Here is a 130,643-nt window from a genome sequence, read left to right as displayed (position 1 = left end):
AATTTAAAATTTAAGTTTTTCTTTATTTTTATTTTGTAATTAATTTTTGATATGATTTGTAGGGACCACAGTGCTGCAAACCGTGCAAGGAGCGGTTACCAAAGGGAGGAAAGGAAAATGCATTAATTAGAGAGATATTCTTTTGATTTGTTTCTTTTTATTTAATTTAATTTCTGACATTTCTTTTTCTCTTTCCACAGACTTGTCCTATCACTATCATTACCTTTTCGCAGTTTTTTTCCTTCCTCATGCACGCACAAACCCCCACCCACTCACTCATCTCTTAATCGTCCTATCACACATTTTTCCTCTTAAATTTTTAACTTTTTCTTTTCTCTTTCTTTATTAATTTTTCTCTTTCATTTTAACTTTTACTTTTTCTATTTCCTTCATTCATCTTCTTCTTTTGTTATTCTCTCCATAGCCAAAATACATCCAAGTTTTTAAAGCCTTCAAAAGTTTCTTCCTTTATCATTTTCTTGCTTCATATACACACGAAAATAGTGCATTCAAGACCGGCTCCAACATACACTACCGCTTGGCAACAGTTCGAAGATGACGAGGCCAAGGCTCGGTTCCAAAACTTCAAGAACCGAAAACTCTTTTTTGAGTTAGGATTTATTTTTACCGAGAAAACTGATGGTGGTTTTGGACCTGATGTTATGGACATCGTGACACCGCTCAAGTGGAAGAAATTTACCCGTCATCCTGGTTCGGTGAATGCCTCAGTGATTAAGGAGTTCTACGCGAATATTTTCAAGCCCAACCAACACTCTATCTTCGTTCGAGGTAAGCAGATCCGTTTTACTCCTTCTGCTATTAATCGTTATTTTCATTTGTAGGATGTTGTGGATAACCATACCAAGTTCGAAGAGGAGGCTGATAGCAATACATACGATGGGGTCTTGGAGGACCTTTGTTTTGAAAACACTGAATGGAATGGGCGTCAAACGAGTCGATACTCGGTCAACCGAGAACGTCTTCAGCCGCGCGCCAAGTTATGGAATCACTTCCTTAAGCATAAACTCATGCCGACTTCTCACAACACGACGGTATCACTTTCATGCTTATTGTTTTTACATTCTATAATGGAATCCCGTCCGATCGATGTGGGTCGTATTATTGTTCAGCAAGTTAACGACTGTTTGGGTAAAAAGGCAAGTGCTTTGGTTTACCTGGTTTATCGGGCATCACTAGAGCCAGACTCCCACTGCTATTAGGACTTGAAAATCCTAAATCTAAAGAATCTGTTCATGAGAAATCTGCAGGTACTACAAAATCAAATGCCGAGGCAAGGTTACTTGCTCTCGAGGAAGCGTGATGCAGACTCAGACACACCTGCATGCTTTACACGGTGACGTCCGTAACTTCTTTGGATACATGAAGCATAGAGATGCTGAGGTGGAATCAATGTTTCAAGAAATTATTCCCCACGGTCAACGGAATTTACCTGGCTTCCCAGATGAAATTCTGTCGGCATTTAATGCTGAGGCATCTCCAGAGCCTGAGCACGATGTAGCCGATCCTCCCGCTGATGATCCGAGTCCTACTCCGCACCGTTCCAAAACTCCTGAGTATCCGTTCCCTGTCCCTATCGAAGAAACACCCAGCCCTGTCCCAGCACCCAATCCTTCTCCTGCACCACGTAGTGGTCGACGCACCAAGACCACGGCTGGATGCATTACGCATTATTACTCCACTTCGTCTGAGTCCAGCCCAGCACCTATACGCAAGCGCACCCGACGGAGGAGCTGCTAGCACCTCCAAGGCAACACCACCACGTAAATATTGAGGTACCTCTCTTACATCAATTCTCATTTAGTTGCATTTCATTGCATGGCATATAGTTTATATTTAGTATAGTTCTCTTTCAGCATTGAGGACAATGCTTCCTTTAAGTTTGGGGGGGTATGGTTCTTGGTAGGTCATATGCATGATAGCATTAGCATAGGTTTATGCCATGGCATCAGAAAATGGTAGGACAATTAGATGAAATGTTTTGCGGATACCCGATGATGATAATGTTAGGCTAGAATCTGAATGTAAATGACTGTTGAGAATAATAGAACTCACTCTAGGGCTTGATTCTTTGTGAAAAACTTTTACACGATTTGTATGTTATCTATACTTAGAAATTTTTTATGAAAGAACACTAGTTAGTTTTGGCATTTAAATATAGTTTTGTGTTTAAAAGAAAAATAAAAAACAAACTCCCTTAAAAATGAAACTGTGAATAAATGCTTAGGCATAGCTGTAGAGGGACACTCCTCTTTGCCGTGGCATTGCCTGGAACTTTCTTTAATAAATGGTAGCCTTGAGCATATGAGTGAATGAAAGTAGCCACGGGATGACTCTACTTAACTAGCTCGGGGGTGGAAGGTATGCTCCATTTCATCTAGAGTGTGGGAGAGTAGGTGTGATGAGCTGACTCCATTCGTAACAACATATAAAAAAAATCAAAGAAAAGGGAGTAAAAATGTGCTTGATGAATAAGTAAATGCCTTGGCAAAAACTAGGGGGCTTGATTAGAAATAGTCTAAGTTTGATAAGTATAAATTGGATACAATCACGCACACACACTACCACAAGGGATTTTGACCTAGGGAAATGTACTTGAATTCTTGATAAGTATAGCATGTTGAAGCTTATTTTTTTCTGAGGGTTGAAATTCAATTTTGTCCTACTGTCTTACTGTAGTAGAACATTGCCATGACATTCTGCTTATGTAATTACTATCCATTGCTTGAGGACAAGCAATAGCTTAAGTTTGGGGGTGTGTTAACTTCCTAAAAAGGCTACTTTTAAGGCCTTTTTCACTTAAGTTATTGTTTGTTTAGAAGCTCATTTTAGGCATTTTAGGATCATGTAGTTGCATATAGTGCATTTGTGGTGGTTGTGTTATTTTATTTCTTAATGGTGCTGTTTGAGGGAAAGGTGTAAGTTTGTTTGTAGTGTGCAGGGAATAGCAAGAAAAAGGATTCTTTGGGAAGCAATGCCGCAACATCACACGTTGCTAAAGCAGATTGAAATGCCTTGGCATTTTCGGCTCAGAAAAAGACAAAAAAATATTTCGGCATAAGGACAGCTGGCACTGGACAGCTGTCTCTGCACGTGAAGGACTGCTGTAACCGCCTGCCAGAGCTGCCAAAGAACCACTGCCACTTGGAGGATAAGGTTCACACCCAACATGTGATTCTAGGGGTATGAGGGGTATTTTGCACCCAACAACCTCATCATTACCCCCTAGATATTTTTTATTATATATGACACCTCATGGGGGAAAAAAGAGGAGGACACATACGGTAGCAAAAAAATCACATTTTTATTTTCTCTTTCCCTTTCTTCTTCCTTTGGATATTCCTCCATTGATAAAGCTCCAAGGAGTGGTGAGCTAGGAGCCGAAAGGAGCTAGCGAGCTAGGTGGTTCACAGTGGCCGATAGGAGACCTCTGGTGGCGCGTCGAAGGCTTCTTCTCAACTTCCCTTTTTGCTGCTATTTTATATTTATTTGTGGTTTGTTTGAACAAATATTTTCATGACTTTGTGTTTGGATATTTTGAACCCCACCATGAACTAACTTATTTGGTGGTGGTTGATTTAATGGTTGTTTGAACTTTATTTTTAATGGTATATTTAAGTTTATTTTGGTTCTTTATTTGCTTTGCTTATGAATGCTTCACCATCTAGGCTTGTAAGAGGCATGAAAATGTTCATTTCTTAGATGAAGGTTTGGTATTCGGAAGAATATTAGACTAAAAATACTTGTAAGTATTCGGAAGAAACGCAAGCTAAGATCCTCATAAGCAATGGGTTATAGTATTTTCAAGGGGCTTTGAACCGGCCTAGGAATATTACAACTTAATCCCTTAGATCTCGGAAGAGGCTAGGATAGGATTTCAATGACTAAAAAGGGTGTCTTTATCAATAGGGTAGGCTGGCCAACATCGTTGAGTGAGAGCAGATGCCTTGGCATCCTATTCTGTTAGGTTAAATAAGTTTAGCATCCTATTCTTTAGAACACTTTAGGAAAGCCCTGTCGAGTAAGTAAAGACCAGTTAGCTTAAATATACTTGAGAAATAAGTTTAGCATCCGTAGATCAATCCCTACCATTCATTTTCTTGGAAGCTTGTCACGTGAGGATTATTTTCTTTTCATTTTATTTTTATTTACTGTTTTTACCATTTTTCATTGCCTTGACATTTCACCATACTCAAAATTAAACATCCATCATTGTCATTGCATTTCCATTTGCTACACCATCAGACCATCACTACATATCCACCAGCATACACATTTACATTTCCGTGACATTTGTATATATCAAGACTAACTATACTTAGATAGAATAGTGCATTGCTTTGGTTAGACTTTTGTAATTTTACCCAATCCCTGTGGAGACGATACTCACTCATCATTATATTATTTGAGCGATTGTGTATACTTGCACATTATTTGCGTATAATTTATAGTACTCACAACACGTGAACAGAAGGCAAAGAAGTGGAGTGATCAAGAACGGAAGAAATCTCAACAAAACACAAAGGTTATGCACATGTTGTGTTGTGCAATTGATCCTAATGTATATAAAGGAGTTTCTTCTTGTTCAAATGCCAAGGAGATGTGGTATAAGCTTGAGGAGATCTATAGAGACAAGGAAGAAGAAGAACCAATAAAGATGATGTCTCTATTAGCTCTCACAGAGCTAAAGGTATCTCCTAACTCAAATAGATTAAATTCAAAATCTTTTAATGAGTTACTACAAGATGCTTATGATGAATTATTTTCGGAGTTTGAGAGCATGAACTCCAAATATAAAAATCTGATTTCTAAATTTATTGCTAAAAATGATCTTCTTTTGAAAGCTAAAACAGACTTGGAAAATCAAAATGAAATGTTGAGAAAGGAGTTAGAGCTTTCAAAAATAAAATCTGAAAACTTTGAAAAAGAAATTTTCAAATTAAATAAACTTCTTCTAGAAACGAAAATGGATTTTGAAAATCAAAATGAAATCTTGAAGAAGGATTTAGAGCTTTCAAAAATGAAATTTAAAAGTATTGAAAATGAAAATTTCGATTTGAAAGTTAAGGTTGAATGTTTAACAAAAGAAAAATAGATCATTTTAAATAATTCATCTAGTTCAATAATGACAATATGTTCACATTGTCATTATCATGGTCATAAGGAACATACTTGTCCTTTAAAGAAAGGAAAACGATTTAAAATTAGACAAGTATGGGTTCCAAAAGGAACAAGATGTATTGAAACTAATGTTCAAGGATCCAAAGCAATTTGGATATCAAAATCTACTTAAATGTCTCTTGTAGGTGTGTGGGAGCAATGGTGATGAAGATGATGATATTCAAGATGCTCTAGCCACACATGAAAAATGAATGAGAAACATCTAAACTTAATGTTTTTATTTTATTTGGTTGCTCATTTAGTTTATGCATGCATGAGGTTTTAAATGTTGAATAATTCTAAATGATTATGTTTTATCTCATGTATGTTGAAAAATATTATATGATGAACATAGTAATTTTTGGTAATGTTTTATAAACTCTAGTTAATCATATTAATTTTTGGGTCAAAATTGGTTTTTAAAATGTAATTGATATCTCTTTAACAATTGATATCGATTTTTCAAGAACTTTGGTTTTGCAAAATTTTGACCTTAAATTTTTCTTAATGTTTATGCATAGATTTTTTTTAAATATTATAAAGTTTTAATGCATAACATTTTCAAAAACTTTATGCATGTGCTTTTAATCTCGATAATCAACATTGCTTAATGTTTTGTATGTGAATGGATTAAAGCATAATCCGATTAGATGAATCTGACAAAAGATACAATGTCTTATTTTTAAATTAAGTGTTTGCAAAATTGATTGACATTGCATCTATTTTGATTATGCTTGTTGGTCATAGAATAGGAAACATATGCATGATGCATTTAGATTCTATCAATATGACTAATTTATGCCTAGTTTCTAAGGATGAGCATGATAGTTTGTTATGGCATAGGAGATTAGGACATGCTAGTATGAGTGTTTTGCAACGGTTAATTCAAAGAGACTTAGTAAGAGGGCTGCCTAAGCTAAAATTTGATAATGCTAAAATCTGTGATGCTTGTGCTAAAAGAAAACATAGAAAAACCTCCTTTAAGTCCATTAATGATGTATCAACTAGTAGAGTATTACAATTGATCTATATAGATCTTTTTGGGCCATCTAGGACTACTAGATTGGGTGGAAAACAATATGCATTTGTATTGGTAGATGATTATTCTAGATATACTTGGGTTCTATTTTTAAGTATTAAAGATGAAGCATTAGAAAAATTCATCACGTTTTCAAAAGTAATCCAAAACGAAAAAGGTTACTCTATAACTAGTGTTAGGAGTGATCATGGAACTGAATTTGAAAATCTTGGATTTACTGAATTTTTTAATTCTAATGGTATTACCCATAATTTTTCAGCACCTAGAACCTCTCAACAAAATGGAGTTGTTGAGAGGAAAAATCGAACTTTAGAAGAAATGGCTAGAACCATGCTTGTGAATACAATTTGCCAAAATATTTTTGGGCGGAAGCCACAAATACCGCTTGTTATGTTATTAATCGAGTAATTATTAGGCCTATTTTGAAGAAAACTCCATATGAACTTTTTAAAAATAAAAAGCCTAACATTAATTATTTTCATCCTTTTGGATGTAAATGTTTTGTTTTAAACAACGGTAAAGACAATCTTGGCAAATTTGATGCTAAAAGTGATGAAGTAATTTTTCTGTTTTATTCCTTAAATTCTAAAGCTTATCGAGTATTTAATAAAATAACTTTAGTTGTAGAAGAATTTATACATGTTGTTTTCGATGATAATCCCCTTTCGAGGAAGGATTCTTGTGTGAATGATGATGTATGCATTATAAATATAAATGACGTTGGACATGACGTTGGAGAACCATCATCAAAGGAAGAAACGAAAGATGAGGAAACTCATTATCCTCTCGAGAATCCAACCATTGAAGAAAGGGAAGTATCTTACCCAAAAGAATACAACTATGTCAAGGATGGTGAAATTATAGGTGATCCATAACTCGATCTTCTCTTAGAAATATTTGTAATTATGTTGCATTTATCTCATGCATTGAGCCTAAGAATATTAAAGAAGCATTAAAATATGAACATTGGATTATGGCTATCCAAGAAGAGTTAAATCAATTTAAGAGAAGTAATGTATGGACATTAGTTGAAAGGCCTAGTAATAAATCTACTATAGGTACTAGATGGGTATTTAGGAATAAGCTTGATGAAAGTGGTAATATGGTAAGAAACAAGGCTAGACTTGTTGCTCAAGGCTATACTCAAGAAGAAGACATGGACTATGATGAAACATATGCTCCCATAGCTAGGATGGAATCAATTAGAATGTTATTAGCATTTGCATGCTTCAATGAATTTAAATTATATCTAATGGATATTAAAAGCACATTTTAAATGGTTTTATAAAAGAAGAAGTGTATGTGGAACAACCTCCTGGTTTTGAAGATTCAAAATTTCCAAATCATGTTCTTAATTTGACAAAAGCTCTTTATGGTTTAAAAAAGCTCCTAGAGTTTGGTATGAAAGATTGTCAAATTTTTTAATTGAAAAAGGTTTTTCAGAAGTGAAGGTTGACACTACATTGTTTTTAAAGCATAAAGGTAAAGATTTATTAGTAGTTCAAATTTATGTTGATGATATAATATTTGGGTCTACTAATGATGTTCTTTGCCAAGAATTTTCTAAGCTAATGCAAAGTGAATTCGAGATGAGCATGATGGGGGAGCTCTCATTTTTCTTGGGACTCCAAAACAAGTAAAAAAAAGATGACATCTTCATCAATCAAGATAAGTACGCCAAAGACATGCTCAAGAAGTTTGGACTGGAAAATGGGAAACCTCATGACACTCCAATGAGCTCATCTACAAAGCTTGACAAAGATGAAGGAGGTAAATGTGTGGATGTTAAATTATATAGGTCAATGATTGGCTCTTTGCTTTATCTAACCGCAAGTAGACCGGACATTATATTTAGTGTTTGCTTATGTGCTAGATTTCAATCATGTCCTAAGGAATCATATTTACTAGCTGTTAAGAGAATCTTTAGATACCTTAAGGACACTCCTAGTTTAGGACTTTGGTATCCTAGAGACTCTAGCTTTAGCTTGCATGCCTTCTCTGATAAGGATTATGGAGGATGCAAATTAGATAGGAAAAGCACTTCCGGTACTTGCCAATTCCTTGGAAATATGCTGATTTCTTGGTTTTCAAAGAAACAAAATTGTGTTGCATTATCTACCACTGAAGCGGAATACATTTCAGTTGGTAGTTGTTGTGCACAAGTTTTATGGATGAAACAATAACTTTTTGATTATGAAATTGAAGTATGTACCATTCACATCAAGTGTGAGAATACTAGTGCTATTTGTTTCACTAAAAATCTCATCCAACAATCTAGAACTAAGCATATTTAAATTAGACATCACTTCATTAGAGACCATGTCGCTAAGGAAGATGTAGTTCTAGAATTTGTTGATACTTTGCACCAATTAGCGGATATCTTTATAAAACCTTTAGACAAAGAAAGATTTTGGACTCTTAGGAGAGAATTATGTTTAACTGACCTATCTTCACTTAGTGTTTAAAATAAATTTAGCACTTTTAATTAGTTTTGGAAAATGCTTATAACACTTTTGATTGCATTCTTTGCTATTAGTTAGGGGGAGTTTATGATTCTTTGTGAAAAATTGATTATATGTTCAAATAAATTTTAATGATAAATTTGATTGATTGAACATAGTTAATTTTTCGTAATATGAGTTGCCAATACCACTAGAGAAAATTAATTTAGCATTTTGAGTGTTTAAAATCAAATTTTAGCAGCTTTAGTGCAGAGGGAATTGATACCCCCTTGAAGGGGAATCGATTCCCCCTTTGAATAGGAACCGATTCCCCCTTTGAATGGGAACCGATTCCCTCCTTTAGGGAATCGATACCCCCACGAATTCTGGTTATTAAACGCCCAGAAAAACCTTTTCTCTCAAAACCCTCTCTTCTATCTTAAACGTCGTTCATCATCTCTTTCTCTCTAAATCTCCATTTTTGTCAAAATCATCAAATACAAGTCGGAATTAGATATTTCTTCAACTTCTAATCCTTGCAAACAACATCACATTCTCATAAAATCCAAATTTTCAAAGTAATATTTCAAAATCCTCTATTTCATTAATTTTTGAACTTATGACTAGTTTTGATTAGTTCTAAGATGAACATTATATCGGGCATTGGTTATATGATGATTTTACAACCAATTTCATCAAAAACACTCAATTTTTCAAAATTATCTTTTAATTTCGAAATAAAAAAAATCGAGAATTGTTGTTTTAATTAATGTTTTTGATTCAATTATGTTGTTTTCATAAAAACTATACGTATTATGATTTTCAAACATTATTTTCCAAATAGTTTTTCAAAACATTGCCCTTTAGGATTCGGTTTAGAGAACCTTGAAATATTGAGGACTCATTTGAGTTTTGGGTTTGATTATATTGCATACACGTGTTTAAATTTGCAGGTTACATATTTTATTCCGATTCTTAAACCATGTCAAATCCTAAACGACCTAGGACATTGTCTAGTCGCTCAAGTCAAAATCGACCTCTTATTCCTCCACCCAATCCAAATAACCCAAATATGACCATTCTGAACTCTTGTTTCAACGTACCTGGTCGTAGACAAGATTTATATCATAGGTACCATACTTGTTTTGAGTCATACAAAATCCGAGAAGAACGTATCCCTTCAATCCAAGCTATAGAAGATATGAACTTCCAATATCTTCCTACTCTTAAATCCTAGAAGTTTGATAAACTCTTTAAACTCAAACCTTTGTTTTATCATCAATTAGTCTGCATTTTTCTATTCCAATGTGGTATGTGTCCAAAACGAGCACCGATCTAAAATTATAGGAATTCGATCCTATCTTTTAGGACAATTCACTTTTATTGACTCCGACACAATCGCTACCCATTTTGGACTAGACAACTCAGGTTTAATGAAAAAGAGACTGTGGATTCACCCTATAAGTCTAAGGATAGTGAGAGTACCCTAAGAACTTATCGTGATAGATTCCTTCATTATATGATCTCTTGGTGGTTTAGACCATCCGGAGGTAAGTACTCCTCCCTTAGGAACATAGATATATGGTGGATATATTGTATCCAACATAAAAAGAAGATTAATCTGCCACATATCATCTTTAGTGAGTTTCCAAAAACACTATTCCTTCCAAGAATATAGAAACCTTGGTTTATAATTGTCTCCTTAGTAATTTGTTTATCAAACTTGGTCTTAGGGTCTATTCTGATATTCCTATCCCTCTTCAAAACCAAATCACTCTTACTTCTTTGAAGAAAGCAAGATGGAAAAAAGATAAGGAAACGGGCCAATGGATTTATCATCCCGAACTTAGAACTTTGAATTGTGAAACATTTTGATGTTCATGGATTGTTTTACTTTGGATTGTTTTTACTTTGGTTGTTGGATATATGAACTTATTTCATGGTTTATGGATGTTTAAACTTATATTTTCTATATATTTGGTTTGGTTAAATTTATTCATTCTTGCATCATTTACATCATGTTAGATACATGACCAATTTTACCATGTCACATTGTTTATAAATATTGATTACGAAACTAATGGCTAACTTTTCTCTTGATTGTGATCTTAGTAGCTTAAAGCTTTAAATTTCTAAATCAATTGGTTAATGTTTTTCAAAACCTTGTTTTATAATCCTTATCGAGTCTTTTTGATTTAACAAAAAGGGGGAGAAGTGTTAAAGTGTTTTAAAGGGGAAAAGTGTTAGAGTAAGGGGGAGTAATTTCAAACTAATTTCAAACTTGATTTCAAAATCTTAAAATTAATAAAATGTTTTGTTATATCAAAAAGGGGGAGATTGTTGAAAACATTTTGATATTTCGATATAACAAATTAAGTTAAATGAATTTTAAGATTTTCCAAAATATTTTCTAAGTATATTCGATATATAATTATTCAAATATCAAAATATTACTCCAAATCTTTCAAATGTCATTTTTAATCCTTACTCAAGTGTAAAATTAAGTTTTAATCTTAAAATAATTTCAATATTCATTGTGCTTTCAAGAACACCATTTGTGTTATATTGTATTTATCCTTGAGTGTTCTTTCTTTGTTCTAGAATTGTGCAAACAATCTACCTTGTGATGTTTTCCTTGTAAGTTTGCAAATTTGTGTATTTCTATTTGAAAAAGAGTGTGCTCAAGAATTTGGGGTATAATTCTTGAGGGAGTTGTAAGGTTACTCTTTGTCCTCAAAAGAAAGAATAAATTAGTGAATTTGTTGGAAAATCCTTAGTGTGGATAGTTAAGGTAGTGGACGTAGACTTTGGTTGAGAAAGTCGAACCACTCTAAATCGTTGTGCAAGTATTTTCAATTTTCTGCAAAAGCTTCCACCGTCATTTTAATTGCCAATTCACCCCCTCTTGGCCATTTTCATCGATCGATTAACTCAACATATATTATTAAAATAAAAATATATTATCTTATATTATTATAATATAATTGATTAATTTTATTATAATATTAAAATATAATATTATATTATTAGAAATATTAATAAATATATTTTAAATATTTTAATAATTAATATTTTGATTAAAATGATATTAAAATATTTTATTAATATTAAATTCATAAAATAAAATTATTTTGAGTATTTATTCTTTGAAGTGAAAAGTTCGGAAAATGACTTACGAAAAATCAGACCGTAAGTCATTTTCCAGAAAACACAAAGTAAATTTTGTTGACCAGGAAAATGTTTTACGTTGACCAATCAGTTTTCCTCGAACCAAACACTGGAAAACATTTTTCGGAAAACGAATTACGTGAAACAAACATGGGAAAACATTTTCCGAAAAATGAATTATGTGAAACAAACACGGGATTTCGGGGAAAATCAATTTCGTAATTCATTTTACGACAAACAAACAAACCCTAAGTGATAACATTTATCGTGTTAGACATCAAAATTATTAAAAAAAAACAATTTAAACACCTAATCATAAAAAAACAATTTAATTTAAATATTTATAAATGCCGATGATAATCTAAAAACCTTAAGTGATAACATTTATCATGTTAGACATTAAAATTATTCAAAAAATAATTTAAAAACTTAATCATAAAAAAATATTTAATTTAAACATTTATTTTATACTTAAGTCATAGTGTTGAGTCAAAAAAAATCATAGTGTTCGAGAATTGAGATGAGGAGGAGAGCTATGGGAGTAGGAAAGCGAGATTCAAAAGCTAGCATGGTCATAACAGACTAACATGTAGGGGAGTACGGGCTATATTGTGGGTGTATGGAACAAGGCAGCACCAAAAATTGGTGGCATTGGCAGAGTTATACTATTATCATAGGGCACATTGAGACTGACCACTGACAATGACTATTTCCTTATGCTATGTTGTTTGTTACTACATAACAATAGGATATGAAGTACGAAACGCTGGTTGGTTATAAGCAATCACTTTTTTCTCTATTTTATTATGTAGTGTAAGCTGCTGCTTCTTTTTCCGACTAGAGAGCAGATCACTCCATTTTCAAGAGTCTCCGGAAGCACCCCTTCTTCTGCTCTATTTCATCCGCTCTGCTATTTAGCCTAAGACAATAGCACCATATCCTACGTCCACTCGGTCCAAAGTTTTCAAGTCCAAAATATAAAAAATGGCTGTCCTTTTTCCCATATGTATGGGTAAGGGGAGGTAAGATAGTAGGCTATCCCCAACACCAAGTTAAGAGCAGTTTCCGTAAGAGACCTCCGAATTATGAAATGCCCTCCGTGGAACTCAATCTCACAACCTCAAGATTAAAAACCTTGTGCTCAACCTCAAGTCCAAAATATCATTTTCTTAAATTTCCCCTGGCCCATTAGGCCGGACCTACTTCGAAATATCAAGGCTTATAATTACTGCACAACGCATATTAAGTCGACTCTTCTTATCGATTTAGTTTATATAAACACTAGAAAATCACGACTTTGAAACATTGTTTTCTCTTAAAAATGAAACAAGCCCAAAGCTTTGAACATCCTTCTCACTGCTTACTGGAGAGCATAACATTGTAAAGAGGACTGAAGTTCACCAACTCAAGCGCAGTGAACAAAATGGGTAGGTAACCAACAGAAAATTTTTGTATCGTTAATCTCATGAGATTCTACAAAATACAAATAGTAATTAAGGAGCAGCATTTGGGAGAGTTGGAGATGCATAGTTATGGTCGATTCCCTTTATTAATTACGCTTCAGTTTTTGCAGTCTGTGCCTTCTGATTTTGTTAGTGCAAACATGAGAAAAAAAGAGAAAGGATTCAAAGTCCAATTCCATTGTGTGGACAAGGGTAGCCAGCAAGTTTAGTATTTTGAAAGAGATAGGGAGAGAATATCAGGCCAGGGGGATGGATGGGATGTGAACGTGAATGTTGTGTTATTAAATGCTCTGGCCCTCGATGTGGGTTTTGGTAGCCGAGTGTTTTTAATGCACCTCTCTCTCGTTTTGTGTCCTCAAAATAGATTCAACATATTCCCATTTCTTCTCACCCCACTTCTCTTTATCTTCTTCTTCTTTGAAATCACTGCTATTTCTCTGTTTCGTTTTAACCTAAATGAAATCTCTAATATGGTTGAAATAGTCACTGCGATGTTGGCTCGGTTCACTCAGACAAAACCCAAGCTCTAGCTTGCCGTGCTTTGATTGAGCCGTGCCAATATCCTAGTGCTTTTTCATCTTTCCTTCTGATTAACAAGGCGATCCATTTGGCCAGCAACGCCATCGTAAGGTACAACACTCTTCTGCATTAACCTCTCTTTTAATCTTCCGACTTCCAGTTATTCCAACATTCCTCTTTCAAGTGGAAGTTGAAACTATAGTTCATTTACCTCTGACCTGGCTATTAGAGTATATTCTAATATATTAGAGTCTATTCTAATACTGAAATCATATTTTTTCTGATGAAATAAATATACACAACAAACCCTAGGGAAAATAGTTTTCTCCACTAAAATATTCGGCATGGCGTAGGCCACAGCAAAGGAGAAATCACCCATCTGAGCTCCCTCCCAGAGAAACAAAGACGGTTGATTTTTCAATCCAGTGGCATCCGAAAACACCAAAATCATATAGAAATTCTCTCCACGTGCATTAGTATGTTTTGCTATGCGTAGTACGTACCTTGAGAGCCAGCACGCAGCAAACTACGAATTTTTTGAAACCAAAACGACGAGTTCATTCATCACTAAACACTCTACCCAATGCCACCGATGCAGCATAACGACCAACTAGATTAATGTTTTGGTTATTAATTTTGTCGTGTTTACACTGGTTATAGTTCTTTTACATTTAATGCAAGTATCACTTTTATTAATTCTTTTCAAACTAAACTATTACTGAAGTAATTAACATTTCCATTGATTAGTTGTAATTAAGTGGATGCAGATTAGCACATTTCAAAAATAAAGCATCCAACTAATTATGTGTTTATTATATAATTTCAACCACTAATTTCCTAAAAGTCAAGGAAAATGAAAGTACATCGACAGGAGAGTTGCACGGTTTGAACGAAGCAGAGGAGTTAGTTAAGGATAGTTAATGCAAGGAATGGGAAGCGTTGGCCAATCTTTAATAACAAGAGTAAATGTAAATTATATAGGTAGGAAAATCTGTAGACATTTATTTACGGCAAAACCTGCCGTATTGGACAACAAAGGTTGGAAATACGTCATTGGATTGGATAGTGAGAAAAATATCATTTAAGTTCATTAAGTAGGTCTTGCAAGTTGAAAGTAACGCGTTACATTTTATCATCGTTCCAATATTTTTTTTAATAATTGGTTTGAATTTTAAGTAAGGAGATATTAAATTTTGGAAATAGTCTCATTGTAACGGTTTAATCTCAGGATCTTAAGAGATAATAACATCTTCTTTTATCACTGATTATACTTAATGGATTCACAAATAATTTCTTTTAAAGTCATCAAAGTTTACAAATTAATCAATAAATGATAGAAATGAAGCCATGCATTAAAAAATAGAAAATACGAGCAAACATTATTATTGATGTTAAACAATAATCACCGTAAACATTAATAGAAAACTGATTATAACGGTCATGACACATTGATAAATAGTTTTTTCACAATTCAAACACTACTTATACGTAATCACTTCGTTGATCCGAATAGAGATAAATAAATATCAACTGAAAAAATATAGTTAAATCTAACTTTAAAAAAGGAAATAACAATGCTACAAGAGAAAAATTCATTCATCATTTTATTAAAAAAAGAAAAAATAACCTCATTGACCAAAAAGATAATATTCGCGCGGACGACGACGACGACCACGACCACGACCACGACCACGACCCGAGACGAGACGACGGCGGCGGCGGCGCGCGAGAGTCCCCCTTATTCTCTATCACTCAACAAGGAAGTGGGAAAGTCAAGCCTTAAATATCATTCCCAATAGTGTTTCCAATACTATGTGAGATTGAGCATTACCAACACTTGTTCCCAATACTATGTGGGATTGAGCCTTAAATAGTGATATTATTTTTGAATGTTTTGCTTAAAATTGCAATAATCGCGATTGATTGTAGATTGACTTTTAATTATGACATATTTAATCGTATAATACTAATGCAATTGGTTGCTGATTCAGTTGTTTTAAGGTGCATGATTGTTAATTGTTTCCTGAATAATCACATTGTATTGGAAACAAGTGTTGGTAATGCTCCATCCCACATAGTATTGGAAACACTATAGGGAATGATATTTAAGGCTTGGTTTTCCCACTTCCTTGTTGAGTGATAGAGAACAAGGGGGACTCTCGCGCGCCGCCGCCGTCCGTCTCGGGTCGGGTCGGGTCGGGTCGTGGTCGTGGTCGTGGTAATACGTGTCTTCGACACGTCCGCACGAATACTATCTTTTTAGAGAAAATTCTTAAGAAACAAATGCAATACCACCAGTCGTTGCGATTTTGGACTATCGCAACGAATTTGGAATAAATCGCAATGCGAATATGTAAATCGCAATGCGATAGTCGACTATCGCAACGTGAACTTCGACTATCGCATTGCGATTTACATATTCGCATTGCGATAGTCGACTATCGCATTGCGATTTACATATTCGCAATGCGATAGTCGACTATCGCATTGCGATTTACATATTCGCACTGCGATAGTCCAAGTTCGCATTACGATAGTCCAAAATCGCATTGCGATAGTCCAAGTTCGCATTGCGATAGTCGAAGTTCGCGTTGCGAATCTGGAAACTGATTTGCGATACCGGAGATCGCGTTACTAATTATCGATCGCATTGCGATTTAGTTGGTCATTTTGGCAAATCCAAAAAAAATTGGTTAAAATCGTATATTATAAGGCATTTTTTGTCAATGAGGTTATTTTCTCTTAAAAAAATGAAAGGTTTTATTAAATAAAAATAATTCACATAAAAGTTCGAATATGCAAACATAAAAAAAGAAAAAAGACGAAAAAGAAAAAAAAATAGAAACTAAAAGACGATACAAAAGTTCTAATAAAATATGTGTGATAAACATTTGATTAAAGGCGAATAAAATTATATTTTTAAATCATAAAAATAAAATTGAGAAGAATAGGAGAAGACTATTAAAAATAATAGAAGTATTAGCTGCAACGGAGCCGCATAACTAATTTAATGATAAAGTTATTGTTGTTATTTTTTGGGTTATAGATTGGAGTATAAAAATATTACGTATGTAAACATTTAATATCAAATAGTTGATAATTATCTTTAAATAAATATTATCTTGTACATACCCCAAATTAATAAGAAAAAAGGAAAAGTATTAAAAAAAATAAGATAACCAATAGGGGTTGATTCAAGTGGTAAGCAACTTGATTCCGTTTAAGCAATATCTCAAGTTCGAGTCTTTGTGTATCTAAAAAATATTGTTGGGAGACTCACCCACCAATGTTAGGTGTGCGATGCGAGTCAATCCTGATTAGTTAGGGTAAAGCCTTGGAACTGAGAGAGTAACCGAAAAAAAAGGATAAAGTACACAATTGGTCCTTTGATTGTGTAGGGTATTCTTTTATTGAGTTATCTGACTATTAGAAGTTACAAATGACCCATTAACTATAGGATGATGTTTTTTTGAGTCCATCGACTATTAAAATTTATAAATTAGTCACTTAACTATTCATCAAGTTCTAAACTTATCATTTTCAGTTAAAAAATCAATGGCAATTTGTATACTTTACCCTAAAAATATTGTTTTTTCCATATATTAGCATTAAATAATATTATTCAATTAATATACTGTTTTTTAAAAATAAATAATGAATAAAAGTGGGCAGAGTTATTATCCTTGGCAGGACTTTCAGTTCGGTAGTCAAACAAAGATTCCCTCATTCAATCTATTACTGCCGATCAATTCTCAATTCACGCGATAGTTGCGTATACTGTCCCAGGCCCTTGGTCCACCGTATTCCTTGCGGAAAGGGAGAAAGGATGAATTAAATTAACGCCATCAAATTGTTTTTCTTCTTCTTCTTGGTATACGAAACACTACTCCATTGTCTCATCCCTTTCAAAAGTTAAAATTTTCATGTACATTATACATGCATTGACTGCATGCATGCATGTCACATTAATGTATAAAATTTATCCATTTGTTTCTGTCTCCCACACTTACCCTATACGTGTCGAAGACCAGATTCCTTTTTGCGTCTGATAAATTTATCCAAATCTTGAACCATATTTTTGTGTTTTAATCTAAATTAGTTTGTTGTAGGGTTGGGGTAATTAAAGTCGAGCTAAGCCTTTTATTTTGGGTTTTTTCTGTGTTTTCGTTGAATTCTAAAGCTCTGAAAGTAGGTGTCACGACCGTCTTTCGAGTGGGCCTAGAATTGGAATTCGACTTGGATTAAATAAATTGGAGTCGCCACCGATAATTTATTTTAAAACAAATGGGTTGATTGGATACCCTATTTCTTACCTGAAATGCGTCTTTCTAAAGATGTGTCGGATTCGGGAGTCGGTTACAGTTAAGGAAGGGTTAGCACCCTTGAACTGCCCTTTCGGTACTACGCAATTTCCAGTTGTCTTAAATTAAGAAAATTGTAATTTAAAATTAAAAGGTAAAAATACGATCCCAATTACTTACCTTAGATAGTTTTAAAGGTGTACCCTTAAGAGAGCCAAGAAAAGTATTAGATAAAAAGGTAAGAAATAAATAAATAAAATTAAAATGAAGAAAAAACAAATTAAATAAAAGATAAGATAAAGAAAACAAAGATAAAATATAAAAAAAGAAAAAGAAATATATAAATAAAATAATAATAAAAAAGTAAAAATAATATATATATATATATATATATAATAACATAAAATATTAAATATATATATAAATTAATAAAACGGATAATAAAAAATAACATATATATATGTAATCTAAAAAAATAAAAATATATAATAAAGTAAAAAATGCATAAAATGTAAAAAAATATTACATGAAAAAAATAACAAAACAATTAAATAAAATGAGTAATAAAAAATGTGTGTATAAATAAAGTTAAATAAATAAAATAATAATAATTAAAACGTAAATGTAAGGGGCCGAATCAAAAAGGAAAAACAAATCGATGGGCAAATTTCGAAAAAAAAAATTGATTTAGGGGGGAGAATTGAATATTTAAAAATAGGAACACGCCTCGGGGGTAGATATAGGTTCAAAACTTCGAAACCCACCCCTTTTTGGTCATCGACGCAACCCACGTTTTGGGTTATTTGAACCAAATCTCAAGAAAAATAATATGCACATGCGAGAAATAAATGAATCAAGGTAAAAAGATGTTACCTTTTATTTCATTTTCGAATCGTTTACAATAGTTTTGCCTTTGTATTTTTTTGTGTTTTTCTCTGTATTTTGTATGTAAATCGTGTGTTACAATAGTGAGTTACAATGGCTATTTATAATGCTTATGGATCCTATTTTTAGTAGTTTAAATCTTAGTAAAACTCTATCCTATTTTTAGGAGTTTGAATCATAGTAAAACTCTATCTTATTTCTAGGAGTTTGAATCCTAGTAAAACTCTAACGTTATGTTTGTTTTCTGAATCCCACTAAATCGGTATTGTTGAGAGTGTTGTACCCGGACGAAAAGGTGTGTTGACAACTGCCCCTCTTTGCCCATAGTCGTATAACGAGGATAGGGAAAAGATTAAAAGACACGCTTTTCGTTCGGTGGAGTTGAAAATTGACTTTGATGTTTCAATAACTCCCTGTAAAATTGAGTTGCGGATGACTAATTCGTCGTGAAGTCGAGTTCATCTTGAAATGATATGGAATTGAAGCCGTAGTTCGAAATCTGAATCAGCACGTGGCTTCTCGTTTCCCTTCGGTCTTCTTCTCGGTTTAAAGACCTTGGATCGGAATCGAACTTAAAAATCTTCATTGACACATAGCTTTTCTTGACGCCCTCGAAACTGAGTGTAATCGAACTCGAATGTCTTGGGTTTCAAGAGAAACATTTTCAAAGGTTTTTTTTGTGTTTCAAGAGAAACAATTTCAAAGGTTTTTTTTTTTGTTTCAAGAGAAACAATTTCAAAGGTTTTTTCGTGTTTCAAGATAAACTGTCTCAAGGGAGGCAAAATTTTGTTTCAAGAGAAACATATTCAAAGATTGGTGTTTCAAGAGAAACTGTCTCAAGAGGGACAAAACTTTGTTTCAAGGGAAATTATTTCAAGAGAGACAAAATTTGTTTCAAGAGAAACTGTATCAAGAGAGACAAAACCTAGTTCCAAAAAAAACTGTCTCAAGGGAGACGAAATTTGTTTCAAGGAAAACAGATTCAAAGATTTTGTTACAAGGGAAACTGTCTCAAGAGAGATAAAATTTGTTTCAAGGGAAACTGTCTCAAGAGAGATAAAACTTTGTTTTGGGTAAATTAGTCTTAAGCGAGACGACCCCTTGTTTCGAGAGAAATAATCTCAAAGGCGATCAATAATCTGCCTGTTCCTGAAGATAAATGTTGCTGGTGGGTACGATTTTCTTCGTCGTGAAGTTGAAACCGTGGATGGCCCTTTCGTTGTGAAGTTGAGTCTTGAATTGGATATCCTTCGCCGTGAAGTTGAAATCCAATGAATATTGCTGGTGAGCACGATTCCCTTTGTCGTGAAGTTGAAACCGTGGATGGCCCCTTCGTTGTGAAGTTGAGCCTTAACTTGAATATCCTTCACTGTGAAGTTGAAATTGACTCTGAACGAGACTCTAAAAGTTGTTTTGTCATCAGACAGTCGCCCCTTTGCTGTGAGGTCGAGCAACCACCCTCAACTTTTAAATGTGCTTTTGAATCGAGTATTTTTCGTCTTGAAATTGACACTTAACTCAAAAAGCTACAAAAAATTATGTATGCTAAAAATGATAAATGTGATGTCTAAGATGCATGCAACATGAATTAATTCTTTTTTATCTCCTGGATGGAGCCTTATTCTTTGTCTGCTTGCTCCTGCATATGGAGGAAAAGGTCTTCAGAAGATCTGATAATTCACATAAGGATGTTGAATCCCCAAAGATGCCCCAATATTTGATATTGAATCTTCAAAGATGCCCCTATTGTTCCTCATTTTTTGCTTCAGCATTGATTTTAAGCATGCGTTTTGTGTCTGAGAGCCACATGTTATTTTCCAAGATCCACTCTAGAGAGATTGTCTTGTTTGAAAAAAAAAAGATTTTCTTTCTCTTTTATTTTCAAAGTTATGAAAATATCAATTAAAAGAGTTTTGAAAATATTGCCCCTTTCGCGGTTTTACAGTTGAGACGAATCATAAAACTAGAGTTCATTGGATATCAAAGAATTAATTACATTGTTAATCCTTTAATAAATTATAGCTATTTGACAAGCACCAAGATCAAAGCTATCTTTGGGAAATGGGTAAAAAAAGAGTCTCAGGTTATTGTGTTTGGTCAAAGGTTTGACATTTTTGTTTATTTGATGCTTAAAGGTTTGATGGGGTAGCTTGTATGCTCCTTTACTGTAAGTGTTCTCTGACTCCCAACTTTCATGGTCACGCTTGGATTGTGTGATGTCTTATCAATGAATTTTTGCGATCGCCTCAGTTGCACAATTTTTATATTCGAGTCGCCTTTTCAGGTTTTCAACTCGAATATTCCTTTGGTTTCAAGACAGTATTCAAAATTTACGTCTTGAACCCCCTTTTTTATTTTTCTCTATCATGCATTAAATATTTTAAAAAGCTTTTTGTAAATAAAGATTTTAAAAAGCTTTTTGCAAATAAAGATTAATCCTGACGAGCAGGATGAAATCTGAAGATAGTCTCTTCTGTTTAGAAATCCATGTATAATTAGAAGGGACTTTTAAGGCACGTAATGTAGGCCATGGTTCATGGTTATGAAAGAAAAGGATAAATAAGCCCAAACAAGTGTTTCAGGGTATTAAACCAAGGATCAATTCATTCTGATGCCTTCAATCCTGTCTTACTCAATTTGAATATGCTCGTATGTGTTTCTCTTGATTTTCTCTGGATATTCCATGATCTTCGAGTGAAGTGATTCTGGAATGATTGTGCTTGATGAATCTCATAATTTAAATCTTGACGTGTCATTTGAATCGAGTGAATCTTTGCATATGCGTCTTGTCTTCTTTTTTCTTCACTTTTTTCTTTATTTTTGTTTCTCTTTTTTATTTTCTCTTTGCTTTTTTCTTCTTTTTTTTCCTTTTTGTTCTGATTGAATCTTCGCACTTGGCATTTGGTATCTCCTTTGGATTGATGTCTTCACTCACGTGAGAAGATTTCTTCCACCTTGCCCCCTAGTGTGGAGGGTGATCCTTGGTTAAGGTTGAATCAGAAGAAAAATATTATAGGCTCAAAAGGGGACACAAGGGATATATATTTTCTCCTGTTGTGAATGAATGAATTAATCATTTCATACATGGAAGTTTTCACAAAAGAGGTATCCTCAGGGGGATAGATTTTCAGGATTAATTTTATTCACATTAAATAGTGTAATTAATACATAATAGAATTATTCCAAATGAATTATTCTTTTTGCTTCTTGATCTCAACATGTCTCAATGTTCAGGCTCCATACTAGATGCCCCAAGTTGTGTCTTATAAGAATGCTCATGTTCAAAAGAACAACTCAATGCCTTGGGTTTTAATGGTATAAAAAAGTCAATTTTGAGTCTAAAGAGACAATAGTGTGACTTTATTGACTCAAAGAAAGGTTCAAAAGTTTCAAAGGGTGATAATGTCAAAATCTGGTCTTTTGGTAATGACCATGAGTTATTTTGGGTAAAGAATCAAGGTATTTTATTTTGGGGTTTGAGACAAGATAAGAAAGGTATAATCTTGTCATATGTCAAAAATCTATAATTCTTGAACAATTAAAAGAATATTTAATTCATTTAATATTCGAAGAACTAAAGATTAAAATTTGTTCAATTATTCCACCTTAGAAAGTAGCATAAATTCAGTCGTTTAAAAGATTAAGCAAACATGAAAGATAAAAAATGTGTTCAAAAAAAACAATGTTCTCAATGCAAATGGTAGATGTAATGCCCCCTTTCTCGATTGCCCATGCCCCTGAATCCCATAAGTTTTGAATATTGCGCTTCAGTTCCTTACAGTTCTCAGATGAATGTTTGGAGCTTCCTAAGTGGTAATTGTACACAGCTTCAACATCGTAGCCCTTAGGATATGTGGACTTTTTTTCTCAGATCATCCTGGCAGGCTTGGCCCTACAATCAGCTGATCAGGCTCCCACTGTACTGATTTTAGTTTTTTTTAATTGTTAAAATCTTTCTTCCATGTGGTGTCACGTGATTAAGAACACTGCATCGAATTCTCCATAAAGAAATTTCATGTTTATGAAAATGCTTAAAAATGAAATGTAGATGCAAAAATGCATGAAATGCTCAAGGCATTGATCCGAAAACATGCATGTTATTATAAATAATCTCTATTGGGGACAAAAGTGTTTTATCTTTTAAGAGACAAAAATATTCTGACAGGTTGACTAGTCTTCTGCCTTCGTCTGTCACCGGTCGAATAACCTGTCGAACCGCTCCAGCTTCTCTGGTTAAACCATGCAAGTGACGAGATGCTCTTTGTACTTGTTCCCAGAAATATCGAATGATTGCATCTCTGTCTTTCATCCTTTACTGAGCATGTTCTCTAACGGTAACGCCATTGGAGCCCTCTATCGATAGGAGTTATCCGAAGTTTATTTGCATGTTGAATTCGTCAGCAATGACCTTCAATTTCAACTATCGCTTTGTCATCTTGTTCTTGTTGTCTTTGAAAAGACTCTCTAGATCAACAACCTTCATCTTGCCCCTGCAACCTTTGCCAACCTAAAGTTGATTTTTGATGTGCTTGGTGTAAACTCGGATTGTGGGCACCACGTCTTCTAGATTGGATATGACACATAGTCTCCTTGTAGACTGTCCTCTGCATTTTCATCTCTTGTATTACAACCCATTTGTCCATTAAATCAAACTATTTATGTTTAACAAACATGTTTTTTGGATCAACACCTTTTACGAATGATGTAAATGATGAAAAATGAAAAAAAAAACAAAAATGAAGGGAAAAAGTTAGCGAGACAAGGATAATAATAAAATGATTAAAATGAAAAGTCCTACCCCACATGATATCTACCCAACATTCTTATTATTCCTATCCGGACATGATCTCTACCCGCATGCTAATTTCAAACAAATCTTAACAGTATATTTGTCTAGTTCGCATGCTTTGAATAGAAAGTAAAACAAGAAATAATTCAGGCATCCTAAGGTTTGAAATGAGGTTTTGGGGTGGGCTCTAATTCCCTTTATTCTCCAGGTTTAGGTTCTAAAAAGGTACCCGAGTTCTCCTTGCTGGTGCCCCCTTGGGCTTGCCAGACCCTTAGTCCTAAGCTCATTACAAGCTTGTGTGGACTAAGTTAAACTCGAGAGGAAACATTCCCTTATGCCCGCATGGTGAATAAATTCACACGAAGACATAAGGTATATGAATCCCGAAGGCTGCTTGTTAGGCCCGCACGGTGAATAAATTCACACGAAGGCGTCACTTTCACCCCCACTTAAAACGGGTTTGGAGCTCAAGTTTAGAGCCTTAGATGAAAAATAATTTTTGACAAGCTGAAATCATTGAGAAAACTGTCAGTACAACTATTTATTCGAAAAAAATATAATCAGAAGTAAGTAATAAGCATCGAAAAATTACCTTAAAATTTAAACTTACCATTTTCATTAAAATGACAATTGGAAATTACCTTAGCCTGACTCACTTACTTGTCCCCAACGGAGTCGCCAAGCTGTCGCGGTCATCTTTTGGGTGGGCCCGGAATTGGGCTTCGACTTGGATTAAACGAATTTGAGTCGTCACCGATAATTTATTTTAAAACAAATGGGTTGATTGGATACCCTATTTCTTACCTAATATGTGTTTTTCCAAAGATGTGTCGGATTCGGGAGTCAGTTACAGTCAATGAAGGATTAACACTCTTGAACTGCCATTTCGGTAATACGCAATTTCCAGTTGTCTTAAATTAAGAAAATTGTAATTTAAAATTAAAAGGTAAAAATACGATCTCAATTACTTACCTTATATAGTTTTAAAGGTGTACCCTTAAGAGAGCCAAGAAACGTGTTAGATAAAAAGGTAAGAAATAAATAAATTAAATTAAAATGAAGAAAAACAAATTAAATAAAAGATAAGATAAAGAAAGCAAAGATAAATATAAAAAATATATAAAAAAATTAAAAAGAAGAAAAAATATATAAATAAAACAAATAAATAAAATAATAATAAAAAGTAATATATATATATATATATATAAAAAACATAAAAAAATAGTAAATATATATATAAATTAATAAAACAGATAATAAAAAATAACATATATATATATATATGTAATCTAAAAAAATAAAAATATATAATAAAGTAAAAAAATGTATAAAATGTAAAAAAATATTTCATGAAAAAAAAAGAAAAGAAAAATAACAAAACAATTAAATAAAATGAGTAATAAGGAAAATATGTGTATAAATAAAGTTAAATAAATAAAATAATAATAATTAAAACGTAAATATAAGGGACCGAATCAAAAGGAAAAACAAATCGATGGGCAAATTTCGAAGAAAAAATATTGATTTAGGGGGGGAGAATTGAATATTTAAAAATAAGAACACGCCTCGGGGGTAGATATAGGTTCAAAACTTCGAAACCCATCCCTTTTTGGTCATCGGCGCAACCCACGTTTTGGGTTATTCGAACCAAATCTCAAGAAAAAATAATATGCACATGCAAGAAATGAACGAATCAAGGTAAAAAGATGCTACATTTTATTTTCTTTTCGAATTATTTACAATAGTTTTGCCTTTGTATTTTTTCGTGTTTTCCTCTATATTTTGTATATAAATCATGTGTTACAATAGTGAGTTATAATGGCTATTTATAATGCTTATGGATCCTATTTTTAGGAGTTTAAATCTTGGTAAAACTTTATCATATTTTTAGGAGTTTGAATCATAGTAAAACTCTATCTTATTTCTAGAAGTTTGAATCCTAATAAAACTCTAACGTTATGTTTGTTTTCTGAATTTCACTAAATCGATATTGTTGAGAGTGTTGTACCCGGACGAAAAGGTGTGTTGACAGTATCCATAATGGGCTGTTATTTCAATTATGTTTAACAGTAATAAAGTGTTAAGGCATCACGTGTCTCACATTGGGTTCCTGCGAAAAAGCCATTTTTCCATAGGCGTTTGTACGGAGGCGGGCTACGGGATCGGGTATGGAGGGTCCGTCTATTCCCGCCGAAACCAAGGACCAATCCAATACAAAGAAAGTCTCTACCTTTCCATGGTCTCTCTTCAACAAGTCCCCACGTAAACGGATGCGCCTGGCCTTCACTTGCGATGTTTGCAGTCGTTCCACTCGTGCCCTCTGTTAGGGAAAACGAGTTATTTCCCACACGAACGTAGTTTTAAAATTGACCTAAAATGTCAAGATTAAAACCACCAAAGATTGCATAGCAGATAAACCTGTCAAACTATTGAATATTGAAACACAATGGAAAAGAACCGAATAAAAAACAATAAAGGAGAGAACACACCAAATTTACGAGGTTCGACGAGAATATCGTCTACTCCTCGGGCACCACACCGGATGATAACTTTACTATATCGCCAATATTACAATAAATGGAATTCTTTGGAATTCCCAAAGTGGGAGAATGAAGAATACAAGAGGAAGAGAGAACTTGTTTTTGGGATGATTTCTAATGGAAATACTTAGGCCTATTTATAGTTGAGTTTCAAGAACAATATGTTCAAAGTTTGGCCACCTACCAAAGAATTTTCCAATGTGTACAAGTTAGCCACCAAATATGAAATTCACATGTTCAAAGTTTGGCCACCAACCAAGATGAAATTTTCAATAAGTTGGCCACCAACCAAGATGAAATTTCCAACTTGTCAACTTAATTTCTAGACAAATCTAACAAATCTCCACCTTGGCTTGAAATTACCAAGCCTACTCAACTTCTTCAACTCCCCAAATTTGTAGTGCCTCTAATTGCGCTCACAAGCGCCACACACCCAAAGGTGTTCATACTTTCAGGATGTTAATCAAGTTCAAACAATGATTGAACTTGATTACTGTTACCACCTTGGTCATCATATCTGCAGGATTTTCTGATGTCGCAATTTTCTGAAGTAGAATCTTTCATTCTTCAAAGATCTCCGGCACAAAGTGATACCTCACGTCGATATGCTTAGTCCTTGAATGGTAGACTTGATTTTTCGCTAAGTGAATAGCGCTCTGACTGTCACAATAGAGACTAATGTGACTTTGAACAACTCCCAAGTCTTCCATCAACCCGTTAAGCCAAATTGCTTCCTTTACAGCCTCTGAAACTGCCATGTATTCTACCTCTGTAGTAGACAATGCCACCATAAATTGCAATGTAGACTTCCAACTTACTGGGGATTTAGCAAGAGTAAACAAATACCAAGTAGTTGATCGACGCTTATCCAAATCACCAGTATAATCGGAATCAACATATCCAACCATACACTGACCAAGTGTTTCATCCTGTTCAAAAACTAAACCAACATCCACGGTTTGTTGGAGATACCGTAGAATCCATTTCACAGCTTGTCAATGTCCTTCTCCAGGATCATGCATGTACTTGCTCACAACTCCAACTGCTTGTGAAATGTCAGGACGCGTACACACCATTGCATACATCAAGCTCCCAACTGCATTAGCATATGGAACTTTTGCCATATACACTCGTTCTTCTTTAGTTTTAGGAGATAATTGAGAACTAAGTTTCAAATGAGAAGCCAATGGGATACTTACATGTTTGGTATTTTCATTCATGCCAAAACATTGTAATACCTTTCTTAGATACTGCTTCTGTGTTAAACAAAGCTTCCCTCTCTGTCTATCTATGCTTATCTCTATACCAAGAATCTTCTTGGCCTCACCTAGATCTTTCATCTCAAACTCTTGATTCAAATGAGCCTTTAATTTGTCTATCTCCTTTTGACTCTTCGAAGCGATCAACATATCGTCCACGTACAAGAGAAGATAAATGAAAGATCCATCTTTGAGCTTTTGAAAATACACACAATGATCATATTTGCTTCTATTATACTTTTGCCTCCTCATAAAGCTATCAAATCGCTTGTACCACTGCCTCGGAGATTGCTTCAATCCATATAGCAATTTGTTCAGCTTACAAACTCATTTCTCACAACTACCATCTTTGTATCCTTCTGGCTGTGTCATATAGATCTCCTCTTCTAAATCATCGTGCAAGAAAGCCGTCTTTACATCAAGTTGAGCTAGCTCCAAATTGAACTGTGCTACCAAGGCCAACAATATTCTAATAAAGGAATACTTCACAACAGGGGAAAATACTTCATTGTAGTCGATTCCCTCCTTTTGAGCGTAGCCTTTAGCTACCAACCGTGCCTTATAGAGAACATCTTTCTTGTTATGAGATCCATCTTTCTTTACAAATACCCACTTGCATCCAATGGCTCTTTTACCTTTCGGTAATTGTGTCAGTTTCCAAGTGTCGTTCTTTTGGAGAGATTGCATTTCTTCATCCATGGCACTTTTCCACTTATCACTTTCCAAGCTTTGTATTTCTTCTTGGTAAGTGATAGGGATATCATCATCAACAACTGGAAGAGCATAGGCCACCATATCAACAAATCGAGCAGGTCTACGAATTTCTCTCATTGGCCTTGTAACTGCAAGTGTTTCTGGTATCTCCAATGGTTCTTGGGTTTGAACCTCTTCATCTTCTGATTCTTCTATAGGAGTTGAAGAATCAGCTGCATCAACTTCTGGGATCATCATCTACTGAAACTCCACCTGTTTTGGAGTATGCTCCACCTGCTGCGGAGTACTACTTGTCTGGACAGCTTCACTTGTTACCTTCTTTACTAGGGCATATTTATCAAAGGTAACATCTCTGCTACAAATTATCTTCTTGGTGTCTAAACACCAAAGGCGGAATCCCTTCACTCCATGGGTGATTCCCATAAAGAGAGCCTTCTTTGCTCTCGGATCAAGCTTGGATTCCTTCACATGATAATAAACAGTGGATCCAAATACATGTAAGGAATCATAATCAATAGCAGGTTTTCCAGACCATACCTCCAATGGTATTTTTCCTCCTATCGCTGATGACGGCAGATGATTAATGAGATGGCCAGCATATGTCACAGCCTCAGCCCAAAATGCCTTGCCTAACCCAGCATTAGACAACATACATCGAACTTTCTCCAATAGTGTTCGATTCATACGCTCTGCCACCCCATTCTATTATGGTGTATGTCTAACAGTGAAGTGTCGAACAATACCATACTCATGGCAAACGTCAAAGAATGGGTCACTTTTATATTCCCCTCCATTGTCCGTCCTAAGACGTTTGATCTTTCTACCAGTCTGGTTCTCGATCATATTTTTCCATTTCAGGAAAATTTGAAGCACTTCATCTTTAGACTTCATCGGATACACCCAAACTCTTCTGGAAAAGTCATCTACAAAATTTACAAAATAATGGTTTCCTCCCAAAGACGATGTCTTTGAAGGACCCCATACATATGAGTGAATATAATCTACAATACCTTTTGTATTATGTATAGCGGTGCCAAACTTCACTCTCTTCTGCTTTCCCAGAACACAATGCTCGCAAAAGTTCAATTTGGAAGCCTTTGGACCTTTCAACAATCCTTTCTTTACCAGAATTTGCAAGGATTTCTCTCCAGTATGTCCCAACCGCATATGCACAACTGGGTTGCGTCCAAATCATCACCTCCGGAAGCTGCTGCAACTGCTCCAATAATTGTACTACCTTGGTAGTAATACAAATTATTTTTCCTGATGCCCTTCATCATCACAAGTGCGCCATATGTGACTTTTAAAACTCTATCTCTCATAGTGACTACTGAGCCTTTGGATTCTAAGGCTCCCAACGAGATGAGATTTTTCTTCAAACTGGGCACGTATCGGACATCCGTCAGAACTCTGGTTGATCCATCTTGATTCTTCAATCGAATTGAACCTATCCCAACAGTTTTACAGGCATTGTCGTTGCCCATATAAACAACTCCTGCATTTAGTTCTACTAAATCGGAGAACCACTCCCGATTAGGGGACATATGATAGGTGCAACCCGAATCTAATATCCACTCATCGGAATGGAATGTTGTTGATGAAGCAACCAATGATATGTCAGAGTCATGTGCATCATGCTCTGCAACACATGCATCTGGAGCAGCTTTTCCTTTCTTCTTCAGCTTCGGACAATCTTTCTTCCAATGGCCTTTCTCATGACAAAAGGCACATTTATCTTTTCCCAGTCTGGACTTCGACTTTGATCTCCCTCTCCACTTTGGCTTTTGACTTTTCGAGCGACCTCTTGCCACCATGGCCTCTGCTGCTTCGTACTTGCTCTCCTTTTTGGTTTTCTTCCTGAGTTCATAACTATACAAAGCAGTAGTTACATCCTTAAGGGTAACATTATCCTTACCATGAAGTAACGTTGTCTCAAAGTGCTCAAATTCATCTGGAAGAGATGACAACAACATCAAAGCCAAATCTTCATCTTTGAAGGTTTCATCCATGCCCAATAAGTCTTCCACTAGCTCATTGAATGCAGTGATGTGTTCATTTATACTGGTGCCTGGTTGATAATCAAATCTGAACAATCTTTTCTTCATGTGGAGACGATTCTGAGAGCTTTTCTTCAGGAATTTTTCCTCCAAAGCTTTCCACATCTTACTTGCAGAAGTCTCGTTCTTGTAGCCATACTTCTGCTCCCTGGAAAGACAAGATCGAATCGTGCTGCACGCCAAACGATTGATTGTTCCCCATTCTTTCTCCTCTATATATTCAGACTTTTCTTCCTCAATGGCGATGTCTAGACCTTGTTGGAATAAAGCGTCTAACATCTCGCATTGCCACATGCCAAAATGACCGGATCCATCGAACAACTCCACCGAGAAATTTGCATTTGACATTACCCTCCTCACCGGTCCAGATGAAGAGCTTGATATCTCAACTGATCCGTATTTTGGCATTTTAATTCTAACGAACAATATTCAATATCACGAACTGTATCTTTTCAGCAACAGAACCACCAGGATAACCTCAACCGAAGCTCCGATGCCAATTATTGGGGAAAACGGGTTATTTCCCACACGAACGTAGTTTTAAAATTGACCTAAAATGTCAATATTAAAACCACCAAAGGTTGCACAACAGATAAACCTGTCAAACTATTGAATATTGAAACACAATGGAAAAGAACCGAATAAAAAACAATAAAGGAGAGAACACACTAAATTTACGAGGTTCGACGAGAATATCGTCTACTCCTCGGGCACCACACCGGATGATAACTTTACTATATCTCCAATATTACAACAAATGGAATTCTTTGGAATTCCCAAAGTGGGAGAATGAAGAATACAAGAGGAAGAGAGAACTTGTTTTTGGGATGATTTCTAATGGAAATACTTAGGCCTATTTATAGTTGAGTTTCAAGAACAATATGTTCAAAGTTTGGCCACCTACCAAAGAATTTTCCAATGTGTACAAGTTAGCCACCAAATATGAAATTCACATGTTCAAAGTTTGGCCACCAACCAAGATGAAATTTCTAACTTGTCAACTTAATTTCTAGACAAATCTAACACCATCAACCTCAACGCTTACACCGGTGGCACCGTGCTTGTCCAGGCAAGTTTTTTTTTTAAAAACTTAGCACATTTCATTTTCATACGGGGATGGAATGAATGTTATTCTTTTCCCTCTTAGGAATTTGCGCTTGTTTTTGAGTTGGGGGAATTATTTTGTGATGGTGGTGGGATGTAATGTTAACCCAAAATAGGATGTCAGATTCAAGTTATTCAGGTAAAGCTCAGCGATCTACTTTCACAATAGTTTTCTCAATCCAATAAACAATGGCTCTATCTTAATATCATTCAGTTTTAGCATATATATATGATAACAACCTGTTAACTCATACAAGTGAACACTATCTATAAAATTTATTTTTTGGTATGTTAAATTTAAATTCTTAACCACGTTTCTTAGATATATTTAATATAAAATCTAAAGTATAATTTAATGATTTAATTAATAGTGAGATCATAGTATCCAATATTTAAAATTTAAGTAAAATATTTTAAAGTTTAAGATTAATTTAAATTTTGAATTATAGTTTTAAAATATAGTATAATTAACCTTAAAAATATATGACACTAAAAATTAAAATAAAAAGAACTTAGGGGCATTAGATCTTAAGTAAAGCAATTGAATGGTGTATAATTAACCTTAAGAAATATAACTTCATGAGGCAACGTCACACCTTTAATTATAGGGAAGATAAGAACTGGAACATTGTCATTCATCTAAGTAGGGTAAAAGTCACAGCTCCCATGATATTATTTGAAGGTTTATATTAGAATGAATACTGCTCATTGCCCAGGTATCTTCTCTAAAAATGGAACTAAATTGCTTACAAAAAGAGATTAAATTCTTAGTTTAATTTGCTAACTAAATTTATATTAGAAAGAATATTGTCCACTGCCCATGTATCTTCTCTAAAAATGGAACTAATTCAAGGTACAATGAGTGACATATTCGGATATCCGATCCAAAAATTTGAATATTCAAAATTTCGGATACCTGATTATTTCGGATCGGATTCATACCACTATTTTTGTTATCCAAAATTTCGGATACCCAAATTTTCGTATTGGATTGGATCCGATATCCGGATTTGTACACCTCTATTCATAACTGGTAAATTTCTTTAGCTCTCTGGGGAAAGTGATCTGGTGTTGTGTCTCCACCATCCCCTCATCATGAGCTAGCATGTGGAGCTACCATGGTGTAAGCGGCCTTCCCTTAACTTCATGTGGAGCCTAGGCATACATGCTTCCGGACCAAATAGATTTAATGATGTCTCCCTAGGATAAATATCTAGGGATGGTTTAGGGTTTACGGGTCCCATATCACGCTCTTAATTGAGGAGTGAGGATGCCCTCTAGCATTTGATATGTCCCCACGAAATCTCCCTTCCAAGAGTACTTGTGGCATTGGGATTATTGTGACTTATGAACTAATACAAGACTTTTATATTTGGGCAGATTGATGTGGGATTGACTGATGAACTGAGGGATTGACTCTTGTCAGGTATAGCACTGGTTATTTTGAGGCCTAAATCATTGAGGGAAAGACTGACTTATCTGAAAATTACCTTATTCAAGTGCCGTATAACGTAGAGACGGAGTCGAGAAATTGTGTCCATGACCCTTAGTACGATAGCAATAGTATTTGATGTTCAACTCAATATTGCTTTGTTAGTGGGATATTATATGCACTTTCAAGCTTTAACATGTTCAGTGCTTTATGCATGATTGTTTTAGTTTTCAATCTTATATTTGCATCGTATAGTGGTGTTTTCATATCTTTCCACTTCTAATTTTACTCGTGTCACTTAGCCTGTGACACCATGCGAATTATCTGTTAAATCTCATTATCTTTAGATTTGGCTGCATGGATCTCTTTTTTATATCCTCTTCTCTCATGGTAATTCCAAGCATTTGTAATAGATTGAATCGGTTGTAAATTTTGCTAGCGTATGTGTTCCAACTCTTGCAGAGTATTACCTACTCCAATATATTCATGGTTGTAGGAAACTTAAGGTGTATAAGATTCAGTAGGCACTCTACTCTGGTCACGATAATATATGGAATGATTATGTCCACTCTATCTGCTGCACTCGCAATATTTAAAATCATTCTCATCCCACCATTTATGTGGTCTCGAAACTCACCTAATTTATGTTTTATCTATCTTGCGACCTATTTCTTATTATATTTTTATAAGTATCAATTAAATAAATATATTATCTTTTATTAATAAAGTATAAAATATTTATCTTTTAGACTTTTACTACACATGTGTGACATTATTCTAACTGTTATTATTCAAAAAATATGCCATTGTGATTTTTTAATCGACTAATACAAATTTAATAAATTCATAAATTAAAATTTATACATAATATTTAAAATACAAATAATAATAAGAGACGAATAAGGTTGATAAAAATTTATACATTTGTGTACTACCTACGTGATAAAAAAATCATTCTAATTCGTAAAGTAATATAAAATGGGAGGTTTGCTTGCCAAAATTCGTAAAGTAATATAAAGGATTTGCATGTTGGAATAAAATATGTTTGTTTCAGCTGCTGAGGAACATTTTGGTTGATGTTTTGATGCGAAGTCCCTTTAAGTTGTACGAGTGAAGACTTATGTGATGAAATAAAATGATTTTTTAATTGTTATGATTAAAGATTCGATTAGCTGTAGCTTGTGAAAGATTTTCACTTTGAGAAGGGAGGTTGGTTCTATTTTGTTTCGGAGGACAATGACGTTGGTTTGAAACACACAACAACCGTCATATGGTGGATTGGCACAAACTTATATGGTTCCCACCAAGCATGCGGTGGTCCTTTGAATGGCTATTTTTAATAAGTTACCGATTAGGGATAAGTTGTTGAAAATGTGATTGATAGTGAGTGACTATTGTTTGCTTTGCGATTAGGGATAAGATGCCCATTCTCTGAAAACTGTACCATCTCTAGTTTCTTCTCCGAAAACTATTTGGTCATGGACACATGAGTTAACTTGGGTGTTTAATTCTCTTGAGAGACTTATCTCTTCTTATTATTACTAGTAAATTAGCTTGGAGTACATGTCTTTATCTTATTTTCTTATTTGGGAAGAAAGGAATAAGAGAATTTGTCGTAGTTTAGTGAAAGGGGAAGACGTTATTTTTGACTTGATTAAGAAAATTGTTAGATTGAAATTGTATAGAAAAAACATGAATAAAATTAACTATGTGAATTCGAAACTTTATATGAAGTGTGATATTCTTGATTGAACATCAAATTTTTATATTTACACTCTTATTTTGTAGCAGCTTATTACTTTTTTTTATAGATATATTACTATCGATTTATCCGGAAAATATAAATAAAATGGGTGTTATTCTATGTATTAATTTTTGTTTTGAGAATATTTGGATAGAAAAAGCCTTGATAAAGGTAAAAGGACGTAAATTTATCATTATATAAATTTCCCCAAGGCCTTAATTAAACTCTTATCCACCTCACATCTAAGGACAAATGCCACGTGGAGTGATAACATCCGAGCTAACCAATGATATCAATCCTCAGTAGATGACCCATTTCTTCATCCTGATAATCACAAATACCAACCACACAAATCCAACCTCAGTCTCTTCTCCATTTGATTTCCTCTCACCACGACTCAGAACATACATCTACACAACCCAATGGCCACCGTCACCTCTGCAGCTCTCACCATCCCATCCTTCACTGGCCTGAAAGCCGGTGCAACCGCATCTAAAGTAAGCTCCGCAGCCAAGGTTGCAGCCTCTCCCGTCCCAAGGGTAGGGGTTGCATCAAGGCCTCCCTCAAAGACGTTGGTGTTAATGTTGTTATGTTTGACTTGAAATTAAGTTTGGCAAGATTGGAAATTTAATTTTGGTTGGTGGCCAACTTATTGAAAAATTAATCTTGGTTGGTGGCCAACTCATTGGAAAATTCTTTGGTAGGTGGCCAACTTATTTTTCATGTTTGGTCCTTAAAATATTAGGTTATTTATAAGTTTAGTCCTTAGAACTCAACTATAAATAGGCCTAAGTATTTCATTAGAAATCATCCCAAAACAAGTTCTCTCTTCCTCTTGTATTCTTCATTCTCCCACTTTGGGAATTCTGAAGAATTCCATTTGTTGTAATATTGGCGATATAGTGAAGTTATCATCCGGTGTGGTGCCCGAGGAGTAGACGATATTCTCGTCGAACCTCGTAAATTTGGTGTGTTCTCTCCTTTATTGTTTTTATTCAGTTTTTTTCATTGTGTTTCAATATTCAATAGTTTGACAGGTTTATCCGCTGTGCAACCTTTGGTGGTTTTGATCTTGACATTTTAGGTCAATTTTGAAACTACGTTCGTGTGAGAAATAACACGATTTCCCCAATAATTGGCATCAGAGCTTCGGTTGAGGTTATCCTGGTGGTTCCGTTGCTGAAAAGATACAGTTCGTGCTATTGAATATTGTTCGTTGGAATTAAAATGCCAAAATATGGATCAGTTGAGACATCAAGCTCTTTATCCGGACCGGTGAGGAGGAGGATGTCAAATGCAAATTTCTCGGTGGAGTTGTTTGATGGATCCGATCATTTTGGATTGTGGCAAGGCGAGGTGTTAGACGCTTTATTCCAACTAGGTCTAGACATCTCCATTGAGGAAGAAAAGCCCAAATATATGGAGGAAAAAGAATGGGTAACAATCAATCTTGTCTTTCTAGGGAGGAGAAGTATGGCTACAAGAATGAGACTTCTGCAAGTAAGATGTGGAAAGCATTGGAGGAAAAATTCCTAAAGAAAAGCTCTCAAAATCGTCTCCACATGAAGAAAAGATTGTTCAGATTTTATTATCAACCAATTACCAGTATGAATGAACACATCACTGCGTTCAATGAGCTAGTGGCAGACTTATTGGGCATGGATGAAACCTTCAAAGATGAAGATTTGGCCTTGATGTTATTGTCTTCTCTTCCAGATGAATTTGAGCACCTTGAGACAACGCTACTTCATGGTAAGGATAATGTTACCCTTAAAGATGTAACTGCTGCTTTGTATAGTTATGAGCTCAGGAAGAAAACCAAAAAGGAGAGCAAGTACGAAGCAGCGGAGGCCATGGTGGTAAGAGGTCGCTCGAAAAGTCAAAAGCCACAGTGGAGAGGGAGATCAAAGTTGAAGTCCATAATGGGAAAAGATAAATGTGTCTTTTGTCATGAGAAATGTCATTGGAAGAAAGATTGTCCGAAGCTGAAGAAGAAAGGAAAAGCTGCTCCAGATGAATGTGTTGCAGAGCATGATGCAAATGACTCTGACATATCATTGGTTGCTTCATCAACAACATTCCATTCAGATGAATGGATATTAGATTCGAATTACACCTATCATATGTCCCCTAATCGGGAGTGGTTCTCCGATTTAGTAGAACTAAATGCAGGAGTTGTTTATATGGGCAATGACAATGCCTGTGAAACTGTTGGGATAGGTTCAATTCAATTGAAGAATCAAGATGGATCAACCAGAGTTCTGACAGATGTCCAATACGTGCCCGGTTTGAAAAAAAAAATCTCATCTCGTAGCCTTGGAATCCAAAGGCTTAGTAGTCACTATGAGAGATGGAGTTTTAAAAGTCACATATGGCACACTTGTGATGATGAAGGGCATCAGGAAAAATAATTTGTATTACTACCAAGGTAGTACAATTATTGGAGCAGTTGCAGCAGCTTCCGGAGGTGATGATTTGGACGCAACCCAGTTGTGGCATATGCGGTTGGGACATACTGGAGAGAAATCCTTGCAAATTCTGGCAAAGAAAAGATTGTTGAAAGGTGCAAAGGCTTGCAATTAAACTTTTACGAGCATTGTGTTCTGGGAAAGCAGAAGAGATTGAAGTTTGGCACCACTATATATAATACAAAATGTATTGTGGATTATATTCACTTAGATGTATGGGGTCCTTCAAAGACATCGTCTTTGGGAGGAAACCATTATTTTGTAACTTTTGTAGATACTTTTCTAGAAGAGTTTGGGTGTATCCGATGAAGTCTAAAGATTAAGTGCTCCAAATTTTCCTGAAATGAAAAAATATGATCGAGAACCAGACTGGTAGAAAGATCAAACGTCTTAGGACGGATAATGGAGGGTAATATAAAAGTGACTCATTCTTTGATGTTTGCCATGAGTATGGTATTGTTCGACACTTCACGGTTAGAAATACACCACAACAGAATGGGATGGCAGAGTGTATGAATCGAACACTATTGGAGAAAGTTCGATGTATGTTGTCTAATGCTGGGTTAGGCAAGGCATTTTGGGTTGAGGCTGTGACATATGCTGGCTATCTCATTAATCGTCTGCCGTCATCAGCGATAGGAGGAAAAACACCATTGGAGGTATGGTCTGGAAAACCTGCTACTGATTATGATTCCTTACATGTATTTGGATCCACTGCTTATTATCATGTGAAGGAATCTAAGCTTGATCCGAGAGCAAAGAATGCTCTCTTTATGGGAATCACCCATGGAGTGAAGGGATTCCGCCTTAGGTGTTTAGACACCAAGAAGATAATTTGTAGCAGAGATGTTACCTTTAATGAATCTTCCCTAGTAAAGAATGTAACAAATGAAGCTGTCCAGACAAGTAGTACTTCGCAGCAGGTGGAGCATACTCCAAAACAGGTGGAGTTTTAGCAGACGATGATCCCAGAAGTTGATGCAGCTGATTCTTCAACTCCAATAGAAGAATCAGAAGATGAAGAAGTTCAAACCCAAGAACCATTGGAGACACCATAACCACTTGCAGTTACAAGGCCAATGAGAGAAATTCGTAGACCTGCTCGATTTGTTGATATGGTGGCCTATTTTCTTCCAGTTGTTGATGATGATATCCCTATCACTTACCAAGAAGCAATACAAAGCTTCGAAAATGATAAGTGGAAAAGTTTCATGGATGAAGAAATGCAATCTCTCCAAAAGAATAATACTTGGAAACTGATACAATTACCGAAAGGTAAAAGAGCAATTGGATGCAAGTGGGTATTTGCAAAGAAAGATGGATCTCATAGCAAGAAAGATGTTCGCTACAAGGCACGATTGGTAGCTAAAGGCTACGCTCAAAAGGAGGGAATCGACTACAATGAAGTATTTTCCCCTGTTGTAAGCATTCCTCCATTAGAATATTGTTGGCCTTGGTAGCATAGTTGAATTTGGAGCTAGCTCAACTTGATGTAAAGACGGCTTTCTTGCACGGTGATTTAGAAGAGGAGATCTATATGACTCAGCCAGAAGGATACAAAGATGGTGGTCGTGAGAAATGGGTTTGTAAGCTGAACAAATCGCTATATGGATTGAAGCAATCATCGAGGCAGTGGTACAAGCGATTTTATAGCTTTATGAGGAGGCAAAAGTACACTAGAAGCAAATATGATCATTGTATGTATTTGCAAAAGCTCAAAGATGGATTTTTCATTTATCTTCTCTTGTATGTTGACGATATGTTGATCGCTTCGAAGAGTCAAAAGGAGATAGACAAATTAAAGGCTTAGTTGAATCAAGAGTTTGAGATGAAATATCTAGGTGAGGCCAAGAAGATTCTTGGTATGGAGATAAGCAAAGATAGACAGAGAGAGAAGCTTTGTTTAACACAGAAGCATTATCTGAGAAAGGTATTACAATGTTTTGGCATGAATGAAAATACCAAACATGTAAGTATCCCACTAGCTTCTCATTTGAAACTTAGTTCTTAATTATCTCCTAAAACAAACGAAGAACGAGAGTATATGGCAAAAGTTCCATATGCTAATACAATTGAGAGCTTGATGTATGCAATGGTGTGTACACGTCCTGACATTTCACAAGCAGTTGAAGTTGTGAGCAGGTACATGCATGATCCTGAAGAAGGACATTGGCAAGCTGTGAAATGGATTCTACGGTATCTCCAACAAACCGTGGATGTTGGTTTAGTTTTTGAACAGGATAAAGCACTTGGTCAGTGTGTGGTTGGATATGCTGATTTCGATTATGCTGGTGATTTGGATAAGCGTCGATCAACTACTGAGTATTTGTTTACTCTTGCTAAAGACCCATTAAGTTGTAAGTCTACATTGCAATCTACGGTGGCCTTGTCTACTACAGAGGCAGAATACATGGCAGTTTCAGAGGCTGTAAAGGAAGCAATTTGGCTTAACGGGTTGATGGAAGACTTGGGAGTTGTTCAAAGTCATATTAGTCTCTATTGTGACAGTCAGAGCACTATTCACTTAGCGAAAAATCAAGTTTACCATTCAAGGACGAAGCATATCGATGTGAGGTATCACTTTGTGCGGGAGATCTTTGAAGAAAGAAAGATTCTGCTTCAGAAAATTACGACAGCAGAAAATCCTGCAGATATGATGACCAAGGTAATAATAGTAATCAAGTTCAATCATTGTTTGAACTTGATTAACATCCTGAAAGTATGAACACCTTCGGGTGTGTGGCACTTGTGAGCGCAATTAGAGGCACAACATCAAATTTGGGGAGTTGAAGAAGTTGAGTAGGCTTGGTAATTTCAAGCTAAGGTAGAGATTTGTTATGTTTGACTTGAAATTAAGTTTGGCAAGATTGGAAATTTAATCTTGATTGGTGGTAAACTTATTGAAAAATAAATCTTGGTTGGTAGCCAACTCGTTGGAAAATTCTTTGGTAGGTGGCCAACTTATTTTTCATGTTTGGTCCTTAAAATATTAGGTTATTTATAAGTTTAGTCCTTAGAACTCAACTATAAATAGGTCTAAGTATTTCATTAGAAATCATCCCAAAACAAGTTGTCTCTTCCTCTTGTATTCTTCATTCTCCCAATTTGGGAATTCTAAAGAATTCCATTTGTTGTAATATTGGCGATATAGTGAAGTTATCATCCGGTGTGGTACCCGAGGAGTTGACGATATTCTCTTCGAACCTCGTAAATTTGGTGTGTTATCTCTTTTATTGTTTTTATTCGGGTTTTTTCATTGTATTTCAATATTCAATAGTTTGACAGGTTTATCCGTTGTGCAACCTTTGGTGGTTTTGATCTGGACATTTTAGGTCAATTTTGAAACTACGTTCATGTGGGAAATAACATGATTTCCCCAATAGCTGTTGCGGCAACCGCTGCAAGCGCAATCCTCGCCAACAATGCCTTGGCCGTTGAAGTCTTGCTCGGTGGTGATGATGGGTCTCTGGCCTTCGTCCCCAGGGAATTCAGCGTGAGTTCTGGGGAGAAAATTGTGTTCAAGAACAATGTTGGGTTCCCGCATAATGTGGTGTTCGACGAGGACGAAATCCCAAGCGGAGTCGACGCATCCAAAATCTCCATTAACTAAGTTACGGCTTTCTGTTTTGTTCATGTTACATCGCACACATCCCTTTTACTTTTTGAGCATTAGAGTTTTGAGTGCTGACCAGAGATGGATGAGATCGTCGTGAATTTGTATCTTGATATCTTTCCTTTCCTTTAAACTTTTGTTTATATTTTACTTATAACCGGATTAAAGTCTGATTTTCTTTTTGGAACTCGGACACTAGCTATTATTTAAAACCCAACATATTACAAAGTGCCCAAATCTAATTATAGCATGCATAACGAGCCTCTCTTGTTCCTCTCAAGAAAACAAAAATGCTCCTCTTCTGGCTTCTAAAGCTGCGCCACGGGTCGAGCAGGCTCTAAACTCTATATCCATAATATATATACCGCTGGTCAAATGGCTTTTATAGCTTACAAAGCTATGAAAGACCATTTCTACTTCACAAATCCTACTTAGTGGTTACCAATACATATATGCGTACTGTTGGAAGATTTTCACAAGCAATGTGAAATCGAGTGAGGAATGATTCAGGATTTCGAACATACATTCCTTGCTCAGCTTCGACTTAGTTGCCGTTGGCGGCTCTTTGGGTTGATATAGGAGGAACGGCCCTTATCATGAGACTCTGGACAAACGCTACCATCTGCTTAAGAAAAAGAAATTTCAGTTGGTTACCGTGCCCTACTGCCCTTGTCAAGTAGATGCAGATTAAATGTACGTCTGGAGTCTGGATTGCATTTTATAACTTCAATATTAGGGGACATGTATGTCTCATATTCTTACCGAGGCAAACCCGACGCACATGATACTGAAACCGGGGAAATAAAAGGGTGCTCTTTCCGAAAGGAACATAGCTGGAAGAATGAATAAACTATGTCAGTCTTACATTTTGAACGAGTCTAAGGATGAACTTAGTCGAGCTTTGGTTGACCTGTTAGAGGAGAGAAAACCAAGGGAGAAGTAACTTGGGCAAAGGAACCTATGCCTGAAATAAAGCCTTGAACCTTGCCCTGAATATAAGGAATAGGCATTAGCTAGCCAGCTTTAATACACACCCACAAATAAAAAGCTTGTCTGCCGAATAATACCTGCTCACAGGACCCTACTTGTTTAGACACAATGCTCCTTATCTGCATATTGTAAAATAAACATTGGTTTCAAAGCATGCTACATGTTCTGAAGATTTGGGGACAATAATTGAAGTAAAAACTCACACATGGTTGTGAAAAAACATAGAATAAGGAAAACACAGCTGCCGCATAGGGTACCTGCCATGTTGAAGCAAAAAGACGGTCGCTCATGTTAAGTATTCTAGGAACAAAAGTTTTGGATGTTTATTGAGTTTTGATTATTACCCACGAGGACCATGCAATGCTATAGAAGAGCATCTGCATTCAAACCCATAGACTATTAAATAGAGAACCAGGAAGCAAGGCAATTACAGTTTACATGTGCACAAGATTGTGTCACAATATGTAACCATAGGGTCAGCGAAAATATGTGAAATATCAATGAAACATGCAGCTTACATGTGCACAGCTAAAAAATAACCCAATCGACAGCAATCTCTCTTCTCCGAGAGCAGGAGCTAGAACGGGCATGAGAAGCAGCTGCAAGAAAGTTTTTGACAACAGAGGAAAATTGTAAATAAAAGAAGAATGAAATGACTAGATACACAAAATATGTCGTGCCTGGGAAACAGTCCCCGCAACTCCAGTTATAACCATCAAGTCGGCAAACTGGTCTTTGTTGAAGTGAAACCTGGCCTTTAGATAATACTGCTCAGGAAAGTTAACTGGTTCAAAATTACGGCCATGGATATTTATTTTTCTACTAGAATCAAAGTGCTTTTGATGTGATTGCAAATGTACCAGTAATGAAGCGTAGAGGCCAACATCCGCAAGATTGCTGAAAAATGAAACAATTGCCGCTTGAGAAAATGTCAAGCTGTTACACCATTTACGTTCAAATTAGAACATTAGTCACTCACTCGAAGAAGAATCTACTGATTAAAGCATGATATATTTTAGTATAAGCTTGGGGTAGCAAAACACGTATCAAATGAAGGAAAATTTAGAGACCTGCGCTTCAACAAGGCAAGCATATCTTCTATGGAAGGCAAGTCTTTAAACGTCTGCATCTTCTTGCTGGACTCCTCATCCTGATTAACAATGCCATTGAAATTTTCTTTTGATACAATTGGAGTAGAAAGATTATCATTTATGACGGAATTTGGTAAGAAAACCCTCATGTAAACCGCTGACAGCATCGCCATTGCTGTCGCTACCTGGTAAAGGAAACAATCAAATTCGGTTCATTGGAAAGAAATAATATTTGAAATAGTAGAAAAGACGAGGAGAAGCAGAAACCTGGAAAATGGAAGCAGTCGAAAGAAAACGGGTAAACAGAGTCCCGCAGACGAAGGCACACGACCCAATACCAGACAGAATCCCAAAAGCTGAAGCTCGTCGTCCTTCTGGAACGTTGTCTGCCTGAAAAAAGAAAAACCCAAGTTTCAGGCACTTAAAAACATAGATGGATGAGGAATCATGGATGTAATCTGTTTAACGACCGTGAGTGAAACGGACAAGAGATGGGGATTTATCTTAGTATAAAACTAGCCCACTATCCGTGCTGAAAACCTTAGACAAGGCCCCATTTATGATTTAACGAAGCGAGGTTTACCACATAAGCAAGAGCAAGACAGTGAACGCTTCCTTCACAAAACATGGCAGTGAGAATCTTGAATACGTAGTAGGCATAAAAGAAACTCCTGGTTCTGCTGTACGCCAGTATGGCTGCAGAAAAGAAACATGGCGGGTGTTCTTACTAAGAAATACACAACACAAAAAGGAAAATTAAATGTATATATATAATGGATTTGCATTGGAATTACCTAATGGGATTATAGTGAGAGTGATGGGTAGTGTAAGCAAAGGCTTCCTTCCATACTTGTCGGAGAGATTTCCAACGAAAGGCATCATCAAAAAGGACCCAAGCCCAATAATCTGCATAGATCGTGTGCTATTTTATGTTAATGGATGAAATACTGTTTCTGTTAACCCAAAATTAGAACTGGTAAGGTTAGGTAAGTATACTAATCAGGGAAAAGAAGACAAACAAAAAGTACGGCCAATTGATTGGCCACTACGGGTTTGTAAAAAGACAGAACATCCAATTCCAACAAAGATGTGAGGTGCTATGTTAACTCGCACGCATAACTGAAAGTGCCATGGGAAGTTTCCTTGAACGCCGTGACTCGAAAACGAGCCTGGACCTCTGGCTGATCAGTAGAGATTTGATTGAGCTCTTCGTCCATGTTTTTCTTTTGCATGGAGAGGTGGCAATTTTCATCAGTGTCAATATTTTTCAATTACTTGAATTATCATTCAGGCAACAGTTCAAAGGTGAATGAAAATGACACGTTGCTTGTAGAAAATATAGTGATTGACCCTATGAATTAAAGAAAATTCCTGTTCAAGTTAAAGATGAAAAAGAGAGTTAAACGTGCGTATCATTTATTACATCAAAACACAAAGAAAACCAAGTTTAGAGACTAAGCAACTACTAATATTTCATTGCAGACTAGCAATATTTACCCAATTGTTCATTGAACTTAAAAGATTACGTAATGATGTTGAACTGAAAGGGTACACAACTGCACAAATGAGTGGAAATTAAGTACGAGGTGGAAAGAGGCTTTGCCATTGGTCCACGTATACTAGGTGGGAAGGAGACAAAAGCAAAAAGGCGTCTCTTCGAATGTTGAAATTGAAGGGAAATTTCGTTGAGTGAGAGACAAAACAGAGTTAACCTTTTGCGATTGTCATATATGATATCATCATAGTACGTAGATTCTGCTTCCTAAAGGTTTACATAACAGTTTGATAGAATTATGCATTACGATCAGATAAGTTTCCGTTTAAGATCGACCAAACCTTCAACCATGTGCTCCTTTTTTATTCTGGGTAAACTGGTGTTAGGAATTTGAGAGCGGAACCCTAACAACTTGAATGCAAAACGCATCTTAAATAGTTTTTCTTTTGGATGACAACGAACAACGCCATTGATTGCAAAGAAAAAGTTTCCAGTTTTAAAATATATAAGAAAGAGAATTAAAATTAGAAAAAAAATGACATTATGAGCTTTTTACCGCTTGCTGAAATCCAGAGATGTAAATGGCAAGGGAACATTCATCTCTTCCAGGGCAAAGCGCCTCCATTGTAACATCCGTGATCGCCGGAATCACCATAAAGGTGGCGAAGTTGTGGAGGAAGATTGTCATGAAGAGGTGGCTCAGCCCCGACAGCTTCTCCATTGTTCTCTCTCTCTCTTTCTCTCTCTAACTAAAAGATAATGAGGAAAAACACCTAAAGGAGAAAAAAAAACTAAAGCTAGCTCTCTCAATCTACAAGCAAAACACCTTGAAAACAAGGGAAGCGCAAAGGACGTTAATTTTGAGATTAAGTGAAGTGTAAACTTTGCCATTTTATATCATTATCGCGCATGTCCTTGTTCGCTATTTGTAGTGGTTATTGGGCTGACAGCTTGTTTCCCACATGAAGAAATCACATACAAGCAGGTACAAACTCGATGTTAGGTGGATAAATGGGCCTACTGTAGACTGATTGTTCTCGTTGAAGCCGAAATAAGGAGGCAATAGGAATGCAAAGGCTTGTAGCTGTTAGGCTGTTAAGTAGTTTGATTAGTTTGATGCTAGTTGGCAATTAGTTAATAATTTGTTAGATTTGTTAGGTTGTTAATATTAGGTTATAAATACCCAATCATTGTAATGTGTTGAGTATTATTGTAAGTCATTTTCTAGGGTTAGTAAAAACCTAATACTCTTTATTTGTTTTCCATCAACTATTTCCTTTCTCCTTTCCATTTCATATTGCGGTTTAGCAATGTCCGGCCTTTGTGCCAGAGCATCAACATTTCATCAGTAGCTTTAAGCACGCTTCTCTTTCCTTTCTCTATGTATTTATCTCAGCTGAAAAGTGAAGCTAAAGACTACAATGGAAGATTGCGTAGCTTGCAAGAACCGTCAAAGGGTTAAAAGGATCGTTTCAAAAGCTTGGACTAATAGGCAAGTGGATTAGGCTTACGTACTTAGGGTCTGTTTGTTTGGTTATAATTGATTTTTCAAAAAAATGAATTACTAAAATTTGAATTACTAGAACTGGAAAATGAATTATTTGAATTTGAATTCTAGAAAATGAATTACATTTTTGGAAAACGTTTTCCGGAAAATGTTTTCCGTAAAATGGATTACATTTTTCTGAAAAACATCTGGAAAACGTTTTATGATGTTTAGAAGATGTTATTTAAACTTTTTTCCACTAGTTGAAGAGTTTTTTAAAAATTATTTATTACAAATATTAAATATAATAAATAATATTATTTATCATAAAATTTAATATTATTATTTTAAAATATTAAAATAAATTATTTATTATTAAATATTATTTTTATAATTTTATTAATAAAAATAATAATTTCTGCATATTTTAGTGAAATAAAATATTATAAATTATATTAATTATTTATTAACGTAATAGTGTTATATTATATTTTAAAAATATTAATTAGTATATTTTAAATATCTTTATTAAAATAGTATTTAAATATATAAATAATATTATTCATTATTAAATATATAAAAAAATTATTATATATTATTAAAATAAAAATATAATATCTTATATTATTATAATATAATTGATTATTTTATATAATATTAAAAATATAATATTATATTATTATAAATATTAATAAATAAATAAATAATATTTTTATGAAAATGATATTAAAATATTTTATTAATATTAAATTCATAAAATAAATTTATTTTGAGTATTTATTTTTGAAGTGAAAAGTTCAGAAAATGACCTACGGAAAATGAATCTGTAAGTCATTTTTACAGAAAACACAAAAGAAATTATGTTACTAGGAAAATGAATTACATTCCGAAAAACCAATTACGTGAAACAAACACGGGAAAACATTTTCCGGAAAACCAATTACGTGAAACAAACACGGGAAAACATTTTCCGAAAAACGAATTACGTGAAACAAACACGGGAATTCGGAAAAAAACCAATTCCGTAATTCCAATTACCGCAAACAAACTCACCCTTATTGTCTTCAACATGTATTTGTATTCCTTAAGAAGGAAACAAAATGATACAAGTTCAAATCAGCAAGAGATGTTTTGTGCAATCATCGGGTCGTAAAGACAACTTCTTCATTGAAGTTTAAAATGACTTGAAGGCTAATGTGGACTGTTGATATCGGACAAGTTGTGGTTAACCAACTCGCTTGCCAGCTCTTGTTGGAGGAAAATTTTGTGATGAAGTCTTTCTTTAAGCTTCAGCCTTGAGATGATAACACCGATCTTGCTTTGTACTTCACCCGGATCACCTTTATACATTTGGATTGTGAAAAGTTTAGCAGTGTTAGAAGAAACTTCAGTAGCTTAATTTTGTTAATCGTTTGTTATTAGCAGTTGGGATTTTGTTAGTTAGGCAGGCCTAATCTGTTGGGCAATTCCTGTTGGATATGGATTATAAATATCCATGCTTGGGAGTTAAATAATGAGAATCATTCTTTACACAATAAAATCATATTTCCATTCTTTGTTTGTAATCCAAACGTCTAATACAACCACCGCCGCCTCTTCTCCTTCGCACACTGCGATCACTATTCACTGGTCGTTCTTCATTCTATGCCATCAATGGCACCTTTCTCACATGCTATCATTCGCCGATGATACTGTGGTCATCACCGTCTGTCGCTATCCACTGTCCGTTTGTTTTTGTTTTCTTCACCGAAAATCCTTTGTTGTTTTTTTTCAATCACTGATTAGGAGAATCTTCTTTACCACTGTGTTTCTTCATCCGTGATTTTTGTGCATCCAAAATTGTTGCATGTACCCGATCTCAGAGTTGACTCTGTTACGAGGAAATCACTGGGCTTGATTGATTAATCTGATGTCATTTCTTCTAATGTTATTGTATCAATAATTGATTCCTCTGTGATTGAGTCAGCATCAGTTTTCTTCCGTTCGTTATAGATCTCAATTTGTTTGACTTTTGATTCCAAATATGGTTGAAGGCTTGTTCAATTTTATCTTCTGCCGCTTGTTCTATTCGTCATCGTCCACCGTCTACCATCGATTGTTTCATCATCGGTATTTTTTGTCTACCATCAATTGTTTCATCATTGGTATTTTCCCCCTATTTTCTTGTGTTGCATGCTGCGATTCAATGGATCTTGGTGGCTTAGTTCACACTAGTGCTAAAAATTTAAATGGGCAATGGTGGTGTGGTTGATCTATATTAGTTTAGTTTATGTTTTTGAACAGTAGCTTCAGTTTTGGTTCTTCTTTGCTTGGATCTAGTTCCTGGAATATTTGAGTTCAATGTTTATTTGGTTAGTGGTGAATGTTGTGTTTTTGTTATTGCTGATAGCCTGCACCTAGCAATTGTTGAATTAAGCACTCGGTTGCTGTTGGTGATTTGTGTAGTTGTTACTTGTTAATGGTTACTACATCTACTGTTTGGGAATGCCGTTTACACAGCACCTTAAAGGTGTTTGATGGAGTCTTTCAAACTGTTTACTTCTACATAAAATACATTAACTAGAAGTTTCATTGTCTAGTTTTCATGGAGAAGTTTTGTTAGAGTATAATAATGCAGCTGTCCTCAGCTGATTAGCAGTAACCGTTTCTGGTTAGTTAAGTTGTTATAACTGAATTCTGTTAGTTGGGCCAATTAGTTAAGCCCTGTGTTATATATAGTGGGCCTGTCCACTATACATGACCCAAGTATGAAATACTCTTTCTGTAGCTTATGATCTTTGTATTCGTTTTCACATATTCAGTAAAACTTCAGTTTACATCATTTTCTTTCTGCAGCTTTAATTCCCTCTTCTCTCTTCCAGTTTACCATAGCAATTGTCTCATCTTTTTTCTATCATGGTATCATTCGCCTAAATTCCTGTGGCCTTTTTTGTCTTCCGATCTGCGTAATTTCTTTTTCCTTGCTTCCGCGTCGAGTTCTCTTCGGTTGTGTGTTGTCTGGATTCTTGAGTCGTTGCATCCTCTTCGGTTCTACTTTCTGATTCTGGTGAGATTGTTCTACTTATGCTCTCATTTGCATTCGGTTCTTGATTCGCCTAATTTTCTTCGGCGCTCGTTACTTCCGTTCTGCTGCAGTTGTGTTGTTGTGCCCTAGCTGGCCCTAATTTCACGGTCTGGTGCAAATTGATTCAATTGTACAGATCTTTTGACAATTTGATTTTCGTATGTGCTTGTTCTCCGGATTGATTTGTTGCATTTTCTCTAGTCTGGCTATTCTTCAGTTTCTTCTTATTTCGATGTGTTGTCTGTGCTCTTCGAAGGATCTTTGATACTGGTGAGATCGTTCTTACTCCTTAATTGTTAGCGTTCTGCGTTCAGCTCTTTGCTGCTTTTCTGGTTGCAAACCTGTTATTTGTCTTCTGTTTGTCTTCTGCTCTTCATGACAAATTCTGTTGATGAAACTGTTGTAAATGTCACTGCTAGTTCTGCCTCTTCTGCTAGGTAGTTCTCTACTAAGAAGATCAATGTTACTTTAGATGACCATAATTATTTGATATGGCATCAACAAGTTTTTCTCACTATTAAAACACATAGGCTTCAGAAATATATAGACTCAAATGTTTCTTGGCCTACACAGTATATTACTTCAGATGGTGTAGTTAGCTTGAATCCTGAATATGAACTATATGAGGAACAAGATGGAGCTCTTGCCTCATGGTTTCTCTCTACTGTTAGTGAGGAAGTGTTGCCTCATCTCATAGGTCTTAATACTGTAGCTGAAATCTGGAGTACACTGCATAGGTTATACAGTGGCAAGACTACCTCTAGGTTAATGTCTTATAGGAGAATGCTTCATTCTCAGAGGAAGGGGGGCTGAGTATGAGAGATTACTTGATGAATATCAAGTCTGTTTGTGACAATCTAGCTAGTTGTGGTGAGATAATTTCAGAACATGAACATATCACTGTTATTTTAAATGGACTGCCACCTGAGTTTGAGTCTGTTATTACTGTTATAACTGCTACTTCTACCCCTCCTGACTTAAGGTCTGTTAGCACTATTTTACTGGATGCTGACACTAGACAGACATATTCCTTCAACCATGTCACTGCCTGTGCTCATGTTGCTACTCAAGCTGCAAATGATCAAGTGATCCCTAATAATTTGTCACAATCTGAATGTCTAAATAAGAGTGAATTTGTTGAGAATGCTGGTCAAAACTTTGATAATAATAGCAACAGTAATAGGGGTAGAGGCCGAGGACGGTTTTCATCCTCGAGGCCACAGTGTCAGTTGTGTGGCAGAATGGGGCACCTTGTTGAAAGGTGTTATTATAGGTTTGACATGAGTTACAAAAATGAATCATCTCGCCCCTCACAGAATAGTAATAACAGAGGCTATTCCACTGCTCAGGCCAATGTCAGTTCTTATAGTTCGAACAGTGGCACCTTTATCCCTTATAATTCTATGTACTATGCCCCTTCACCTTTTATAACAGCCCCACAAGGTGTTGTTTTTCCAGCCCCACAGTCATTTCCTTTTGCTGTTCATCAGCAGGCCTGCCCAAATCCTTACAATATGTCCTCTTTTCCCTCTGCAAATACACCTCAGTCCACAGCCCCTATTCAGTCTCATACTGCATCTCAAAGTTACATAGCTACACCAGAAATTGTGGATGATAATGCATGGTATCCTGATTCTGGAGCAATACACCATATCATTAAAGATTTTAACAACCTACAGGTTAAAGATACTCATTCTGGAACAGGTAGTGTGATTGCTGGTAATGGTAATTCTCTGCCAATACAGTACACTAGTAACTCATTTTTCTGTGCCATATCTAATAAGTTTCATTTAAATAGATTACTGTATGTTCCCAATATCACTAAAAATTTGTTATCTGTGTCTAAATTCACTCATGACAATCAGGTTCTGCTTGAGTTTTATCCTGATTTTTGTCAAGTTCGTGACCTGCACACTCGGAAAATTCTGTTAAAAGGAAGTGAAGATGGAGGACTATACAAATTCAATATTGACATGAATAAACCTGTTGGTAGTGACTCTGGTGATAATAACAGTTGTCTGCCTACTAGTGATAGGCTTCATATTAATAATTCTGCTCATAATTTTGTGTCTTCAATAAGCTGCCATATTGTAAATACTAGAGTGTCTATGGATGTATGGCACAAAAGGCTAGGTCATCCTTCTAAAGAAGTTTTGTTTTTTGCATTAAAACACTACAATGTAATTCCTTTTGATATAAATAAAGATCAAATGTTGTGCAAAGCATGTCAGCTTGCTAAGTCACATAAACTGCCCTTTTATGAATCACTTAATGTTTACTCACAACCTTTAGAGCTTGTAGTTTCTGATGTATGGGGTCCTGCTCCTGTGTACTCTAATGGATTCAGTTATTATGTTGCCTTCACTGATGCACATAGTAGGTATACTTGGATCTATTTTTTAAAACAAAAATCTGAAGTCAAAACTGTTTTTCTTCAGTTTCATAAACAGGTAGAAAGGCAGTTTGGTGTCAAACTCAAGGTGTTTCAGTCAGATGGAGGGGGCGAGTTTGGTGTTCTTCAAGCCTATATGAAAGAGCAAGGCATTGTGCACAGGATGTCTTGTCCTCACACTTCAGAACAAAATGGCTTAGTAGAAAGGAAGCATCGACAAATAGTTGAGGTAGGTCTCTCTATGCTAGCTCAAGCTACAATGCCATTAAGTTTCTGGAATGATGCTTTTTCTAGTACAGTGTTTCTTATGAGAAAATCGCCTCAGTGACCAAAATTCCCATATAATATACGATTTTAACCAACTTTTTTTCGGATTTGTCAAAATGACCAACAAAATCGCAATGCGATCGCTAATTCGCAACACGATCTCCATTATTGCAAATTCGCGTTGCATTTCGCGTTGCGATAGTTGAAAATCGCGTTGCGATGGTCTACAGTGTCGTTGCGATTTTCCCAATTCGCAATGCGAATAAGTAAATCGCAACGCGAATTGGGAAAATCGCAATGCGATACTGACTATCGCAATGCGATACTGACTATCGCAATGCGATAATACAAAATCGCAACGAGATACTGACTTTCGCAACGCGATTCTGACTTTCGCAACGCGATAATACATAATCAAAATGTGATTTTCAAAGCGCCATTAGTATCCTGGCCAAGTATTTTATTTTTAAATTCCAAACACGAATATTAATATATTAGAACACTGAACCATCCACAGTATATCCCGTAATCGCAACTCATAACCTAAAACCTAAAATCACAACTCAGTCCCATCTCCATCTCTCACTCTCTCACCCATCTCCGACGAAATCCGTCCCCATCTCCGGCGAAATCCGTCTATCTCCATCTCTCAGAGCCACCCTCACAATCAGAAATGGAAAATCAACCAAATCAACCAACGAGGGTTAGTTTTTTTAATTATTTTCTATTTGAAATTTTTGCATTATTATTAGGTTTTTCATATTGAAATTGATGATAAGTTTACTGGTAATTTCAATAATAGATTAACCATTTCACTTAGATTGCTTATTAAATCAACCGAGAATCGCAACGCGAAATGCAAATCGCAACGCGATTTTAGTTTCGCGTTGCGATAGTCAAATTCGCGTTGCGATAGTCATTTTCGTGTTGCGATTTTCATTTTCAGAAACTATTCTTCTTCTACAAATTGAAACTTGAATGAATTGCATTACTTCAACCAAAAAACAAAGACAAATACGAAATTCACAGTGTTGCAAATTTAAGTTTGAAGAATAAACTACTACTCTTTATGTTTATTATTGTTTTTGGTATATCTTCACAGTGTAGCTTTTGGTATATCTAACTTAGTATGTTTATTGTTTTTGTAGAACTTTTATTCGGCTCAATTGACCTTAAGAAATAAAGTCAGCCTGGCCAAAACAATTGCGTCGAAGCTTTCACCTGCATAAAGAAAAATGTTTGAGGATACATGCTTCGGGCCATGGCTGAAAGTACAACATCCCGGTGGAGATGCGATGTTGACACACCTGTTTCTTCAAACCATGACTAGCGATCTACCCGAGACTATACAACGTCGTGATGAAGAGATATGGTTTGATTTTCCACCGGCGTATACGTGTTTTGGGCGGGAGGAGTTTTGCTTAATCACCGGTTTACGCTTCGGACACGATGATGTAGGTCGGTACACTAGACACATTACCCGCCCATCATGGCTATCCAGGGTTTTTCTTAAGCTGGAGAGGCCGAATCTACACGTAGAAGACCTGGCAAGATTGTTGAATAAGAAAGATGGTTTTACTTGGATGGATGACGTCGACGTTGTCCGAGTATGCCTTCTAATTCTTTTGCATGCCGGCTTTTTAGGCAGAGAGGCCAGACAACCTATTCCAAATGATCTAATCAAATTGGTAGAAGACCTAAATGTGTGGAACATGTTTCCGTGGGGCTCGTATTTATGGAAAGCTAAATGGAATAAGTTATCGTCTGCCTTGGATGATCGAAAAAGTTTGCATAGCGATGGTTCCAAATACACTTTGACAGGCTTTATTTGGGTCTTTAAGGTAAGAATTTTTATATAATGTTTCCAAAATTATAAGTAATTATTTAACAATTACTAATGTTTGTTATTATATTGTTTGTAGATTTGGATATTTGAGGCCTTTCCCGCCATGAAGACATATGCAATAAAAACTTCAAATGATATTCCCAGGGCTATTTCCTGGAAGAGGAAACGGACCTTGCAATGGGAAGATTTACTACGGTGTACGACAATAAATAATGTAAGTTAACATAAATACTACCATATGTTTATAAACAAGTTATTACTAGTACACGTTTAACTTTGTTTGAGCTTTTATATTGTTAGGAGGCCAACACTCCTCTACAGAGACTGACACCCACGGAAGCTGAGTTTGCCACTGATTGGTGGCAAGCTAGTAAGCATTTTTTTGATGGAACGGTTGATGAGCAGCCTCCACTTCGGGTGCCATCACCTCGCCCAGAGCTATCACCTCACCCAGAGCCATCATCTGATTGACCCGACTATACACCTCCACAACGACAGCCATCACCTATTCTGTCACATCATCGAGCCTCTTCTCCACCATCACCGCAAGATAGGCGACCGGAAAAGATGCCACGACGTTTATCTCCCTATTCTCCACCTCCACCTCAACGGGATGAGTTAGGGGAGTTACGTGATGAGGTCAATGCCTTGCGTGAGGAGGTCGATACTTTACGCAAAGACGATGGTGCATGGCGTGTTGAGGTGTCTACATTACGCGGTGAGGTAGCCGCTCTACGTGAGATGGTAGAATCGTTGCAGAATGAGGTTCATACTCTACGCAACGAGGTAAGTTTAAGATTTTTCATACTCGTAATTCATTCGGTTGCTGCCAATACTGCTAAACTGTTTTTGTTAGTATTTGTTTTTGGTTTTGTTTTTGTCTTTTGGTTGAAGTAATGCAATCCATTCAAGTTTCAATTTGCAGAAGAAGAATAGTTTACTTTCGCAACACGAAAATGACTATCGCAACGCGGAAATGGCTATCGCAATGCGAAATGAAAATCGCAACGACAAAATCGCAATGCGAAATGAAATCGCAACGACAAAATCGCAACGCGAAATGAAAATCGCAATGCGATTTGTGTTTCGCGTTGTGATTTTGTCGTTGCGATTTCATTTCGCATTGCGATTTTGTCGTTGCGATTTTCATTTCGCATTGCGATTTTGTCATTGCGATTTTCATTTCGCATTGCGATAGCCATTTCCGCGTTGTGATAGTCATTTTCGCGTTGCGATTTTAAGTTTCGTGTTGCGAAAGTAAACTATTCTTCTTCTGGAATGTTTATATATGTTGTCCTTTTAAATGTTTATATAAGTGCTTACTTCTGGAATGTTATCTGAGCATTTTGTGAATTGTGATAGAATAATGACTTGGGTGAATACAATGCTAGTTTGAAACATATTTGTCTTTGTTTAATATCATGTCTGTTTATTTACTGATTTATGTATTAATTTTTTTTAGCGGCCCGATAAGGTGGATGCTTTACGTCGGGTTTTCCTTGCACGACGGAGTTCACGCATCAGACGGCGTGGACGTGCTATTACGTCTCCGTTCACCCCAATGGTGCGAAGACTCCGCAAGAAGAAGCCCGACTCACCTGTCATCCCTCAAGAGTCCCCTCCAATCGTTCAAGAGGCCCCTATCATCCCTCAAGAGTCCCCCCCACCGTTCAAGAGGCCACTGTCATCGTTGAAGAGGTCCCTCCCACCATTCCAGAGTCCGATTCATATGGGGTAATATATCGAAGTATTGAGAAACCCCCACCGGTTCCGGACATGATAGATGAGAGTTGGCTCTCGTATGAGTTACCGGCTAGTACCCTTCCGGTATCTGAAGTGGAGAGGAGACAACTACCGGAAACAATTGTGGATAATACCCTTTGGGCTAAGACCGCAGTTGATTTTTATCTACATGAGCAGAGCCAAGGGTGTTACACTGACATAAGGAAACTCAACGATGAAATGTTTTTGTTGCTTGATCGGTCTTGGTGGGGTGTGCTATTAGGGGTTGAAGACAGTGGCTATTTCGATGGGGAGGTAAGTCTTATATTTGTCTTATATATGATTTTGATTAATTTTTTTAAAAATTAATGTAATTCACTAATATATGTATTTTTTTGTAAAACAGCATATCGATGCGTGGGTGTCACGTCTACTAATAATAAGGAAACTTAGGAAAAATAAAAAAAATTCGCGATATACAATAATGCCGGCAGCTTTTCACGCAGTTCACTTGAAGAATCAACGAGATGAATCATTTTCGTTGGGCAATGAACAAGCTAAACTTTATCCTGCATGGTGGGAGGTCGATAAGGTTAGTGTTTATTTTTTAAATTTTTTAAAGGTGTTCATAAATAAGTGCGCAAATAAATGAATTATTACTTATGATTGCAGGTGTTTATCCCTGTTTTGGAACGTCGTCATTGGCTTCTCGTCCAACTTCAGCTCCTATCCCTGAAGATAATAGTGTATGACAGCATGATAAATTACATATCACTGTCTGATTTGAGAGATATGATCAAGGGATGGAGCTCTCATTTGGCTAAATTCTTGGATGGGATTAATTATTGGACTCATTCTGGACACAAGAAGCCAAAGAAGTTCAATGTCACAGTTGTCAGAGACGAGACCGCGCCACAACAATCGCCGGGAGCCAGAGGGGATTGTGGTCCTCTCGTATGCTTGTGCTTGGCGCGTTTGACGACGAGAAGCACAGAGTTTCTACCTCCCACCGATAGAGATAGAGCTGCAGTAGGCTTGTGGTTTCGGCATTATATGGCTAGAGCAATATATTCGAGACGCTGCCTACCTGCATCCGCCTTATGAAAGTGTCCATTGTTAATTGGTAAGTAAAATGCAAGTTTTGTTAACATATATATACTCCTTTTGGTTTGAAAATGTTTGGTTAAGTACCTAGAATTCAATAATTTGCTGTTTGTAGGTTTTAGATGTGTAGGAAGTCTTGTTTGAGCAAATGTTTGGTTTCTGCAGGTTAATCCTTAAGTGAGCTACGTGAAATGGATGTACGGGGTCACAAAGTTGTTGATTCATTGATTCAATTATTTATGAAGAAATAAGAATTATTATTATTTTTTGATTGTTTAATTGATTTGTAAAAGATGATTTGTAAATGTTGATTTTGTTTAATTGATGTGTACATAATTATTATTTGTGCTTGTTTAATTGATTGAAATGTAATAGTTGATTTGTTGATTTTCAATCTGCATTATGTTGAAGGCAAAACAGACTATCGCAACACGAAACTGACTATCGTAACGAGAAAATCGCAATGCGAAATGAAAATCGCAACGAGTGCGATTTTCATTTTGCATTGCGATTTTCTAGTTGCGATAACCATTTTCGCGTTGCGATTTTTCATTTCGAATTGCGATAGCCATTTTCGCGTTGCAATTTCCCCGTTGCGATAGTCAAATGAATGTCTAATAAGTGATAACAACTGAACAGATCATAGCAATGTTCAAACTCAAGTTACTAATACATGCCTAACTGAAAATGTTAAAAGTGCACACATAAAATACACATAATACAACGTTTGCATTTAAAAATCACCTAAGTTAACAGTCCCAAAAGGTGAAGCCGGTTGTGATTGGGATTTTGAAGATGATTGCGATTTTCAGAATCTCGTTGCGAAAGTCAGAATCTCGTTGCGATTTTGTATTATCTCATTGCGATAGTCAGTATCGCATTGCGATTTTCCAAATTCGCATTGCGATTTACTTATTCGCATTGCGAATTAGGAAAATCGCAACGCGATACTTACTTTCGCAACTAGATAATACAGAATCGCAATGCGATTTTCAAAGTTCGCAATAGGTTTTAGTTTCGCAACACAAATATTTTGTGTATATATCTACGCAGAAGCAACAACTCATAACCTAAATCCCTAAATCGCAACTCATTCCATCTCCATCTATCACTCTCTCCGGCGACATCCGTTCCTATATCCATTCCTACATTCTTCCCCATCCGGCAACAGGTCTTAGTTTCGCAGCTCGTTTGTTTAGTAAATTAATTTACAACCATGAAATCATCTAATGTTGATCATGTTTGGATAGATTTGTGTTTTGGAGGGTCATGGGAGAATGTTCATGGTGTTTTACAATATATGCCTTTACCCATGAATCTTCAACTAAAACTGTCATTAAAAAAGTTAACTTATGAAACTCTAATGTTACGTGTTTCAAAGAAATTGAATTTAGAGCCCCTAAGTGGATTTAGGCTATCTTATCAGAGGAATGGTAAAGTTTATTTGTTAACCGACAATGAAGATGTTGAACGATTCATTGCTTACATTAGTGTTTCAAGTGATGATGTTACATTGTATGTTGTTGAACCTAGAAGTAGTATTGTTGGGTCAGTAGCGGGTAGTAATCAACTAAGTTTTTCTCAAAACCCATAACCTTTCTCTAATCCAAATCCCAATCAACTTTCAGCACCAAATTCCGGTTTTCGTATTGACCAATTAGACGATGATGAGCCAAGAGACAAAATTGTGAGTACTAGTAAGTATTCGAAATTTGATCTTGGTCAATACCCGGACTTTGATATTGGTCAATACTCGGATTTTGATGATGTTTCAGAAGAAGAAACAGACCCTGCGTGTAATGATTTTGATATTGGTCAATACCCGAATTTTGATGATGAAACAACCGTTGCCGAGGAAGATGTTGTTGATGATAATGAGGAGGAAGTGGAGGCTGTGAATGAACATGTTGAACATCCATTCTGTAATTCATATAATCCTGAAGAATAAAAAGAAGAAAAAAAAGAAGAAGAAAAAGTCCCCGAAGAAAAGAAAATGTCACGGGAGTATAACTGGAATATGCCAGAATTACTTCAGATACCGGAAGAAGAGTTGGTAAAGAAAGCAGTTGATTGTTACACAAAAGTTATTCGTATCAAGAAAGATGATTGTTTTGATAAAAAGGAAGACTTGAAGATAGCTTTGTATACAAAATGTGTGGAAGATGGCTATCAACTAAAAGTTAACAAATCAAGCAAAGATCGTTTCGAAACAATGTGTATGATTGACAAAAACTGTACGTGGCGTATGATTGCAAAGAGGATAAAAGATTGCGAAATGTTTCAAGTTAGGACTTTTATTGATAAACATACATGTTCAAGAACCCAAGTTTTTCCTAACCATAGACAGGCAAACAAAAAGGTGTTGGGTGGTTTTCTGGCTGAGTTAATGTTTTTGAATGGCAAGGTATATCGGGGACATGAAATTATGACTGACATGAATGCTCAGTTCAAGATTAGTATATCATATTCTCAAGCTTGGAGAGCCAAATGTTATGCCTTGGAATTGTTGAGGGGGTCGCCAGAAGCATCGTTTGCCCAACTGCCGGCTTATTGTCACAATTTAAAGCTGAAAAATCCTGGGTCGGTAACTCATATCAAAACAGATAGAGATGGACGCTTTGAGTTGCTGTTTATCGCCATTGGTGCTGCGGTTAGTAAATCAATATAATTCTGTTGACTCATTTCTGTTAGTTACATGCATTTCACATTTAAATGATTATATTTCTTGTGTATATTATTTTTGTAGATTCGTTCGTTTATTACTTGCATGTGCCCAGTTATTATAGTTGACGAAGCACATTTGAAAGGTCGATACCTTGGAGTAAACTTATTAGCAGTAACCATGGATGCTAGCAATGGGATATTGCCAATAGCTTACGGGGTTGGCAAATCTGAAACCTTTGATTCATGGACATGGTTTATGGGGCATCTTAGGAATTGCATAGGTCCTATTAGCAATCTGACAATCATATCCCGATAGGGCAAACTCAATTGACAACGCTGTTAGAAGGTGTTTCCCAGATGCTTTTCATGGACTTTGTGGTGTTCATTTGTATAGAAATCTAAAATCAAGGTCTGCTGGTATAAAAAAGCACAAATGGACATACTGGAAGGCTGTAAAAGCTTATCGGGAAGTGGATTTCAATAAGCATATAAACTGTTTAAGACGTGTTTTGCCTTAGTGTGCTCAAACACTAGAAGATGTCGGGTTTGAAAGATGGTCAAGAGTACATCAACTTGGAGCAAGATATGGTTTCATGACGTCTAATAGTGCAGAATCAATCAACGCTCTAAGTCGTCATTCCCGGAAATTACCCATTACTATGTTAATGGAGTTTTATCGAGCCTCTATTCAATAGTGGTACTACAAGAAAAGAAACCATGCAGGTATTATTTCTTTGAATTCGTAACTTATCATATATTTTACTAAGTATTATTTATTTAAATTTACAGGAACATTGGAACATCGTGTTATACCATGGACTGAAAAAAAGATAACGAAACGTGTTGTGAAGTCAACGTCATGGAGAGTTGAACCATGTTCAAACACTTTGTTTGAAGTACTGGATAATAACTTAAATGGGCTTGTCGATCTAAATGCAAGGACGTGTAGTTGTATGAAATGGCAAACATCTGGTTATCCGTGTGGCCATGTTATAAAAGTTGCTCTTCATCTAAACCAAGATAACTCAAGCATATACGCTATGGATTGCTATACTACAGAAGTATATCGATAGACTTATGCCGAGATTGTCTACCCTATTCCACATCCTTCTGAGTGGGACATACCAGATGACTTACAAACAGTTTTGCCACCAGCCATGGACAGAAGGCTACCTGGCCGACCAAAAAGTCACGATCGTATACCGTCTAAGGGTGAAGAGAAGAAGAGATCGACATGTAGTCGATGCAATGAAAGTGGTCATACAAGGTTGACATGTGGATCACCAGTGCCATCACAATCATCTTTTCCTCTACCAAGATATGGATCATCATCAAAATCCAAATCTCATATGGTGTCAAGAAAAAGGCAATCAAAATCGCAATCATCTTTAAAATCCCAATCACAACTGGCTTCACCTTTTGGGACTGTTAACTTAGGTGATTTTTAAATGCAAACGTTGTATTATGTAGATTTTATGTGTGAACTTTTAACATTTTCAGTTAGGCATGTATTAGTAACTTGAGTTTGAAAATTGCTATGATCTGTTCAGTTGTTATCACATAATAGGCAATCATCTTAATGTCTATCGCAATGCGGAAATTACTATCGCAATGCGAAATGAAAATCGCAACGAGAGAATCGCAATGCGAAATGAAAATCACAACGCTAATTTCGCAATACAAAATGAAAATCACAACGAGGGAATCGCAATGTGAAATAAAAATCGCAACGCGAATTTAATTTCGCGTTGCGATTCTCTCGTTGCGATTTTCATTTCGCGTTGCGATTTTCATTTCGCATTGCGATAGTACTTTTTGCCTTCAACATAATGCAGATTGAAATCAACAAAATCAACCATTACATTTCAATCAATTAAATAAGCACAAATAAGAATTATGTTAACATCAATTAAACAAATCAACTTTTACAAATCACCTTTTACAAATCAATTAAACAATCAAAAAATAAGCAATAATTATTAGAGAAAATAACACTTCTACTATTGAATCAACTTTTGCAGCCATACATCATTTTCACGCAGCTCACTTCTAAGATTAACCTGCATAAACCAAACATTTGCTCAAACAACACTTTCTACACATCTAAAACCTACAAACAGCAAATTATTGAATTCTAGGTACTTAACCAAACATTTTCAAATCACAAGCCTATAAACATACCAATTGTTTATGGGCATTTTTATAACGCGGAAGCAGATAGGCAGCGTCTCGTATATATCGATCTAGCCATATAATGTCGAAACCACAAGCCTACTGCAGCTCTATCTATATCAATGGGAGGTAGATACTTTATACTTCCTGTGATCAAACGGTCTAATGCCAAGCATACGAGAGGACCACAATCCCCTCTGGGTCCTTTCGTTTGTTGTGGTGCGGTCTCGTCTCTGCTAACTGTAATATTGAGCTTCTTTGGCTTCTTGTTTCCAGAACGAGTCCAATAATTTATCGCATCCAAGAATTTAGCCAAATAAGAGCTCCATCCCTTAATAATATCTCTTAAATCAGCCAATGATATGTAATTTATCATGCTGTCATATACTATTTCCTTAAGGGATGGGATCTGAAGCTCGACGAGAAGCCAATGGTTACGTTCCAAAACAGGGATAAACACCTGCAATCATAAGTAATAATTCATTCATTTGTGCACTTATTTGTGTTAACTTACATTATTTATTGTCGCATATGGTATTAAGTCTTCCCAATCCAACAGACGTTTCCTCTTCCAGGAAATAGCCCTGGGAATATCATTTGAAGTTTTTATTGCATATGTCTTCATGGCGGGAAAGGCCTCGAATATCCAAATCTACAAATAATATAATAACAAATATTAGTAATTGTTAAATAATTAATTATAATTTTGAAAACATTATATAGAAATTCTTACCTTAAAGGCCCAAACAAAGCCTGACAAAGTGTATTTCGACCCATCGCCCCGCAAACTTTTGCGGTCATCAAAGGCAGACGACAACTTAGTCCAGGTAGCTTTCCATATATACGAACCCCACGGAAACAGATTCCATGCATTTAGGTCCTCTACCAATAATATTAGCTCCTGAGGAATAGGTTGTCTGGCCTCTCTGCCAAAAAAGCCGGCATACAAAAGTAGTAGAAGGCATACTCGGACAACATCGACGTCATTCATCCGAGTAAAACCATCTTTCTTATTAAACAATTTCTTCATGTCGTCGACGTGTAAGTTCGGCTTCTCTATTGACTCATCAGGAAAAACCCTGGATAACCATGATGGGCGGGTGATATGACGAGTGTACCGGCCTACATCATCGTGTCCGAATCGTAGACCAGTGATTATGCAGAACTCCTTCCGCCCAAAACAAGTATACACCGGTGGAAAATGAAACCATATCTCTTCCTCACCACGTTGTATACTGTCGGGTAGATCGCTAGTCATGGTCTGAAGCCACAAATGGGTCAAATTAGCATCTCCACCCGGATGCTGTACTCTCAGCCATGGCCCGAAGCAGGTTTCTTCAAACAATTTTCTTTGTGCAGGTGAAAGCTTCGAAGCAATTGTAGTGGCTAGGCTAACTTTATTCCTTAATGTCAATGAAGCCGAAAAAAATTTCTACAAAAACAATAAACATACCAAGTTAGATATACCAAAAACTACACTGTCAAGATATACCAAAAACAATAAACATAAATAGTAGTTTATTCTTGAAACTAAAATTTGCAACACTGTTTTGTCTTTTGGTTGAAATGAAAATCGCAACGAGATAATGAGAATCGCAACGCGGAAATGACTATCGCAACGAGAGAATCGCAACGCGAAATGACTATCGCGACGAGAGAATCGCAACTCGAAATGAAAATCGCAACGCGAATTGAAAATCGCAATGCGATTTTGGTTTCGCGTGCGATTTTTATTTCGCGTTGCGATAGTTATTTCCGCGTTGCGATTTTCATTCTCGAAACTATTCTTCTTCTGCATTACTTCAACCAAAAGACAAAACAAAGACAAATACTAACTTCACAGGCTAAACAGTTTAGCAGTATTGGCAGCAATTGAATGAATTTAATAAGAAATCTAAGTGAAATGGTTAATCTATTATTGAAATTACCAGTAAACTTATCATCAATCTCAATATGAAAAACCTAAAATAATGCAAAAATTTCAACAACAAAAAAAAAACTAACCCTCGGAGGTTGGTTTTCCATTTCTGAATGATTGTGAGGGATTTTTTGACTGTGAATGGTTGTGAGGGATTTCGCCGGCGATGGGGACGGAAATCTTCGGAGATGGGGATGGATTTCGCCGTAGAGAGTGAGAGATGGAGATGGGACTGAGTGTTGTGATTTTGGGTTTGAGGTTATGAGTTGCGATTACTATGGACGATTCAGTTTCCGATTTATTAAGAAAAAAATCGTGTTTGGAATTTGAAAAAAAAAATACGCGTTAATACGAATGGCACTATGTAAATCGCGTTGCGAAAGTCAGAATCGCGTTGCGAAAGTCAGTATCTCGTTGCGATTTTGTATTATCGCATTGCGATAGTAAGTATCGCATTGCGATAGTCAGTATCGCATTACGATTTTCCCAATTCGCGTTGCGATTTACTTATTCGTATTGCGAATTGGGAAAATCGCAACGACACTGTAGACCATCGCAACGTGATTTCCAACTATCGCAACGCGAAATGCAACGCGAATTTGCGATAATGGAGATCGCGTTGCGAATTAGCGATCGCATTGCGATTTTGTTGGTCATTTTGGCAAATCCGGAAAAAGTTGGTTAAAATCGTATATTATAAGGCATTTTTGGTCACTGAGGCGATTTTCTCGTTTCTTATTAATCGGTTACCTACTTGAGCATTGTCTGGCATTTCACCATATGAAAAACTTTTTCACAAAACACCTGATTATAGTTTTTAAGGGTTTTTGGTTGTGTGTGTTACCCGTTTCTAAGACCTTATAATCAACATAAATGTCAGTTTCGGTCCTCTGCTTGTGTCTTCTTGGGTTACTCTCCTACTCATAAGGGATACAAATGCTTAGATTCTAGTGGTCGAGTCTATGTGTCAAGACATGTTCGCTTTGAAGAAAATGAGTTTCCTTATCAACAACTTCAAAACCCTTCTAGTACCTCTACTCCATCTATGATATACAATCCTACTAAAACTTAACAAAAGTGTTCAAGTGTCAAAAATATTAGCTCCCAAGGCAATATGTTTTATCCTTCTTTTCTTTCTTCAACTAACACACACATTCACAAGTTAGTCTTACCATCTTCCTCTCTACCACAACAAATGTCAGAGTTGTCATCACCAATATCAACACCTCATCCTTCAAATCTACCATCTATCACACCTTCAACATTATCACATTCATTCACCTCATCACCATCCAATGCACCTTCATCACAACCATCCACATCATCTTCGTCTCATCCATTCACAACTACTACATCACTACCACCATCTCCATCTCAGTCATTTACATCACTACCACCATCTCAATCATCTACATCACTACCATCATCTCCATCTCCATCACCATCACCACCATTGTCACGGCAAGTTCAGAATATACATTCCATGGTTACTCGAGGGAAGGCTGGAATTTTCAAACCCAAAATATTGCTTGCTGAGACAAGTCCTCAAGAGCCAACTAGTGTCTATGAAGCACTGCAGCATCCTCGTTAGTGTGAAGCAGTTCACAGTGAGTATAATGCTCTTATGAAGAATGGTACGTGGGAGTTGAAACCTCTGTCACCTACACGCAAAGCAGTGGGCTGCAAGTGGCTTTTTAAAGTTAAGAAGAAGCCTAATTGGTCAGTTGACAGGTTTAAGGCTCGTCTGGTTGCCAAGGGCTATTCACAAGTGGTAGGGAGAGACTTCTCTGAGACATTTAGTCCAGTTGTTCGAGCAAGCACAATCAGGACCGTGTTGGTTGTTGGTGTCATAAAGAACTGGCCACTTAGACAAATTGATATTAACAATGCATTCATCAATGGGAAGTTAACTGAGGAAATTTACATGAGTCAGCCTCCGGGGTTTGAGAAGAAGAGTAAAGATGGACAGGAACTGGTGTGTTGTTTAAAAAAGGCACTTTATGGGCTTAGACAAGCTCCTAGAGCATGGTTTGAGACCTTGAGGAAATTTTTGGTTAAAAGCCTTGGTTTCACTGTTTCAAAAGCTGATTCCTCCTTGTTTATCAGAAGTTAAGCTTGCTCTCAAGTGATTTTAATGGTGTATGTTGATGATATAGTCATCACTGGAAGCCAGGAAATGGAAGTGGATGCCATAGTGCAAGCAATCAATGAGGAGTTCTCTCTTAAAGACTTGGGTCAGTTAGAGCTCTTTCTTGGAATGCAAGTTGAGCATACTACAGAAGGTTTAATTTTAAATCAGAAGAAGTACATTTCTGATTTATTGAGAAGATCAAATCTAGATGAGTCAACACCTACACCTACTCCTATGGTCCTTACTCCCAAGCTTAAGGCAAATGATGGACAGTTGTTTGGAGATGTTCATCTTTATCGTAGCATTGTGGGAGGATTGCAATATGTGTGTTTAACAAGACCTGACATAGCGTTTGCTGTTAACAAAGTTAGTCAGTACATGAATAGCCCATGTGATACTCATTGGAGGGCAGTAAAGCGCATACTAAGGTATCTCAGTGGTACACTTGAGCATGGGTTGTTTTTCACTCAATCTGGAAATTTTAGTCTGGTCTGCTACACTAATGCAGACTGGGTAGCCTCGGTGGAAGATAGACGATCCACGACAAGCTACTGTGTTTATCTTGGAGGAAATCCAATTGCATGGTGTTCTAAGAAGCAAAGTGTTGTATCTCGGTCTACATCAGAAGCAGAATATAGAAGCCTTGCTAGTTCTGTTTCTGAATTGATTTGGATTGAACAACTACTTGACGAAATTGGGGTTAGTGTAGTTGGAAAACCAGTTGTGTGGTGTGATAACACTTCTGCAATCTCTATGGCAGCAAATCCAACACATCATGCTCGTATAAAACATGTAGAGATTGACATTCACTTTGTAAGGGAGAGAGTTCTAGTTGAACAACTCAGTGTCAACTTTGTTCCTTCTGCAGAACAAGTGGCTGATATACTCACTAAGCCTTTACCACCTGCAGTATTCAGTGATATGCGCTTTCGACTTGGTGTAAAGTCTTGGGCAAAAATTAGTGGGACCAGTCGTGAAAAGCAGGTCTGAAGAAGCCAAGAAAATGTTGAAATGGTAATTTAGATCATTAGAAAACCCAGAGAATGTTAGAGTATAATAATGCAACTGTCCTCAGCTGATTAGCAGTAACCGTTTCTGGTTAGTTAAGTTGTTATAACTGAATTCTGTTAGTTGGGCCAATTAGTTAAGCCATGTGTTATATATAGTGGGCCTGTCCACTATACATGACCCAAGTATGAAATACTCTTTCTGTAGCTTATGATCTTTGTATTCGTTTTCACATATTCAGTAAAACTTCAGTTTACATCATTTTCTTTCTGCAGCTTTAATTCCCTCTTCTCTCTTCCAGTTTACCATAGCAATTGTCTCATCTTTTTTCTATCAAGTTTGATCACCGGTCTTTCCGTTAACCAGACAATATGGTGTTTTCTTGCTAAAGATAGTTTCAGATGCACCTGGAAGCTAGCAACTTAATAACCTAGCTACCATAGAAATGAGAATAATGAATGAAGAATAAGAACAATTGAATGAAGTCGAATAAAATTTATGGGGAAAGTTGAGTAGTCTAATGGCCTTACTTTCCTTTAACCAGACAAATAGGGTGCTTTTTTGCCCAAGAAAGGGTTCAGATTATACTCGGGAGCTTGAAGCTTAACGTCTTTGCTTCCACCAAAAAGAAAGTCCCAATAAATTAGAACAGTTTTGACAAAGGAAAAGAGTTTCAGAAATGTAGTGTTGAAGAAGAATTTGTGAACCAGCTCGCTGTAGTGTTCAATTAAGTGGAGAATAATAACAGTTCAGCTAATAAAAAAAGGGTGAAGAAGCAAAGTGAATGAAGACAGAAATAAGACACCATTTTTCTTTAGAATGTCATGCTAATAGTGTTTTTTTCCTCTTTAAGAATATCAAGAAAGTTGAAGAAACATAGTGAATATTAGAAGAAATTTAAATAGCTTGATTTTGTTAATGGTTTGATATTAGCAGTTGGGTTATTGTTAGTTAGGCAGACTTAATCTTTGGGCAATTTCTGTTGAATATGGATTATAAATACCCATAATTGGGACATAAATAATGAGAAGTATTGTAATCATTCTTTACACGATAAAATCATATTTTCATTACCTGTTTGTAATTCAAATGTAAAATTCAATCACCGCCGCCTCTTCTCTTTCACACACTTTTGTCACCGACCGTTCTTCATTATATGCCATCAATGACAGCTTTCTCACATGGAATCTTATTTTTTTTATTTTGTCTAGTATGGATCATACACTGTGATCTTATCTATTGTTTTTGAAACAAAGACGATGGCGAAAAAAAAATATCTTTTGGGAATTTTTTTCTCTTTATTTAGAAGAGAAGTACGAAAATCTAAAAAAGTGGAAGTTTGCATGATTATTAAAAGAGGTTTCCACGTGATTTCTTGACACGGCCAACCTACACCATGCATCTTACTCGTACTTCTAAGAATTTTTAAATTCTCTTATATTTAATTTTTTTATATTTTGTATTGATTATTTAGTTTCACACCCCTTAAAATTTTTAAGAGAAAATAACTTCAGTGATCGAAAATTCCTTATAATATACGATTTTGACCAACTTTTTTTCGATTTGCCAAAATGACCAACAAAATCGCAATGCGATCTCTAAATCGCAACGCGATCTCCAGTATCGCAAATCAGTTTCTATATTCGTAACGCGATTTTGACTATCGCATTGCGATTTTCCAAATTCGCGTTGTGATTTTAGAAAATCGCAACGCGATTCTGACTATCGCAACGCGAATATGTAAATTACAACGCGATTCTGACTATCGCAACGCGATAATATATAATCGCAACGCGATTCTGACTATCGCAACGCGATAATACATAATCGCAACGCGATTCTGACTATCGCAACGCGATAATACATAATCGTAACTCGATTCTGACTATTGCAACGCGATAATACATAATCGCAACTCGATTCTGACTATCGCAATGCGATTCTGACTGTCGCAACGCTGAATTTCAAATTCGCAACAGGATTTAGTTTCGCAACACAAATGTTTTGGGTATATAACTACGCAGCAGCAACAACTCATAACCTAAATCCCTAAATCGCAACTCATTCCATCTCCATCTATCACTCTCTCTGGCGACATCCGTTCCTATATCCAACGACATCCTTCCCCATCCGGCAACATGTTTTAGTTTCGCAGCACGTTTGTTTAGTAAATTAATTTACAATAATGAAATCATCTAATGTTGATCATGTTTGGATAGATTTGTGTTTTGGAGGGTCATGGGAGAATGTTCATGGTGTTTTACAATATATGCCTTTACCCATGAATCTTCAACTAAAACTGTCATTAAAAAAGTTAACTTATGAAACTCTAATGTTACGTGTTGCAAATAAATTGAATTTAGAGCCCTAAAGTGGATTTAGGTTATCTTATCAGAGAAAAGGTAAAGTTTATTTGTTAACCGACAATGAAGATGTTGAACGATTCATTGCTTACATTAGTGTTTCGCAAGATGATGTTACATTGTATGTTGTTGAACCTAGAACTAGTGAAGTTGGGTCAGTAGCGGGTAGTAATCAACTAAGTTTTTCAACCCCAGTTTATGGTGCTCAAAATTTAATGGTTCCACCACAATTTCATCACCAAGCAAATTTTGTTTCACCACATTTCCAATTCCAAACACAATCTCAAAACCCACAACATTTCCCTAATCCAAATCCCAATAAACTTTCAGCACCAAATTTCGGTTTTCGTATTGACCAGTTAGACAATGATGAGCCAACAGAAAAAATTATGAGTACTAGTCAGTATTCGAAATTTGATCTTGGTCAATACCCGGACTTTGATCTTGGTCAATACTCGGATTTTGATGATGTTTCAGAAGAATAAACATACCCTACATGTAATGATTTTGATATTGGTCAATACCCAAATTTTGATGATGAAACAGCCGCTGCCGAGGAAGATGTTGTTGATGGTAATGAGGAGGAAGTTACGACTATGAATGAACATGTTGAACATCCATTTTGTAATTCATATAACCCTGAAGAAGAAAAAGAAGAAGAAGAAATCCCCGAAGAAAATGCCACGGGAGTATAACTGGAATATGCCAGAATTACTTCAGATACCGGAAGAAGAGTTGGTAAAGATAGTAGTTGATTGTTACACAAAAATTATTCGTATCAAGAAAGATGATTGTTTTGATACAAAGGAAGACTTGAAGATAGCTTTGTATACGAAATGTGTGGAAGATGGCTATCAACTAAAAGTTAACAAATCAAGCAAAGATCATTTTGAAACAAGGTGTATGATTGACAAAAACTGTACGTGGCGTATGATTGCAAAGAGGATAAAAGATTATGAAATGTTTCAAGTTAGGAATTTTATTGATAAACATACATGTTCAAGAACCCAAGTTTTTCCTCGCCATAGACAGGCAAACAGAAAGGTGTTGGGTGGTTTTCTGGCTGAGTTAATGTTTTTGAATGGCAGGGTATATCGGGAACATGAAATTATGACTGACATGAATGCTCGGTTCAAGATTAGTATCTCATATTCTCAAGCTTGGAGAGCCAAATAATATGTCTTGGAATTGTTGAGGGGGTAGCCAGAAGCATCGTTTGCCCAACTGTCGGCTTATTGTCACAATTTAAAGCTGAAAAATCTTGGGTCGATAACTCATATCAAAACATATAGAGATGGACGCTTTGAGTTGTTGTTTATCGCCATTGGTGCTTCGGTTAGTAAATCAATATAATTTTGTTGACTCATTTTTGTTAGTTACATGCATTTCACATTTAAATGATTATATTTCTTGTGTATATGATTTTGTAGATTCGTTCGTTTATTACTTGCATGCGCCCAGTTATTATAGTTGACGGAGCACATTTAAAAGGTCGATACCTTGGAGTAAACTTATTAGCAGTAGCCATGGATACTAACAATGGGATATTGCCAATAGCTTACGGGGTTAGCAAATCTGAAACCTCTGATTCATGGACATGGTTTATGGGGCATCTTAGGGATTGTATAGGTCCTATTAGCAATCTGACAATCATATCCGATAGGGCAAACTCAATTGACAACGCTGTTAGAAGGTGTTTCCCATATGCTTTTCATGGACTTTGTGGTGTTCATTTGTATAGAAATCTAAAATCAAGGTATGCTGGTATAAAAAATCACAAATGGACATACTGGAAGGCTGTAAAAGCTTATCGGGAAGTGGATTTTAATAAGCATATAAATTGTTTAAGACGTGTTTTGCCTCAGTGTGCTCAAACACTAGAAGATGTCGGGTTTGAAAGATGGTCAAGAGTACATCAACTTGGAGCAAGATATGGTTTTATGACGTCTAATAGTGCAGAATCAATCACCGCTCTAAGTCGTCATTCCCGGAAATTACCCATTACTATATTAATGGAGTTTTTTCGAGCCTCTATTCAACAGTGGTACTACAAGAAAAGAAACCATGCAGGTATTATTTCTTTAAATTCGTAACTTATCATATATTTTACTAAGTATTATTTATTTAAATTTACAAGAACATTGGAACATCGTGTTACACCATGGACTGAAAAAAAGATAACGAAACGTGTTGTGAAGTCAACGTCATGGAGAGTTGAACCATGTTCAAACACTTTGTTTGAAGTATTGGATAATAACTTAAATGGGCTTGTCGATCTAAATGCAAAGACGTGTAATTGTATGAAATGGAAAACATCTGGTTATCTGTGTGGCCATTTTATAAAAGTTACTCTTCATCTAAACCAAGATGATTCAAGCGCATACACTATGGATTGCTACACTACAGAAGTATATCGACAGACTTATGTTGAGATTATCTACCCTATTCCACATCCTTCTGACTGGGACATACCAGATGACTTACAAACAGTTTTGCCACCTGTCATGGACAGAAGGCTACCTGGCCGACCAAAAAGTCACGATCGTATACCGTCTAAGGGTGAAGAGAAGAAGAGATCGACATGTAGTCGGTGTAAGGAAAGTGGTCATACAAGGTTGACATGTGGATCATCAGTGCCATCACAATCATCTTTTCCTCTACCAAAATATGGATCCTCATCAAAATCCAAAGCTCATATGGTGTCAAGAAAAAGGCAATCAAAATCGTAATCAAAATCAAAATCCCAATCACAACCGGCTTCACCTTTTGGGACTATTAACTTAGGTGATTTTTAAATGCAAACGTTGTATTATGTGTATTTTATGTGTAAACTTTTAACATTTTCAGTTAGGCATGTATTAGTAACTTGAGTTTGAACATTGCTATGATATGTTCAGTTGTTATCACTTATTACACATTCATTTGAATATCGCAACGCGAATTTGACTATTATGTGTATTTTATTTGTAAACTTTTAACATTTTCAGTTAGGCATGTATTAGTAACTTGAGTTTGAACATTGTTATGATCTGTTCAGTTGTTATCACTTATTACACATTCATTTCAATATCGCAACACGAATTTGACTATCGCAACTCAAAAATCGCAACGCGAATTTGACTATCGCAACGCGAATTTGACTATCGCAACGTGAATTTGATTATCGCAACGGGAATTGGACTATCGCAACGAGAAAATCGCAAAGCGTATTAGACTATCACAACGCGAATTGACTTTCGAGTTGCGATTTTGGCTTTCGCATTGCAATTTTGACTTTCGCATTGCGATTTTGAGTTTAGCGTTGCGAAAGTATACCTTCAACAGGTCTTTTGCCTTCAATATGATGCAGATTGAAATCAACAAATCAACTTTTACATTTTAATCAATTAAACAAGCACAAATAAGAATTATTTACACATCAATTAAACAAATCAACTTTTACAAATCAACTTTTACAAATCAATTAAACAAGCAAAAAATGCTAATAATTCTTATTTTCCTCATCAATTAAACAAATAAGACTTTTAAGAATCAATTAAACAATCAAAAAAAGTGTACCCCAGACAGTTGTTTATGCACCCATACATCAATTTCACGCAGCTCACTTCAAGATTAACCTGCAGAAACCAAACATTTGCTCAAACAACACTTTCTATACATCTAAAACCAATAAACATCAAATTATTATTGAATTCTAGATACTTAACAACACTTGCATTTGACTTACAAATTGTTTATGGACATTTTCATAACGCGGATGCAGGTAGCCAGCGTCTCGCATATATCGCTCTAGCCATAAAATGCCGAAACCACAAGCCTACTGCACATCTATCTCTATCGGTGGGAGGTAGAAACTGTGTACTTCCTGTCGTCAAACGCTCCAAGCACATGCATATGAGAGGACCAAAATCCCCTCTGGCTTCCTGCGTTTGTTGTGGCATGGTCTCGTCTCTGATAACTGTAACATTGAACTTCTTTGGCTTCTTGTTTCCAGAATAAGTCCAATAATTAATCTCATCCAAGAATTTAGTCAAATGAGAGCTCCATCCCTTAATAATATCTCTCAAATCAGATAATGATATGTAATTTATCATGCTGTCATATACTATTGTCTTCAGGGATGGGAGCTGAAGCTCAACGAGAAGCCAATGAGTACATTCCAAAACAGGGATAAACACCTGCAATCATAAGTAATAATTCAATTGCGCACTTATTTATGAACACCTTTAAAATATTTAAAAAATAAATACTAACCTTATCGACCTCCCACCATGCAGGATAAAGTTTAGCTTGTCCATTAGCCAACACATATGATTCATGTCGTTGATTCTTCAAGTGAACTACGTGAAAAGACGTCGGCATAATTGTATATCGCGTATTTTTTTATTTTTCCTCATTTTCCTTATCATTAGAAGACGTGACACTCATGCATCAATATGTTGTTTTATAAAAAAAAGACATATATTAGTGAATTAGATAAATTTAAAAAAATTAATCAAAATGAAATATAAGAAAAATATAAGACTTACCCCCCATCGAAATAGCCTTTGTCTTCAACCCCTAATAACACACCCCACCAAGACCGATCAATCAACAAATGTATATCATCGTTGAGTTTGTATATGTCAGTGTAACACCCTGGCTCCGCTCATGTAGATAAAAATCAACTGCGGTCTTAACCCAAAGGGTATTATCCAGAATTGTTTCCGGTAGTTTTCTCCTCTCCACTTCATCTGCCGGAATGGTACTGGCTGGTAACTCATACGAAAGCCAACAGTCATCCATCATGTCCGGCACGTGAGAGGGTTTCTCAATAATTCGACATATTACATCGTGTGAATCGGGCTCTTGAATTATAGGAGGGACCTCTTCAACGATGACAGGGGCCTCTTGAACGATGGGAGGGGACTTTTGAGGGATGATAGGGGCCTCTTGAACGATAGGAGAGGCCTCTTGAACGATGACAGGTGAGTCGGGCTTCTTCTTACGGAGTCTTCGCACTATTGGGGTGAATGGAGACGTAATGGCACGTGCACACCGTCTGATTCGTGAACCCCGTCGTGCAAGAAAAACCCGACGTAAAGCATCCACCTTATCGGGCCGCTAAAAATAAATGAATACATAAATCAGTAAATAAACAGACATGATATTAAACAGTGAAAACAAAGACAAATATGTTTCAAACTTGCACGGTATTCACCCAAGTCATTATTCTATCATAGTTCACAAAATGCATCAGATAACATTCCAGAAGTAAGCACTTATATAAACATTTAAAAGGACAACATATAGGTTTAGTGCATGTTCAAGGACAACATAAAGAGTAGTAGTTTATTCTTGAAACTTAAATTTACAACACTGTGAAGTTAGTATTTGTCTTTGTCTTTTGGTTGAAGTAATGCAATCCATTCAAGTTTCAATTTGCAGAAGAAGAATAGTTTCTGAAACTTAAAATCGCAACACGAAACTTAAAATCGTAACGCGAAAATGACTATCGCAACGCGAATTTGACTATCTTAACAAGATAATCGCAATACGAAATAAAAATCGCAACGCGAAACTAAATTCGCGTTGCGATTTTCATTTTCGCATTGCGATTTTCAAGTTGCGATTTTTATTTCGCATTGCGATTATCCCGTTGCGATAGTCAAATTCGCGTTGCGATAGTCATTTTCGCGTTGTGATAGTCATTTTCGCATTGCGATTTTAAGTTTCGTGTTGCGACTATTCTTCTTCTGCAAATTGAAACTTGAATGGATTGCATTACTTCAACCAAAAGACAAAACAAAGACAAATACTAACTTCACAGTGTTATTTTAGAACTGTTTAGCAGTATTGGCAGTAACCGAATGAATTTACTAAGCAATCTAAGTGAAATGGTTAATCTAAGTGAAATTACAAGTAAATCAAGTTAAATATGAAAAATCTTAAACTTACCTCGTTGCGTAGAGTATGAACCTCATTTTGCAACGATGCTACCATCTCACGTAGAGTCGCTACCTCACCACGTAAAGTAGATACCTCATCACGCCATGCACCATTGTCATCGCGTAAAGTACCGACCTCCTCACGCAAGGCATTGACCTCATCAAGTAACTCCCCTAACTCATCCCGTGGAGGTGGAAGTGGAGAACAGGGAGATAAATGTCGTGGCATCTTTGTTGGTCGCCTATCATGAGGTGATGGTGGAGAAGAGGCTCGATGATATAACGGAATAGGTGATGGCTCTCGTTGTAGAGGTGTATAGTGTGGTCGATCAGGTGATGGCTCTGGGTCAGGTGATGGCTCTCAAAATGGAGGCTGCTCATCATCCGTGCCATCAAAAAAACGCTTACTAGCTTACCACCAATCAGTGGCAAGCTCAGCCTCCATGGGTGTCAGCCTCTGTAATGGAGTGTTGGCCTCCTAACAATATAAAAGCTCAAACAAAGTTAAATGTGTACTAGTAATAACTTGTTTATATATGGTAGTATTTATGTTAACTTACATCATTTATTGTCGTATACCATAGTAACTCTTCCCAAATCAACAGCCACCGTTTCCTCTTCCAGGAAATAGCTCTAGGAATATCATTTGAAGTTTTTAATGCATATGTCTACATGTCGGGAAAAGCCTCAAATATCCAAATCTACAAATAATATAATACACAAACATTAGTAATTGTTAAATAATTAATTATAATTTTGGAAACATTATATAGAAATTCTTACCTTAAAGGCCCAAATAAAGCCTGACAAAGTGTATTTGGAACCATCGCCATGCAAACTTTTGCGGTCGTCAAATGCAGACGACAACTTATTCCAGGTAGCTTTCCATAGATACGGACCCAACAGAAACAGGTTCCATGCATTTATGTCATATACCAATAATATTAGGTCCTTAGGAATAGGTTGTCTGGCCTCTCTGCCTAAAAAGTCGGCATGCAAAAGTACTAAAAGACATACTCGGACAACATCGACGTCATCCATCCGAGTAAAACCATCTTTCTTATTCAATAATCTCATCAAGTCGTCGACGTGTAATTCGGCTTCATGACAGCTCAGGAAAAACCCGGGATAACCATGATGGGCGGGTAATATGACTAGTGTATCGACCTACATCATTGTGTCCGAAGCGTAGACCAGTGATTAAGCAAAACTCCTCCTGCCCAAAACAAGTATACGCCGGTGGAAAATAAAACCATATCTCTTCATTACCACGTTTTATACTCTCGGGTAGATCGCTAGTCATGGTCTGAAGCCATAAATGGGTCAACATAGCATCTCCACCCGGATGTTGTACTTTCAGCCATGGCCTGAAGCAAGTATCCTCAAACAATTTTCTTTGTACATGTGAAAGCTTCGACGCAATTGTAGTGACTAGGCTTATTTTATTCCTTAAGGTCAATTGAGCCGAAAAAAAGTTCTACAAAAATAATAAACATACCAAGTTAGATATACCAAAAACTACACTGTGAAGATATACCAAAAACAATAATAAACATAAAGAGTAGTAGTAGTTTATTCTTCAAACTTAAATTTGCAACACTGTGAATTTCGTATTTGTCTTTGTTTTTTGGTTGAAGTAATGCAATTCATTCAAGTTTCAATTTACAGAAGAATAATAGTTTCTGAAACTTAAAATCGCAACACGAAAATGAAAATCACAACACGAAAATGACTATCGCAACGCGAATTTGACTATCGCAACGCGAAATGAAAATCGCAACGCGAAATGAAAATCGCGTTGCGATTTTGTCGTTGCGATTTTCATTTCGCGTTGCGATCCTCAGTTTCAAATAGTCATTGTCTAAAATTAAAACTTGAATGAATTGCATTACTTCAACCAAAAGACAAAACAAAGACAAATACTAACTTTACAGGGTTAAAGACTAAACAGTTTAGCAATATTGGCAGCAATCGAATGAATTTTAATAAGCAATCTAAGTGAAATGGTTAATCTATTATTGAAATTTCCAGTAAACTTATCATCAATTTCAATATGAAAAATCTAATAATATTGCAAAAATTTCAAAATAAAAATAATTAAAAAAAACTAACCATCGGTGGTTGATTTGGTTGATTTTCCATTTATGATCGTGAATGATTGTGAGGGTGGCTCTGAGAGATGGAGATAGACGGATTTTGTCGGAGATGGGGACGGACTTCGTCGGAGATGGGGACGGATGTTGTCGTAGAGAGTGAGAGATGGAGATGAGATTGAGTTGTGATTTAGGGTTTTAAGTTAAGAGTTGCGATTACGGGATATATTAATATTCATGTTTGGAATTTGAAAATAAAATACGCGTTGCGATACTAATGGCGCTTTGAAAATCGCAACGCGAATTTGAAAAATTGCAATGCGATAGTCAAAATCGCGATGCGAATCTGGAAACTGATTTACGATATAGGAGATCGCGTTGCGATTTAGAGATCGCATTGCGATTTTGTTGGTCATTTTAGCAAATCGAAAAAAAGTTGGTCAAAATCGTATATTATAAGGAATTTTTGGTCACTGAGGTTATTTTCTCAATTTTTAATATAACTTCTTAAGTTCACACTCTAATATAAAATCTTTTGTACGTCCTTACCCTTTGCTTTAGGGTTGCTGATGTTACCATTTTTGTTTGGTGCCAACCAAAATCCTTTTGAAAAAACGTTTCAATGTGGTGTGTATTTGTTAAAAGGTATTATGATATTTTTCAGAATATTTTCAAAATTGATTTTTCATTTTTTGACTTAGACTGGTCGGGCACCCAATTTGGGCTCTTCCGAGTGTTATTAACGGATATCTATTTTTTAAACTGTTTTGGACTTAATAATTAAGACTACTTAATGATTTATTTATTTTTGACAGAAGTAATTAATTTTATTCAAAATAGAAAATATATCAAATTACAATAAACATTTACAATTACAATCGTAAATTAATCACATAATTAGGAAAATTTACTATAATCATTGAAACAAAACTAGTAACTTAAGATCACATAAGGACCATACAAGAAAAGATTAAAACTAACCAAGAATCTCGAACAAAGATAGATGTAAACATATCTTATCGCATCGGCAAACAAACTACAAAAAGGATAAAGCTATTGACAAACCACCAATAAACTGCAAATCAGACTTGAGCAATGTGAAAATCTATCCACGAACACAAATCGGGTATCCAAATTCAATATGAGGGTCCAAAGCAGGGAATATTACAAGATATCATATAAGCGTCATCTTGATCAATCGTGACAATGTCAAATCAACCCTTAAGAAAAAGATAAATAAAAAACGACCAAAGAACCGAAAAATATGCCAAAAACATAAGAAAATATACCATAAACGTAAATAAAAACATGCAACACAAGCAGATTTATTGAAAATAAAAAAGAAAAAGAAAATAAAGATACGATATAGAAAAGAAAAAATAAAGAATATAAATGGTCGACAATCAACATTAAAGTTGATGTTCGTCGCCGATCAATAAAGATAAAAAAAATGAACGACACACCAACAAAAGAAAATTAGGTTTAATGATTTATAAATTTTAAAACGCTTATTAAATTACATAATTGATTTTTAACGGAATAACTATCATATAATAAAAGGGTATGTTTAATGAAAATTGAACACGCGAGTAGCATGTCTTCCCTAGCTATAAGTAGATTATATTTTGATTTTTAAGCCGGTTATTATAGTAGTTTAACCCAGCTTTCTTCTCTCTGTCCCTCGCTTATTCTCTCTCTTTATCTCACAGTGTCTCCTCCCTTTCTCATGGATTCTTTTGGGCTCTTCTGTACTGGAGCTCTTCTTGCCTGCGGTCTTTACTGGTTCGTTTGCCTTTCAGGCCCAGCCGAGCAAAAGGGAAAGCGCGTTGTTGATCTCTCCGGTGGTTCCATATCATCCGAGAAAGTTCGGGCCAGCTACAAACAGTATTTGTCTTTCTTCCGGCAACCAAAGGAGATCGAAACCGCTGAGAAGGTTCCAGACTTTGTCGATACTTTCTATAACTTAATCACCGATATTTACGAATGGAGGTGGGGCCAATCCTTCCACTTCTCTCATTCAATCCGCGGGAAATCTCACCGGGACGCGACGCGCCTCCACAAAGAGATGGTCGTTGATCTCATCGAAGTCAAACTGGGAGACCGAATCCTGGACATCGGATGTGGTGTTGGAGGGTCCATGCGTGCTATTGCGACTCACTCGCAGGCCAACGTCGTTGGCATCACCATCAACGAGTACCAAGTCAACCGTGCTCGCCTTCACAACAAGTAATCCGGGCTAGATTCACTCTGCGAGGTCGTATGTAGGAACTTCTGTTTACAACTGCTTCGACGGCGCGTACTCGATAGAGGCGACGTGCCACGCACCAAAACTGGAAGATGTGTACGCCGAGGTATTCCACGTGCTGAAACTGGGATCTCTATACGTGTCTTACGAGTGGGTCACGACTGACAAGTACAGAGCTGAAAACTCTGAACACGTGGAGGTCATTCAAGGTATTAAAAGGGGCGACGCTTTGCCTGGCCTCAGAAGCTACAAGGATATTCCAGAGATCGCTAGAAATGTAGGCTTTGAGGTTGTGAAACAAGAGGATCTAGCCAAGCCATCGGCCTTACTCTAGTGGTGTAACATTCCAAAAGTCGGGTCAATGATTAAAATAGAATTTTGATAAATTTAGTGATTAATTTTAGAAAAGATGAAAAGTTTAGGGATTTAAATGAAAATTATTGATATTGGATTTAATAAAAAAGTTTAAAAGTAATAAGGGTATTATGGTCATTTTTCAGGGAAGATTTTTATTTTCCATTTATAAAGGGTAATAAGCACGTGGGAAATGATGGTTAATTCTTTCGTTTTAAAGATTGTTTTGATTCTTCAGATGTTAAGAAAGATTAAGGAAAGCTTTAGGTGGTTTAAAACTCAAAGATTAACAGGTTATGAGAAATTAAGAAAAATGAGTTTTTAAGTGAATATTTGAAATAGAAGGTAATAGAGTTGAAGATGAATTTGACTTGTCGATGGTTAAATTAAGGAATATGAAGTATTAAATTAGATTTAGAACATATTGAAAATTGAGTGTAATTCTTGAATGCCATATAAAGGATAGGATGTTAAGTTCAAAGAAGTGATTATTGAGTAAAATTGAGTTTAAGTGTGTGTATGAAAGTTAAGAATATTAAAGGAGGTGAAAGATGAAGAGTTGAGATGAAAAGTGAGTAAATTTCGTGCTTAAAATGGAATTTCTGGGTTGTGTGCATTGATGCATCTTCAATGTCTATCGATGCACTCTCAAATAAATGAACATCGAATGCAATTAGTGCATCGATGCATAAGGAGTGCATCGCTTAAGATGAAAACATCGAATGCAATTTGTGTACCGATGCATAAGTAGTGCATCGATGCACTCGTTAAAGGATGCATCGATACACTGTAGAGTGCATCGATACCTACATTATTTAAGAGATGAAAGTAACATTTCTTTTAGTCTAAGAAGTGATAGATTAGAATATATTAATTAGTATACTGATATGTATCAATATATTACTATATAGATATAGAATGTAATCTTGTTCTGGAACAATCCAAAGATTAGGATCGAGTCAAAGCAAGCAAGGCTAAGGTGAGTGCGTATTAGTTGATATATTATGATGAATGGAAATAAGACTTGTGACAAGTCTATTTCCTATATTAACATACATATAGGCATGTTATTGATATGAGCATAATTGTGCTATATTATTGTATATGTGGTATGATCTGTGTGAATGTATGTTATTGTTATGTGATTAAGATATCAATTATGTGATAATGAATGGTATGTATATATGGAATGTGAAGTAAGCTAAAGTATGTGAAGATATATATATATAAGATAAGCCATGTGGATATGATTTATGAGAGTATGAATGATATGATAAGAACACATGTTTATGTGATATGGCTATGTGAATATATAGTAAACATAATAATGATGCCCATGTTACGTGTCATGAGAGCTAGAGGTATAGTTGGCATGTCAAGAGTCGAGGGTTCTACGTGGTCCTTCGAGACATATATGTAATTCTATGGAACATATATGTGGTACTTCGATACACTTATTTGGTCCATTGTATTATGTGTATGGTTCTTAAGGAGTGGTCATTCGGGACAAATCAGTGGTCCTTCGGGACAAATATACAGTGCCCCTAGTGGGAATTTATTCGAGCTGTGGTGACAGCATCAATGCACAACCTCAATGAACTCACATATCTTTAGTTCTCCAAGTACATGGGTCAATAAAGAAATAATATACAGAAACTTAACATGATTGTCATATGTGATTGAACATTTGGATGTGAATGTATGAGTTTCATTTATTGCATATATGATATGTTCTATGTGAAATATGTTGATATGGATATATGAGAGTGTAAGTGAATATAATATAATTATATGATATGTTAGAGGTAATTTCACGAGAAATCTAGTGAACGCTATATATACATAGATAAGGAAGTGGTGAACTATATGATTAATGAAAATTGAGACCAAGCAGATAGTATATTAATTAAGGAAAAGGTATATAAATAAGTATAAAAGGATATTAGATAAGTAGTGCATGAAGGATATTAGATAAGTAGTGCATGAAGCTATATATGTTTAAAATAGAACTGTGAACTAATCTTGCTAAATTAGTAAGGGATATGAAATTTAGTATAAGAATCTAAGAAATCATATGAGAATATCAGAGGAATCAAATAACAATAAGATATGCAAATGTATGTTTATTAAATGAAGATTTGGTGAGGAATGAATTAAGAGAATATAAGAAATTAGGATATTAAAATATGTAACGAGAATTTATGGGTGAAATGTTAAATAGAAACATATAAAAAAGAGAGATAAGATATGTAGGATTGTGATCAAAATTACAGGATTAAGGATAGGGTACGTAAATGACTTAAATTAATATAGTAGAATGTGATATAAGGTAAGTAGTGTAAATTAAATGATTATAAGAATATGAAATAGTAAAAGTCATATGTGATATTATAAGGTTTGTGTATGTATTCATTTTATGAAGTGTATATAAAGATGTATGTTATAATAGCATTAATTATTCATATACATTGTTAGAAGTTTAGTTTATATTATATGTTTTATAAGCCTCACTAAGTCATAGACTTAGCGTGTGATTGTTTCACACGTAGGTTATAGAAGCGAGAAGAGAAACTAAGAGGAGCAAGACAGGTCAGCATATTCCTTACAAATATCGGATTAGAAATATATTAAATATATGCATTTTGTTTTATAGAATGTAGTTGGCATGTAGTATAAAGATTTGAATAGTATAAGCTCTTATATGTTTTGTAAAACCCATTTATGTCAATTAATGATAAAATATTCATTTTATCGAATAGTGAGTTGGATTTTTTATCCACCTGTAAAGGAAAATGTTTTGAAAAGTCAATGTGACACTTAGGACTCGAATTCGGGTCGGATACGGGTTGAGGGCGTTATAGGTGGACCAGGCTTAAGATGGGGAGAATCGCCTACTGGAGGAACCACCTTCTCGTCACCCTACTGGCGGCCATTGGGATAGCTCCTAAAGGAACCGTTGAGATTCACGATATGCTGTTCAAGACCGCCGATTATCTGACCAGGGGAGGGGATTCTGGAATTTTCCCCCCCATGCACATGATTCTTCTCAGAAAACCCCATGTCTCCCCTTCCAAATCTTAGTCACTTCTTTCATGTAATTTCATCCCAGTTCCTTTTTCCACATATAGTTTCTCAAGAAAAAAAATTAATTCCCTGGGTTTTTCTTTTATCTTTCCCCTACTTTTCTTAGTCGAAACCATGTACTCCATTTTCTATTTTAGTTTTATTTAAAATTCCAGTTATTTCATCCTTGGTGACATGCAAAGGAACGAAACTTTAGTTATTTCATGAATTTAAAATTCCAGTTATTTCATCCTTGGTGACATGCAAAGGAACGAAACTTTAGTTATTTCATGAATGAATGGAATATTTGTTGAATTCAAGTGGCTTGTTATGGTGAACCCAAATTTTGTGTAGATTAGTGATATTTAGTAGTAAGAGAAAATCAACGTTGTAGATCTAGGGTCACATTAATGTTATTTTTTTTACACCAGGGTCACATTAATGTTAAACTGCAAAACAATGGTACACAGTACGAAGATTTTGGGTACCTTTTTAGTTAGGGACATTTAATAAGAAAAGTAGTAGTTGGTAGTCTTAATATTTTTGCCAAAGCCAAGTGAATAAATGGGGTGATAGGCTGCATGTAAAGGTCAGGAACTTTGACTAAGGCGCTTAGATGGAGACTACTGGCAGGCATGGATCGGATCTCTGCAGTGCATCTGCGTAACTGTTCGACTTTTTGTGTGTTGTGTCACATTTTTTCTTATGTGTGGCCCATTAAGAGGACATGTGGGCCATAATTACGTTCGATCTCTCAGCCTGTCCCACTCATTGTTATGTCTTATTGTTAATATAGTTCTGATAATTGTTATTGTATTCGTTGCTCTCCACCTGGCCCTATAAATTAGAAAGAGTCGAATCTGAAATTTGGTATGGTGGTTGTAATCTAGTCTCCATATGCCATGAAATTTTCCAAGTTAAAACACTGCAAGCTAAGCCCAATTGACTCTCAAGTTGATATCACTGTATTTCTTTTTCACCAACAAAAACAACAATGAAAAATCCAGCCGAGTGATGGTACAAAAATATATCTTCCCAAGTGCCCAATAACAATACAGGAGAGGACATTAAAATATTTGGCTAATATGAAGGGAATAGGCCAAGGCGAGTGGTTACCATTTTTGAACGACTAGATTTTTAGATCTCATCTTTAATCCGTAGTTGTTCTTGTTCTCGAGGGAGGAACCCCCTGAAGCAACTTCAGAACAGAGCTATTTTTTTCTCACTTGCATTTTGCCTCGTCTCGTAATGGCAGCAATCACTAATTCCTTAACTAAACCACCTCCTCCTTATCTTTACTTCAGCACACATATCACTTCTCTTCGCTCTCATGGCTATTTTCCATCATCCTTGGTTACTAGGCCAAGACCCTTTTCAACAAAACTAGAAACCAGCACAATCCCTCGCTTCGTGACCCAGGCCACTGCTGCTCCTGGTACAAAGAATGCCCCAAGTGATGAGAGAGTTCAGAAGGTTCACAGCATCGACGAATTCGATGAAGCACTCCAAAAGGCTAAAAACAAGCTTGTCGTGGTTGAATACGCCACCAGCTACAGTTACCATAGCAGCAGGATTTACCCATTTATGGTGGAACTTAGCAGGATTTCGCGTTTTTTGTTATTTTGAATTTACCGTGATTGCGGCCGTCGCGGACGCTATTATGGCCGTCGCGGGTAACTCGGACGACGGCGAAACCGCTATATCACGGCTGAAATTGCGGTCGCGAACCGTTTTTTAAAACCCTCACAACGATGTAGAATTCATCCTCGTGATGGGCGACGAATCCGACAATACCAGGGAGCTTTGCCAAAGGGAGAAAATCACCAAAGTCCCTCACTTTAGCTTCTACAAGAGCATGGAGAAAATCCATGAAGAAGAAGGGATCGGACCATATCAGCTGATGGGGTGATGTGCTTTACTACGGCGACAGTCATTCGGGTGTGGTTCAGCTTCACTCTAGGGAGGACGTGGAGAAGCTCATCGACGACAACAAGCTTGACCGTAAGCTGATTGTTCTGGACGGGGCTTAAACATTGCGGGCCTTGTGTCAAGGTGTATCCGACGGTGGTTAAGCTGTCTAAGCAGATGGATTCTGTGGTCTTTGCCAGGATGAACGGTGATGAGAACGACAGCTGCATGCAGTTCCTCAAGGACAAGGAAGTGGTCGAGGTACCCACGTTTTTGTTCATCAGAGATGGAGAAATATGTGGAAGGTATGTAGGTTCTGGTAAAGGTGAGCTTATTGGGGAGATTCTAAGATACCAAGGCGTTCGAGTTACCTATTAGGAATGGAAATCTCGAAATCAACTAATACAAACATCGGTTCTTACAAAGTAGTATATATTGAATCATGAGTTCTATTATAGTGAAACTGAATTCTCGTCCACTTCAATCTTCATTGATTATGAAAATATATTTACGTATCCTGCTCCTGGTTACTTGTACAATTTGTTTGTTTTTTTCCTGCGAAAGTTGTGTCATAATGTGCAGAACGTTGCCTGCAAAATGCAGTATTCACCATGATTTATAGGGAATATTAGGATATAATATAAATATAGCTTTACTTTTGAAATTTAATTGTCTCAATTTAGCTTTAAGTTCAAATCCAACAAGAAGACAGAAGGACTAGAATTTTCTCCTCTTAGAAGTTGACTTTTAACAATTGAGTTGAAGACATCCTTTAGATTGATATGTTCTCTGGGAGTTGGTTTTACAGTCAGTGATGATACGGAGGCCGTCTCTTCTAAGGGTTTCCATCTCAAAACAAATAGAAAAGCGGACCAAAAGAGTTGGTAGATACCTGATTTTTAAGTATACGTGAAGAGATTTAAAGTGTACTTAGTAAATCAAATCTTATGGATGGGGGACGGGGCGGCCCGGGTTTTTGGCCCTGAATTATAATAATATATTTATAATTATTTATTATATTTAAACTGTTAAATTAATATTTTTTATAATATTTTTATAATTTTAATAATTAAATAATATATTTTAATGATATAAAAAATTCTTAAAATATTAATTATATATATATATATATATATATATAATAACCAAGTCGGATCGGATCGATATTTTTCACCTTAAACCCGGCCCCGTCCCGAGCCCCGAAAATTAAAAAAAAACTATCCCAATCAAGTCAGGACCCGTCAAATTCAAGTACTTTAACCATCCCTAATAAAACTATTACTTAACATCATTTTAATAATATCATTCTCAAAGATAATGTTACATTCTATGAATCCAAAGCTTTAACTATATATATTTTTATGAATTAAGACGATAACATAAAATTTACAAAAGTAAAAAAAGTAAAGCTACTATGTATTTAATTGTACAATCTTTGTATCTTATGGCCTTTTTCAATGGAATAATGTAACATTTAATAGTATATTTAATTTGATCATCCGATTATTTTTGTCTAAATTATTCATGAAGTATGATAATCTTCTTAATTTGATTTATACGCTTATTTTTTTTGATGACACAACACTCTAAAATTGTATCACATTATATATTACCAACAACCAATTGGTCTAGAAGGATGAGGTACTAGATTTCTTAAGTAAAGTCAGGGGTTCGAATTTCGACGTTTGAGAATGAAATAAATTGGGTTGGGAGGGTCACTCTTGCCTTTGCAATACCCAATCTGGATTAATCGGTCAATAAATCAGATACCAATGATTAATTCAAAAAAATCGAAGTATCAAATTCGGAGAAATTGCTAATCCTATATTAGAATTGTATTAAAATAACAGAATGAAAAGAAAGTAAACACGCCCTTCCCCTTGCTTGGGTATTTTTCTTTTATTTACCCTAATTTAAGTAAAAAGACGTGGAAAACAAATTAAAACATATTTTAAAGTAAATAAATATAATTATTTATGTATATCATACGTAGATTTAAATTAATGTTTTATATTTTTTTTAAATTTATGTTTTATGATAACATTCAATAAGTAGTGAAATTAAATTAAATTAATAATATGTATATAATTATAGTGTACATTTAATAGGAGTTACCATATAATTTTGATATTTAAAAAAATACACAAATATCATTTGTTAAAAAAATCTTTATAACTATTTATTCAAACGTAGACCATTTGTTTCATTTTAAATGTCATATAATAAATTCAAAGAATCACATATGATCACAAATGCCTCTAAAATATCCCGAAAAACAAAAGAGAAAGCATAAAAGCAACAAAAGAAAACGCTTTAAGTTATCCACCCATTTAATTCTCATAACAACAAAAAGATACGGTGGGCCGAGCATCATTTTCAGCCGCGTTGTCATGTCCCAAACCAGCTCCAAATTGGACCACCCATCTTCTACAATACACCTCCCAATTGACTTTTAAACCACTCCGCGCCGTGCTTGATTTTGGTTGATAAGTATTTTCTCCATTTTGACAGGCGGCCACGGTTCTGATAGATAGATTTCACTTGTAGAACATACCGATCAACCCGTTAGCGTTCATATTTACAGCAAGTTTTACAGGTAATCGAAGTTGAACTTGAATATACACTGCTCATGTGAACATGATCCTTCTTTGATTAATTGTATTAAACAAAGGGATTGCGTACAATCAAGATTTGGGAAAACGGGAACAAGATAAAAATTGGATCAACAAATGATTCTTTTACTAAATAATTGATTCCCTTCTGCTAATCCTTACCCTTGTTTGATGCAATACTTTGTTTAACAGCGATCTCCATGAAAATAAAGAAAAAGGAAGATGTAGTGCTCAAGCAATATTTTATATGTTATCTGTATTCTGTACAGAAACAAGGAGTCGACAGATTCAATTATATTACAGATTTCGCCATGTTTTGTCAATCTATATCTGCTGTAATCTGTATATAATAAACAAGAAGAAACAACAAGGAGGGCAAAGGGAAAAAATAACAAAATAATATATTAAAAAATCAATCTGTGGCGGCTGTGGGATTCAATTTTAGGGGTCTAGGTGGGTTCATGGTTCTTCTTTTCCATATATTAATTTCTTTCCTGGGCTGCAAAGTCGCCCCACCACTACCGCCGCCGCCGCCAACCGTGATTGGTGCTGAGAAAGGAATGATAACGTCTGCCTGTTCAAAATCACTCTCTCTTCTCTCTTCATCGTCATCAGAGTAATAGTCCCTACAACGTTCAGCTTCCACAGGTGCAATCTGAGTCGTCCAGTCGAAACTAGCAAAAGCATCACGCCCACTTGCAAACCGCCTCATTTCCCCCAAAGAGGGCGCTGTATCAGCCAATTTCGGTGCATGCTCAGGTTTCTTTGCCGGTTTCGGCATGCTGAAAAACCGCCTGAACTTGGACGCATGCTTCTTTACTTCCCCAGAAGCAGAAGATTCAGAGACGGAGTTCGACGAGGCTTTAGGCTTAGGAGGCAGAACGCGCTTACCTTTCTTAATACTCTTCTTGTGCTTGATCTGTCCCATGCATGAAACTTTGGGTGAAGTTGGTTCCTGAGCTTCGAAGGTTTCAGCCTTGGGTTTGCGTCGAGCTTCGGCCGGAATCATCGAAATGATAGGACCGGAGAATCCTTTCCCTGCAAAGGCTTTATGCTTGGCTGGGCTGAACGGATGGTTTTGAAAGCTGACACTCACAGATGAAGCTGCCTTGGGCAAGAACTTCAGGATCTTGTTTCTGGCCTTAGCTTGTTTCTCCATTGTTAGTAAAACACAGCAGAACGCTTTTCTTTTGGAACTCTTTTTATATATATGTGATGAATAAGATAAAAGTCGGTGGTTGAAATGAAGCTTTTTTTTTCTGTCCAAATCAGACAAGGCAAAATGTTAGGGTGAAAGCCGATTTAAGACTGCGCGAAACTTAAAACTGTGCATTTACATTACAGCTTGCTCTGGTGACGCACATTTGCAGACAAAAAAACAATTTTATTCAAAATTTCCATTAATTTATTAGCTCACCAATAAGCAAAATGATTTAAATAATTATTGTGGCTTTAGCTTTGTCGGTTTTTGACTTGGCAATAAATATTATACAAGAATTCACTATAATATAAATATGCCGTATTAAACATAATAATATGATTGAAAATTGACCTATACTGTATTTCACACGCTTATGATTTATCATTGAAAATTTTTAATGTGTTTTTGGTTGCACTCCCGTTCAAGACTTTGTTCTGATTAATGAGAATCGATTCTACATCTAATTTTGGTGAGTGAGTCTTTCAGCGGGGACTTTCTGCATATACAATGACTCAAATATAAAACATTGTTTAAGTGATATCAAATTACTTCCCACTTGAACCTAACTCGGTTAGTATAATTTTTCCTTACGTTATGGTTAATGATAGATATTATTACAGTAGTTAGTGTTCTTATCATTAGGGTTAAGGTAACGAGGGCTAAGGTGATGATTAATTTTCCGGAGTAAATATAATTTGAAATTAGCCCACAAAGTTGAAAGTTAAGCTAAAACTGTTATAAATATGGAATTTTTCAGCTTTTCAGGAAAGGTTGGACTCAGAAGTCAGAACCTATATTATATATATATTGAAAAAGGTCGAAACCTATATTATACAGACTTGAAAGAATTTTGAATTTTTTCACAGTCAACGATGTACTTCGTAATATAATCATGTGAATTTTATGGTATTGAGGATAAGTCAGGAACTACCATATTTTTTAATTTATTGTGAAGCCCTCGGCTAACCAACATAGAGACATTTTAGCTATTGAATTATTGGTTCACGAGACACGTTTGTTTCTTACAAGAGCTCCAAATATTGAAGTTTATTACGTTGTATCGTAAATTTAGTTGTACACACTCTTATTTTGTCGAAGATTAATCTTTTTAATTTTTTATTAAAAAAACAAGAATGTATAAAAAGACTATAATTTTTAATGTTGTTGACATTTGAATGAATCTATATTTTAGAGAAGAAAAAAAATGGACGAGGTTGATATTTTTTATAATTATTAATAAGAAAATACCAATGAATGATATTAGTTAAGATTGTATTTTATCATAATACAATTGTATCTTATTAATATTTTATAAAATTATTGAAAATATTTTTGTGACATTTTCTTTCTCTTTGATTTTTGTTTAACCGATTTACCGATCGCCGGTAACTATTAGTTTTTTTTATACTATATCTTTTATCTTTTTTGTTTGAGTCTTTTTAATTTTGAATACGATTCTCTATCCTTGTGACATGATTTTTTTCTGCTCTTATGACACATTTTCTTTGCTCTCGTGACACGACCCTCATGATTTTTGGTACGTTTTTCACATACCTTCGGTCGTTTTGGTTCTCGCACAAAATCAATCATGGCATTTACTTTTTGATTGGTTAGTTGGTGGTCACGTATAATCAGATTCCCTCTTTTAGTGAAATGTTGTTTGTCTATGTAATCAAATTGTTAGCGAAGCAGCCTACCAGATTATTTGGTTCGCTCTCCGCTCCTTTATCACTTAATCAAACGTCTCATTCAACAGAGACAATGAGTTTTTATGAAGGTTACTGGATTTTGATGTCGATCGTCATTCTCTTGGAAGGTTTTATTTTTCTTTGTAACTTTATTTCTAAATTATTTTTCTTTTGTATGAGTATTTTGGTGACTATTATCTTTAAATTTCTCTTTATATTTTGATGCATTGTAATTTGAATTCATTTCATTATTAATAAAATCCATTCGTCATTGTTAAAAAAATATATATTTTTAAAAACATACTTATTCGGTGCCTATCAGCTACTAGATAATATATGATAATCAGTTGAATATGTTTAAAAATTGATGACAAGATAATATTTTATCAGAATGCTTTTTTTATTATTGGAACAGTAAACTAAGGAAAAAAGTTTTATCTAAGCTAGTTATACTCGAAGCAATCGATCCTAGAAATTAATGAATTATTGGGCTTAGCTTGCTTGCCTGCCATGAACCGACCTGGATTTTCATACAGCCAGCTGATTGTGCATCTCAAGTCTCAACCATGTGGTCCACGGCAAATTTAACATACTTTTATATTATTTTTATTTAAGTTCAACAACTTCCGACGAGCATGAACCATACGACTTAAGTAGAAAAAGAATTATTGTTATTATTTGAGATCTTGAGTTCGAATATCATGAATGCCAAGGATATAAACATTCAATATCAAATAATTGAGAATTATTTTTGAACAGATATTACCTTATAATTATCTCATATTAATATAAATAGAAAAAACAACTGTCAACGATAAATATCAATGGCCACATTTGGAACCACAACCAAAGCTCATTAAAATACTCCTCCATCCCATCCGTTGTGTACCATAACGCACCCCAAAAATTTTGCAATCGTCTACAGAATAATCAAGACTTGGTCGCATCCAAATCGCTTGCCCACGAGGTATGGCCACCATTCATCAAGTGCCACCTTAAGCCTCTAAAATCCAAGCCTGCATGTATCAACCGAACTTCAGGTGATTTAAGCATTCATTTTGGCAACAAAGGTTTAGTTAGTGCTAGTATTTTGATTTATCAAGAGGGGTGTGGTGAAACTTGGCAGTGATAGTAAGCTTGATAGGGGTGGTTCCAATGGTGGCGACCACAAAAGTTTTGGTCTGTTTGTTGAGAACCATCACAAGAGTTGCAGGTGCTGCAGCAAGAAATGCCAGCAATGTAAGCACCAGCAAGCTCCATATTCCTTGGGTACGACCAGATAAACATGGCCAATTTCTCTCCACTTTGTACAGCCATTGGAGGAACCAGAAGTAAATGGTTTTGAAGAGAACCGAAATTAATAACGCATCCGCCTTAACAAATGCATTGCTTTTCTCTATTCTCAAATTGCTGAAGCTATTAACTGCTTGTGGAGGTGAAGCTTGCAGTCTAGCTAATACCAAATTTAAGAGACTCGTAAACAACTCTAGAAAATTATGCTGCCGAGATGACAACGTATGCCCCAATCTCATAGTATTTTCCATGAATTATATAAAAAAAAAAGCATGCAAAGGCAATTCTCCGAGTGAGATGCTCAGGGTGTAAAGAGCATCCATAAACTACTTATCAGTCAAATAAATTACTCCAACAGAATATACCACCAAATAGAATAGGATCAAAATTTGAATGATAATCTTAGAAGAGACTACTTGTGAGTAAAACTAGTAGAAATAAGTATGCTAGGAATAGAACTCCAAAGGATGAAAACACAACAGTACATTATACAACTCTTCAATCTACAAGCTTGTGACCATACTAATTGAAAATATGGGGTTTAAAGCTGTTAATTAATTGGTGACATGGAGAATCGGAAATATTACCTTAGACGTATAGATCGGCAAGAAGCTTCTTCTACAAAGGACGTGTTACAAAGCCCCTATCAACCATCTTCTCTACTAGTTCCTCATGCTTCTTTAACTGCTGAGCTTTTCTAAGTTGCTCCAGCACCATCTCATAAAGAGGCATACTTGGTTTCAAGCATTTTTCCTCGATCATCTCTTTAAACAGCTTGTAAGCATTGTTCCAATGCCCCATCCCACAATACATTGTAATCAAAATCCGATAGGTATTCACATTAGGCTCAACCTCATTCTCATCCATCTCCTTCTTTAACTTGAGAACCATATCAGTAGACTTTGCACCACCAAACATTCGCATCAAAACATTATAGGTAACAGTATTAGGCATACATTTAAACTCCTTCATCTTAGTATACATACGGTGAGCAGCATTCACATCCCTCAACTTCTCGATACACTTAAAAATGGTATTGAACGTAGACGGATTCGGGGCACACCCTTTCTTAAGCATCAAATTAAGCACTTTAACAGCCTCATCAAGATTATCATCCCTACAATGACTCTCTATAAGAAAGTTATAAGTTACCGTATCAGCAGCACAACCGAGTCTTTTCATCTGATTATAAACCTGCAAAACCTTCTCGGTGCGACCAGCCTTCACATGAACCCTCATCAAATTATTAAAAGTAATCGCATTTGGCTCACAACCTACATCGACCATCTCAGCAAAAACATCATAAGCACGAGTAATTTGGCCACATCTACACAACGCATCAATCACAATAGTATAGCTATACACATTAGGCTTAATCCCTGCCATTTTCATTTCTTTAAATACCCTTTCAGCCTCTGAAATATTATGCGCCCGACACCAGCCGTTAAGCAAGCTGGTGTACATAATCACATCAGGTTCAAACTTGTCCTTCAATTTATCGAAAAAAGTTTGAGCTTCATCGGCCCTTCTTTTTCTGCATAAAATACTAATCAAAACCGAAAACGCGATCTTATCAGGACAGCACCCGTAATCCTCCATGCGATTAAATGCGTGCACAGCCTCTGCAGCCAATCCGGCCTTCACGTAACGCCTGATTAGAATCGCGAAGGTTTCAAGCGAGATGCCGACGCTATTGGCTTTCATCTGATCGATGAAATGCCAAGCCAAGCCGAAATGCCTCAACTTTCCAGCAAGGTCAATCATTTCGTTGTACGGGTCGAGAGATTGAACAAAATCGGACCGGGTGGTGGCCCAATTAAAGAAAGACAGTGTTTGGAGGAAAGGTATGCCATGGCGAACCCCACCGCATCTGTCGATGACGTAGCCCTTCTTTTTCTGCATAAAATACTAATCAAACCGAAAAACGCGATCTTATCAGGACAGCACCCGTAATCCTCCTCCATGCGATTAAATGCGTGCACAGCCTCTGCGCCAATCCGGCCTTCACGTAACGCCTGATTAGAATCGCGAAGGTTTCAAGCGAGATGCCGACGCTATTGGCTTTCAATCTGATCGATGAAATGCCAAGCCAAGCCCGAAATGCCTCAACTTTCCAGCAAGGTCAATCATTTCGTTGTACGGGTCGAGAGATTGAACAAAATCGGACCGGGTGGTGGCCCAATTAAAGAAAGACAGTGTTTGGAGGAAAGGTATGCCATGGCGAACCCCACCGCATCTGTCGATGACGTAGCGTACGACGGAAGGGGAGATAGGATGGACAGTGGAGACGTTGGAGAAGTCGAGGGATAGAGAAGGGATGATGAAGTTTGGGGTCGGTGGTGTCGAGTTTGGATCCGGGTTGGGGTTTTTGCGATGGTGCTCTTTGATTAAGAAACGGAATTGTTCGGCGATACGGGTTTCCTCGGGTGAAAGGGCGGCGGTTACGGGCTTCTCAATCGTATCAGCGCCGCCGGCTTCAACTTCATTTATGGGGGTTAGGGATGAAGAAGAGTAAAATTTGAAGAATCGCAGAGAGAAAGAGGATGGAAAGCCTCCTAGTCTTGCCTTGGTTAAAGCCATGGAAATTGCTTTTGCGGCTTAAAAATGAGGGTAGATTGAGATTTTGACTGAAGAGTGCTTGCTGCCGCTCAGCTCAACATTAACGAGCTTTTTCAAGGGTTTTAAGAGTTGGTAAAATTACGACGCTGCAAGCCAAGCCGGGCCAACAAGCCTAGGTACTTCGGCTCCTTTCCGCGCTAAGTCTGATTAGTGGACTTTTGCCCAACAATGCCTTGCATGCAGGCTTCTTTGGGCCATTATTGACTAATGGATTATTATTGATCAAATGCTTTTCTATGCAAACGTTATGGTTTAATCACTATACTCTAATTCTGATCTTCATCCAAATAAAACCTTATCTGCATGCGTAGATCGAGGGGACGACTGAAGGCGGTTTCTCCTTAAAAGTTTTAATTTTTTTTTTATATATTTTAATCTCTTTTATATTTTTGTTAGTAATCTATTTTAATCTCTTAAAATATTATAAGTTTGTTCTTTACTTGAGTACAGGGCCATATTTAATAAGTGGGTAAAATATGCTTTATGATTTTATACTTTTCGTAATTTTGGAACTTAACCCGTCGTTCTGTAGCCCATTCCCCGAACTGCTCTTGCTGCAACGTACCCATGGAAACAATCTTCCATACCTTGAGAGATTGCCAACCTGCTTAGGCTGCGTGGTGCCAGGTATTACCTATGAACCTCACTCATGATGTTCATGAATGGATTCAATCAAATTTGCAATTTCATGAATTGCATCCTATCTGGAAACTCCCTTGGCCTACATTATTTGCTTCAACTCTTTGGTAAATACGGAAAAATCGGAATGAAGTTGTTTTCAACGACTCTAGACCTTCCTCGGATTCTATCATTCACAGAAGCATCAACTGGGCGCTGTTATTCTAAAAGTCAGACCTCCATCTCGCCTTCTCGGGAGCCAGACTCTAGACTCTCTCATTGGCTTCGACCTCAAGAGGGTTGAGTAGTCTTGATTTCTGATGGTGCTATCTCTTCAACCATGGTATTGGCTCAATTGGAGGAACAATTCTTGATCATGAAGGCCCTTGGATCTTCGGCTTTAACATATTGATTGGGATTACTCAACCCTTACAACTTGAACTGTGGGCTATCTTCATAGGAATCCAACTTGCATGGGACTATGGTTTTGAAAAACTAATCATACAATCGGATAATAAAGAAGCGGTCAATCTCCTTCAGAATTCAAATGCCAAGCTGAGCACGAATCCTCTTGTCCGTGCCATTTATAGATTTCGGAATAAAGGATGGGCAACCGACATCCTCTGGGTTCATCGTGAAGAAAATAAAGCTGCAGATATGATCGTGAAGCTCGAAAATCTCCCCTGTTATGAATTATCGTGCTTTACCGAACCACCTGATTCTCTCTTGCTTCCTAGATTTTGATAAGCTGAATATGTTGAAAGTTAAAAGCAAATGGGTAGCTGGAAGTCATAGCAGCCGGCGGCTGCTTTTGTTTTTTTAATTATTATTTTTGCTGAATTATGCAAGGGATAATTATAACATTTAGTCACTAAACTTTAGGATATTTATAAATTAGTCCTTAGGCTTCAACTATAAATACCCTAACTCATTTAGCTTCAAAACCATTCCAAAGCATTCTAACTTTCTTCCAATACTATAGAGAATTTAGAGAGTTTCTTGAGAGTTGTTTTCTCCTTTTTATCAAGAGAGAATTATCATTGTTTTCTCCTTGGTAGATCCAGAGAGGTTGTAATTCCTATTTTCTCATAGTGAAATTCTTCTACCGTTGTCCGTGGTTTTTACCCTATATTATTTAGGGGTTTTCCACGTAACTTTTGTGTCTTCTTTATCTTCATTTTTACTTTTTTCAAATTATCAGTTGCGATTTTGCTCTATTCGATAGCTGTCTTCCGCAACAATTGGTATCCGAGCCAGATTTGAGTGTGTAATATCTACTTATTATCTTTGTGGTTGCCACCAAAAGGTGGATCCTCCAACATAAGAAAGTAAGAAGGTAATACACATTCTTTGAAGGTTCCAGAGAACTATTCACGATAGTGAAATAGTGGGAGCTATCCGTAAAAGAGCTATGGCAACGAAATTTGATATTGAAAAATTCAATGGGAGAAATTTCTCATTGTGGAAATTGAAGATGAAGGCCATCCTGAGGAAAGACGGTTGTCTAGCAACTATCAGAGAAAGGCCGGTAGATTTCACAGATGACAACAAATGGATCGAAATGGACGGGAATGCTATGACAAACTTTTATCTGGCATTAGCAGATGAAGTATTCTCAAGCATCGAGGAAAAGAAGACAGCTAAGGAGATATGAGATCATCTCACCAAATTGTACGAGGCCACATCGCTGCACAATAAAATTTTCCTTAAGAGAAAATTATACATTCTCCGTATGCCAGAATCTACTTCAGTGACAGAGCACTTAAATTGTAACACCCCAACCCGTACCCGACCCAAATACGAGTCTGATGTGTCACATTGACTTTTAAAACTTTGACCACAATAAAAATGACCACAAAATACAAACTCCATCAGAGTACTCGTAATTAACGACTTATTATATGCCAGCACTCTATACACACCAAAATACATACTTTGTCGATTACTTCTGATCTGATCTTCTAGTAATAATATTGTCCTTGCTACTTCTATTCTTGCTCTTCACGTTTCTTGGTACCTACGTGTAAATCACTTACACGCTAAATCATAGACTTAGTGAGCCAATAAATAAACATGTAACAGTAGATTTCATGAATATGCATTCTTACCATTTAATCATAACATTTCAATATGCATGTATATATTTCAATATGCATTCTTACCATTTAATCATAACATTTCAATATGCATGTATATATTTCAATATGACATATATATAAATCATGTCATGCACATGTGAAACTTACCTTCTTGTATCACTTTCACTTTAATTTATCTTTCAATTGTATTGCCCATGTATATTATTAAGAATAGAGGTATGCGAGTACACTGAGGTTGTGCACACATATGATGTCACCACAGCTCGTATAAATGTCCCGAATTACCTATCATCTCGAAGGATGTCATCTGTGTCCCGAAGGACCTGTCATCCCGAATGATGTAATCTGTGTCCCGTAGGACCTATCATATGTCTTATAGGACATATGTAACCCTCGACTCTTGGCATGCCAACTATACCTATAACTCTCGTATCATATACTATGGACATTTATTATGAATACATTTCTCATCACTTGTTCTTTCTCTTATATCACATACCACATGTATGTGTAACCATGTATTTCATATCATATCACATGTATCACGTATTACATATTCATATGTCATTTCATATCATATCACATGTATCACGTATTGCATATTCATATATCATTTCATATAGTCATATAGCTTATCTCATTTCACATTGGTCATATCTCATAGCATATATCACATATGCATATTATGTAACATATATAATAACCTATACTCATTTCATGTATTCATGCACATATAAGAATCACCAATCAAATAACATTTTAGGAGTCACTTCTTACCATAGTAACTCCATCACTGACTCATCGCGAGCCAATGTTCGTTCAATAATATAAGTATAATTAAAATTGCACTCACCTTAGCCTTGTTTGATTTGAATCAATTATAATCCTTTGATTATTCCAGAACTTGTTTAGGCTCAATATCTACATAAATATAACATTTCAAAACAACTATCAGAAGCCTAAACTTTAAACTTGATGTTAATAACTTAAACCGATTTAATGAATCAAATTCCATTTTTTTCATTAGGGGGGATTGATACCCCCAGGGGGAATCTGTTCCCCCTGCACATACTGGAATTTTCGTCCAAGAGGGGGAATCGATTCCCTTCATAGGGTATCGGTTCCCTCTACCCAGAAATTATATTTTAACCCCGAAAATCATCAATTCTTCATTTAATTATTCTATTTTAAACCCCTATCATGTCATTAAACTCAACTACCATTACTTAAACCAACTTATATCCATGAAAATCATCTATAACTTCAAAATCCTATACGTCATATGTAATTCAAGAATCATACTCAAATTTCAATATGTTCTAAATACAATTCTAACACTTCATATTCCTTAATTAGCATGATGACAAGTCAAATTTAACTTCAAATTCAACTTATCAACTCTTTTCCATGATTTCATATAAAAACTCGTTTTCTTAAATCTCTTATAACTTCTTCATCTTTTGATTATAAGACAACTTAAGCTTTCCTTAAGCTTAGTTATCATCTAATGATCAAAACCTAACCTTTAATTTAACAAATAACCAACAAATCAGAAAACCCTTACCTTATGCTCTGCACGTTGAAGAAGAAGAAGGTAAGAAGAATAAGAGTTTTCTAAATACTCTCCCCTAACGTTTATCTCTTCATAAAGAGATAAAAATATCTTTCATGATAAATAACCATTTTGCCCCTTAATTCATTTAATAATTACTAACAATCCTTCCAGATAAATCATTGAATTATCCAATTATTCTACTTTAATCACCAAATTCTGAAGTTTTACAATTTAGTCACTAACCCGTATTTTGGGATGTTACAAATCTCTCCCCCTTAAGAAAATTCGTCCTCGAATTTTCACTGTACAAATAGATGGGAACTGTCTACTTATATCATATTTGTACTTCCATATTATACTACAGATCCACCTCTTAAAGATCCATAAGGTCCAATGAATGTAGGACTGAGCTATACTATACAGAGAATCTTATTCGGAACAATACATTGATAAATACTTTATTACTTATCTAGAAATTCCATTTTTTAACTATATATATAGAACTTTTGTTAACTATCCACTATCTTAATTTTTTTTCCACTTTTCTTCAACTTCTTTGATCCAATCTATCCATACAAAATCTCAATATTTCTATTCAACTAACTTAATAGTTTCCAGTATTTCTTTTACACAATGTCACAAAAAAACTATTTTGATATCTTTCTTTACTTGCAAACCTACTACTCATTAAATAAACTCACTAATAACTCTTCCTATGACAACATTATATGACTTTAAATCTTTAACTTTTCCTTCGTGGTTGTAATTACTAAACTTATTTTCAATCAACAAGGAATTACATTCATTTCTATCTTTTCACTCATTCGATTCTACACCTTTTAATCTTTATAAATTCGTATAAATATAATGTCGCTCATCATGGAAATAATAAGGTTTCATCCATACGGTAATCTCAATCCTTATACCATCTTCATCCAAATTATTATACACATTTCTTTCTAAATTTTACTCATATCAATCTTGAAATTGATGTCAATACTCTTTTTATCATCTCAAAAGTAACATGTTTATCTTTAACAACTTGATTAGAGAGAATACTATCATTCAAATATATCTCAAGTTTCCTTCATACATATAAATAAATCATTCTCTCTTTTACTATATTTACATGGTTAAGAAACACAACCTTAAACCAATACATGTTACACTTGGTTAACTTAATCCGACATTCTTTTTTCGATCTTTTAAACTCTATTATACTCTCCCCTTTGCATGATTTTTTTTCTAATACGATACTTTAAGAAAAATTTATCGTCTTCATGAAATTCAGTTTATTTCTGCCTCAAGTCTGCCTAATACTTCTGTCGATTAGATGTCACCTTGAAATTATCTTAAATTATCTTTACTTTATCCTCAACCACTTTCAATAAATCCTGGAAAATAAAATTCTGATTCTTTAACTTGAACCAAATTAATGATGTCCGACATTTCCTCCCAAATAAAACTTCATACAGAGTCATCTTAATGTTCAATTGATAATTATTATTATAGAAAAATTCTACTAAAGGTAAATAATTTTCCCATGATTCTTTGAACTCAATCATACATACCCTTTTTCAAGTATGAATCATATGTTAAACTCATTATTTGTCTATGCATAGATATCAATGCTACAATTAATTTAAATTCCTAAGACCTTTTTAAAGATTTCCACAACTTTGAGATAATCTTAAATCTTCATCAGATATAATTAAGACATACAATTTACAAAATCCAACAATCTTTTCATATTACCTTACATACTTATCCAAGAAATATTTACCTCAGTATGATAAAGGATACTAACTTAATAAGTTTCTTCATAAACCTCCAAATTTAGTCTCTACTGAAATTCTGATACAAAATTCATAACTCTTTATCCTTTCCACTTAGAATTGAAAAATTCTTACTTTTATACCAAACTTATACTTTACACCTCATAATAACCCTTTTCATTCTTAAACCTTTAAACTCTATCCTTTAATTTCCTTATCTCTTTATTCCTTCACAAATTAAAATCTCCTTGCAATATAAATCATTTCATTCATTTTTTTACTCCATTACGTTTCCCATATTTATACGAAAACATCATAATAACACTTATACTTATATCTGATTAATACTATTTATCACATTTTCATAATCTTAATATTTAACATTATTTTCACATAACTTTATTCTTTATCATTTCTTATACTTGCATTATTTTTATTCCTCAAAGCGCCTTTTAAAACCTATAAATACTCTTCTCATTGCCTTAATCATATATATATATATATATATATATATATATATATATAGGAACCAAATACCTAACCATATTCAAATCCATATCATACTTGATTAATTCACTTTATATTTTCTTCCAATCAGAATTATCTCAACAATAGTTTACTTAACTTATCAAATCCACATTCATTCTCATGTATCATGAAATTTTATTTGTTCACTCTCAACATTTCAACATCTTCCATCTTATACAATAATTACTGACATATCTATTTTTTAAACTTTTTCCGAAACAATATTCACATCAATGAATCTTCCATTATTCCCATTACAACATTTATTTACCATATTTTAGCTCAACTGCATAGCAACTAAATTATCTCATCTAAATTCTCCACTTTATAATAGTGAATATCCTTTAACATTATTTAATAGTACCTCAATTTTTAAACGAAATCTTTAATTTTTAATCTAGGGTACAACCCTTATCCACTCAATCATATACCATATTTTCAATCAAATTATTATTATATACATACATACATACATACATACATACATACATACATATATATATATATATATATATATATATATATATCCAATGATATCTTACTCAACTTTTCAAACATGGACTTTTACTCACACGCAATATTATTTCTCTGATTAAAATCGAACATTATAACTTCCCTTGTTTTATAAATTGTTCACCGACTTACTCATTCTCAAACTTTTCTATTACTCTATATCTTCTCTTGAACATTCAAATCCTTATCTCACATACACATACTTAAACTTATTTATATCCCTTTAAAAATAATTTTCTTGCTTCAATTTTCATAACTTCTAACAGAGCTTTTAACCCAATTCACAAAGGTTATCTTTAACTCTGACTTGTCATCAATTAACTCCTTATTTAATCTTCAAATATCATACCCTACTGCTTTAGTCTGTCTAACTCTCATCTGATTTGATTCTCTGGCGAAGAATACAACTAATTCATATCTAGTTTGAAGTTGAAAGCTAGAATCTCTATCTTTCTTTAATGGTGCTTAACTCTATTAAACACTAATTCTCTTAATCATCTGAATTTTTTTTTCCAATCCTTTTATCCTTAGCTCTCTATAGAATTTTAACGCAATTAATCATTTCTTGAATTGAGAAAAATTTCAAAACCAATAACACTCTTTTAATTTAAGGCGCAAGCCCTAAACAACCAATCACATGTTCTTCCTTATCCTTCCTAATCAAAATCAACACAACAATAAATATGTTTAACTTATTAAACTTATACTCATACACATGCATGTGTAACTTCTCTGTTAATCTCATATATTCGAGCTTCATTTGTTTTATGAACTGATCATTCATGTACTTATTCATAAATTATTCTACAAATGATAACCATGTCACTTGATATTTTAACCCTCTTATGGTGACATTTATTCACCATACTTCTAGCTTACTTACGTAGTAATAAAACTACTCAATTTAACTTCTCCACTTTGGAGAAATGAAAATTTTCTAATATTATCTTCCTACCATTTAATCAAATTTCCATAACAATGGAACATTTCTCAAATTCACCCTTAAACTTAGGTGTTCTCAACTCTTTTCAATACATTAATTCTATGAATTATAGAAGTATAAAATTAAAACACATCATAATATCATTCAACATCATGAATCACTCTCTAATCTTATACAGGCATTCCCTGAGGTTTTCGCTCTTCTCCCTGCCTGGCCAGGGCAAGTGAATGTTATTACCTTCAGGTCTATCACCTTGTATTTCACTTTAGAAACTCTTATGATCATATATCTAATATAATATAGTATTTTAACTCTAATAGCAAGACAGTACACTTACTATTCCATCAGATCAGAAGTTTTCACTATTTTGTTGGCATGTATACCTTATAAAACACTCTAGACTCTGATTTATGCTGAGAATCGACTAAACCTTAGCTCTGATGCCATTAAATGTAACACCCCAACTCGTACCCGACCCGAATACGAGTCCGAGGTGTCACATTGACTTTTCAAACTTTGACTCTTTTGAAAAACAGAGAAATTTAAAACTTTGCTTAAAGCAAAATACGTTAATTTACATAAAAATGACCATAAAATACAAACTCCATCATAGTACTCGTAATTAACGACTTATTACATGCCAACACTCTATACACACCAAAATACATACTTTATCGATTACTTCTGATCTGATCTTCTAATAATAATATTGTCCTTGCTACTTCTATTCTTGCTCTTCACGTTTCTTGGTACCTACGTGTAAATCACTTACACGCTAAGTCATAGACTTAGTGAGGCAATAAATAAACATGTAACAGTAGATTTCATGAATATGCATTCTTACCATTTAATCATAACATTTCAATATGCATGTATATATTTCAATATGCATTCTTACCATTTAATCATAACATTTCAATATGCATGTATATATTTCAATATGACATATATATAAATCATGTCATGCACATGTGAAACTTACCTTCTTGTATCACTTTCACTTTAATTTATCTTTCAATTGTATTGCCCATGTATATTATTGAGAATAGAGGTATGCGAGTACACTGAGGTTGTGCACACATATGCTGTCACCACAGCTCGTATAAATATCCTGAATGACCTATCATCCCGAAGGATGTCATCTGTGTTCCGAAGGACCTGTCATCTCGAAGGATGTAATCTGTGTCCCGTATGACCTATCATATGTCTTATAGGACATATGTAACCCTCGACTCTTGGCATGCCAACTATACCTATAACTCTCGTATCATATACTATGGACATTTATTATGAATACATTTCTCATCACTTGTTCTTTCTCTTCTATCACATACCACATGTATGTGTAACCATGTATTTCATATCATATCACATGTATCACGTATTACATATTCATATGTCATTTCATATCATATCACACGTATCATGTATTGCATATTCATATATCATTTCATATAGTCATATAGCTTATCTCATTTCACATTGGTCATGTCTCATAACATATATCACATATGCATATTATGTAACATATATAATAACCTATACTCATTTCATGTATTCATGCACATATAAAAATCACCAATTAAACAACATTTTAGGAGTCACTTCTTACCATAGTAACTCCATCATTGACTCCTCGCAACCCAATGTTCGTTCAATAATATAAGTACAATTAAAATTGCACTCACCTTAGCCTTGTTTGATTTGAATCAATTATAATCCTTTGATTATTCCAGAACTTGTTTAGGCTCAATATCTACATAAATATAACATTTCAAAATAACTATCAGAAGCCTAAACTTTAAACTTGATGTTAATAACTTAAACTGGTTTAATGAATCAAATTCCATTTTTTTCATTAGGGGGAAATGATACCCCTCCAGGGGGAATCTGTTCCCTGGGAATCGATACTCCTAGGGGGGAATCTGTTCCCCCTGCACATACTGGAATTTTCGTCCAAAAGGGGGAATCGATTCCCTTCATATCATGTCATTAAACTCAACTACCATTACTTAAACCAACTTATATCCATGAAAATCATCTATAACTTCAAAATCCTATCCTTCATATGTAATTTAAGAATCATACTCAAATTTCAATATGTTCTAAATATAATTCTAACACTTCATATTCCTTAATTAGCATGATGACAAGTCAAATTTAACTTCAAATTCAACTTATCAACTCTTTTCCATGATTTCATATAAAAACTCATTTTCTTAAATCTCTTATAACTTCTTCATCTTTTGATTATAAGACAACTTAAGCTTTCCTTAAGCTTAGTTATCATCTAATGATCAAAACCTAACCTTTAATTTAACAAATAACCAACAAATCAGAAAACCCTTACCTTATGCTCTGCACGTTGGAGGAGAAGAAGAAGGTAAGAAGAAGAAGAGTTTTCTAAATACTTTCCCTTAACGTTTATCTCTTCATAAAGAGATAAAAATATCTTTCATGATAAATGACCATTTTGCCCCTTAATTCATTTAATAATTACTAACAATCCTTCCAGATAAATCATTGAATTATCCAATTATTCTACTTTAATCACCAAATTCTAAAGTTTTACAATTTAGTCACTAACCCATATTTTGGGATGTTACATAAATACACTGAACACTTTATTTTCTCAGCTTACATCCTTAAGCTGTAAAATAGAAGAACAATAATGTGTTGAACTTGTACTTCAAAGTCTACCGGATTCGTATGATCAACTCATCATCAACCTGACAAACAGTAATGTCACTAGTATAGTCTTCGGTGACATTGCAGCTGCTGTTCTATAAGAAGAAAATCGGCGCAAGAACAAGGAAGACAGACAAGTATATCTGCAACAAGCAGAAGTATTGAAAACGATGAGAGGGAGATCAACAGAACGTGGCCAAAGCAGCATTCACAAATATGGTAGATCGAAGTCGATGAGCAAGAAGAATTTAAAGTGTTACAACTGTGGAAAGAAGGGTTATTTGAAGAAGGATTGTTGGAGTCTAAATAAAAACTCCAATCCACAAGGCAATATCGCAAACACTTCAGATGATGGAGATACTTTATGCTGTGAAGTGTCAGCCACCGTGGAAGGTAGAAAGAGATATGCAGATATATGACTCATTGATTCGGGAGCAACATAGCACATGACCTCAAGAAGAGAATGGTTTCATCATTATGAACCTGTCTCAGGAGGATCTGTGTATAGTTGCAATGATCATGCCTTAGAGATCGTTGGCGTGGGAACCATCAAATTGAAGATGTATGATAGAACGATTAAAGTTGTTCGAGACGTGCGGCACGTGAAAGACCTGAAGAAAAAATTATTATCCTACGGATTGTTGGATAATAATGCAAGCAAGATTGAAATACGGAAAGGAATCATGAAGGTGTTCCGTGGAGCGCTTATGGTGTTGAAAGGCGAAAAGATAGCAGCAAACTTGTACATGCTAAAGGGAGAAACTTTGCTAGAAGTATAAGCCTCTGTTGCCTCATGTAGTTCAGATTCTGCAATGTTATGGCATCAGAAACTAGGACACATGTCAGAAACAGGAATGAAAGTCCTTTTGGAGCAAAAGCTACTTCCAGGCTTAACAAATGTATCACTTCCTTTGTGTGAGCATTGCATAACAAGTAAGCAGCACCGGTTGAAATTCAACACATCAAATTCTAGAGGAAAAAATGTTCTAGAATTGGTTCACTCTGATGTATGGCAAGCACCAGTTATATCCCTAGGCGTAGCAAAATACTTTGTCTCATTTATTGATGACTACTCCAGGAGATGTTGGGTGTACCATATTAAGAAGAAGTCAGATGTGTTTTCAACTTTCAGAAACTTCAAAGTGCGGGTGGAACTTGATTATGGAAATAAGATCAAGTGTTTCAAAACAGATAATAGAGGAGAATACACAAGCGAAGAATTTGATGACTTTTGCAAGAAATAAGGCATCAAAAGACAGTTCATAGTGGCGAACACTCCTCAACAAAATAGAGTGGCTGAGTGGATGAACAGAACCTTGTTAGAAAGAACAAGAGCAATGTTGAGGGATGCATGCCTAGAAAAATCATTCTGGATAGAAGCAGTTAATACCGCCTGTTATTTGGTGAATCGAGCTCCATCAACTACAATAGAGCTGAAGACACCAATTGAGATGTGGACTGGTAAACCAGCTGATTATTCAAACCTCCATGTATTTGGAAGTATTGTGTACGTGATGTATAACTCCCAAGAAATCTCAAAGCTGGATCTAAAATCCAGGAAATGCAAGGTATGCTGATGGAGTCAAGGGGTATCGCTTGTGGAATCCCACTGTCCGCAAAGTGATCATTAGCAGGGATGTTATCTTTGTAGAAAATAAACTACAAAGAAAAGAAGACGATGATAGCGCTGAAAAGTCAGAGACTACACAGATACATGTGGAAAATGAGGTTGAACAAGGAGATTCTTCAGAAGCAGAACCAGCACATAATGAACAAGAACCAGAGAGTTCTGAAGCTCCAACAACTCGTCAATCAGATCGTGCGAGAAGACGTCCCAATTGGCACTCAGATTATGTTATAGAAGGTAATATTGCATACTGCCTTTCAACATAGGACGGTGAGCCATCAACATACCAAGAGGCAATAAACAGCTCAGATGCTTCACTATGGATGATGACGATGCAAGAGGAAATTAAAGCCCATCATAAAAATAATACATGAGACCTTGTGCCACTACCACAAGGAAGAAAGCCAATTGGTAACAAATGGGTCTTCAAAATCAAGCAAAATGGTGATGATCAAGTGGAGAGGTATCGTGCAAGACTGGTGGTCAAAGGATATGCTCAAAAAGAAGGTATTGATTTTAATGAAATATTTTCTCTTGTGGTTCGACTAACAACAGTTCGAGTAGTCTTGGTAATGTGTGCTGCATTGAACTTACATCTAGAGCAGCTAGATGTTAAAACAACTTTTCTTCATGGAAATCTTGAAGAATAGATTTACATGCTCCAGCCTGAAGGTTTTGAAGAAAAAGAAAAGAAGAACTTGGTTTGCAAGTTGAACAAATCTCTGTACGGTCTAAAGCAGGCGCCGAGGTGTTGGTATAAGAGATTTGATTCCTTCATTATGTGCCTTGGATATAACAGACTTAATGCAGACCCTTGTGCTTATTTCAAGAGGTCTGGTGATAACGATTTTGTTATATTGTTGTTGTATGTGGATGACATGTTGGTTGCAGGACCCAACAAAGATCATATTGAAGAATTGAAGGCACAACTGGATAGGGAATTTGAAATGAAGGACTTGGGATCAGCAAACAAGATTCTAGGGATGCAAATTCACCGAGACAGAAGTAATAGGAAGATTTGGCTTTCACAAAAGAATTACTTGAAGAAGATCTTGTCACGATTCAACATGCAAGATTGTAAGCCAATTTATACCCCTCTTCCTATTAACTTCAAATTATCCTCCAGTATGAGTCCTAGCAGAGAAGAACAGAGGATGGAGATGTCTCGAGTACCGTATGCATCAGCAGTGGGAAGTTTAATGTTCGCTATGATATGCACAAGACCAGACATTGCACAAGTAGTGGGAGTGGTTAGTCGGTACATGGCGAATCCAGGAAAAGAGCATTGGAATACAGTGAAGAGGATCTTGAGATACATCAAAAGGACCTCAAATGTTGCATTATGTTATGGAGGATCAAACTTACTAATCAATGGGTATGTAGATTCTGACTATGCAGGGGATTTGGATAAAAGCAAATCTACTACAGGATATGTGTTCAAAGTAACTAGTGGAGTTGTAAGCTGGGTTTCAAAATTGCAGTCAGTTGTGGCTACTTCCACAACAGAAGCAGAATATGTAGCAGCTACACAAGCCAGTAAAGAAGCAATTTGGTTGAAGATGCTTTTGGAGGAGCTTGGGCACAATCAAGAGTATGTCTCTCTATTTTGTGACAGTCAAAGCGCCTTGCATCTAGCAAGGAATCCAGCATTTCATTCAAGGACAAAGCACATACGAGTTCAGTACCATTTCATTCGTGAAAAGGTGGAAGAAGGGGCGGTAGATATGCAGAAGATCCATACCAAAGACAACATAGCAGATCTCATGACCAAGGCGATCAGTACTGATAAATTTACTTGGTGTCGATCCTCTTGTGGCCTGTCAGAGACGTAAGCAACATGAAGATACAAGGTAGAAAGAGTGGTGTGAAGATATGATTGTTCCAATCAAATCTTCAAGTGGGAGATTGTTGAAAGTTAAAAGCAAATGGGTGGCTGGAAGTCATAGCAGCCGACGTCTGCTTTTTTTTAATTATTATTTTTGTTGAATTATGCAAGGGATAATTACAACATTTAGTCACTAAACTTTAGGGTATTTACAAATTAGTCCTTAGGCTTCAACTATAAATATCCTAGCTCATTTAGCTTCAAAACTATCCCAAAGCATTCTAGCTTTCTTCCAATACTAGAGAAAATTTAGAGAGTTTCTTGAGAGTTGTTTTCTCCTTTTTATCAAGAGATAATTATCATTGTTTTCTCTTTTGTAGATCGAGAGAGGTTGTAATTCCTATTTTCTCATAGTGAAATTCTTCTACTGTTGCCCGTGGTTTTTACCCTATATTATTTAGGGGTTTTCCACGTAAATTTTGTGTCTTCTTTATTTTTATTTTTTTCAAATTATCAGTTGCGATTTTGTTCTATTCGATAGCCGTCTTCCGCAACAGAATATGCTATAAGACCTTTGTTTTATTCTATCTTTACAATTAAAAAAATACAAATCATATCCTTAATCCCATTTTAAAAATTAGTTGTTACCTTCATTACATTGCATTTTAAAACTAAAAAAATTACCCACTTAACACCCATTAATAAAAAAAATGACGTACCATATACTTACGAAAAGATATTTAAATCCTCAAGTATCGGCTTGTCTTATACTTTATAATACAGTATGCAAATGCCATTAAATTATATAAATAATTTGATTATTTATATTTTTAAAATTATAAAATGAATATTATATTTTAATTTATTAAAAAATAATTATTAAATTTTAATAAATTATAAAATAATTAGTAAATCAATTGAATTATTATAAAATAGTTTTTAAATGCATTAGAATATATCATTATTTTATAGCTCATCATTTTATAAAAATTTAATGATAATTTTTTATTTTGTTTTAAATTATAGTGACTGAAAAAGATTATGCTGATTTGATTTAATAGATATTTATATATTTATCGTATATTTTATTTTTACTTAAATTTCTCTTAACTAAATTCTTTTTTTATTTTATATTTGACGTACCATGAAATATTTATTTTCATTACATGGCCGTTAAATGATTATTTAAAAAAAAATTAAAGTATAAGCCAGCAAGCTTAACAGTTTTTATTTCAAAGGTGTTAAGGATGAGAGTTGAATTTTTAAATAGTCATAAGGATTAAATTCCTGAAAATGAAAATAGAGGGACTGGATTCTCAAAGCACAAAACGGACAGGGGGCTATAACATATATTAACCTTAAAAAGTACTAGTAGGCAGTAGCGTTCTTAAATGGGCGTCCCAATGTCGGTAAGTCCTTGAATGGTTCCATTTCTTTTAAATATTTTCAAAGAAAAATTCTCTGATACTTTTCATCCGAGTTTTACCCAGAATCAGGGGTGATTTTCTTCCACCGATCCCTGGGTTTTGAGCTGATTTCTCTCGTGTCATCTCCGTAAATTCAAGAATGCCGAAATTGAGACATTCTCGGTTGCAGGCGAAGAAGCTGCCGACAGCGACGCTTGTATTATTCATGTTGTTTATGTTAACGGTAGTTTTATTGATGCTTTTAGGACTAGGGATTTTCTCTCTTCCGATAAACAGTGATGATTCTCCGCCCACTGATCTTACTTCTTATAGACGCATGGCCTCTGAAAGGTAATTGTGTCCTGATGGTTTGATTTCTAAGCATTGCTCTTTTTTTATGAATAGCGATGTGTTTTCTGATTGTTTTCGTTGATTTGATTTGGATGCAGAGGAAAAGGCTTGGGGAAAAGAGGGCAGCAGTGGACTGAAATCCTTTCTTGGGAGCCTAGAGCTTTCATTTATCATAAATTCTTGGTTAGTCTCTGGTCTATTCTTAACCTTGTTTGTAATATATATTTATTACAGAAATCTATCAAGGTTTCTTGCGTCCTTGAGATATTTTGGTCAGTATAAATTAATTTGAAATTGCCAATCTGATCTCGTCGTCGATTGTATACGACCACGCTAGAAAGTTCTGCCATTAATGTGAATTAGGAAGAGTATTAATTGTCCCTTGGAAGTACAATGTATTCGATTAGTCAAATAACATACATGAAGGGAATTTTATTTAGCCCTTTTCTTATTGCTGAATTGGTATAACATACATGTATATTGGAATTGAGGTCTTTCTCTTTGTTAGTAATAAATAATCATGAATGTGGTAATAAGATTATTTTCTACTACTTTTTTCATTGGGTTGTTGTTTTGATTTTTACTCGTTTCAACAGTCCAAGGAAGAATGTGAATACCTAATCAGTCTTGCTAAACCTCACATGGCAAAGTCCACTGTTGTTGATAGCAAAACAGGGAAAAGTACAGATAGCAGGTTTGTTTCCTATCCCAACCTCTTCTTGTAGTTATAAATGTTAAGATGTGATATTAAGGAATCAAACTGCTCTTTGTTTTGGATTGGGGGGAGGGGATAATTTAAGATATTGAATTTCTTTCTCCTGTTTTGTTTTATTTTGAATTTGAAAGTTATAATGCTATATCTTATTTGAGGAGGCCTTTTGTTGGCAGACCAATTATGTGTTAAACTCTGAACCTAATCTTACATTGACTTGTATTGTTCACAGGGTGCGTACAAGTTCTGGTATGTTTCTGAGAAGAGGGCAAGATAAAATCATTAGAAACATAGAAAAAAGGATAGCTGATTATACTTTCATTCCTGCAGGTATGAGATTCTAATACCAAGTGAAACCTTCTGTGTGTAGTTTACTCTGAAATCAGTAACTAAACCTTTTTTGTGCAAAAATCTGTTGAAGATGTCCTTTTTTTCTCCTTTCTCTGCAAGTGCTTAATTTAAACTTGAGTGGTGACCATGTGCAAATGGAATATTGGTACATGTTTCTCTATAGCATATTATTACAGCTAATGGTGACCATGTTTCTCTATAGAATATTAGTACATGTTTTGTTATGTGTTTCTTTTTGCAGTTAAATGGATTGCTATCCTTTCTTTTGTGGTTTATTGTTTTTTTTCTCTAATATGTCGTGAAGCTAACTTTGTAATACACAGAGCATGGAGAAGGCCTTCAAGTTCTCCACTATGAGGTTGGACAGAAATATGATGCACACTTCGATTACTTCCTTGATGAATTCAACACTAAAAATGGAGGCCAGCGGATGGCTACTGTGCTTATGTATTTGTAAGTTTTATAATTTTATCTGTTCATGTCTTTGATGCATTCCACAGCCAATCAAGTTTCACAGAACCGCTTTCCTCATTTCACCTTTCTATATTTGAAAAATAATAGGATTTGGCATCTCTTACCTTACTTCCTGCCACTCATGCAGGTCAGATGTTGAAGAAGGAGGTGAGACAATATTTCCAGCGGCCAAGGGAAATGTTAGTGCTGTGCCTTGGTGGAATGAATTGTCTGAATGTGGTAAACAGGGTCTAGCTGTGAAGCCAAAGATGGGAGATGCATTGCTGTTCTGGAGCATGAGGCCTGATGCCACACTAGATCCTTCAAGTTTGCATGGTCTGCTACAATCCTTTTCTGTACCATTTTTTGGCTTTTTATCTTCAATTGTGGTTCAAGAATGATTAGCAGTTTTGTATTCCCATAGAAAAAAAACTGATTTGTTACCATGTGCTCAAAAACTATTTTTCGTTTTATCTTATATCAGCTTTTACTTATCTACTGCTAAAAAAATAAACGAGTTTATCTGTGTTTCTTATGGCTGATGCCAGGTGGGTGCCCTGTGATTTCGGGGAACAAATGGTCCTCAACAAAGTGGATTCATGTTGAAGAATACAAGGCTTAAGCTGCTGTATAGAGGTATCTGAATACACTATAGTTAGTTTCACTGGAAATCACTGGTTTAGTAGGACTGGGTTCAGCTCTTTATAGAGCTTATTAGATGGTCACGACGGCCTTTTAAGTGTACAAAGTGATGGATTGGGGGTGCTGAAAACTTCAGATTCCCATATATTTTAGATATTTTCTTTGTATTTTCTAATAATTTGTTTTTGTCCCCCCTAAAATTGTATAAGTTCCCCTAGCATAAAGTTATACGTCCGTCCCTAAGTCCCTAAGTGTACGCCATGAAAAAGTTTACAAATTTACATTTTTGGGCACTAGTAACCTGCATATGCCAAGGGTCAAGGACCATTCTCAAAATTCAAACATTAATTACAGAAGTTTATTAGCTGAACTAGTTAGCTCTTTCAATGTATTGGGCATGCTTGGGTATTAATACCTTGTATATGCAAAGGCTCAAGGTGATTTGTTGGTTGGTTTGAAGGTGTAGATTTAAATGAGATTATGGTATGCAGTACTACAACATGCTGAAACATAGTAGGTTTGGCTTGGTTGCTTTTTGGTAGTAAGCTGGATTTTAAAGGATGTTCTTATTTATCGCCGTAGACATTGTGGCTAAGAACCAAGAAAATAGGAAATATGCCGATTCAATTGATTCCGTGCTTTTTTTTCTTGACAGGATGACAGGGTACATCAGTACATGTTATAACCGTGCAGTTCTGAGGAAGTGTGATTGAAGCAACCCCCTTTAGACTCGGGTCCATCAATCTCTTTTTGACGGGGCACGGTGTCTCTAGACCTAATCCTTAGGTTGAGAAGTAATTGTTCTCGTGTATTCTGCTGGAAACTATCGGGTTAAGAGAATGCGGTTCATACGTGTTAGGTCCTATAAAATCCGATTGTAAAGTAGCTAAATAATAATGAATAGAAGTATCTTGGAGCTATTGTGAGTCTGGTGGTTTTAAAATCAAAAGTACGTACTAAAGTTACCGGCTATTTTGTTGTTAACACACTGATGTGGCCCATAGTTCATAAAAACAGAAACAAGCTGGATAGACAAAACTTCACCTACTTTTAGATAAATTTTGATAAATTAGGGTGATGACTTATAAGCCACTCAATATTCAACAATGCAATTCCCGCTGGAACTCAGCTCAGCTCAGCTCAAAGTGTGAGACGTTTTTATTCTACTCCTGGTGCAACCTCACTGTTTGTAGGTTTGTTCTGTGCGAAGAAAAAAAATGTAGGCTAGATGTTCTTGATGATGAATGAAGAAGCAAGTACCGGTTGCAAAGTAAATCTGATTATTCCTTAGAAAAAAATGTAGGCTCGATGTTCTTGATGATGGATGACAAAGCAAGTACCGGTTGCAGAGTAAATCTGATTATTCCTTAGAAATAGGCTGCATATCAGACATTTAATACTCGTACGGCAAGCTTCTCCTCGTTAATAATAATATTATGATGCTAGGCAACAAAAGTTTTGCTTTCACGTAAAAGAAAACAAACAAATTAACTAGTTCTTTTTTTTTAAATAGTCAGGGTTATTTAGTGTAGTATACATTCAAATATTTTCTTGGTTTATTGACAATACGCACAGACTCTACAAATATATGCTCAAACCTGAGACCTTCCGGAGAGAACAACATTCTGCTCAATGGGTTCTAACTAGGTTTAAATATAAATGGGATGCTTAGACACTTTTTCTCAAGTAAATCTAAACTAGATCTCTCTCAAGATAGTACCTAAAGAATTTTTTTGTTTCCAAATTGGTACCAAACTTTAATTCCTTCCACTATTTTGGTAACATAAGATCTTATGTTGTCACTTAAACAAAAGTTGACCCCATGAAATATTACCAAAATAATGGATAAAATTAAAATTCAGGTTTCAACTTGAAAGAAAAAATTCTTAAACCAACTTAAGGTACCAAATGTACGCATAAGGCGAACTTTTGCCATCTTGAACCATATTCGCAGCTCTACTGCATTAAGCATACCTAATATTAGCACACAAACACATCATGCAGAAAAGATGGATCCAATGATACGACTAAGTGGCATTTGGATTTTCATGCAAGTAAAGTCGAACATATTAGAAATGGTTCCGGATAATTTAGATTCTCAACCAGAATCTTTACCTTCTCAATGCCAATTCTTTGAAGACTACTCAATATTTCCCTAAAATCAGGAGGGGGTGGGCGTGAAAACTGCATCTTCTCGCCTGAGTGTGGATGTTCAAAACTACAAACAAATAAGCAAAAGCAGATATCACTTCTGATGATTATGAAACAGAAGCAAAACAATAAGTTAGGTTTTATCCCCTAACCCGAGGACTAAAGCATTTAGGTACGGCCTCTCCAATCTAGACACCAGCAGTGAAACTTCATCGTTATACTTAGGGAGGGTCCTCGGGTGAAGCAGTGACAAGGCCATGTTCTTTGTCCCTCCGTACACCTCATCACCCAACAAGGGAATTCCTATGTACTTTGCACGTGTACGAATCTAATTCACAATCATAAAGAGAAACAAATTACGAACATGTGTGAAAAGTACACTGATCTGATATCTTGTAAGAAAAAAATTATCAGTTTTTGTTCAAACGGATATAAGCATTCCAAAGTTGACACTTTCTATAGAAAGAACTTTTCAAATCATGTGCAGATTGGAACCTAATGAGTACGTCCAGTTTCCAATCTCCACTGAACCAGCGCAGAACCACCACTGGCTAGTACTTCAATTACTTTATATCTGGTAAAAGGGATCCACGCTTATCTTTCTTCCGTAGTTATTGAACTGTCAAGATAGAAAAACGTAATGAGAATTATAAATCACCTACTAGCAGCATGACAGGCTCGTCCACGATGACTTAACCCTGGTACAGCAACCATCCGGATGCGGTTATTTGAATCACGACCAATGGGAACATTCACACGCCCGGCAGAAGCTGAAGGCACTCCACAGGTAAGACTAATGTACACCCTCTGGATTGTATGTTGTTTAGACTGTTCCGACAAATGGGCATGTGAATGTTCATCCTGCCATACATCAACCATAACATGAAGAAAAGTATGTGATTTTGAAACTTGGAACAGCAAAATAAAAAGGAAAAAAGACTAACCTTCGCAACAACAAGCAATCCACTGGTGCCTTTATCCAGTCTATGTACAATCCCTGGCCGAACAGAAGATGCTGCTGCACTTGTGCCACTATAAAGGGCTTCTTCGTCATTAGACAAATCCACTGTGTCTGAAAGAACTTCCTTTTCGGACAATGCTAATGTGGGTAAACTACAATGGTGAAGAATTCCATTCACTAATGTCCCGTTAGCATTGCCGGGTCCTGGATGAACGACCTCAACCAAACAAAGCAGTGTGCCAATGTCAGAGTTTTACAGTCTAAAGTGAAATTGCAATAACATTTTTTTCAAAGCTCAAATTCAATTACCATATGTGGAGGTTTATTAACAAGAACATGGTCGTCCTCGAAAACTATATCCAATGGGATATCTTCTGGCTCTGCTTTCAATGGCTGCAAATCCGAAATCAAGCAATTAACCTTATCGCCAGCTCTCAAGCTATACGAGACCTAATTATAAACTTAAAAGGTTAAACTCAGAATTGTCCAAATGTAATAGCAAACGTTAAAAATGAGCCACCTTGTCGACGACGAAGCCATTGACTGTTGCATGGCCAGATTTTATACTGGACTGAACTCGAGCTCTGCTGATGTCTCGAATTCGAGAAGAGATCCAAGAATCGAGCCGAAGCTTGCCTAGCTTGGTCTCATCCACGGTTTCTTCAATTTGAACGCCAGCATAGCTGGTTCTAATCGGTTTTTCATGTTTGGCGGCGAAATTGGAACTCGAAATGGAGGCGCGTCTAAGGATTCTGGAGAAAGTAAAGGGAAGAAATTTTGGGTTTCCAAGGAAGAGGAAAGAAGGGGGGATCTGAAGGGATTTGGTTGAAGGAAAAGGATGTACAATCTCTTCAAACATCTTATTAAATCACATGTATATATTAAGCTTCGTTGATCATTTATTTTTTTTTAAAGATAGAAGTTCTTTTAACGTTTGTGTGATCTCTTTTTAGTATAGAAAAAATTTTATATCTTCAAAGGTATTCAAATTTCTTCAAATCTCTTCAAGAATAATTATAAAATATGATTATTTATTAAAATAATTTTAAATAATTTAATATGGTTATTTATTTTAAAATAATTTATTTTAAAATAATTTATTATAAAATAATTTATTTTAAAATAATTTATTATAAAATATGGATTGATTTATTTTAAAATAATTTATTTAAAATAATTTATTAGTATGGATTGATTTATTTTAAATAATTTATTAGTATGGATTGATTTATTTTAAATAATTTATTAGTATATATTGATTTATTTTAAAATATGGATTCATTTATTTTAAATAATTTATTAGCATGGATTGATTTATTTTAAAATATGGATTGATTTATTTTAAATAATTTATTAGTATAGATTTATTTATTTTAAAATATGGATTGATTTATTTTAAATAATTTATTAGTATGGATTGATTTATTTTAAAATATGGATTGATTTATTTTGAATAATTTATTATTGTAGCTGTATGGATTATTTAAATTTCAGTATTGTAAAACCTAAATTATTTAAATCTCAGTATTGCAAAACTCTTTTAAGTTTAAAAAATCAGTTTATTTATATTTCAGTTCATTTTAGCAGTCTGCAGACGTTAAAAAACAAACAGTCTTCTTCTTGCATACTACAGACTTTTGGTCCACCTCTTCTGCTGCAGATACCTGCATATGTGGTCCGCAGACTGCAGACCTTTTACTTTGCAAAAACAAACACCACCTAAGACGTCGTTTTGAATCATATATTAAAAATTTCGGGGTAAAATAGTAAATGGAGTAAAGTTCAATGATGAATTGTATAATTTATCCTTTTTCCTTTTCTTCATTTTCTCTCTGTATACCATCATCCACCATCGTTAAAGGTAGTCGTTCGGTCCCAAATTTCATGAGTCAGTTTATATCGATACCTGAGTTCGAATATGGTGGTTGGTTCATCGAAAAATGCCCTCAAACTTGTGAATCATGACTGAAACATTTTGGCTTCCTTAATTTCAATCTCAAATTCATGAACTTCGGAGCAACTTCCGACAAAAATGGAGGTCGGATTTGAAATCACGATGTCAAGGCGACATGACCTATGAAATTTGGGACCGAACGACCACCATCTATGACAGTCAACGATGGCCGACAGTGACAGCTGATCACCTTTTAATTTTTTGTTATTTTCTCAATTATTTTATATTTTTAAAAAAATGTCATCATCAGGTGTTAGAGAGAAAACAGAGAGTAAACAAAATGATTCAACTTATAAGTTTAGTGACCAAAATAGAAAAATTAAAAGTTGGGTGAGAAAGATATGAGAGAGTATAATTTGGTGATGAACGGTGTAATTTACCCTTGAAACAATTAAAGGTTTAAATACGAAAAAAACGTTTCTGTGTTATTTTCGAATTTTGTTATACTTAATTTTATGAGGAAAAAATTATATTATTTTTACTTTAAATTCTGAAAATAGAATAAAATTATTCTTAAAAAGAACTGAATTTAAGATTAGATAAATAAATTACATATATATTATTGTTAGACGAAAGCAAACTTTAGCATTGTGAAAGAAAAACAGTGTCTCTCTACTACATTGACATTTGTCCGTATTAGTGATACGGGAAGGGAGGAAAACCCTCTCTCTTCTTTTATTTACATAAATTTTGTTGAGAAGTTCGAGGTGGCATTTTTATTTATACACAAGGTAGAATCCATGATGAAGATGATGTGGTGATTGGTGTTGATCTAAAATCCCCCAAAGTTCCACGAGCTGCAAGCAGTTCACTCGGCTCATCTTTCACATACTATCACCGTCTTGAGTTCCCCTTTTCATCATGGCTACGAACTCCTCATAATTGATCCTCCCATCCTACAGATTCATTTATCCAACACCATTGACAAAGTAACAAAAAAAGAATTCATCAATGAACAAGAAGTGTAGGATTCATTTATCCAACACCATTGACAAAGTAACAAAAAAAGAATTCATCAATGAACAAGAAGACACTTACCTTATCGGTATTGACATCCTCAATGACTTCATCTATGGTAGCCTGATCTCCCATTCCATACTGGGTCATAGCTTGCCTCAGCTCATCTCTCGTGATAAACCTGAATGGAAAAATAAAATGATTTGTACGCTAGTTTCATGCTAAGTTAGAATCATAGCATGTGAGGCGTGAAAATACACTAACCCACTGCTATCCTTGTCAAAGAACTGGAAAGCCTTGCGTATGTTATCTTCCCCCTCTAGCTTATGACGATGCATTGTATCTGTGACAAATTCGAGGTAATCGATGCTTCCATTCTTTTCCACGTCAGCCTGATACAATGAAGTTGAACATTCAGAAAGTTGGCAGTTGTCAAGCTTTGTTTCAGCAAGTAAATAAAGAGTCTTACAGCATCCATAAGCTGCTTTATTTCTGGTTCGGTTAGCTTAGATCCTAATCGAGCTAATCCGACCCTTAGTTCTTCGGGTGTTATTGTACCACTCCCGTCGGTGTCGATGTTGTTGAACATCTGTTTTAAGCCCTTGATCTCTTCTTCGGAGGATAGGTTTTCTGCTATCACCTTCCGGCGATTAAAATTTCAGATGAGTTAATATGATTGAAGAAAGAACATGTAAATTAAATACACAATGATTGAAAAAACAGAAGCATTAGATGGTACCTTCAAGGCAAGTTTTTTGAGCTTGTTCATTACTCTGAACTGCTTCAACCTGCTAAGAACAGCACAATCAATAGGTTTATCTGATGCATCACCGCCCTTCATCCATGGATGTTCTGGTTCAAACACACAAAATCGAAAACATTAATGGCACACACATTATCCAACCATGTTTTGCATTAAGAAAGAATGCGATATTCAATGCAGACGTTCTTCTTTACCAAGGGCTTGAGCAGCTGTAATTCGTTTCTTAGGATCCCTTGCTAGCATCTTCCTGATGAGGTCCTTGGCAGCATCGGATATAGATGGCCATGGCTGGCTTTCTAAGTCAGAGTACCTTCCGAAACTGCTTTAAAGATTTCTTTCTCAGTCTCTGCAACAAAAAGAACTATTCATTAGCGGATGAAAAGATATCAAAACCAAAAGCAAACCCTTGTCAAAGCAAATTCAGTTAAAGTGTAACATAAACAGGACTCCATACCACCCCAAAATGGAGGCACTCCACTGAGAAGAATGTACAAAATGACTCCAGCACTCCACACATCTATTTCTTTGCCATATCTCCGCCGTAAAACCTCCGGTGCAACATAATATGCACTTCCAACAAGGTCCCTATACATTCTACCTGACAAAGTAAGTAGCATTTAAGTAATTGAGAAAAAAGTGTTGAGCAAAGAGATCAATATATACACATATACTGTCAGGCCCGTCATACGTTTCATTCTCATAATTGAACTTGATCCAGATTAGTTTCACCTTTTAGATGAAATTCTGATGGTTCAATGGCAATAACCTCCTAGTAAAGACCGTCTCCAGTTTATCTAGAAATCTGAAACTACACAATGAGCTTAACCGGCAACTGAAAAACCCTACTTTAGACAAACAACTACAATCGCATGATTTAGAAATTAACTAAAAGCCAAAAGCAGCTCTTTCGATGTGACCCAAATCTAACGTCAATGCACCACTCCTTTAATTAGTGGTTTCACTGTCACAGCAACATATATAGCATTTTAGACGTGATGAATCCTGATGCATGAACCCACCTCGTCCAATTAACCTTATTTTAGACTCTGTTGTATGGACTTATGCAGCAAAAATTGAAAAATGATCATTGACTTGGCCTGGTTGACCCATGATTATATCTAGAAAGAATAACGTGTAGAGAGCACTTCGAGCTCCAATTGCTTTAAGCCTTTACTATGTAGAAACTATTGAAAAAAATTATCAGTCTCTCCTGGAATTTGATTCTAATTATTTTATGTACAATTAATACTTGAGTATAACCAAGATAATATGAAAATTCTTGGACTTCGATTAAGCTATGAATATCATCCAGGATTTTAGAGCAAAAGAAATTAAAGAGAAGAGAAGCTAACCTTCTTCAATGAAGACAGAGAGTCCAAAATCAGTGGCCTTTATCGGAGAATTATCACCCTTGATCACCATCAAGAAATTCTCAGGTTTCAAGTCCCTGTGCATAACCCCCATAAAATGACAGGCATGCACCACGTTCACAATCTGCCTACAAACCGAAGGCGCTTGACGTTCCGAGTAACTCCGCTTGGCTATGATCCGATCAAAAAGCTCGCCACCCGAACACAACTCCATCACGATATTGGGTTGCCCGGTCATATGCTGTAGTATCGAAATCTCTCTTCTAACATCATCCACGTCCTTGTCAGTGATTAGCTTACGCCTCGAAATAGACTTGCAGGCGTATCTTCGTCCCGTGGCCTTCTCGGTGCAAAGGTAAGTGATGCCGAACTGACCTCTCCCCAACTCTCTGTGGAGGTCGTAGAGGGTGGTGATATCGACATACGGTTTGAGCAAAATGGTTCCGGTCTGAGAAGATGAAGGATTTTGGTCACGGGGGGAGGCCGAGGTTTGCAATGGTCAATAAGGGGGAGGAGCAGGATCGAGAGAGACTGGGATTTGATGGGATTGGGATCTTGTGTAGCTGCTGCCGCAGCAGAGAGATTGGCAGAGCCCCATAGATGGCAGGGAAGGGAAACAGAGGAATGGGTTTTGTTTGCGTGGATGGTAAGGATTGGTTGAAACAGCATCCACAGCAGTTTTTATGCTTTATTAAATGTTATTTAGATGCTTTGCCTTGGCCGAGTATCATTCCCCTCTACCTCTCCTTTTTGTACGATTCATTCCCCAGCTGTGCTTTGCTGTGCTTCGCTTCGCTTCGCTTCGCTTCGGCTTGTGGTGAAAGAGGGGAGGAAATAAATAAAAACGGAGCAGGAAGATGGATAGGCAGGCAAAAAGGCAAAGTGTTTGGTTTGGGTGTTGACTGTTGAGCAATCTTACGCGTTTCATGCTTTCACCTTTCATCAGATTCTTCCGACCTTTTTTTCCCATTTGAAAGAAAACTCCCATTCATAGGCCTAAGCCCAAATACACCTTTGAAAAGCCCGAAGACGAAGTTCCGTTTTCTTACCCTTTGGGTCCAATCTAAGCCTATACATAACCTTCAGCCGGCGAAATTGGCCCAATACAGTAGACGGGTAATTATTTTGCCCAACGATGGTATTTAAGACTGTGATGTGATAAAATTTAATAAAAAATTTGTATTTTATTAGACTTTAATACAGTGACGAGTTTTAATAAAATATATTTTTATTCAAACTTTTCATTCTAATATGATAAATTTTAATAAAAAAATTATTTTATTAAAATTTGTCACATTGATATGACGAGTTTGAATAAAAAATATTATTTATAAAAATTTATCACGTCGTTGTGAAGAATTTATCATGCACTATAATATTTGTCAAAAATTATAAAATAAATTCTAAATTGATCTATTGAGCCAATTAATTTTTCCATCGAGAAAGTCTGGCCTAATGAGGGGGAACCACCTTCATCCACTATTATTTTAACATTTAATAAAGATTATTATTCGATGTGTCAATAATAAGAAAATCTACTATTTACAAATGCTCTTTTTAATTATATCTTAAATTTTTAATACATGAACAAATCATTTTTTTTAAATTTTTCTGAACTTTGATATAATATTACTTCTGTTAAATTTTATTCTGATTTAACAATATTTTTTCGTCTTAATTAAACCTTATACACCTTAATTTATAAGGTATTTTATTTTGATATTTTCTTCATCAACATCCTCAATATTTTATTCTAGTTTGAAACCATTGGTTTCATATACGGCTTTAGCGATTAAAAAAATATTGTTTTATTTTAAAAATTTAGGTTCAAAGAGATGCATTTGTAGAATGCATTGTCAATTGAATAAAAAAATTTAAACATATATTATAATATAATCATTCTATATTATTTTAAAAAAATCATAAATAACCTTATCATCTTAAACTTGACATATGAATCAAATAACGTATTTTGTTATAATATTTCCTTTAAAGAAAACATTTTAAAAGTGAGTCGTGAAACAAAAAGATTAACGAAACTAGTTCTCTATTATATCTTTCGTTTTTTCCTTTTTTTTATTAATCTAGAGTGATTATAATGTAATGTATGTTCTAAAGATTTTCAATAATTTGACAATTAAAGGTCATCACTCTTGTAGTCTCTGCCTCTCTATTACTCGAGCCTAAAACTTTTAAAGATAACAATCATCGTTCATCCATTTAATCATTGAGATAATTTAATTCGTGATTCTATTATTTTTTTTTTCTATTCATCAAACATGAAAATGTATTTGGGTAAATGAGAAACAATAAATGAATTCAAAATTCATTATATAAGCGTAGATCTAAAGCTTCTTAATCGATATTTGAAAGCTCTAAACCATCCATAAGCACAACAGACTGATTTTGATTTTCTTCAAATAAGGAGGGGGACGTACAGAATAATTGGGTCGAAAAAGGAGATGAAAATATACCGATATTTTTGTAAATATATTATCTTTTAAAATATTTTTAGAGCAGGGTAAGATAGATATTTTTAAACCTAATCTTAATCTAATTTCAAAATTTTTAAATAAAACTCGTCTTAAAATTTTTATCATCCCTGTTCTCACCTCAAATAACAATTTTTACAAATTATTTTTCATTTTTGGTTAATTAAATTCTAAACTATTTTTTGCCATGAATTAACTTCTAAACTTAAAAAGAATGTAACGCATAGTAGTCTCGAGACTAACATCATTGAATTGAAATTTATTGATCTAAAATTAAGTCTTAATGTTTCTTTAAGAAAAATAATTCATCCAAAATCAAAATTCATGAGACCCTTGGATCAAAATTCCATCAAATGATTTATCTAAAGATTGAAATTTGATTTCTTATTAATAAAATTTCTTTTGATTTACTTCACATTTTCAAGTGTTATTCGACTGAAAATGTTAAGTGACCAAAGAAAAAGGAAGAACAACACTAGATCAATGCTTAGATGTTTGGAGCACACATTTTGCTTGTTACAATAAAGTAATGTTCATGACTAAAGCTCTAATAATATAACATGTCGTCATTTTTATTATATATAATCATCACAGATGATGACAAATTAATCGAAGTTCAATTAGGATGAACGCCAGCTAAGCCGAGTGTCACCCGTCTTCAATTGAGCTTTGCGGAGACACAGCTCTAATGCACCTTGGATGCACCTCGTAGCCACACTCCAGACACTGGTAAGCCCAGCCCAATTCTTGCTCATCACAATCGCAGCATATAAAGGACCCTTCTCCACTGCCTTCTGATACCAAAGTAAGCTCATGGCGGTGGCCAGCATGGTATTCACTTCTTGGTTAGCTCTTCGCCTCCTCCTCCATTTCTTTCTTCAGTGTCTCCACTTTGGCATCGGTGAAAGGGTATGCATTTTCCTGGTACAGATTTATAAGGTTTCTTCCTTGCTTGGTTACGGTTTTGCCGTCGGGGCCTATTATTATCAAACAAGGAATCCATTGCACATCGAAGTATTTGGCAAGGATTCTAACAGGGGGTCTCCAAAAGGCAACGCCAGCCATGGCATGGTACCATAGAATGATTCGAACGATTTTTGATCACCATCGTTTGACAAGAAAATGATTTCGAAACCCTCGCCATATCTTTCTTCCAAAGATTGCTTGATCTTCCTGTATATGAATATCAGTTCGGGAGTGAACTCAACACATGGCAAACACCATTGCGTTGAGAGGTAAAGCCAATTGTTTTACCAATCAAGGAATCAACCGGCACCTACAATCAGCAATATCAGTAGCAAGAGCATACAATTGAAGTACTGTTATCAACATTTTAAGCACTGACCTTTCTAGTTAAGGTCTAATCCAAAAGATAGTCTCTGCCCGGGTTTGTTAATAAATTGCTGTCATGCTTCCTCTTCTCTTCCCTTCGCAATTCCTCCAACTTTTCTTTGGTAAAAGGGAAGGCGTTGAATGTAATACCCAAAAAATTTGATTAGTGATTGAAGTGTAAAATTTGAAAGATTGGGGACTAAAGTATAAAATTATAAAAGTATAGGGACTAACATTGTAAATTTTCAAGACTAATATTTTGGATTTGTATATTAGTATTTTAGCCCAAGACAATTATTTTAGTGTGTTTCAGATTTTTAATCTTGAATTTGCATAAAAATCTATTAAAGGATAAAGTTCGATATATTATTCTGATAATCAGCTCCAATTGAAAGTTTATAAAAATTTGCATGAATGTAGATTTGGGTTGGAAAATTTATATGAATATTTTTAAATAGAGAAATTTAAGATGAATCGTGAAATTTGGTGAAAATTGCACTATAAAGTAAGATAGTGCAAATTAATGACTAAAATGAAATTTTGGAAAATTGGAGGGTCAAAAATAAAATTTGAGAGATGAGAATTTTAATGCTATTTAAAAAAATTAAAATAGAGATGCAAGAGTGGTATGGTTGTAATTTTGGGAATTCATTAATGGTAATTTGGATTTTTGGCCCAAAATAAATAGTTTTTTTATTAGTTTTAAAAGTCAAAATTGAGGGGATTTTTTTTCCAGAAATTTCGCGAGTCTTCTTCTTCTCCAGCAAGTTCCTAAATCTCATAGCCAATGTGAGCAATTTCTTTTCTTTTCCATTTTTGATCAAATTTAGTAAGATTTTGGGCTAAAGTGTGAAATAAGAAAATTATCTCCATTAAATTTTTTACAATTTGGTGTAATTATTTCCTGATTTCGTGCTTGAATGGTGAAAGTTGCGCTTTTGGTGGATGAAGGGGAGTTGAGAATTTGATGAAATTAAGTTAGATTTTGATATTAGGAGTGTTGTTGGGTTATAATTAAGCATTAAAGTTGAATAAAATTTGTTAGAGGGATTGGTTTGGTGATTTGGTGATTTGGCTATTGATAAATATGTTAGGAACTTGGTTGAATTTGATTTGTTTTGCTTTGAATTTGATTGAGAATGATTAGAATTGATTGGAAATGAGTTTTACTTGATGAATCAAGCTTAAAACAAGTTGGAGAATATTAGGAGCCTATTTTGCATGACTTGAGAAATTAAAACATAATTATGTAAATGTTAGAAATTATTGTATTGTGCTTAAGGTAATTGTGTTGATGATGTTAGGGTCTTTAATTGATTCATTTGTGTTCATTTGATAAACTAATAAAAGTGAATAAGTTAAAAATGCAAATGAGTGAAATCATTTTAAATTGGTAATTTGGGCTATAAGTTTAGAAAATAACTATAAATTGTACAATAATGAATAAAAGACATTTTATATTGTAAGATTTGTAAATCGTTATAGTTTTGTTTAAAATAATTTGATACTGATTTAGCTCCAAACACATTCGGTTAGCTATATTGAAAATTTTGCCATAAAATGTACAAGTTAAATTAGAAGAAGTGTCTTATATAGTTAGATTCGTATTCGAGTCTAATTTTTAATGGTACAAATAGAATAATTTTTAAGTGTATATATTAATATAAAAAATAAGTGTCTGAACTTTGTCTCGAAAGTTTTTTAATGCTTAAAGATTTTTTTTATTAAAATAAAGTGTTTAACGTACTTTTAAGTGCCATACAATAAGAGGGAACGCCCGTCTCTCTATTGTCAATAGGGATGGCAACTCAATTCGAATCCGACGGGTTCCGACCCGACCCGATCGGGTCGGATTTTTTAAAAAAAATTCGGGGTCGGGTCGGGTCGGGTTTTTTAAATGTACTGTTCGGGTCGGGTCGGTTTAGGGTGAAAAAAATCCGACCCGACCCGACCCGAAAAATATATATAATTTTATCCTATATATTTAGGGATAATTACAATAATATCCCTCCATATATAATTTTTTTCAATTAAGTCACTGTTTTAATTGAATAAAAAAAAATTTATTATTATTTCGGGTCGGGTCGGGTCGGGTTTCTAAGTCATATATTCGGGTCGGGTCGGGTCGGGTGAAACTTTAATTTCGTCGGGTCGGGTCACGGGTGAAAACCCCTTTCTTCTCGGGTCAGGTCGGGTGGCCCAAAAACCCGACCCGACCCGACCCATTGCCATCCCTAATTGTCAACCTATATATTATTATATAAAATAACATTGTCATTTCCTGAATAAAATAAACAAAATCTATTTTTAATTTATATTTATATTTTTTATTTCTTTAGTCTTTTTTTTAAAATTTATTACTCCTTCCTTCTTATTAATTTTATTCTATGTTGATTAAACATGTAATTTTAAATTTCATCACATGTTAAGAGAAAAACTATAAAATTATATTCCAAAAAAGGATTAATGAATTTGATAAATTTATTTTGAGAGATATAAAATAATGAGATATATATAAATAAAAAATATAAGTATTATTATTTTTTCTAAAATTTCATTTTAAATGAAATAGATTTAAAATTTAAAAGTTATAAGTTTATTAGAATGAAGAAAATAATATCTTTGTATAGAAAATTTTCTAGTAACTCATAAATGCATTTTTCACCATCAGTTTAATTAATGTTACTAGCAGTAAATTAGAAAAGAATGTATGGTAAAAATTAAATTAAAATATTTGATTTTTTTGTACATATGAAGTTGTTGATAAGAGTATAAACACGAACCAACTTACTTCAGTGGTTAAAGGAATCGTTATTATTCTTAGAGATCACATAGTATTTAAAAAATATATTACTTTATAATCATCTTAGGTTAATAAAAAATGATAGAGTATAAAAAAGGGTTAAATACATCATCTATTAAATAAATTTAATTGAAAAAAGAAATATTACATAAATCTTATTAAAAACGTTTTTTTATTAACATTTTAAAAGTCAAAATTTTTAACTTCAATTATGATTATTTTAAATAATTTTAAAAAATAAATTTTATTAAATATTTTCAAAACTATTTGATTAAATACTTTTAAAATATATTTTTATATTTTATCACTCATACATTTTAAATAATAATAAGTTAAAGTTAAAAAAATTTGACCCTCGATAGGGGATAGTCTAAATAAAATAGAGGAAGTATTATTTTATTTTAAGTTTTATATTTAAATATTTATATTTATAGAATATATATATATACTATGGATAGAGAATCATTATCAGAAAGTTTTGGGATACAATAGTTTATATAAGATCAAAAAAGACGTGATTTAAAATGTTACAAAACGTGACTTAAAATATTATAAATAACATATTATTTTAAATATTTTAAGTTAAGTGTAACATAAAAATTTTATATTTTTTAATACTTTCAGTTATAATTTAAAATATTATAAAAATTATAACATTTTATTATGAGGGTCCCACGACAAACGCACCAAACGAAGACCGCGTGTCGAAGAGGGGGTAGTTATGCGGTGCGGCGCCTAAAAAACGGCTAATATACGGCGTGACCGGTTAAACAAGTGACCGGTTAAAATTTAGACCGGTTATGTTATATTATTTAACCGGAAATATTATAAAGTACAATAACATACTAGGTAGCGCTTATATAATGTAATAGGTAGCGCTTATATTTACCTATTTTATAAGTAAACCGGTATATTTATACCGGTAGCATTGCAAATTTACCTATTACATTATATTATATTGAAAGTGTCCATACTTTTTATAAAAAGGATCGATACTTTAACAGTGTTTAATGTTTTCCACCTACAATATTAATTTAATAATTTCATTTGCACAAAAAATTATTTGATTGTTTTGATATTTTATAAAATAATATTTAGAATTTTTAATTTAATAATAATATATATCGTAACGTAAAAAATAAATCATTAGACGCCTATAATTACTAAATTAATATCTTAAAACTCACTCAAAAGATAACCTTAAATTAATGTTTTCCACAGTGAAAAAAGTATGGACACTTTTATAAAAAGGATAGACACTTTACAATATAACCACTACCTATTACATTATATAAACGATACCTATTACATTATATAAGGGCTACCTATTACATCATATGTTTACCTATTATATTGAAAGTGTCCATACTTTTTATAAAAAGGATCGATACTTTTTTTAAAAGTTATGTAATTTATGTTTCAATTTTTTTAACAGTGTTTCATGTTTTCCACCTACAATATTAATTTAATAATTTCATTTACACAAAAAATTATTTGATTGTTTTTATATTTTATAAAATAATATTTAGAATTTTTAATTTAATAATAATATATATCGTAACGTAAGAAATAAATCATTAGACGCCTATAATTACTAAATTAATATCTTAAAACTCACTCAAAGGATAACCTTAAGAACACTTGAAGAAGCAAGAGAACAACTATCCAAGCAATCAAAAACGAGAAAATCCCAACATGATAACAACTGAACATATCATATCAATGTTCAAACTCAAGTTGTAGATTTTGATTTCCTTTTGCTTGGCATCATATGAGATTTGGATTTTGATTTCCTTTTTCTTGGCACCATATGAGCTTTGGATTTTGATGAGCATCGGAAGTATTTCAGACTTATGATTTGGGTGGTACTCAACTTATGATTTTAGTTGCTATTTGTTACATTTCTTGTATACCACCCAGATCATACGCCCGAAACGTTTCTGACGCTTTAAAGTTGACCAAAAAATAAAATGGTCGGGATTTCCCTCGCGTTTATACGTTGGAAAAAAAAACAATGGAAATTAGGAATAATCAATGATAACATGCATATTGGCTTGGGCTAATATTTATAGTGGAGCCGAAATATATATTGAAATTCAAACTCAAATTGAAATTTAAATTCAAACTCCAATTACATGTGAAATGAATTTGAAATGCAGTGTTAAATTGAACATGAAAATTGCATAATTGATTCATACTGTTCAAGTAACATGCTTTATGAACCATCAAGCTAAAAGACAATATTGATTGAGTTCAAAGCTGAGTTGTGAGTTGATGGAGTTGTCACACTTGTCACATGGTTGGAATAAAGTACTAACATGCGAGATAGATTGTTTTGTTATACATAACCCATCTCAACGAAATTAATCCAATGAAAAAGAGTTATTTCTAACAAAGTCCGGAACATTATTTTTCCAAATAATGTACCCATAACAATGTTCAATTAATGTACCCACAACAATGTTTAATTGATTTGTTGTTTAATTTTCAATTTGAATTATTTGATTTAATAATTTCATTTGCACAAAAAATTATTTGATTGTTTTGATATTTTATAAAATAATATTTAGAATTTTTAATTTAATAATAATATATATCGTAACGTAAAAAATAAATCATTATACGCCTATAATTACTAAATTAATATCTTAAAACTCACTCAAAAGATAACCTTAAATTAATGTTTTCCACAGTGAAAAAAGTATGGACACTTTTATAAAAAGGATAGACACTTTACAATATAACCACTACCTATTACATTATATAAACGATACCTATTACATTATATAAGGGCTACCTATTACATCATATGTTTACCTATTATATTGAAAGTGTCCATACTTTTTATAAAAAGGATCGATACTTTTTTTAAAAGTTATGTAATTCATGTTTCAATTTTTTTAACAGTGTTTCATGTTTTCCACCTACAATATTGATTTAATAATTTCATTTGCACAAAAAATTAGTTGATTGTTTTGATATTTTATAAAATATTATTTAGAATTTTTAATTTAATAATAATATATACCGTAACGTAAAAAATAAATCATTAAACGCCTATAATTACTAAATTAATATCTTAAAACTCACTCAAAAGATGTATATACCTAAATATGTAGTTAACAAACATACCTAAATATGTAGTTATTGTACATACCTAAATTTAATGATAATATACTTGTAGTTATTGTACATACCTAAATATGTACTGCGAATTTAATGTTGTACCCACCCTTTAACTACCACTACCAATGCCACATCCTATTGAAAGCAGCACGATAGAAACATGTTCAAAATGAACCTTTGTTTACATATCCATCAACTCCTGGAGCACTGAACTTGCACAACAAAATTTTTGCCATGGATAATACTGATGTAGACAATGTTAAGCCAACCGAGGAATGCCATGAAGTACATAATGTTGATGAATCTGACAGATTGGTTGGTCAGCTCTTCTGTTCACGTGATCAAGCTTGGCACTTTTACAAGGGATTCGCACGGGAACATGGGTTTAGTGCACGTAAGGGAACAACACGGCTTGACGTGGAAGGGAATGTGAAGACACAAGAATTTTGTTGTTCCAAAGAAGGGTTTCGAGTATCAAAAGTTAATACTGTTGATCGTCAATGTGCTCATACGCCAGTCACAAGAACATGATGTAAGGCTAGAGTCGTAGTTACAGCAACAAATACAAACGATCAGTGGGTTATAAGTAAGTCTGATCAGAAACATAATCATGCATGTGAGCATATATACAATTGTAGACATAAAGTACCGACACAATATTAAAAAGTGTCGATATAGGTTGTAGACCTATTCGCGCATAAGACCGGTATATTTATACCGGTTATATTACAAAATTATCTATTACATTATAATTATGGGTTCCGATGTGTAAAATGTCGACACTTTTTTAAATCGTATCGACACATTTTTCTTCCAATATGGACATAAAGTACCGACACAATATTAAAAAGTGTCGATATAGGTTGTAGACCTATTCGCGCATAAGACCGGTATATTTATACCGGTTATATTACAAAATTATCTATTACATTATAATTATGGGTTCCGATGTGTAAAATGTCGACACTTTTTTAAATCGTATCGACACATTTTTCTTCCAATATGGACATAAAGTACCGACACAATATTAAAAAGTGTCGATATAGGTTGTAGACCTATTCGCGCATAAGACCGGTATATTTATACCGGTTATATTGCAAATTTACCTATTTTATTATAATATGTTGAAAGTGTCCATACTTTTTATAAAAAGGATCGATACTTTTTTTAAAGATATGTAATTTATGTTTCAATATTTTTTAAGTATGTTTCATGTTT

At 35.1% G+C, this 130,643-nt stretch overlaps 6 protein-coding genes and 5 pseudogenes across 8 annotated transcripts; 5 read left to right on the top strand and 6 right to left on the bottom strand.

The window, feature by feature from the left end:
• Positions 1-35,055: 35,055 nt before the first annotated feature.
• Positions 35,056-40,711, top strand: LOC120194727 (plastocyanin A, chloroplastic-like). Its single transcript, XM_039196955.1, has 2 exons — positions 35,056-35,208; positions 40,481-40,711. Exons 1-2 carry the CDS (start codon positions 35,056-35,058, stop codon positions 40,709-40,711), a joined length of 384 nt encoding a protein of 127 aa, XP_039052886.1.
• Positions 40,712-41,141: 430 nt separating this feature from the next.
• On the bottom strand, positions 41,142-45,145 carry LOC120194726 (annotated as a pseudogene).
• Positions 45,146-63,424: 18,279 nt separating this feature from the next.
• Positions 63,425-78,935, top strand: LOC120194610 (24-methylenesterol C-methyltransferase 2-like). Its single transcript, XM_039196870.1, has 3 exons — positions 63,425-63,438; positions 72,619-72,623; positions 78,137-78,935. The coding sequence occupies exon 3, from the start codon at positions 78,174-78,176 to the stop codon at positions 78,675-78,677; it is 504 nt and encodes a 167-aa protein (XP_039052801.1). The 5' UTR covers positions 63,425-63,438; positions 72,619-72,623; positions 78,137-78,173; the 3' UTR covers positions 78,678-78,935.
• LOC120194725 (putative protein TPRXL) lies at positions 64,121-64,516 on the top strand. Its single transcript, XM_039196954.1, has one exon. It carries the CDS (start codon positions 64,121-64,123, stop codon positions 64,514-64,516), a length of 396 nt encoding a protein of 131 aa, XP_039052885.1.
• Positions 78,936-83,321: 4,386 nt separating the features above from the next.
• LOC120194645 lies at positions 83,322-84,479 on the top strand (annotated as a pseudogene).
• Positions 84,480-86,891: 2,412 nt separating this feature from the next.
• On the bottom strand, positions 86,892-87,863 carry LOC120194646 (uncharacterized protein At1g76070-like). The gene has a single exon (XM_039196901.1). The coding sequence runs from the start codon at positions 87,786-87,788 to the stop codon at positions 87,042-87,044; it is 747 nt and encodes a 248-aa protein (XP_039052832.1). The 5' UTR covers positions 87,789-87,863; the 3' UTR covers positions 86,892-87,041.
• Positions 87,864-91,291: 3,428 nt separating this feature from the next.
• Positions 91,292-93,506, bottom strand: LOC120194778 (pentatricopeptide repeat-containing protein At1g20300, mitochondrial-like). The gene is made up of 2 exons (XM_039196985.1): positions 92,964-93,506; positions 91,292-92,600 (listed from the first exon to the last, which is right to left on the bottom strand). Exons 1-2 carry the CDS (start codon positions 93,389-93,391, stop codon positions 91,430-91,432), a joined length of 1,599 nt encoding a protein of 532 aa, XP_039052916.1. The 5' UTR covers positions 93,392-93,506; the 3' UTR covers positions 91,292-91,429.
• Positions 93,507-109,055: 15,549 nt separating this feature from the next.
• LOC120194605 (probable prolyl 4-hydroxylase 3) lies at positions 109,056-112,554 on the top strand. 3 transcript variants are annotated; one of them, XM_039196866.1, is made up of 8 exons: positions 109,056-109,358; positions 109,457-109,541; positions 109,955-110,052; positions 110,303-110,400; positions 110,745-110,874; positions 111,023-111,210; positions 111,423-111,510; positions 112,180-112,554. In XM_039196866.1, exons 1-7 carry the CDS (start codon positions 109,168-109,170, stop codon positions 111,494-111,496), a joined length of 864 nt encoding a protein of 287 aa, XP_039052797.1. In that variant the 5' UTR covers positions 109,056-109,167; the 3' UTR covers positions 111,497-111,510; positions 112,180-112,554. The 3 variants fall into 3 exon arrangements, with proteins under 3 accessions (XP_039052797.1, XP_039052796.1, XP_039052795.1); XM_039196865.1 differs by having other exon boundaries at positions 112,172-112,554; XM_039196864.1 differs by having other exon boundaries at positions 111,423-111,511; positions 112,204-112,554.
• LOC120194724 lies at positions 112,478-115,487 on the bottom strand (annotated as a pseudogene).
• Positions 115,488-117,174: 1,687 nt separating this feature from the next.
• Positions 117,175-120,498, bottom strand: LOC120194687 (annotated as a pseudogene).
• A 2,304-nt stretch (positions 120,499-122,802) lies between these two features.
• LOC120194723 lies at positions 122,803-123,638 on the bottom strand (annotated as a pseudogene).
• Positions 123,639-130,643: the final 7,005 nt, after the last annotated feature.

This window comes from Hibiscus syriacus, unplaced genomic scaffold (genome assembly GCF_006381635.1).
Source record: "Hibiscus syriacus cultivar Baekdansim isolate YM2019G1 unplaced genomic scaffold, ASM638163v2 tig00117000_pilon, whole genome shotgun sequence".
NCBI classification, from domain to species: Eukaryota; Viridiplantae; Streptophyta; class Magnoliopsida; order Malvales; family Malvaceae; genus Hibiscus; species Hibiscus syriacus.
The sequence above is the reverse complement of the archived record's forward strand: the minus strand, read 5'-3'. Positions and strand labels throughout refer to the sequence as shown.

What these genes read in the sequence shown, in the direction of transcription:
- LOC120194727 (XM_039196955.1), top strand. Translation starts at nt 35,056, where the DNA reads ATGGCCACCGTCACCTCTGCAGCTCTCACCATCCCATCCTTCACTGGC. An exon ending in GGCCTCCCTCAAAGACGTTG is followed by an intron (nt 35,209 to 40,480) that starts GTGTTAATGTTG and finishes ATGATTTCCCCA; the next exon opens with ATAGCTGTTGCGGCAACCGC.
- LOC120194725 (XM_039196954.1), top strand. Translation starts at nt 64,121, where the DNA reads ATGTCAGAGTTGTCATCACCAATATCAACACCTCATCCTTCAAATCTA.
- LOC120194610 (XM_039196870.1), top strand. Translation starts at nt 78,174, where the DNA reads ATGGATTCTTTTGGGCTCTTCTGTACTGGAGCTCTTCTTGCCTGCGGT.
- LOC120194646 (XM_039196901.1), bottom strand. Translation starts at nt 87,788, where the DNA reads ATGGAGAAACAAGCTAAGGCCAGAAACAAGATCCTGAAGTTCTTGCCC.
- LOC120194778 (XM_039196985.1), bottom strand. Translation starts at nt 93,391, where the DNA reads ATGGCTTTAACCAAGGCAAGACTAGGAGGCTTTCCATCCTCTTTCTCT. An exon ending in ACCCGGTCCGATTTTGTTCA is followed by an intron (nt 92,601 to 92,963) that starts ATCTCTCGACCC and finishes GTCCGATTTTGT; the next exon opens with TCAATCTCTCGACCCGTACA.
- LOC120194605 (XM_039196866.1), top strand. Translation starts at nt 109,168, where the DNA reads ATGCCGAAATTGAGACATTCTCGGTTGCAGGCGAAGAAGCTGCCGACA. An exon ending in AGACGCATGGCCTCTGAAAG is followed by an intron (nt 109,359 to 109,456) that starts GTAATTGTGTCC and finishes ATTTGGATGCAG; the next exon opens with AGGAAAAGGCTTGGGGAAAA. An exon ending in AGATCCTTCAAGTTTGCATG is followed by an intron (nt 111,211 to 111,422) that starts GTCTGCTACAAT and finishes GGCTGATGCCAG; the next exon opens with GTGGGTGCCCTGTGATTTCG.